The following is a 144,179-nucleotide window of genomic DNA, read 5'->3' as shown; positions in this document are numbered from 1 at the left end:
TACGTTTTAGCTCCTTTTATAATCAAGTTAGAAATAGATGTGGGGACTATTGGATTTTAAGGTGTGCAATCAGTTACTGTCAAAACATAGGAGAGAAATATGAAAATTCCGAATATGAGTATGTTAACCGTCTAATATCCACTGGATTAAGAACTTGTATTCTTTGGTTCTGTCCCTATTTTACCTCTCCTCTAAGCTGTTGTTTCTAATGCTTTTAGGTTATCATTTCTGTTTTGCGCTCCTCCCTGAAATCCTTCCATGCTGTTCTTTTGATACCTACTTCTTTTTCTGGTTAGCAGAACTTCAGGTTGCTTTTTCTTTGCAGATACAATTTCCAGGAGGATCAGGGACATTAGATGAAAGATTTTTGAAGAATTGATTTGCAAAGAGGATAATTTCTTTCCGACTTACTTTTCCATTGGCCGTTTTTAATGAACTGTTACATATCTGGGCTGACTGAATGACAGTCCTTTCCCCACAGCCTAAATGTGACGCGAAGTCATCCTGTCAGCATTTCTCACCTCCCGAGATCTTTGACAGTCATTAACTTTGAGAAAAATCAAAAGTAGCTGTTTATCAGAAAAAAGTTCTCCAGTCTATTGAAAAGACTATTGAAATTCAAATGAGTCTCTGTGTGTGTTTTTTCTGGGTACTGCTGGGCAGATTTCTCAATCTCCTCTTTTTGAGTATTAGTGTAAGGATAATCTCAGGATAAGATGAGATCATTATGAAGCTTTGAATTCTTTAGAAGCAAGTCTGTTATTTTTGTCGCTTTTCCTTTTCCCACAAACCTTGTTTTTGTCTTAGAAAATAAATAGTTTTGGCTTCATTTGCTATTCACAGAACCATGTTGTAGGTAGTTTATATTCTTCTGATTAAAAAAAAATACTTGTTCTTTTATAATTGAGAAGAATTGTGCCACTGATTTTGATAATTTTGAGGCAGCCTGAATAACTGATGTGAACAATTTTAGATTTCTGAAGTGGGTTGTGTTTCTGATCCATCCATACAAATTTGAGTCAGATGCTGATTCTATTTATGTGTAGGAAAGTAATGAAGTAGTTCATGAGTGTTCAACATAATATCTGCTGATAACTGTATCATGTGTTCCTGGGTATATCATTAATTCAGGAACTGTAAGATAGCACTCAATTATGATAGGCAATTTATATTTGATCAGATAAACTGTTGACTTCTTAATAAGTTTTAATATGCTTAGCTATTATGTTTTTAAATAAGGTGGCAGGTTTTAGAATATAAGTGTGTTCTTTTAAAAAATGCACTTTGGCTGGGCGCGGTGGCTCAAGCCTGTAATCCCAGCACTTTGGGAGGCCGAGACGGGCGGATCACGAGGTCAGGAGATCGAGACCATCCTGGCTAACACGGTGAAACCCCGTCTCTACTAAAAATACAAAAAACTAGCCGGGCGAGGTGGCGGGCGCTTGTAGTCCCAGCTACTCGGGAGGCTGAGGCAGGAGAATGGCACAAACCCGGGAGGCGGAGCTTGCAGTGAGCTGAGATCCGGCCACTGCACTCCAGCCCGGGCTACAGAGCAAAGACTCCGTCTCAAAAAAAAAAAATAAAAAATAAAAAATGCACTTAAAAAAAAAAAGCCTACTTGGCTACCAGTCAGTAAGAATGATGAATTAATTATTAAAATGCACTACCAGACCAAAGTAATAACATGCTTTCCTTTTTTAAGATGAAGTAAGTGATATTGTTCAGAATGACTCACTCAATATTTTTGGGCTTTAGAGGGGTTGAGTACCTAGGAAGCAGGCTCTGAAACTCCTCAATCAGAGCACTTCCACTTGGGTTTGCTGTGTATATATTGGGTTTCTTTTAAGATAAAATTCTCTTATAGAGTGTTGAATGATAAATAATTTGAATAGTCTTTGTTTCCTAGGAGAGAGCCTCTAAATCCTTGGAATTTTCTGAGTGATAGGAGCATCTTTGTTATTTATGATGGGCCCCTGGGATAATAGCTTAGTTTATGCTAATAAGATGACTCAGTCTGGGGGCTGGCCACTCCAGAAGGACTAATCATGTGATGAAAGGATTTGGGCTTTGAGTCACAGAACCTCCTGGAAGGACAGGGACCTGGAGGTTGAGTTCCACTATGTGGTCAGTTATTTCATAAATTATACCTATATAATGAAACCCCAATTGTAGAATCCATGAAGGTACATTTCCCAGTCCGTTGAAACCTACACTGAAAAACCGAATATCCCACGATAAAAACTAGAAGCAAGCTATTTGTGAAAATGCTTTGTGATGTGTGGATTCATCTCACAGAGTTAAATGTTTGTTTTGGTAAAACAGGTTGTTTGTTTTGATAAAACAGGATAAAAACTCTGAACACTGAAGCTCAGTTGAGCATTCTGGTAGGTGATACACACTGATGTGCTCAGAGGGTGATGAAGCTTCCTAGCACAGAAGCTTTATGTTTCGGACCCTCCCAGATCTAGCTCTAAACAGGTGATTGTTTGTATCTGGGGGTCTGCATTCATGGATTCAAAGAACAGTGGATCAAAACTTGTAGAGGAAAAAATATCATGTCAGTACCAAACACATAGAGACATTTTTCTTGTCATTATGCCCTATGCAGTATAATTATTTACATAACATTTACATTGAATTAGGTATGATAAGTAATCTAGAGAATTTAAAGTATATGGGAGGATGTGCACAGGCTTTATGCAAATACAATGCCATTTTATATTAGGAACTTGAGCATCCATGCATTTTGGTATCTGTGGAAGGTCCTGGAACCAATCCCCCATGTATACCAAGAGACAACTGCATATCTCTATTGGCTGGTCCGGATTTGTGTTTTTGATGATAAAACTCTAATTGTAAGTACAGTGCTTTCTGAGTTATGTGAGTTGCTATAGTGAATTATCAATCCTAAAGGATAGTGGCAACTCCCCGTTTGTATCCAGTTGGTCAGAAGTGCCTGGGGACCCCAGAGCTTGTGCCTGAGGTTTGAAGTGAAGGGAGTCTTATGGACTTCCACTTGTGAAGTCTTTGCTGGCTGGGTAATTAGCATCGGAAGTATGCTAGCCCTCTGAGTAGTTAGCAGTGCATTGTAGAGGGTTTCTGCATTTGAAAGTTAAGTTTGAAAACCATGAAACCAGGTATTATTTAAGGTCAGTGTGTTACTATGTCTTTTTGTGGCTTCCATATTGCAGATACATGAGTAGTCTTATCATTTTTTGAGCACTTAGACTGAGAGCATTGTTACTGAAATAATTCCCCAAAGTAAAACTTACTATTTTCAAGGGATTTACAATATATTACCAAAACTTGAACAATGATAGGTAAATTTGACCTAGTTCTCTGCTTTTCCCTCTTCCAAACCACTTTCACATATTGGTGATAGATTAATGTTTTTCAAAAACATCCAGTTCTTGTTGTTTTATTTCCTTGTTTAGAACTCTTGGCATTCTGATGTTTCTTGAAGCAGTACAAATACCTGAGCTAGTATTTTAGGTCTTAATGTTGTTCTGTTATTATTCCAAACTTTCACAAAGTAGTGTGTATTTCAGCCAGCCTAGATTCTTCATTATACTTCTTTTCTGTTTTGATTTTAGTTTTTACTTTATTCACTTAATTAGAAACATGAATTCATTATTCTGTCCTCTTCTTATTTTCTAAATATATCAGGAAGCCCTTTCTGATTCTCCTCTTCTCTCTCTCCAGGCTCTTTCCCTTTCTTTCAGTTTGCTTTGGGCTTTGCGTTATTTGAAACCCTTTCAATCTTACATTTAAGTCTATCTGTTGGTTGCATTTCCTTTCTTCGATTGTAAGCTACTTCTGGTAGGGTATGGCATGGACTAGAAGGCTATTCCATTTTGATTGTCATGCACATCCGTGTGAAGAGACCATCAAACAGGCTTTGTGTGAGCAATAAAGCTTTTTAATAACCTGGGTGCAGGTGGGCTGAGTTTGAAAAGAGAGTCAGCGAAGGGAGATAAGGGTAGGACCGTTTTATAGGATTTGGGTAGGTAAAGGAAAATTACAGTCAAAGGGGGTTTTTTTTTCTGGTGGGCAGGAGTGGGAGTCACAAGGCACTCAGTAGGGGAGCTTTTTGAGCCAGGATGAACCAGGAAAAAGGACTTTCACAAGGTAATGTCATCACTTAAGGCAAGGACCGGCCATTTTCACTTCTTTTGTGGTGGAATGTCATCGGTTAAGGTGGGGCAGGGCATTTTGACTTCTTTTGTGATTCTTCAGTTACTTCAGGCCATCTGGGCGTATGCGTGCTAGTCACAGGGGATGCGATGGCTTGGCTTGGGCTCAGAGGCCTGACACTGAGTATGTGTTCAAATTTTATAATTGCCTGCAAGTAAATTGCTTTATTGAGATCACGAATTGTTTGGATCTGTGTATTAATTCTTATGCAAGGAATTAATTTGTGTGAATAATCTGCTTTTGCTATCTTTTATGTTAGAAGATTTTAGGGTAGCTAGGTAGGTACCCTACCTAACCAATACCCATTGGTTATTATCCACTTGGTCTTTACTAGATGCTTATTTTAGTTCTCCAGTGGTAGTAACTAACTAGCAGGTGATGCTGTGATATATAGCAGGTATTATACACCTGTAAAATATTTGGTCAGAGTTGACTGCTTTCTATTTTCTGCATTTAAACTCACATGACCTACCTTCCGCTCTCAGTAGTAGGTCAAAATGAGGAAATAAGTGTACTCTGTTGATCTAGGCAGCAGGGCATAGAGGAGAGTATGGAAGCAAGAATTTCATTATCACATGGTCAAGAGCAACCATTACAGATAAAAATCTTGGTATGAGTCATTTCCACCCTCCCCCCAACCCATCTCTGTTTAAAAAATGGAGACTGCTGTTGAGGATCTTGGTGATGTTATCTTTCAGCATATCTGCTCTTTGAATTGCAGTGTTCCAGTCAAGACTGGTTACCCTCTGCTTCTGTACAGCTGTTGTTTTGGAATATAATGACTTTTTAAAAGTATTTTTTCTTCTACTTATATTCTTTTTCTCTTAAGTTGCTTTTTTCTTTTTCTTTTTTTGGTCTTTTTCTTTATCTTCCACACTAGAAGATAGTTCCCTCACGCCTGTAATCCCAGCACTTTGGGAGGCCAAGGTGGGTGGATCACCAGGTCAGGAGATCAAGACCATCCTGGCTAGCACGGTGAAACCCCGTCTCTACCAAAAATACAAAAAAATTAGCTGGGCGTTGTGGCACGCACCTGCGTTGTGGGGCACCTGTAGCCCCACCTACTTGGGAGGTTGAGGCAGGAAAATCGCTTGAACCTGGGAGGTGGAGGTTGCAGTGAGCCAAGGTCACACCACTGCACTCCAGCCTGGGTGACAGCGAGACTCCGTCTCAAAAAAAAAAAAAAAAAAAAAAGTTCCAAATAGCTTGCTTGTTTGCTCATGGCTAATACTGGAGAAATCAAAAGCACATTGGAAATTTTCATCATATGGTTAGGTCTCACTGACTTTTAACTTCACTGTAGATTGGTCTGGTGGGCCGTTGACTATGGAATTCTGCGTCTCCACTCCTCCCCCTGCAATATTACTGTTTTCAGGTCTTTCGTCTTGGGCTGACATAGAGCCCCCGGAAAAGAGTCTTCTAATTTCTTGGAGGGTAACGGTTCCAAATGTTGAATCAGCCTTGCATACCTGGGATGAATCTTAACTGGTCATGGCATATATAATTCTTATGCATTGTTGGATTCAGTTTGCTGATATTTTTGTTACCGGTGGAAGGTGTCCGAGTTATTGGCAGTGCGTCTGTACGGGTCTGCAGCAATCTCAATTCTTGCCTCCTTAGAAGAAATAATTCAACTGAGGGGCATAAGGCAGAAAAAGAGATTGAGGCAAGTTTCAGAGCAGGCATGGAAGTTTGTTAAGAAGCTTTACAGCAGGAAAGAAAGGAAAGTGCACTTGGAAGAGATCCGAGTGGGCGATTTGAAGAATGAGTGCGGTGTTGAACCTTGATCCCAGGACTCCATAGGTGGCCCCTTTCCTGTGATTCTTCCCTTAAGGTGGGTGGCCCGCATGCGCAGTGCCCTCCTTATACCTGGGAGGTGAGCATGCACAGTGTGTTTAGGAAGTTGGATGCATGCCCATCGGAGGCTTTCTTCCCTTTTCCTGTGGCGTGTCCTGGGAAGGTCATATACTGCCATTTTGTCTCTTAATGCACATGCCTGGGCTCACTCACCCAATACCTGGGATTTTATTGGAGCCCCTTTTTTTTGCTTCTCCCTGGTGCCTGCGTTCAATTAACACTTTAATGCTAACACTTGTGGACTGTTAGGAGCTTGTTTCTCCCTGGTGCAGGCTGCCAATTTATCACTTTTAGAGAGGCAGTGTGATAATTGCTGAATCACCCAACATTCCTAGTGGGTGAGAACCTTCTCCTGCCCTGCTCATACCTGTCTTAATACCTGTAACATTTTGTTGGGGATTTTTGCATTTATGTTCATGACAGATATTGACCTATAGTTTTCTTGTAATATTTTTGTCTAGTTTTGGTATTAGAGTAATGCTGGCCTCATAGAATGAGTTAGGAAGTGTATCCCCTCTGCTTCTATATAGTGCAAGAGATTACACAGAATTTTTTCCTTAAATGTTTGGTAAAACTCACCAGTGAACCCATCTGGGCCTGTGCTTTCTGTTTTAGAAGATTATTAATTATTGATTCAATTTTTTAAATAGACGTGGGCCATTTAGATTGTCTATTTCTTGTATGTATTTCAGCAGATTTTGTCTTTCAAGGAATTGGTCCATTTCATCTAGGTTATCAATTTTGTGGGCATAGAGTTGTTCATAATATTCCTTCATTTTCATTTTAATGTCCATGGGATCTGTAGTGATGTTCCTTCTTTCATTTCTGATATTAGTAATTGGTGTTTTCTCTTTTCTTTTTCCCCCCTTAGTTTAGCTTGGCTAGCAGCATATCGGTTTTATTGATCTTTTAAAATAAGTAGCTTTTGGTTGTGCTGATTTTCTGTATTGGTCTTATGTTCAGTTTCATTGGTTTCTGCTCTAATTTTTGTTGTTTGTTTTCTTCTGCTTTCTTAGTTTGGATTTAATTTGCTCTTCTAGTTTCCTAAGGTAGAAGCTTAGATTATTTATTTTAGATCTTGATTCTTTTTAAAAATATGTATTCCCTGCTATAAATTTCCCTCTAACCACTGCTTTTGTTGCATCCCACAAATTTTGAGAAGTTGTATTTTCGTTTAGTTCAAAATATTTTAAAATTTCTTTTAAGTTTTTTTTTTGACTCTCGTTTAGAAGTGTGTTAATCTCCATATACTTTGGTGTTTTCCAGCTATCTTTCTGTTATTGATTTCTAGTTTATTCCATTGTAATCACTATGTGATTTCTATTTGTTTTAGATTTTTGTCTTGGTTTGTTTTATGGCCCAGAAGGTGGTCTGTCTTGGTGAATGCTGCATGTGAGCTTGAGAATAATGTGTATTCTGTTGTTTTTGGATGAAGTAGTCCATAGATGTCAATTGTCAATGATATACAATTGGTTAATGGTGGTGTTGAGTTCAACTGTGTCCTTTCTGATTTTCTACCTACCTGACCTGTCCATTTCTTTTTTTTTTTTTTTTGAGACTGAGTCTCACTCTGACGCCTAGGCTGGAGTGCAGTGGCACGTTCTCGGCTCGCTGCAACCTCCTCCTCCCGGGTTCAAGCAATTCTTCTGCCTCAGCCTTGCCACCACACCTGGCTAATTTTTGTATTTTTAGTAGAGATGAGGTTTCACCATATTGGCCAGGCTGGTCTTGAATTCCTGACCTCATGATCTGCCCGCCTTGGCTTCCGAAAGTGCTGGGATTACAGGCATGAGCCACCGTGCCCAGCCTGACCTGTTCTTTTCTGATGGAGGAACGTTGAAGTGTCCATGTGGAATAATGGCTTCTCTGTTTCTCCTTGCAGTTCTATCAATTTTTGCTGCATGTATTTTGGCATTCTTTTGATAGGCACATACTCGTTAAAGACTGTTTTGTTTTTCTGGAGAATTGAACCCTATGTAGTGTTCCTCTTTATCTCTGATAACTTTAATTGCTCTGAAGTCTAATTTGTCTGAAAATAATACAGCTTTTTCTTTTTACTAGTTTTAGCGTAATGTATCTTTCTCCATCTTTTTACATTTTTTTTTTTTTTTTCCCCAGACAGGGTCTCACTCTGTCACCCAGACTGGAGTGCAGTGGTGCAATCTTGGCTCACTGCAACCTCCACCTCCCGGGTTTGAGTGATCCTCCCATCTCAGCCTCCTGAGTATGCTCAGCTAATTTTTGTATTTTGTAGAGAAGAGGTTTTGTCATGTTGCCCAGACTGGTCTTGGACCCCGGGCTCAAGTGATCTGTCCACGTCAGCCTCCCAAAGTGTTGGGATTACAGGCGAAAGCCACTGTGCCTGTCCTCATCCTTTTACTTTTAATCTCTGGGTGTTTTTATGTCTAAAGTCAGTTTCTAATACACAACATATAGTTGTGTGTTGTTTTTTGATTCACTCTGACAATTTCTGTCTTTTAATTGGTATAGTATGTAGACCATTGACATGTAAAGTGACTGTTAATATACTTGTGTTAATATCTACCATATTTGTTACTGTTTTCTATTCATAGCCCATGTTCTTTGTTCCCGTTTTCTATTTCACTCTTTTTTTGACTTTTGGCTTTTGTGATTTTAATTAAGCAGTTTACATGATTCCATTTTATCTCCTTAGCATATCAGTTACACTTTTTTTTTTTTTTTTTTTCTGAGACGGAGTCTCGCTCTGGTGCCCAGGCTGGAGTGCAGTGGCGCAATCTTGGCTCACTGCAAGCTCCGCCTCCCGGTTTCACGCCATTCTCCTCCCTCAGCCTCCTGAGTAGCTGGGACTTTTTTTAAAAACTTTTTTTTTTTTAAGTAATTGCCCAGGAGTTTTCAATATACATTCACAACTAATCTAAGTCTGCTTTCAGATAACACTGTACTACTTCATGCGTAATGCAAGTACCTTATAATAAATAAAAATATTATTAATTCCTCCCATTCTACTTCCTTCCATGTAAGTAGAATGAATGAAGTAAGCATTCATTCATTCTACTTACATGGAAGCATACATAAGAATATCAGAATATATGTAAAATCATAGGTAATGAATACCTTGTTGCTGTTATTTTGAATAAACTATTTTCTGTTAGATTAAGAAGAAAAATAAAAATAAAAGTTATTATTTTTACCTTCAGGTATTCCATCTCTATTCTCTTCCTCTTTTTTTTTTTTTTTTTTTTTAAAAAAAGAGATAGGATCTTGCTCTGTCGCCTAGCTGGAGTGCAGTGGTACAATCATAGGTAACTTCAGGCTCAACCTCCTGGGCGCAAGTAATCTCCCACTTCAGCCTCCTCAGTAGCTGGGAATACAGGTGCATGCCACCAGGCCCAGCTAATTATTTTTTTAAAGATGAGGTCCTGCTCTGCTGCCCAGACTGGTCTCCAATTCCCATCCTCAAGTGATCCTCCCACCTTGGCCTCCCAAAATGCTGGGATTACAAGCATGAGCCACCCTGCCCAGCCTCTAATGCTGTTTTTTTCTTTATGTAGATCCAAGTTTCTGACTTAAATCATTTTTCTTCTTTGTGAAGAAGTTCTTCTAACGTTGCTTGCAAGGCAGGTGTGCTTGCAGTAGATTCCCTCAATTTTTGTTTGAGAAAGTGTTTATTTCCTCTTCACTTTTGAAGAATAATTTCTTTTTTTTTTTTTTTTTGAGACAGAGTCTTGCTCTGTCGCCCGGGCTGGAGTGCAGTGGTGCGATCTCGGCTCACTGCAAGCTCTGCCTCCCAGGTTCACGCCATTCTCCTGCCTCAGCCTCCCCAGCAGTTGGGACTACAAGCACCCGCCACCACGCCCGGCTAATTTTTTTGTATTTTTAGTAGAGACGGGGTTTCACTGTGTTAGCCAGGATGGTCTCGATCTCCTGACCTAGTGATCCACCCGCCTCGGCCTCCCAAAGTGCTGGGATTACAGACGTGAGCCACCGCGCCCGGCCGGCGAAGAATAATTTCTTAGGATAAATAACAAGCAGTTATTTTCTCTGAACACTTAAATAAGTTTTTATTTAAGGAAATACATTCAGTCAAAACTTGGTTTTCTTTCCTTCAGTCCCCTCTCCATATTATCAAAGAAATACATCAACAAAACTAGCTAAATAATTAACTTAATTACCTGAAACTTTTTTTTTTTTTTGAGACGAAGTCTTGCTCTGTTGCCCAGGCTGGAGTGTAATGGCACGATCTCGGCTCACCACAACCTCCGCCTCCCAGGTTCAGGCGATTCTCCTGTCTCAGCCTCCTGAGTAGCTGGGATTACAGGCATGCGCCACCATAGTCGGCTAATTCAGTATTTTTAGTAGAGACGAGGTTTCTCCATGTTGATTAGGCTGGTCTCGAACTCCTGATCTCAGGTGATCCACTCCCCGTGGCCTCCCAAAGTGTTGGGATTACAGGCGTGAGCCACCACGCCCGGCTACCTGAAACATTTTTATAAAGATTTACTAGCAAGAATAAGCTTTCGTTAATGAAATAATATTTCTTATTTTAGTCTTTCGATTTGCAGATGGTGGTAGACCTATATATAATTTTTTTATAAAAAAAAATCAATGCCTTATATTTTATACTAAGTAAAGAAGCAACTGCATTGTGAATAGGGAAAATAATTGCAAGAGATAATGAGGGTACATTTTTTCAAGATGGCCATGAAAATAACTAGAATGCTGGCAACTATTCTGATTTGTTGTTAAGACTTGATTATACTATAGTTTTGTGATTTAAATGTGATTATATATATTTTAAAGATTTTAAAAATAATGTTTCTGCAATCCCCTTTACAATCTACAGAGAAAGCAACCAGCGAGATGAATACTGCTGAGGACTGGGGCCTCATTTTGGATATCTGTGATAAAGTTGGTCAGTCTCGCACTGGGTGAGTATTTAGCGTTTCAAAGGATTTTTATTCTTCCTTTTTAAAAAACAGGAAGGGCCAGGTGCAGTGGCTTTCACCTGTAGGCCCAGCGCCTTGGTAGGATGAGGTGGGAGGATCGCTTGAGCCCAGCAGTTGGAGGCTGCCGTGTGTGATGATTACATGCATGAATAGCCAATGTACTCCAGTCTGGGCAACATAGTGAGACCCCCGTCTCTTAAAAAAGAAGGATCAGGAAGTAAAGTATATTACCATTAAATTTCGTTTAAAAAGAGAGTATTTTTATTACAAAGATTTGAAGAATCATCCCATTTAGGTTATATACCTTTTAACCAGTTAGGGTAACATGACTGGTAAAAAGTTGATACTTAATCACCCTCCTTCATATTTCCTTTTGCAGTCTCATTTTTTCCACTGATTTTAGAGTTATTAGTGATTTCTCAGTTACAAAGTTTCATGGTTATTTCTTTTTTTTTTTTTTTTTGAGACGGAGTCTCGCTCTGTGGCCCAGGCTGGAGTGCAGTGGCCGGATCTCAGCTCACTGCAAGCTCCGCCTCCCGGGTTCACGCCATTCTCCGGCCTCAGCCTCCCGAGTAGCTGGGACTACAGGCGCCCGCCACCTCGCCCGGCTAGTTTTTTTTGTATTTCTTAGTAGAGACGGGGTTTCACCGTGTTAGCCAGGATGGTCTCGATCTCCTGACCTCGTGATCCACCCGTCTCGGCCTCCCAAAGTGCTGGGATTACAGGCTTGAGCCACCGCGCCCGGCCAAGTTTCATGGTTATTTCTGAGTTCTTTTCTCCTTTGTCAGATTTGCAACATTCCAACTAATGAATCAGTTAGGTGGAAATGAAAAGAAATTTTTTCTTTCTGTTGAAAGATTAGGGGAATAGAATCTTAAACTTTTTGGCGTATATTACAGAGCTTTCCAAACAGTACAATAATTGAATTACTTGGTGTGGATATGGGTGATTTCTTCAGCTCCTGGGCTAACTGCATTTAGCCTTTAGCAGTTTCATTTACTGCTTTGTGCCACACAAATTGTGTTGTCTTATTTGTGCGCTTTCATGTGAAAAAGATTAGGAAGCACTCACTGCTGCATTATATACCTGATATCTGCAGTGGTAATATTGAGCCTTTGCTAGTGTCTTCTTTGCCTCTTCTTCCTTCACCCCTAAGTACAGATGTTCCTAAAACTTTGCCTGATTCATTTTTTATTTCTAAGATTTTTTTCTTTTGGTCTCACAACTTCCAGCTGTCTTTGTGTAGATGGCATCTGTATTTTCAGCTCTTCTTACTCAAGCACTTGCCTTGTGGACACTGCATTATTTCTGGATATCGTTCTATGTAAGCCATCATCTCACCATCTAAAAACCAGAACTCCTGTCTCTTTTTGCTTTAAACCTACTTTCCTTCAGTTTTTCCATTTCTATTAATGACAAGATGATTCTTTCATTGCACTGAAAACTTGAGTCACCTCCACATTTATTACTTAATTCTATCCATCTACCTTCATAATCTCTCTCAAAATGTTGACGTTTTAAAATCTTCCTTAATCAAGTTTTTGAGCATAGCCAAATGGTGCGGAGGCAGTTTTCTTCAGGGGCTGTCTACTGTCCACTCTAGCTTTTTTTGGCCCCTAATGTCCTCCCACTATGAGGTTCCCAAAGAATCTCCCAAATGTGGTCCCATTCATCCCCTTTGTTGTATTTACATTGTAGTATATTCTGGTCTGGTTCATTAATTGAAAATTTTTAACTACTGTGTGTTACATCGTGTTCCCTTTTCTCCATTTTTATTTGCCCTATTTTACTTTGGACATTCCTTACCTTGCCTAGGCTAGCGAATTAACGCACTGGCATTTCTTTCCATTTCCGTCTCTTTTCTAATTCTTATATCCAGTTGCCATATAACAACTGTGTTCATGTTACTCCCCTACCTTCCATACTGAGTTCAGTTTAAACTCCTTAGTCTTCTGAATCATTCATTTTCATTTTTTTCCCTCCTGTATAACATTCATTTCAGCTCAACTATTTGAGTTCCAGTGCTTTTTTTCTACCTTAGTTTGATGCTTTTGGTCCTTTTGTTTCTTGAGGATGGAATGTTTTCCTCTTTAATTTCCCGTCTCTGTGTCTCATATCCTTTCAGACCCACTGTAGATAATCACTTCTTCCACAAAGCCTTTCCTTATCCCCTTTACTGACAATGATGTGATCCTCCGAATCCTGAAAGCACTCTATCAAAACTATTCTTATTTGTGTTTTTTCCTGCATTTTAGTAACTTATATCTAATGAACTTAAGTTTCTTAGATATACACCTAGTAGATTTGTAGAGTGAATGGTCCATGAACTTTTGTTGCACATGGGAAAGAAGCCAGTAGCTTAGTGGTGGAGATCATGTACTCTGGAGGGAGATTGCCTGGGTTCAAATCCTGGCTCTAGCTGTTTAGCTGTGTCATGCTGGGTAAGTAACTTATCATTCTGGGCCTTTCTTTTCCAGTTTGCCACCTGATAATAATAATAGTATCATCTTCATAGGGGAGTTGTTGTGACTGTGAGATTAGTTTTATCAAGTGTTTATAACAGTATCTGGCACATGGCTGAATGAGTGCAACTCTGCCTGCTTTTGATTGAAGTCATATTTTGTGACAGTTTCTGTTGAAGACTGGATACCAAGCTAGACCACTTCGTGTGTATTTTGGAGATAAAAATGTTGTCTGTCTTTATAACTGCAAAGTCCCTCCTCTCGCTCTTCACTCTGTTGGTTTCCTTTTTATTTTTACTTTGGTGTTTTTCATTTTGTAGACGCTTTCTGTAATAATTGGGTCAATTGCTTGAAGTTGTTTGTCAAAAGGCAAACCCCCTTTTACAACTCTAAAGATTCCATGTTTTTCCAGTTAAAAAATCAATTTGTAATGCATCTGAAATTCTGTATGATGTAGCACAAAGCTGTAGAGATCAATTTGTTTTTCTTCATGTTCACATTATTATGCCAGAAATGTTTATTAGTTATTCTTTTCCCTATTTTATTTCCTTTCATATTTGAAATTTGCTAATTTATAGCTTTAAAAATATTTTTTGCCTTTTTGTTTTTATCCAGTATCAATAAGTTTAGATACATGCTCTTTTTTTTTTTTAGTTTTTCAAATTTATTTTTAAACTGCGTACTTTCTCTCAGTATATTCCTTAATATTTGAATTGTCAGTTGGGGATTTTAATTGACGTTATACTAAGTCTATTAATTTACTTCAGAAATATTTTCAACTTCAGTGAATCCGGTAATGAAGGTGGCTCTGTTTGTTCTTTTAGTCAGTGTTTTTTCCTTTTCTTCTTCCTTTCCTTCCTTCTTCCTTCCCTCATTTTTTCTTCCCACTTACTCACTTAGTTTTGACTCCTTTAATAGTTATTGCTCTCTGGTTCTTTTAAATCCCCATTAAGTTAATCTTCAAGCATTTATTGTGTGCATAAATGGGATATCTTGTTATATAGCTCTTGTTAATAAAGAGTTGTTTGAAAAGGATTAAGCAATAATTGAGATACTATTCTAGTATTACTGAGGTTTTAAAAAGTGTCAGGCCTTCAGTAATTGCTCCTGTATGTAGTTTCTTTCAATAATACTGTTTAACATACATCTCCAGTTGTGTTTTCTGTTTCTTGTTCTCCCTTGATAATCTTGTATTAGGAAATGGTAAACATAAGGGTCATATTAGGACATTCATGGGCCATAGGCACTTTTGACTTCTTGGGCCCCTCTTTCTATTAAAAAAATTAAAACTGTTTTACATTGTTTTAAGGAAAAATTTGTTAGTATTATATATTAAAACATTTTCTTTGAAGCAAAAGTTCACTTTTTTCTTATTTCTAAAGAAATTAAAACATTTTCATGTACTTCTAAAATTACTGTGAGTCCTAGGCACTGTGTCTACATGCCTAATGCATAAACATTTACAGAATTGGGTTATATATTCACAGGTCAACTTAGTAATAGCAAATTGTTAGGTTTCTTTCAGGTGAGCACTAAACTGTGGAATACTTATTGTATCCTTCTTAATATGTCATTTGTTTTTGTTTTTGTGGTAAAAAATATATATCAAATAAAATTAACTATTTTAAAGTGTTCACTTTAGTAGCATTAAGTACACTCACATGCCCACTGTCTGTCTCCAGAACTTATCCATCATCCCAAACTGAAACCCTGTGCCCATTAAACACTAACTCATTCCCCTTTCCTCCAGCTCCTCTGAAACATTTGTAATTTGTCCTTAATATTTTAAATCATTTTATAATTAGTATATATGGACAACTTATAGAAATCTGGTTTATGTTTTGTAGGAACCTGTGATTGGATATGGGTTGCTGATGGTAGCATAAGAATGTTGAACAGTATTGTAGGCTGCCATTGAGATATTCTAAATACCTGATGTGCTTTAGAGAAGACTAAGACGTGTAAGTGGGATGAGACGGGAAAGGGGACATGAGTTTTCCAGAGACAAATTCATATGGAGTCTTTTGAAGTAGAGGGATGTTGTAGATTGGAATGCAGTTCGGAATTGATTTGTGTATCAGGCAACAATCTAGGTTTAGAAAAATAATTATTATTTCCATTTGGTGCTAGCCTGAAACTTTAAAGTGCAGCGATCTTTTTAAGAGGACAAATTCAGAGATGGTAGAAGGACTTTAGGAGGAGGATTTCACTTTCAGTAATATTGCATTTTTTAAATCAAAATGATTTGTAGCTAGTAATATATGTAGAATTATTTAGAGGATAAATAAAATGAAATAGTTCATATTTAACCTTTTTTTTTCTCTTTTGGCTTCTTTTTAAAAAGTCATCTGTCTTAGAATTATGGTAGTTTGAAAAATATTCTTAGGTTTTAAAGGGGGAGAAAAGAGCTATTATTGTGAAGTTTCATTTAGTCACAACTGTGACCTGGAAACATGGCTCTCAGTGGTGTTGTGAAAATTTTTTCTTAATTCCTTCTCTTAAAAAGAAAGCCAGACAAACCCATTTTCTGTTCTTTAAACTACACATATACATGTGTGTATGTATTTATGTTTGTTGATTTAAAGAGATACACATGCTTATATAAAGTATTTACTTCTTTTAAAAATAGGTATATATTCACATGGCTCAAATATTAAAACAGTTTAAAAAGGTGGACATTGTGACAGGTCTAATTCCTCTCCCTGTTTTGCTGCTCTTATCTTCTATAGGCTACCACTTCTGTATATTTTGTATCTTTCCATTATTCTTTTACACAAATGTGAATACATTTTCCCCCATTTACATGTAATAAGCATATTGTATATACTCTTCTGCATTTATTAATTACTTATCATCACTTATTGACTACTTATTGTATCCTGTCAGTCTTAGAAATGTATTTTTTTTAAGTCTATTAGTATTGGACAAATTTAGAAATTATTTTGTAGTTTAACATTAATTTTTGGTTACTGGCATATAGAATATCTAATACATACACATAATTACTGAATAAAAATTAATAATTTTTAGTAATTATCTCAATTTCAGAAAACCTACTAGATGTAATCCCTGTTTACTTCATTTAGGTTGTAGTTTTGTTTTGTTTTTTTTTAAGCTTGAAGTACTTGATTATGCCAAACCTAAAACTTTAACAAACATTCTAATATTTTTTTCTGACGTCTCAAGATATTCACATGATTTTTAGTGTGCAATTTCCAGTGTATGAGTAACTAGTGAAGAATGCCCAGCCAATTAGGTCATATGATGGGCTGAACAGCCTTCATTTGTTTAGAAATCAAGAGAACTTTCACAACGATAATAGCAGTTTTCTTTAACATGTTTTCACATAAATAATTTTTCTGTGTTAGTGTTGACTGATTTGTTTATATTATGATATGTAAACATAGATGTGAGGATAGATACTGATTATCTGCAATAACAAGTTAAAATTAAAGTTCTGTAATTGACCTCTAGATTAATTTTTCTATTATTTTATATGTTAATTGTCTTTTCTTAGCTTTAGCCAAAGATACAGTTGATTGAAGGTGGAAAACATCATGTAACTTTTTCTTTACCTGACTAATGGGTATATTTTGGTACTAAATTTATTCTAACAGAATGAGAAAGATCATATGATAGTCATTACTGGTATTTTGTGAAAAATACAAATGTAAGCCTTTGGGAAGGAGTTTGTTAAAAATGGTTTTCCTTGGCTTTGTATTATTTTGTCCTGGACAGGATTGTGACTATTTCTGACCTTTAGTAGGAAGGTGAAAGAATATTTCCTGATTTTTGTAAGGGAAAAATAATCTCTGACCCGGATATCCTAGAGTTGAAAGGGCAGCATCAGTAGAGAAACAGACCTCTTTCAAGTCTTTTTTCTTCCTATAATCATATCCTCATTTTACAGGACTTTGTCTTCAAAGTCTTTTAAATGCTCTTTTAAGAATAGTCGCCACTTATTGACTACTTATTATTTGCCAGACCCTGTTAAAATGCCCTATGAACATTTTGTGTGATCATCACAGCAGTTCTAGGTACTGTAGATTCTCCCAGCTTTCAAGTGAGAAATCTAATTCATATTTAGGATTCTTTTGTATAACTTAAAATAGGGGAAGGGTTCCAGCAGAATTAAATAATTTTTTTATTTTTTTGAGATAAGAGTTTCACTCTTGTTGCCTAGGCTGGAGTGCAATGGCACGATCTCAGCTCACTGCAACTTCTGCCTCCCGAGTTCAAGCGATTCTTCTGCTTCAGCCTCCTGAGTAGCTGGGATTACAGGTGCACACCACGATGCCTGGCTATTTTGTATTTTTAGTAGACATGGGGTTTCAACGTATTGGCCAGGCTGGTCTTGAACACCTGACCTTGTGATCTGCCCACCTCGGCCTCCCAAAGTCCTGGGATTACAGGCGTGAACCACCTCTTCCAGCCCACAGAATTTTTTTTAAAAACATGATCTCGATTTCCATGTTTCGTTCAGTTTTGTAACATGGCAGAAATTCTTTAATTCATTTCCTTTTCTTTGCATTAGTCATTTTTTCTTTTATTTGTCAAACACTGAATACCAAGTATCATGCTTTGGCTATACAGTGGTGAATAAAGCAGGCATAGCCTTTGCCATCAATGGTGCTGGTATTCTAATGGTGGAAGATGTGAAATAAACAGATAAACAGATGATGGTTAATAGCTAAGAAGTTAGTAACCAGAGTCCTTTAATGGAAAACAAAAGGGTAGACTGGTATGAAGGGATTACATTTATGCTATGATTTTGATGTTGAGAAGAGACAAAGAGTTCAAAGCACTGCAACCCAGAAAGAAGAATAGCCTGTAGGTGAATGCTGAATGCTGCAAGGTAGAGAAAACTTGATGCCTTTTAAGAACTTGAAAGCTACAGAGTAGATGGAACAGAAATCAGTTGCCCTGAATGAGCACAGAATTGGGTTTCAGAGTGAGTTAGAAAAATGGAAGATGATGGTTGGAATGTAGGATGCTTTAAATTAATACTATAGAGAGTTTTCAATTACTGGTAATGACAAGGTCTAATGACTCCAAGGTCCATCGGAGTTAATAAGATGTGATAGAAGTTGAAAAACCAAGGTGTTGGAAGCATCACTTACGCTGTTATTAAAAGCTCCAAGAACTAGGCCAGGAGTGATGTTGGAGAGAGAGGCAGTGATCCAGCAGCTAAAATAATTGACAGGTGAAGGGGCATTTGAGATTTTTAAATTTAACTGCAACATGAGGGGACTGACATGATTAGAGCTGGGCAGTTTTAGGAAAGAGGGAGAATGGTTTGGAAGAGGCAAGGAAAACGAATGCACATTGCTTAGCATAATGCATATTGAACAGATAGTACAGAGGTCAACCCAGGCACAGTTTCCCCCATTATTCACATTTTTCATTCGTGTATACATTTGTTAACAAGATATGAACCAATATTGATACATTACTATTAACTAAAATGACACGTGTCTATCATTACAGTATCATGCAGAATAGTTTTATCACCTTAAAATGACCTATGCTCTATCTGTTCATTCCTTTCCTTTCTCTTTTTGGACTGTAAACAGCCGCTGATCTTTTTACTGTTTACAACTTTATCTTTTCCAAATGTTGTATAATTGGGATCATAGACTATATAGCCTTTTCAGACTGGCATCTTTCCCTTACCAATATGCATTTAAGGTTCCTATGTGCCTCTTCGTGGCTCAATAGTTCATTTCTTCTTATTGCTGAATACTCTTTAATTATATGGATGTTCTACAGTTTATTTATTAATCTACTGAAGGACATCTTGATGGCTCCCAGTTTTTGGTGACTTTTAGTAAAGCTGCTATAAACATTAATTTGCAGGCTTTTGTGTTGACATAGTTTTCAGTTCAGTTGGGTAAATATGTGAGAACGTGATTGCTGGATCATATGGTAAGACTGTTTATCTTTGTTAGAAGCCACTAGACTGTCCCCAGAGTCTCAGTATGGTTTTAGTTTTTACATTCAAGTCTTTGATCTATTTGGAATTTATCCTGTTAGGCAGTATGAAGTATGGTTCTAACTTTATTCTTTTTTATATGGCTACCAGATATCCCAACACCATTTACTGAATAGTCCATCTTTTTTTCTTCTGATTTGAAATACTTCTTTTATATATTATATTTGCATATGTATTTAAGTCTGTTTTTCTCTTTTGATCTATTGGTTTGTGTTTAAACACATTCTGCTACTACATGGTTTTAATTATTAATATGTTTTGACATTTGGTGGGACATGGTCTTGAGGTTTTTTTTTTTCCTGAAGTGTTTTTTTAGATATTCTTTCCCCTTCCTACACTCCTTAGATAAACTTTCAAATTGGGTTGACTGGTTTAAAAACAAAACTTTCTTTTTAAATTGGCCTAGTTTCAAATTAACAAATTTATGTCTTTGTGATATTAAATCTTCCTATCCAAGAACATAGCATCTCTTTTTGTTTATAACCTTTAGTAGTGTTTTTAAGTTTTCCTCTTAAAAGTCTTGTACATTTTTTGTAATGTTTCTTATGAGGTATTTTGTCCTTTTTGCTGCTATTTCAGTGGGGTTTTTCTTTCACTGATTGGGAATTTCCGTTCTTTTTTTTTGTTTTGTTTTTGTTTTGTGACGGAATCTGGCTCTGTAGCACGGGCTGGAGCGCAGTGGCGCGATCTCAGCTTACTGCAAGCTCCGCCTCCCAGGTCACGCCGTTCTACTTTCTCAGCCTCCCGAGTACCTGGGACTACAGGCGCCCGCCCCGACGCCCGGCTAATTCTTTTTTTTTTGTATTTTTAGTGGAGACGGGGTTTCACAGTGTTAGCCAGGATGGTCTCGATGTCCTGACCTCATGATCCGCCCGTCTCGGCCTCCCAAAGTGCTGGGATTACAGGCGTGAGCCACCGCACGCAGCGGGGAATTTCCCTTCTTAAAGGGTAGACGAGATTGTAGCATCCATGCATCTGGAAGAGAATGATGCACTGTGAGGAGGAAATTGAGATGATGATTCGGGAGAGAATCGGGATAACAACGGAAGTCAAGTTGTTGACTAGGCAGTAGGGAATGGGATCCAATGCGAGCTGATTTTTCTATCTTTACTTGCCTAGACAATGATTTTACTTTATTATTTTACTAAGTCTTAAAAACACCATATATTTTACAGAATGAGACCTGTAGAGTTCTAATGACTGTTGAGCTTGTTTTGCAGATGAGAAAACTAAAGCGCTGAGATTTTAATGTGACTTGTCTAAAAGGAGTGAGCAGAGGCAAAATTAGAAGTCAGAGTTCTTTACTTCCCATTTTATGTTTTTTTCTACCTTCATTGTGCTGTGTGCTTAAGTGCTTGTATGAGCAGTTATATTTGAAGGTTAAAATTATGAATCAAGACATACCAATCTTATATTAAAGTTTTTGGTGATTACTCTCTCCCCCATACATTATGTTACATTGTGTTTTGTTTGAAATATACCTTAGTGTTATATGGTCTGGGAAACTGAAAATATTATACTGAATTTAATCCTCAATATTTTAGTTTAATATGTAGAAGTTTAGTTTACCTCTTTTCTAATGAAGTCCTTTGGGACTCACATGAACCTGTTTGTTAAATAGTCAAATAACATCCCTGTGTATATTTATCTATATTCATGTTCCATTATCTCATAGGAAATGCCTACTTAATAAGCTTAACATTAAGGGAAGAATTTGATATTTGTACTCTATATTTTGCCCCTTTTTATATGTTGTGTGGATTATGTTTTACGTAATGTGTGTTACAAATCAAATTTGCATTTTGAATGTGTTCGTATATAAGGATTGCATTATTTCTGTTGTGATTTCTTTTGTATTTTTATATTAGAATTCTCTTACGTCTGTGACATGCCTTGACACTTATGAAAGGCATCTAAATAAGGCTTAATGTTCAAGGAGCGTTTATGTTATCTGTTAATTTCTAAAAATATTTAGTTCATTCAGCAAAGATTTCAGTTCCCATGTCTTTTAGCTCCTACGTGCCCGCTGGGTCCTGGTTTACTAAGACCTATAAAAGCTATGCATACACATACTCCTCCTTCCTCCAGTATAGAAATACATATGTCCTTGAATGGTCAACCACAGTAAAGCTTTTTTCATAGCATTTTAGATGAGGATGTAAAGTTTAAATCACTCTAAAATAACTTTGAAAGCTACAGTTGTAAAAGTAAAGAAAGAATGAGACATTTTTATGCTTTCAAGAACTAACATTGTTGAGAGTCTTTCAATCCCTGGCATGAGTCTAGGAGTTTTGTATTAACATTCTGATAAGGAGGTATTAGACATCTCCTCTTTTACAGATGAGGTCTGTCAAAGCTTCAAATCCTTTTTCTACTGTATCATAATGCTTCTTTTGTTTAGTGATGGTTTTCAACCTGGGTGGTATTGCTCCATTAGGGATGGTTTCAGGTGTCCCATGACAGGGGGGTTACTACTGATGTTGATCAGTAGCAACTAGTAGGGATCAGGGATGCAACATGCCAGATAGTCTTTCACTAGTGTTCTTGTACTTTTTTAGTCCGACTTCATAGGTTATTAGAGGTTAACCCTGCAAACATATTTGTTAACTATGTTGTTTATTATTTTTGCTATTGATAATTTTTGTTTTGATCACTTTTCTTTTACATTTGCAATACTTTTAGGCAAATACCCTGTTATTTTGTTATGCCCTGAGAGAGGGATAATGAAGAGGTGATATCCTCATTTTGAAAAGTTGATTGGTCTAAAAATCATTGATTAATTTAGTAATATATACAGGAATTATTTAAATTTACTGTCTTTTCAATGACAATAATTTCCTTAAGAGTATATAATCTTCCTGTCACTGCTCAGCATATGGTTTTTATGATACTAAAAAGTAATTTTCAACCGAAATATAGAGCTATTTGAAATAAGAGACTTTCCAAAAGTTTTATACAGCATAGGATGTCACAAATCTTGACTCCTTTTTCCAATAATAGCTTTAAATATTCTTGGCTTCCTCCTATGTAGTAATGGAAATACCTTTTCAGGTAATTTCACTAACTGGTGACTGTGCTTAATGTTGAGCTATAGATCTCTCATAACTGTACAACAGTATACCTGTAAGTAGATAGATGTTTATCAATAATATAGTGACATTGTTGAAAACTTACTGTGGGCCATTCAAAGACATTTGAAATTTCACTTTTTTTGGAAAAGAGAATTGCAGGAATGCAAATTGCTTTTAGTTTTCCTTGATCCTCTGACTGTAGAATTGAGCTGTATCGTTTACATGTTTAACCTACTGAATTTAACTGTATTCTTTTCCAGCCTCCTCAGGTTTTTTCCCCAAAAAACTTGTGCCTGCCAATTCATTTAGTGAGCTTACATGCGCTGTCTCACAATTACAATTCCCACTTTTCTCATAGCGGCAGTACCTTGCTGTGCTGAGGGCCATTCTTGCTCGGAGCATGCATATTTTATCTAACACAGTCCTATATGCAAGCCAGCTTCTTCAGCTGTTGCTCAAAGTAACAGTTTTGCTTTAATAATTGAGGAAAAGTTGGCTATATTGACACATTTGAGAGACGGTTCATGAATTCTCCAATAGGTAAATCCCTAATCAAAGAACATGGATTAACTACAGTTTTGGCCTTACACCTTGACTTTGGAAACTGACCTTCAGAAATGTTGCTCTTCTGTGACATCTTACAGCAGTGTGATTTGTGTTATGGTCATTTATCAAATAATAAGAGAAGTAGGTATTTTTAGGTGGAAAACTGGGAAAGGTGAGAGATAATTCTCCTTTCCCTGTTCTTTGTCCCTGTCCCTGACCCCTATCTTTTTCTTTCCCCATCTCAAGATAAGGAAAAGAGAGGATGTGTCTTACAAAAAGTTTTAAAATACCAAAATGGGGTTTTAAGAAGCTTTTTGAGAGAGATGAGGATTTGCCCACCCCTTAAACAGGTAGGTGATGAAAACCTTTGGTAGACTCTTCTAAGTGCACATGCAGATTTTCTCTTACCATGTATTTTTGCAAAATATTTTATTTGTGTTTATTGCCACCTGTCTCTTTTTCTCACATCCTCTGTTTCTCCCAGCACTATTTATTGTGCGTTTTACCCCCTTATCATGGTTTTATTATAGTTTTATTAACTACATTTTATGAAAGGATGTGCGTTTTCCACTTAGCGAACTCAGTGGAAGATATGCAGAACTTGGTAATAAACAGAGCTTTATAAGGAAGATGAGTTATTCTAAATATTAGTTGTACAGTAGTGAAAAGTAGTATTTTTTGTGTTTTGCTCAGTGACTTTTTTTTGAGCATCAGCCATGTTGAAGGCACAATTCTAGACCCCTTTCACAATGACGGTGTTTTAAATTCAGTCATGGGAGAGCAACAGGAGTTGCTAAATAATTCTTATTTTCATTTTCTCAAATTTCAATTTGAGAAATTTGAGAAAATTTATTATGTGCCAGAGGGCATGGTTAAGGAGAAAATTTATTATGTGCCAGAGGGCATGGTTAAGGAGTGGCATGTCAAGGATGAGCTGTGTAACCCTGGGCCCTGCTTTCAGCAGCCCTCATGACGGGGAGATAAATAGTTAAGGAGAAAAACCCCACAAACCAACCCAACAAAAGAGAGGTGTTAAATGCCAAAGCTTTATCACTTGGTGGTGAAGAGTCGGATTGTCTGCTTGTAAGGTTCTTAGCACGGCATCTAACACAAAGCAGGCACTCCCTAAGTGTTAACTATTAGTGTTACAACTATTATCTGACAGATTTAGTTCAATATTTGAGGTTGCAGGTGGAATACCTAACATTCCAGGCACAGCTTGATGTGGGGAGCTGTCAAGGGCCTAAGTTCCTCAGTTTAAGAGATGTGTAAGCTCTGATCTGTAGGATGAGCAAGCATTGACTAAGAACAGCAGGGCAGGAGAGTCCTAGCGAGGGACTGGAGGTCCAGAGAGCAGGGTGCTTTTGAGAAGTGATCCAGAGATGAGATTCATGGGTGGATTTTGTAAGCCTGACCTAATTTGGGTTTTATAAACTTGAAGTGAATTTATTTAAGTACGTATTACGCTTAAGTCATGTTTTAAACAAAGATTAAAAGAAGACCCAAACAATTCTAAATAATATGACTTAGTACTATTCAAACCTACCAGCTGTCAGCTTTCTTTGTTAGAGGCTTTTCTAGTTATCTCTTACTACACACCTCTTAGTAGTAACCATCCTAACACTTAGCTTAAAAGAGCAATTTATTATATCTCAAAGTTATGTAGGTTAACAGCTGGGCAGTTATTGTGTGGGGTCTCGTGAAGTTGTAGTTACATAGTGCCTGGGACTAGGGTCATCTGAAGGCTTCACTGGGATGGATGCTTAGTATGGCGAGCAGTGATGGTTGGCCATTACCTGGGACCTCACCTGGGCTGTCAGTTGAAACTCTTACCCAAGGCCTCTGCTTGTGGCTTGAGTTTCTCACAGAATGGTGGCTGGGTTCCCAGAGGGAGCATCCTAAGAGCCAGTGCTCCAGGAGACCCAAGTGTACTCCACATGGCTTCTTGTAAACTATGAGTCTCAGAATGTCACTTCCACTATATATATACACACAGACACAAACACACACACACATATATACACACATACATATATGTGTGTGTATATATATATATATACACACACACACACACACACTTTTTTTTTTGAGATGGAGTCTCGCTAATGCCGTGATCTTGGCTCACTGCAAGCTCCGCCTCCCGGGTTTACTCCATTCTCCTGCCTCAGTCTCCCGAGTAGCTGGGACTGCAGGTGCCCGCCACCATGCCCAGCTAATTTTTTGTAGTTTTAATAGAGACAGGGTTTCACCGTGTTAGCCAGGATGGTCTCGATCTCCTGACCTCGACTTCCACTATGTTTTATTGGTCAAGCAAGTCACTGAAGTCAGTCCAGATTCAAGGGGAGGGTTGTTAGATGTCACCTCTTGATGGGAAATGCTAAGGTCATATTGTAGAAGAACATGTGGGAAGGGAATTATTACCATAGTTATCTTTGGAATACATAATTTGCCTGAGGCCTGTTGGTTCCATAAGTGTTGAATCAGAACTTTGAACTTAACAAAACAATGAAATATACCATTAGAAAAAAATAATTCTAGTAGACAAAATTATAAATTCCACTTTTGATACTTTGAGACACTCAGTCCTTAAGAACCGGAATGACAAAATGTGATACAAGAGTTACTTCATTTCTTTTTTTTTTTGAGATGGAGTCTCGCTCTGTTGCCCAGGCTGGAGTGCAGTGGCGCGATCTTGGCTCACTGCAAGCTCCTCCTCCTGGGTTCACGCCATTCTCCCGCCTCAGCCTCCCGAGTAGCTGGGACTACAGATGCCCGCCACCTTGCCCGGCTAGTTTTTTTGTATTTTTTAGTAGAGACGGGGTTTCACCGTGTTAGCCAGGATGGTCTCGATCTCCTGACCTTGTGATCTGCCCGTCTCGGCCTCCCAAAGTGCTGGGATTACAGGCTTGAGCCACCGTGCCCGGCCGAGTTACTTCATTTTTTAATCTAACATTTAATTATGACTTTTGACATGGAAAAAACTGTTCTGTATTGAAAGATGTACCCATTTGTGCGTATTTATAAATATGAACAGCTGACAGATGCGGAATCTTAACTGACTAGGTAGTCATGAAGATTTTCTTTCATGGTGCCTTTTCATGGCTTGGTTTTAGACACTGGCCTGATAAAGCTTTTAGTTTATGAAAATTCATAAAAACCAAATTAAAGACAATAGCATTTTCTGGCTGGGCGCGGTGGCTTACACCTGTAATTGCAGCACTTTGGGAGGCCAAGGTGGGTGGATCACCTGAGGTCACGAGTTCGAGACCAGCCTGGCCAATGTGGTGAAACCCTGTCTCCACTAAAAATAAAAAAATTAGCTTTGTATGGTAGTGCCCGCCTGTTATCTCAGCTACTTGGGAGGCTGAGGTGGGAGAATTGCTTGAACCTGGGAAGTGGAGGTTGCAGTGAACTGAGATCGCACCACTGCATTCCAGCCTGGGAGATAGAGTGAGACTGTCTCAAAAAAAAAAAAGGTAGTAGCATTTTCTGAAATTGATGGTTTTAAACCTGATATTGTAGTTTATATAAAGTTTGGACAACTATGTTTATGTTGCAGTTTTAACTTATACAGGAATTCACTTAAGTTTTAGAAAAAGGCACTAGGCTAGACTATGAACTTCATGAAGCAAGGTCAGTCTCCTCTTGTTCACTGCTTTATTCCTAAAGCCTTGCATAATACTTGTCACCTAGAAGGTAATTAATGAACATTAGTTATGGAAAGTATTATGAACAGAGTTCTTTGGTACCTATTGAATTTTTTTTTACCAGTGTCACTCTAATTTTTATGGAGGTGATTCACCCTGAAAGTCTTGCTTAGCTAATTAGATTAATCGAAAGGGTTGGTATCCTTTAGCACTGATATATACAAATAGCACTCTGTGTGGTGGAATCGAATTCTCTGAGTACTTCCAACAAGATGAATGAGCAAAAATGAGAAGTTTTCTTAATTTACCATTAGATCAGAGAAGTGACTGCTGATAGAATTCATTAAAAAAAAAAATCCGTCCTTTGCACATTTGCCTTAAGAGCTTCAAGTTCTGCAGAGTTTGTGTTTTGTTTCAGAAATTAGAAAGGTCTATTGCAAAAGAAAGCACAGTTTGGATATTTCTGTCTGAAGATTGATTGATTAGTTTTAATTTACTTCCAGGCATGAGCTGACTTGTTTTTAATAGTTACGACTTCACATAGAAACTGAATGGTTGAGAGTGGTATGATGGGTTGGGGGTGGGTATAGGGAGGATGTTACAGAGAGGAGCTCCATCTTAAATCTGCTTTCTTTGAATCTGACAGTGCAGTTTGTTGAGGCAGGGTGGAGTAATACTGGTAAATAATGAAACTGAATTTGATGCTTCCAGTTCATCAGCTGACATATGCTGTGTAGGTAGTTATGTACATTCCTGCAAAGTCTGTTTTCTGTCTGGTCTGTGATTTGAGAAAAAGACTTTGGAAGCTGTATCAGTCTAGAAATACTGCCGCCTTTTCTTTTACCCTCTTACAAACTGTATGACCCAGATCTATTCATAAAAAGATGATTTTGTGGATGAACATAGTTTTAACTATTGTGACCATAACATCCAGTTTGCCTTGGACAATTGTAGTTTGTGCCTGCTGTTCCTCTGTTATGTCCAGTTAGCACCCCCTTTCACTCTCAAAAGGGTGCTTGTGTAGAGGATGAATTACTTAGACACCAAGCTTGTAATCAACTTTCATTTGTCATTGGAAGGATAATAGCCATAAGTATACTTACATTAAATTCACTTATAATCACCATACCTTTTAAAAAATAGTATTTTAACCATACTTTCAATTGCATGGTAAGATTTAATAATTTTATATATATATATGTGTGTGTATATATATATGTATGTTCAGTATTACCCATCTGGTGGACATACTGAAAACTGAATTAAAAATGCATAGGACAGAATGAGATAGTTCATAATAGTGGGTAAGTTCTGTTTTGTAGACAATTCTGAAGGGGTTTTTAAGCTAGTATCTAAAAAGATACTGCTGTGTTTGCACAAACAAGGTATTCATCAGCACTTAGGAGCATTCTTACTGGCTTTGCAGCTCTGTCCTTTTAATGGTTCAGTAACTGATTTTGTTTTGGTGCCAAAGGTATCTTTGCCTTGGTTTTTACAGTTGGCTGTGGTAAAACAGCATTGGAATGTCTAAAATGCAAAGGAATAATTTCATTTCAATACCCCTTTCCCCATCATCCTTTCCAAAAGTCACAGGTTTCTTACCTTCAAAATAAAAAAGTGATTTGTAAACAAAATACATAATCAATTTTATTTAAAATTTGGTAAATAAAGTGTACAGGATTATTTTCTAAAATGTTTATTCGGCTGAATCATCTTTGGATTATGTTTTACTGATTTTAATTTTAGTATTCAAATAATTCTTTTTATCTGGCCTTTACCATGCCTTGAAGTGATTTGTGTTTTTATGTCAGCATGGTAGTCACAACTGCAAGTTAGTATGGGATCCCAGACCCTGGCTCCTAAAATAAGTCCAACTGTGAAAAAGGCCAAATCTAAATAATAGTGTTAAAGTACATAGTTTCTTCAGTCTAATGATGCTGCTATCCAAAAATTTTAATGTCTTACAAAATCAGTAAAGTAGAAGAAAAAAGTTTTAGAATAAAAAAATCAAATGCTTGACACATAATAGACATTCAACAAATATTACTTCTTTTGTGTGTTATTTCTCCCTTCACCACGCTCTTTAGTTGGAAGCAGCCTTACGGGCAGTTGAGAATCCTTAAAATCAGGAATCCTACCTTGTATCCTAATTTTTCTACATAATTATTAAAAAGGATTTTTTGTATTTATTACAGTGCTAACTAATTATACTTAAGCATATTGCTTTACTTTCCAGGGCTCATTGGAGTTCAAATTGCTCGATAAATGTTTTTACTTTTATAAATATGTATATATTTCACATACCATCAAATTTACCATTTTAGAATATGCAGTTCAGTGGGTTTTAATATGTTCATAAGTTTGTGCAACCGTATCTAATTACTGAACAATCATCATCCCAAAAAGAAACCGGTACTCATTAGCAGTCACTCCCATTGCCACCTCTCCTCATTCCTGGAAACCACTAATCTACTTTGTATCTGTATGGATTTGCCTATTAACAGACATTTCATATAAATGGAGCTCTGCAATATGTGTTCTTTTGTGACCAGCTTTCTTCATGTGGTGTCCTTTTTTTTTTTTTTTTTTTTTTTTGGGGAGACAGAATCTCGCTCTGTCACCCAAGTCTGGAGTGCAGTGGCACAATCTCAACTCACTGCAACCTCCACCTCCCAGGTTCGAGCGATTCTCCTGCCTCAGCCTCCCAAGTAGCTGGGATTATAGGCACATGCCACTGTGCCTGGCTAAGTTTTTGTATTTTTAGTAGAGATGAGGTTTTACCATGTTGTCCAGGCTGGTCTCGAACTCCTGACCTCAGGTGACCGGCCTGCCTCGGCCTCCCAAGGTGCTGGGATTATAGGTGTGAGTCACTGCGCCCAGTCTCATGTTGTATAATTTTTTGGAGGTTCATTTATATTGTAGCTGGTATTAGTACTTCATTTATTTTATTGTGGTAAAATATATTTAATATAAAATTTACCATTTAAATCATTTTTAAGTGCATAATTCATTGGCATTTAGTACATTCACAGTATTATTCAACCAACACCACTGTCCATTTTCAGAACTTTTTCATCATCCCAAGTAGAAACTCTATACCTTTGAAATAATAGCTCTCCATTTCCCCTCCTAGCCACTAGTTACTTTTTTCTATGTTCTATCTTTATGAATTTGTCTATTCTAGGTACCTCATGTAAGTGGAAACATAGAATTATTTGTGCGTTTGTGTCTGGCTAATTTCACTTAGCATAATGTTCTCAAGGTCCATCCATGTTGTATATATAGCGTGTGTCAGAATTTCCTTAAGGCGGAATACCATTCCATTGTATATCGCATTTTGTTTATCCATTCTTTTGTTGATGGACATTTGGCTGTTGTGAATACTATTAATACTACTCTGAACATGGGTGTGCAGATATTGGTTAGAGTCCCAGCTGGATTATATGTGGTTATGCTTAATTTTTTGAGGAACTGCCACACTTCACAGTAGCTACACCATTTTACATTCCCACTGGCGATGTACGAGGGTTCTAATTTCACTACATCGCCTCCAATACTTGGTATCTTTCCTTTCTTAAAAACATAGCCAGCCTAGTGAGTGTGAAGTGGCATCTCAATGTGGTTTTGATTTGCATTTCCCTAATGACTAGTGACGTTGAGCATCTTTTTATGTGCTTATTGGCCATTTGTGTATCTTCTTTGGAGAAATGTCTATTCAAGTCCTTTGTCCATTTTTGAATTAGGTTGTTGTTTGTTGTTGAGATGTAGGAGTTCTTTATATATTCTGGCTGTTAATCCCTTGTCATATATGTGATTTGGAAATACTTTCTGCCATTCTGTGGGTTTACTTTTCTTCATTGATGGTGTCCCTTAATGCACAAAAGCTTTTAATTTTGATGTTTAATTTATGTATTTTTTTTAAATGAAGAGTTGATGTTAATTTGTAAACATTTGGTAGAATTCACCAGTGAAGCTTTCTATTTCTAAGATTTTCTTTGTGGGAGATTTTCTTAATCAGAAATTTAGTCTTTTTACTTGTTACATAACTCTATTCAGACTTTCTGTTTCTTCTTAAGTCAGTTTCTTTTATTTTTTTCTTTTTTTCTTTCAACACCTAAGCATACCATAGTTTCAGTAGTTTCCTGTCTTTGTAGGGATTTGTCCATTTTAACTAGGTTATCCGATTTGTTGGCATAAAGTTGTTCATAGTGTTTTTTAAAATCCTTTTTATTTCAGTAAGGTTGAGAGTAATGTTCCCTCTTTGTTTTCTAATTCTAATAAATTGAGTCACCTTTCTTTCTTGGCCAGTCTAACCAAAAGTTTTTCAGTTTTGTTGATCCTTAAAAAACAAAAAAACAAAAACAAAAAAACCTTCTGTTTTCATTGGCTTTTCTCTATTGTGTTTCTGTTGTCTGTTTCATTTATTGCCTCTCTTTATTGTTTCCCTCCTTCTGCTTTGCTTGTTTTGGGTTTAGTTGCTCTTTTTCCTGGTTTCTTAAGGTATGATCTTAGGTTACTGATTTGAGATCTTTTTCCCCAGTTCTTTAGATTGTAGCAAAATAAACATAGCATAAAATTTGCCGTGTCAATGGTATTGAATGGCATTATGTTGTGTGCTATAGTCACCATCTACCTCTAGAACTCTTTTTTTTTTTTGAGACGGAGTCTGAGTCTCGCTCTGTCGCCCAGGCTGGAGTGCTGTGGTGCGATCTCAGCGCACTGCAAGCTCCGCCTCCCGGGTTCACGCCATTCTCCTGCCTCAGCCTCCCGCGTAGCAGAACTGTTTAAAACTGAAACTGTATACCCATTAAACAATTGAACAATAACTCCCCATTCCCTGCTCCCCAGGCCGCCTGGCAACCACGTTCTGTGTATGATTTTGACTACTCTTTTTTTTTTTTTTCTTTGTTTTGCAGATACGGTCTCACTCTGCCACTGAGGCTGGAGTGCAGTGGCACAATCATGGCTCACTGCAGCAAGTGATCTGCCCACCTCAGCCTCTGTAGCTACAAGTGTGTGCCACCATGTCCGGCTCATTTTTAAAATTTCTTGTAGAGGCAGGGTCTCACTATATTGCCCAGGCTGGTCTCACACACCTGGGCTGGAGCAATCCTTCCACCTTCATCTCCCAAAGTGCTGGAATTATTGGTACAAGCCACTGTACCTGGCCTTGATTTTGACTACTCTTAGTACCTCATCTAAGGGGCATCATACAGCATTTGTCCTGTTGTGACCAGCCTATTTCATTTAGCATAAGGCTTTAAGATTCATCCCTGTTGTAGCATACGTCAGAATTTCCTTTTTATAAAGGCTGAATAGTATTCCGTGTATGTATACACCACATTTTGCTTATCTATTTATGTGTCTGTGGACACTTGGGTTGCTTCCACCTTTTAGCTATTGCGAATAATACTGCTGTGAACACCGGTGTACCACTATCTCCTCCAGAGCCTGCCTGCTTTCAGTCCTTTGGGGTATATACCCAGAAGTGGAATTGCTGGAGCATATGGTAATTCTATTTTTAATTATTCAAGGAACCATTATACTGTTTTACACGGCACCTGTAGCATTTTACATTCCCACTAACAGTGCACAAGTGTTTCAATTTCTCCACATCTTTGTCAACACTTAGATTTTTCTGTTTTTCTTTGTAGTAGCCATCCTGATGGGTGTGAGGTAGTATTGAGATCTTTTTTTTTTTTTTTAAATGTAGGTGCTTATAGGTATAAATTTCCTTCTGAGCACTGTTTTTACTGTACCCTTAAGTTTTCTTGGGTTATGTTTTCCTTTTCATTAATCTCAAAGTATTTTCTGATTTCTCCTGTGATTTTTTTCTTTGACCCATTGGCTATTTAGGAGGATGTTGATTTTCACATATTTTAATTTTCTACATTTCTTTGTTCTTTCAAATTTTATTCTACTGTCTTTGGAGAACATGCTTTCTATGATTTTTTATCTTTTTAAATCTGTAGAGACTTGTTTTGTGACTTAACATTGTTTATTCTGTATAATGTCCATATGCCCTTGAGAATAATATATTGTATTATTTTTAGTTGAAATAATTTATAAATGTTGACAGTGTGTTATTAGAGGAAAATATATGTCATTTTAATCTGATGATTTAATATTTTGAGGCTATCCTTTTGACTTATATAAAGATTCCCTGTTTATGTTGTCTTAATTTATTGGGAGGCACATCTGTGGCCAGAACATAACATGTTTAAGAGTGACAGGTATGAATCTTGTTAGTGCCTATTACTGCCTGGTAACTGGCATCATGGGCAAGGAACTGAACTTCAGTAAATGGAGGACTTTTACTGTGTTTGCTGTGAATGTTTTGAACACTGAATGAGTCCTTTGCTCTTATATAATTTTTGAGAGCCTAAGCACATGATGTTTCATAAGTTATATGAATGGTTACTCTGCTTTACTATTATCACTAATTACCATAAAGCGTCCCCATGAAATGCATGTTTGCTACATGCTTGACCTGTCATTTAAATAGATCTGTTTTTACTGAGCTATGATTTATCTACAACAAAAAAATGCATGCCTTGTACATGTATGGTTTGATAGTTCGATGCGTTTTGACAAATATATACACCTATATAAGTATCACCCCAACCAAGATAGCATTTAATCACTCCCAAAAGTTCCTTCTACCTTATGCAATTACTAATATACATTGTCACTATAGATTAAATTTCCTTTTCTAGAATTTCATAAAATGAAATGGTATTGTTAGTACTCCTGTGTCTAGCACTAAATATGTTTTTAAGATGAATTCATATTTTTGTGTGTATCAATATTCTGTTTTTTGGGAAGAGGTATTACATTGTGTTAATATATTGCAATTTATCCTTTCATCTGTTGATGAGCATTTGGATTGTATCCAGGTTTTGACTCTATGAACAGAGCCTCTGTGAACATTCTTATATAGAATACTGGATAGTGTGCTTTCATTTTCATGTCCTTAAGGGAAGTTACGGTTCTGTGATTTCATTTGATGTAAGCATTAGATATATGTTATTTGATTTCCAAATATTTGGATATTTTTATGCTATCATTTTGTTATCAGTTTGTAGTTTAATTTTGTTATGGTTGAAGAATGTACTTTGAATGACTTTAGTCCTTTTAAATTTATCGGTGTTTGTTTTATAGGACAGAATGTAGTCCATTTTGTTGAATTTTCCATGCACATGGAAAAAAATGGGTATAGTGCCATGGGCGGGTGGATTGTTGTGGAATGCCAGTCAGGTCACGTTGTATGATAGTGCCATTCAAGTATTCCATATCAGTAATTTTTTTTCTTGTGTTATCGAGTCATTGAGGGGGCATGTTGAAGTTTCCAGTAGATTTGTCTGTTTTTCCTTTAACCTCTATCGATATTTCCTTTATATATTTTGAAGTTCTATTATTGTGTTTATACACATTTAGAATTATGTTTTCTTGGGGGACTTAACCGTTTTATTATTATGTACTGTCTCTCTTTATCCCTGTTAGTATTCCTTGTTATGAAAACTGCTAACGGTAGTGAATTGATACAAGTATAGTTGGATTTCAGTCTTAATCTGCCATTTTTCTAGATGATTGGTTATGTTTCTTCTGTTTTCTCTTTCTGTCTTTTGTGTATCAATCAAATAGTTTTTATGGTTTTTTTTTTTAATTTAAAACTTTTTTTTGAGACAGGGTCTCACTCTGTCTCTCAGGATGGAGTACGGTGGTGCCATCACAGCTCACTGCATCCTCGACCTCTGGGGCTCAAGTGAACCTCCCACCTTAGGCCATTCCCTGCGCCCCTAGGAGCTGGGACCATTTCTGGCTAATTTTTGTATTTTTTTTTGTGTGTGTGTGTAGAGATGGAGTTTCACAATGTTGCCCAGGCTGGTCTCGAACTTCTGGGCTCAAGCCATCTGCCCGCCTCATTCTCCCAAAGTGCTGGGATTATAGGTGTGAGCCACTGCACCCAAGCTATTTTATTTGCATTTCTCTCTTAAAAGTATTTGTAGTGGTGGCTGTCTGTTAAATTTTTTCATTTTTTTCTCTCTGTACTTCAGTTTAGATAACTTTCAGCATGTTTTCAAATTTACTGATCTTTCATTCTTACCTGATTAATTCCATCCATTTTTCAACTTTACATACTTTTTGTCTCTAGAATTTTATCTGGGCCCTTTTTAATATATCATTTCTTCATCATTATGTGGATGATTTCCAGCATACTTATAATAGCTTATATAAAGTCCTTGACTGCTGATTTCATCATCTTTGTTATTTCTGCATTCTCAGTTGACTGCATTTTCTGGTAGTTGTGTATGATAGTGTTCTTCTTCATATCATTTCTTCATATCCTCTTATTGAATGCTTAGTATTTTGAATTTTACATTGTTGATCATCAGGTGTTGTATTCCTGTTAAGGAGTGTTGGACTTTATTTTTCAGAAGTTGTTACATTTGTCTGTGGCTTATGTTGTTAGGCCATTTGTAGGTATGGTTGAGCTACGTTGTTAGGGTCTAAACTCCCCTGTATATCCACTGAATGCTCTGGATTTTCAATAGATGCTTCACTGTGGTCTCATCTCTGACAACTGTGTGAACTTTGGATCTCTTTAGCATATTGCCCTGGTCACTTTTTGACCAGTTTCATGGAGTTTTTCACCTGTGCATGCGTGGGTTTTTCTGAAAGTCTTCACTGATACTTGGAAACTGCCTCTAGGCAGAAAGTTGAGGCAAACTTCTGGCTTATCTAATTAATTTTCCTTCTTGTGGATTATCATTCAGTACTGCCTGTGGCCTAATGTCTTTAAAAAGTTAACCTCAATGTGTATTTTCAATCTATTTTTCCAGTTTTCTAATTGTTTACAACGGGAGTGTATAGTCTGGTCTGTTTTTTCACCCTGGCTAGAAGTGGAAGTCATGGCCTACCATTTTATTTTCAAAGCTTTGTTTTTTTTCCTACCCAGAATTAGCCTGAAATGCCTCATCTATGATTACTAATAAGAGATCCTGTTAATTTTGTTTGAAAAATTTAAAGGAACTAATTTACAGTTTTTCAACCATGTTATTAATAAAAATTAAATTTCCCTACTTTATCATAGTCTCCCTTTTTATCATAGTCTTTTGTCTATAACAGTTAAGGGGCAGGGGGAAACTAGATGTATTATTAAGTAATTTTTACTTTTCTCATTTTTTAGACCTAAGGATTGTCTTCGGTCTATTATGAGAAGAGTGAACCACAAAGATCCTCACGTTGCTATGCAGGCTTTGACTGTGAGTGGTTTCGTTTTAACCTGTACCACAAAATTATCTGCCACAATGGAGCCCCTTTAACTTCTGATTTTGTGCTTTTAGCTTCTAGGAGCATGTGTATCAAACTGTGGCAAAATTTTTCATTTAGAAGTGTGTTCAAGAGATTTTGCTAGTGAAGTAAGCAACGTATTAAATAAGGTAAGGAGCATTATTTCCAGAAATTAATTAAGGCAGTCTTCTTTCTTCACATATTTTTTTGTTTAAATCTTCACACAGGACTATTCTGTGCTTTTTAAGAAATCCTTTCTAGGATGTGTCTATCCGGTATATAAATAAATATTATGTTTTGCTGAAGAGACTGCAGATTCATGTAACTTTGAGTTAGTTTTTTCAAGCCATATTAGAGTATTTTTAACCTGTTCTTTTCCATCATACTTTCATCTGATAAGAAAACAGGTATTTCTATATCTAATTAAATAATATCAGTCTATTTTAGGTACCGTTTTTGTAGGCACAAGGTATTTTCCTAATGGAAAACCTTTCAGAAATACTGCCAAAAGTCTATGGCACCATTGAGTTTTTATCTTTATCAATAAGGCCACTTCCTGGCCATCACAGGATTTTAATACTATACTGCTGTTCTTACTGGCTGAACCCACAGCTGGAGTTGCCTCAAAAGTGGTGGCGGGAGAGTTCCCACAAGGGACCGCCCCAAACTGTTCCAGATAGGGCCAGATGAGAATCCAAAAAAAGAGGCACTAAATGCCAGGGTGATCACTCTAAAGCATTTATTAGGGAAACTTATGAGGGCTGCAGATTTATAGGAGGATTTAAGGAATTTGACCCCAGGTCGGGGCTGATTTCTATGTTTTTAGCAACACATTTGATCTTTTAGTGTTTTGAGCCACAACCTGAACAACTTTATCAGTGCCTAAAAATGTTCAAGGCCCCAGTTTGGGTCCAAACCTGTGGTGGAAAACATGCAGCTGGCTGGGTCACAGAGCGGGACAAGGCACTCTGCTTTTCTGTTGGGACACAGAAAAAAGCAGCGAGAACGGGTGACCCTACAGCTGCCCACTCAACTGCATGTAGAATTCCAGTCACACAATTCAGGAAAGTTTTAAATTTTCAATTAGTAATAGGTGAGTTTTCCCAGTAAAAATTTGTGCATTCTAAAGGTAATTATTTTTAGCTTTTTTAGGGGGAGTATTATAAATCAAGAGAAAGTTTTTGTTTGTTAAAAGGGAAAATGCCTTATGTTTTTGGGAAAAATGAGTAGTTCTAGGTTACAGTAGAAAAAAAGCTGTATAGAAATATAGTAAGAATTTAAAATTCTGTACTTTTTGAACATCATGGTTAAGTGATAATTCTTTCCCTTGCCTGCTTTATGCATTAATATTTAGTTATTTTCTACTAATTAATAAATATTGTCTTTTAATGTCCTGAATGTCCGTCGAGATGTACAACTGTTTATGAAGAGATTCTAAAACCATGTTTTTTGTAATATAGGTGAAAAATGTGGTATGCAAACCTGTGTATAGTAGTGCAAACAGTCATTTCAAAAAACGACTACCTATAGGCAAGAGGACTTCTCTTTATTTTCTGAATGTTTTACAATGAACATATTGGTTTTGTACTTAATAACGTCCCACCGTTTTTTTTGTTTTCTTTTTTTTTTCCGAGACTGCGTCTCACTTTGTCACCCAGGCTGAAGTACAGTGGCATGATCTCAGCTCACTGCAACCTCCGCCTTCCGGGTTCAAGCGATTCTCCTGCCTCAGCCTCCTGAGTAGCTGGGATTACAGGCATGCGCCACCATTCCTGGCTGGTTTTTGTAAGTTTTAGTAGAGACGGGGTTTTGCCATGTTGGTCAGGCTGGTCTCAAACTCCTGACCTCGTGATTGCCCGCCTCGGCCTCCCAAAGTGCTGGGATTACAGGTGTGAGCCACTGCACCCAGCCAACATCCTGCCCTTTTTAAAAATTTCCTTTTATTAAACAAATTAAGTTCATGTATAGTCTCAATAAAGCATTTACAAATCCATTATATGCTCGCTGGCCAAAATACAGATTATGTGCACTTAGGAAGAATTATTTTTCTTCTAATAGAGTAATCTAAAAGTCTAACCTTCTCCACTTTTAGAAGCTTTAGCTAATTATTTAGTAAACATTAATTTGAAATACATTTATGACATTTCATAGAGGAGTTATCTTCACTTTTCTCTGCTATCTGTGAAGGTTTCTTTATATCTATTACATCAAATAATAAGACTTTAGATTATTGCCACTATGAAGATACATCAGTATTTTAATGAACTGGCCAGGTTTTTTCCCATAATAAGCAGTAAGTAAAATAATTTATTTTGAAAACTCACTACATTTATCTCTTTCTTTAATACAGAAGAATAGTGCCCTGCACACTTGCCTTAGACTAACCTGAATCAGTGTTGTACATCAACCATAAAGAGTTAACGTTATTTTGAGCTGCATGCGGTGGCTCATGCCTGTAATCGCAGCACTTTGGGAGGCTGAGGTGGGCGAATCACTTGAGGTCAGGAGTTCAAGACCAGCCTGGCCAAAATGGTGAAACCCCGCCTCTACTAAAAGTACAAAAATTAGCTGGGCATTGTGGTGCGCGCCTGTAATCCTACTTGGGAGGTTGAGACAGGAGAATCACTTGAACTCCTCCCACTCCTGGGAGGCGGAGGTTGCAGTGAGCTGAGGTCGAGCTACTGCACTCCAGCCTGGGCCACGGGCTGAGACTCTGTCTCAGGGAAAAAAAAAAGGAAAAAAATAGTTATGTTATTTTGAAGAAATTCAATTTTCAAGATGATTAACATGCAATGTATCTCAAACCAGGCCCCAGATAATTAAGCATCATGAAAAAAATGCATAGTCATGAACATTAAGAAGTCAGGAATTCTGAATAAAGGAACTATATCATTTATTCTCTTCTCGCCTTCCAACTTTCGTATTGCTTTGCAAAAAGCAAACAGACACTTTTCCTTGTCTTACTGATGTACAAACCTTGCTTCATTGCAAAATATTCTGAAGTCCTTTCAGATCTCCAAAATGTTATTACCTATTTAATGCTTTAATTTTGAAGTGAGATATTATATTATGGGTTTTTTTCATAGTGTGAACATTCATTTTATTTCTAATAACTATATTTTCTTATTTGTCTATAGCTATGCGTAATTTGTGATTCAAAAAATATAACTTTATAATTTTATATTTAAAATGTCTGTATTAAATCATTGGCTAGGAAATTGGTGCTCTTTTATTTCTTTTTCTATTTTACAGGGTCATCCTAAAGTATGTGAAAAATTAAAGGCTCTTATGGTTGAATGGACAGATGAATTTAAGAATGATCCACAGCTTAGTCTAATATCAGCAATGATTAAGAATCTTAAGGAGCAAGGAGTTACGTTCCCAGCTATTGGCTCTCAGGTATTTTGGGAATGAAGCTGTGTGTGTGCTGCAGTTTGTTTCTCTTAAATAGCTACGTTTATTTGAATTTTTTTCTTCATTCCCTGGTAATTTTTTACTACTTCAGAGGAATTTTCATTAGTAATACTAATTGTATCAGTAACTAGCTGTATTAGTAGTTAGTAATACTAGTTTTCTGGCATTCAGAGGGGCCAGAAAAGTATTACAATGGAATATTAATGTGCTCTAACCTCTCTCCTTCTTTATAAATGAATTGGTTTAACAATTTGCAGTTTTTGAAATGTTTTGGTATTGTTTTTGTTTGTTTGTTTTTGAGACGGAGTCTAACTCTGTCACCCAGGATGGAGTGCAGGGACGTGATCTTGGCTCACTGCAACCTCTGCCTCCGGGGTTCAAGCGATTCTCCTGCCTCAGCCTCTGGAGTAGCTGGGACTACAGGCACGCAAGGCCACACCTGGAGTTTTTTTTTTTTTTTTTTTTAATAGAGATGGGTTTCACCTTGTTGGCCAGGCTGGTTTCGAACTCCTAACCTCAGTGATCTGCCTGTCTTGGCCTCCCAAAGTGCTGGGATTACAGGTGTGAGCCACCAGCCCGGCCAGTACAGTTTTAATAATAGACACAAAATAGCTTTATTAATTAGGTAACACTATCTTGTTAAATGCTCTTAATGCTATAATTATCTACAAAGAATGACAGCTCAAAAATCAGGATATCCTTAGAAGTTAGGGATGACTTGAGAGATTCTTTTGATGAGGAAATTTATGAATTCCTGTATTAACAATGAGAGGACTCTAGAAGGAGTAAATGAGAAGAGAAGCACCTGAAGCATTTTTCCCTTAGTAAGAACCGACCAGTACAGACGTCTTCCTTTCCCCAGTGGATATGAATAAATAGCTTAACTTTCCTCTCCTGTCTGCCCTTGTGCCAAAAAAATTCAATCTGTAATTTATGTCATATAGAAAAAAATCAAGAAATGTCTTTTTTATTCCTATTTCTATTTTGGGTAACCTTTCTTTAGGATGCCCAACTAATCAAGAGGCTTAAAATATGTGCTGATTTAGTACACTGTCTTTCCCCAGTTTATTGACTGGGACAGACTATAATGAGTGACGTAAAACCATGAACGGAAATCTGTGAGTGTGGAGGGCTTACATTTTGACCACTTCAGGGAGTCATGTAGCTTATCTACATTCATCCAGACCTACGTGTGCTTTCTTCCCAAGGCATTTCCAGTTTATCTGAGCGCTCTTGAGATGTGAAGACTCAAAAATGTATTTGGGAGAGGAAGGAGGCAAAGGACATTTTTCTTCTTAAAAAAATTTTTAATTTTTGATTGGCTTTACAATGATAAATTATGTCTTTGAAAATTCATTCATTCATAATTGATAGCTGGTTGTTACTACTCAGTCTGGTTTCTAGAATCTGTATAATTAAGGAATAATCTTAAGCAGAATAATCCAAGACATTATACATTCGTTGACAACAGAAACAATGTTTATTTATCAAAGAGTAGACTCACTGCAGAGAACCCACCTAGAATAGGTAGAGAAAATGCAAGCCCACTAAATATCTAGAGTCTTTGGTTCTTGTTAACTCAGAACGCGGTTTGACCAGCATCACTGGCATGACCTGGAAGCTTGTTAGAAATGCAGCATGGTTGAACCCACTCCAGACCTATGGGTTCATTATCTCCATTTTAACAAGATCTTCAGAAGATTAATATGCACGTTGAGGTTTGAGAGGCACTGCTGCTCTAGAGGACAGCCTTCAGTCCAAGTGAAAAGCGCATTTCAGTCCACAAAGGGACTTACTCTTGTAAGAAAAGGAAGAATTAATGATTGTGCCGTATGTACCCTTGTTTGATTAATCTACAATCTTAGCCACGGAAACAGTTTTAGGGAGCCTCTAATCTAATCCGCTCATTTTTACAGATGAGGAAACTGAGACTCAGAGTGGTTAAGTGACTTGCCCAGGGCCACAGCTCATAGTTGACAGCTGGAACTAGAACACAGGCATGCTGATTCTCAGTTCAGTGTTCTTTTCACTGCCCGAGTCTGCCTTCTTTGATAGAGAGGTTAGTGAATATGTGTCTGTCCAGACCAGGCTTCCAGTGGAGTGAACACTGGCAAGAGCATTATGTCTTGATTGGTAGAGAAACTAGCTTATTCTCTTGTTCAAGAGATTCAGGACATAGAGGAGCAATAGTGAAGACAGGACTTACTTTTCATCCTTTGATCTAGATGTTATAAAGTATGTAACAGCTAATCTTGTCGTAGTAGCTATATTTCACCTACAAGAAATATATATATAAAGTAAAATATGATGAGGTAGAATGATTTTTTTAGTGGTTTCTGAAAAGCTTATTAGAAACCCTACATGTAAAGAGCTTCACATTAAATGAAAAAAATAAATCATCTAAGTTCAATTGCAGAACTCCCTGTAGATTTTAAAGCCACTTAGTTACTTAAGTTATTACTGTGTTTTCATCAGACTAGATTTTTGTTAGGGCATGCTTAACAAAAACCTCTGAAGATATATTTTTCTTTTCTTTTTTTTAGCCTGGCTAATTTTTTTGTATTTTTGATAGAGATGGAGTTTCACTGTGTTAGCCAGGATGATCTCGATCTCCTGACCTCGTGATCTGCCCGCCTCGGCCTCCCAAAATGCTGGAATTACAGGCGTGAGCCACCGTGCCCGGCCAGGCATTTATTTTTAGGAGAGCTGAGAAGACAAAAACTTTTTGAGGTTCACGGAATACAACTTTAAACACTCTCAATTCTGACCTATCTCTAGTTTCAGTTTTCTTTAGATAATGTTTTAATTATCAGACACTTCTGAAAACTAAAGGTATGCCTGGTCAGAAATAACTTTTGTGGTTTATATAAATTTTTGTTCACAATTTGGCAAGCTTCACAATTAGACAGATTTGAACTTTTATGGTGTGTGAAGAAATCTCTACCAGTCGAGAAGTGCAGAAACAAACTGTGATATGTGAAGCTGTATGTTCCTGAACTGCACTTTTCATTCAAAGTTCCTTTCTTTCATCAGGTTCTAAATGTAACAATAACACTTGTCTTACTTAGTAGCCAACTACAGTAGCAATGCTGCTAGCCTACTTCTGTCTTTACATCAAAAGTTAGTGCTAACAAAACTGCATCAGCATGAGTCAGGTGACTTTATCACTTTTCTTAATATTTTTACATTATTTTCTTCTGTACTCAGATGAAAAAAATATACTTAGAAAAACATCTTAGCCGGGCGTGGTGGCGGGCACTTGTAGTCCCATCTATTTGGGAGGCTGAGGCAGGAGAATGGCGTGAACCCGGGAGGCGGAGCTTGCAGTGAGCTGAGATTGTACCACTGCACTTCAGCCTGGGTGACAGAGCAGGACTCTGTCTCATAAATAAATTAATAAATGCCTGTGTGTTTGTTTGACAATACGAAATCCAGTAAGTGAGGAGTGTAGAACTGTATTTTACTATAATGTCGAATATTTCTCCTTTCATACCCTCAACAAACATTTATTGATTGCTTGTAATATTTAGGCACATTCCCTCAGGGAACATACAGTCTGGTTGTGGAGACAGACATGTAATCAGACAATTATAACAGAAGCTGAGATTATTGCCTGTTACGATGTTCCAGTCACTGTTCTAAGTGCTATACATGTGGCAATTTGAATGTTTTTTAGAATTCCATTTTTAAATTGTTTGCCCTGAGAATGACAATATACATTTATAACTTTTCATGATCTACTTTGAGTTAATATTTGATGTAAAATATAGAAACTCTGCATCCGTAGAGGTCCATTTATGCTGTAGTTGTCATGTGTATTACCTCTACATACATTGTAAGCCCTGGAGGTAATGTTACATACTTTTTGTTTTAAACCCTGAATGAGCCCATCTCATCTAATATTGGAATCACATGTGTTAATTTAATATTCTAAATAGGCTGTGAGGTGCCCATGAGGTGTAGGTGCTATTATTGTACTCATTTTATTGATGAGGAATTTGAGGCACCAAGGCTAATTTGCCCAGTGTCATCCAGCTAGAAAGTGGTAGATCTGGGATTTGAACTCATGTCTGCCTGACTCCATAACTTACATTCTTAACCACTCATATCACAGCACCTTGTTTAAAGGTGTTATCATAAGAACAAACAAGAGAATGTGTAATTAACAGGTTTAGGGATGCCTCATTGAGAGTGATATTTTAGCTGATTACTGACTGATGTGTTCAAACTCAAAAGGGAAAAAGTGAATGGAGCAAAAGGAGCCATAGCGGGAGAACGTTGTAAGGAGAAGCAAATGAGTGTCAGACTTGTAAAGTACTGGTATATAGACTGCTCAGGAACTGCTGGCAGTTTCTGGTAACTGGTAGAATGATTGGAAATGAGGTTGGTAAGATAGGCGAAATTCTGATTTGCCTTGAATGCTTTGCAAAAACTGAGAGGCCATGGAGCCCATAGGCTTAGAAACTTATAATTCCAGAAGTGTGAATTGATTTATATGTTTGTTTGTTGTGCATTCTCTTATTTACACAATTTAATAGAGGCAGTGATATACTGTCAGAATTAGCTACTTGTAATTTGGTTTACAAAATAGGATTTTTGAGTATTTATATCGTTATATATATTTATATGTATATGAGTTCCTGAAGGTAACATCATAACACTTGATCCAAAAGGATATGATAAATATAACTATTAATAGATATTAAAGAATTCTTAACTATTTATGTTTAAAGTAATTATCTCTTTCTGTCTCCCAGCCCCTTTTCTGGTTTTGGAGTTTTTTTAAACACATTGAAATCTTCTGTAGTCTGTCTTCTCTGATTTGTGTACCATATGCTTTTAGTTGAACCTCTTGACACAAACCTGGGAGGGTATGCCTAGGCTGCCTCCTGTAAGTGTCCGGTTGCTCTCTGTGTCCTCCAATTCGGATTCTTTTCCCTCTCCCTTTAAGGTGGAAGCTGCTGCAGTTTGGATTTCTTTTTTCAGAAATCTATGCTAGATTGATGAGAAAGGTTTTGCAAATTCTTAGGGGTAGGTAAGAGGAGGAGAATTTGATAACAACCGTCAAATACTGTGTTCCTCTTTTTTGTCAGGCTGCAGAACAAGCAAAAGCAAGCCCAGCTCTTGCAGCCAAGGATCCTGGTACTGTGGCTAACAAAAAAGAAGAAGAAGATTTAGCAAAAGGTACGTTTTTAAGTCCCTGATGGTGGGAAGAAGATAAGCCTCTGTGTTTTCTCCGAGATATTTAAAAGATAAAATAAATAGAACTTTATAGCAAAAGCTGAAATCTACTTTGTTGCCCTCCTCAGTATTCTTTCCTTTCCTCTTGAGAGGCAATTACTGTTACATGTGTCCTTTCAGTCTATGTTTTTATGACAGTTTTTTTACTATACTGTGTATCCAAAAACAATATCAAGTGCTTTTTTGTGTCTAACAAGTTTGTTTTTCATAGGTAGTACACTTGAAGTGCCATTTGCCACTTGCTTTTCTCATGCAACATTATGTTCAAGATCTATTCATGTGACATATCCATTAACTCTTCTGTAATATTCCAGTGTACTAATGAGTGTACCACATTTTTCTATCTTTCTACTGATGGATGTGTGGATTCCTTCTGATTATTATTATTATTATTATTATTATTATTTTTTTTTTGAGATGGAGTCTTGCTGTGTTGCCCGGGCTGGAGTGCAGTGGCTGGATCTCAGCTCACTGCAAGCTCCGCCTCCCGGGTTTACGCCATTCTCCTGCCTCAGCTTCCCGAGTAGCTGGGACTACAGGCGCCCGCCACCTCGCCCGGCTAGTTTTTTGTATTTTTAGTAGAGACGGGGTTTCACCGTGTTAGCCAGGATGGTCTCGATCTCCTGACCTCGTGATCCGCCCGTCTCGGCCTCCCAAAGTGCTGGGATTACAGGCTTGAGCCACCGCGCCCGGCCTTATTATTATTATTTTTACTAAAATTAAGCTGCAGTGAGTATTCTTGTACATATTCTCTGTGCACATGTATGTGACTGTCTCTGTTATGTGTGGCTAAAAGCAGTATTGTTGGATCATGGCATTGGTACATCTTCAGTTTTGCTAAATGGTTCTATGATTTCCTTTTCCATTAGCAGTGTATGAAAGCTATTATTAATCTCTGACAACACTTAGTAATCTTAAGGGTTTAACTTTTGTGAATCTGGTAGGTTTAAAATGATGTCCTGTTATTTTAATTTCAATTTTTTTGATTGCTAGTGAGACTGAGTTCTTTTTTGTATATTCACTGCTCATGATGATTTTCTCTTGGGTAAATTGTCTTTTGTTAAATAAAATAATGATATGTAGAAGTCTTTATTTGAAATATTAATTTGTTATCTAATTATTATAGATATCTACTCCTGGTTTTTGACCTTAACTTTGATAATGGTGTATTTTATCAAGTAGAAATTTTAAGTTTTGAGAAGGCCAGAGCTGTTTGCTCTTTTGTTATGATTTTTATTTTTTAGTGGCTTTTAAAAAATACTGTTCTCTACCTCAGGGTCCTAAAATATAGTTTTCTATATTGACTTTTAGTAGCTTTAAAGTTTTGTTTTCATATTGGTTCTTTTACTAATCTAAAACAAGAGTGGAGGAGCAGAAAGGGCTCTGGGTTGAGTTGGAAGCAGGATAATCAATGCACTGAGACTACATTTCAGAGCCTGAATGACATATGGTGATGGTCTGCACTGGGGGAGTAGTGGTGGAGATAGAGGAGACACATTTGAGATCTATTTTGGTGGATTTGTTACATTGAGTCTTTAGACTGCTAAGAATTACCCTTGGAGCAATAAAATCCTGAATCTCCAAGATTAAGGCTTTGATTTAGTAAGTCTGCAGTGAAGCTTGATACTCTTGACTTTCCAGGCAATTCTGATGATTATTTTGAAAACTTAAGCTATAGGAATACATTTAAAAGGTCAAGGAAAATGCAAAATATCTGCAGCTGAAAAAGAAAAGTAGATCTAAGAGTTTGTATTTTTTATTACCCAGAATAATTTACATTGTATTTGTTCAGTAAAAATAGGAATTACCACGCTGTTCCAATTTTGTTAATTTATTTTTAAACTTTCAGTTGTGAATGAATGAATAAAACTGACAACATGATTTTTGTTCAATATATCAGGATATGTTCTAGTTTCTAACTATGCTGTTGAAGGAAGAATACCTTTTACCTTGATGTCTTTTTCTACTTCTTCAGATTGTTGGATATAATAACATTTTGGATTTTTAAAAACTCATTGTTTTCTAGCCATTGAGTTATCTCTCAAGGAACAAAGGCAGCAGTCAACCACCCTTTCCACTTTGTATCCAAGCACATCCAACCTCTTAACTAACCACCAACATGAAGGCCGAAAAGTTCGTGCTATATATGACTTTGAAGCTGCTGAAGATAATGAACTTACTTTTAAAGCTGGAGAAATTATTACAGTTCTTGATGACAGGTAATGTTAATATTACATTTAAAATTTGTATGAAAGTATGTATGGCTTCGGTGTTTCATATTATTCCTATTGATCGCAGTTACCAAATATAATAATAAATATTGACCCAGATGCTTCTCTGTATGGCAGACAGTTGGCTGATTTGCTTGTGTTATACTCAGTGGATTCTTATTTTGTTGTTTAATTTTTTTCTTATTTATTTCTTAGTTTTTAATTTGTTTTGGAGGTGTAGATTAATCTATCCATTTTTGGTTCTACCTAATAATATAGATTGTTACATTATTTAAAAAGGTACAGTTCTGGAAAAACACTGAGTATGTATATGTACTTAATGGAATTTGTAAGAAACATATAATCTATTGAGTTTTTATACACAGAACAGTATGTCCATATGAAACAACTTTATTTTATATGGAATTATACATTTATTCAGGAGGTGATACAGTGCATCAGTTTTTTTACTCTAGCTTTGTGATGTTTTACTTGAAAATGAATTGTTACTGATGCTTGTTACTGATAATGCAGTATTGAAATTTACAGGTGTTTTTTAAAAATCAGCTCAAATTGATTTAAAGTTCTTCCTGTAGTATCTCTCTTACTTACTACCTTAGTCCATTTGGGCTGCCATAACAAACTACCATGGACTAACTGGTTTAAAAACAACAGGAATTTATTCCTCACAGTTCTGGAGTATAAGTCCATGGTCAAGGACCCAACAGATTGACTGTATGTGGAATGCCCACTTTCTGGTTTGTAGAAGGCTGTCATTTTGCTGTATCCTCCCGTGGCAGCAGGGGCAATGAGCTTTCTGGGGTCTCTTTTATAAGGTTGCTAATCCCGTTCATGACCTAATCATTTTCCAAAGGCCCCCCCTTGTGATACCATTGCTTTGGGGGTTAGGATTTCAACCTGTGAATTTTGGGAAGACACAAACATTCAGACATATTTTAACATTTTTTTTTTTTATTTGTTTGTTTGATTTTTTGAGTGGAAGAAAATGAAGTAAAATTTGAGCTGGTTGGCTGGAAATTGCACAAAACCTTGCATCTGTTCTTTCAAAAACATTTATTAAGTGCTTGCTAGCTTTCCATATACTAGAGTTTACACCTAGGAGTGTACTCTTTGTGAATGTTTTACACTGTGAACAGCGTCATCTTTCATATTTGTTCTGTTGGGAGATAAAAAGAAAAACCTTGCTAATGTGTACTGGAAAGAGCAATGATTTAGGAATGGAGACTGAAAGTGAGAGCCTGTCTTTATATCTCATTACAAAGACTTCTTACTCTGGAGCCTGTGAACCACGTGAAGCTGACAATTTTTTCATATGGGTACCTCTTTTTTGGGAGAGAGTCCATAACTGCAAAGCAGGCATCGACAGTCAAAAGGATAAACAACCCTGTGTTTAATAGCTTCTTACCTTTTCTGAGGCTTCTTCTTTTGTAATAAAGGAAGATTCATTGGCCTTTTCAGTGGGTTATTGTGAGATTCAAATTTTGTAATAGTGTAAGTTAAATACTACAAAAGATAAAGATTTATAGAAATAAAAATGTTGTGGTAAAGCATTGTTTTCTGTTTGTCATAGTGATCCTAACTGGTGGAAAGGTGAAACCCATCAAGGCATAGGGTTATTTCCGTCTAATTTTGTGACAGCAGATCTCACTGCTGAACCAGAAATGAGTAAGTATTTTCCAGCCTGCCAATAAATAATGTTTTCTAATCCTTTTCTTAATGGAAGTTGAGTAAATTGAACTTTTTAGAGCAGTGTTGCCCAGGCTGGAGTGCAATGGTGCGATCTCGGATCATTGCAACCTCCGCCTCCCAGGTTCAGATGAGTCTCCTGCTTCAGCCTCCCGAGTAGCTGGGATTACAGGTGCCAGCCGCCACTTCCAGCTATTTGTGTGTGTGTGTGTGTGTGTGTGTATTTTTAGTAGAAACGGGGTTTCACCATGTTGGCCAGGCTGATCTTGAACTCCTGACCTCAGGTGATCCACCCACCTCAGTTTCCCAAAGTGCTGAGATTACAGGCGTGAGCCATCGCGCCTGGCCTAACTTTTTTTTCATATATGTCTATGTAGAGGTTGTTGTTAAAATGCAAATTCATTAAGAAGTTTTACAGAATTTATATATTATATGTTTTTCTTACCAGTTCATTACAGTGTGACAAGTACAGTATAACCTCAGGGAGAATTTTTCCTGTTCAAAGGTTGGGACTGTTTCTCTAGTGTGTAGTCCCAGACTTGAAAACAGTGGTCTCCAAGCAACATGTCAGATATTCAGAAGGAACCATTTTTACTAATCATATAAAAGTTTGTTTGATTTACAAACCCTGCTGACTAGGATAATAAACTAGAAATTGGGGCCGTGGAGAAAAAGTGATACCAGTGGCAGGCTTAACAGTTTCAGGAGACATAGCTACATAGTCGGTCAAAGTAGTGAGAGACAGTTTACTCTATTTCTACATAATACTGTGCTTTAATGAATCTTCATAATGATGAGTTTAGTCATCAAGCAAAGTTTAAGTCATAATCTCCCTCTAGGAAAACAGAAAAATAGATCTGTGTTGGTTAAATGGCATTGCGTAGTGTGCTCTTTAAAATTTTTAAACAGCTTCCATGTGTAGGTTGATATGCTATAGTTATTTGGCAGAATAGCTCATATTATCTTTTTTTAATGCTAGATAGAAGGGATCAAAGAAAATTACAAACCACAAGATGCTTAGGTGTTTTTTAGTTTATAAGAACTTTAAGAAAAAAACATCTTTGTCCTGGTCATCTTTTTATTTCCAGTAGCTCCGAATAGTGAATCTTACAATACATGCTACATAAATACTTATGGAATAAATGATACAGAAATATATATGTTAACAATAAAGAGACACTTCACTTCTCTTTCAAGAGAAGGCTTGAACAGCAAACCAGAAAATACAGATCTTTAAGAAAATGATGCACTCTCATAGCACTGCCAGGGTGCCTGGTGTCATGTTTATAGAGACACATTGGTGAGACCCAGTCTTTCAATGATGTTTTCTATGTCTGTGAGAGTTCAAAAACATGTCAGCCTTATTTAAATGGCATTGCGTACTATGCTGACTTTTTAATAACCTGGGCTAGTAATGATGTTTTGTTTGTTTTTGGACTTTTTTTTTTTTTGTCCTGAATCATTTCCTGGAGAGGATAGAATTGCTTGGAGTTCTGTTCAAGATAAGGTCCAGGATCTCATGTAGATCGTGGAGCCATTTCATCTTTTTTTTTTTTTTTTTTTTGTCAGTCATATAGCAATGCAGCCTCAATATGAGTTTTCTAGTTTTTCTCATGTTTTTCACTCTGGACAATCTAAAAGAGAAACTGAAGCATCAGAGCTTATGTAATGGGGTTGTAGTTCTGAAGCATGGAGAGCAGGTGCTAGCATGATCCCCAGAGCATCATTCTTTTGAGGAAATAGAAGCCCACTTCACTTAGCATGTCAAATAGAGATGGCTGCCCTATTTAGCTTGCTTTTGGTTTGGAGATACAGTAAAATATTGTGAAATCTTTTTGTTATATATTGTATATAAATAAAATTTTTTTTACACACACATAGTATTAGTTCCTGTGAGAAAAGGGGCTGCAAACTTGTGCATCAAGAGCTGTTAGAATATGAAGTCTGCCATGTGTTTTCTTGTGGGTAATGGCCAATGCAGTGCTATCCCAGCTTTCTACTTGTAATAGCTCAAGATATAAAAAGCAAAAATGTCTGCTGCAGATGTTTCTTTTCCTTTATAGGAAACTGAATCAGCTGAAACTTTTTTTTGTATGTAGAATTTTGCTTTTGGTGACTTGAATGGAATGATTATATTTCTTAGGTTGGAAATTAAGCTATTTCTGTGTTATACAGAAGCACACAACATAGAGTACCCAAGTGATTGGACTTCATGTTCTTCGGGTAAAATCACAGGCACAGGCCAGATTCCAGTAGTATGGGCTAGTAGAACAAGATTGATTGGCTTTCAAATCCAGCCTTTGTCATTTATTAGCTTTCTCTTTTACAAGAGTTTTTCATCTTTCCAAACTACCTTATTTATAAAAAGGGCATAGCTCATAGGATTGTTTTGGAGATTCACTGGAGGAAATGTAATATTCCATCAAGCATATTCAATAGTTTAATAAACATTATTTCCCTTCCTTAAATTGCCCCCTCCCATCTCCCTTTCCATCATGATTCCTAATATTTTTATGAATTGATCGACCACATTGATGCAAGGATTAAAAAGAATAGAAAGGAAATTTGTTTAGTAGAGTCGTATGTGCCTTTCAGTAGTATTTGGAGTTTATTATATAGCTATCGTTATGTTAAATCATTTTTAAAGATTGCTTTGGTGAGTAGGAGAACTATGTGCTTCTGGCCAATGGGTTGTTGATCCCTCAATGACCACTTTTTATTGTCAAATAATAATATTACATAACTAGAAAGTACAGGCTGATTTGTTGGAAAACTGAGATCCCTGCCAAGGCCACTTGCAAAGTTGGCCACTGGCATGGACGTCATTCTCTAAAAGCCTAAGTGGCATGCCAGAGAATATATAGCTGATTTTCCCATTCATGACATTGGAGTAGTGTGGATTTTCTATCAAACCAGGTTTTTTTTTTCCTGTCAAATGAGACTTTTTTCTTGAAGGATTGGTAATTTAAAAAGAGGGTTTATTTTAAATTGCAGAATTCATTTAGGCCATTGTAAAACTTTGCTTTTGTCCTCCAGCTTACTAAACTCTGATATGTAGTAGGTGATTAATCTTTTTTCAGAAATACAACTCTTCTTATTAGTGAAATCTCTTTTTATGGAAAATGTAAAATGTTTACAAGAGAAAATTAAGAAATCCAGTTTCATAAACTAATATTCTGTTATTACTGCCAAAATCTGCAACTCAGTTATTTCCTAAATTGTGCCTTTTAGCTTGCTGGGAATATAAGAACAATCCCCAAATCTCTCTTGGAAGTTAAAGTGCTTTAAAGTAGAATTTTAAATGTATTATAAAAAAAGATAACTTTTACATATCTTACAGTTAAAACAGAGAAGAAGACGGTACAATTTAGTGATGATGTTCAGGTAGAGACAATAGAACCAGAGCCGGAACCAGCCTTTATTGATGAAGTAAGTGGTTTCCATGGTGATAGGAGTTGGTGCTTTGTATTGAAATTTAAATGGTTTTGCTTAAAAAGAAAATTGATTACTTGAGTTTTTTTGTTGCAAAAATTTTTGTGTTTTTTTGTTACAAAAATTCAAGCAATGTAGACGATGCAGATTGTTTTTCAAACTTCCTCTCCAGTCCTTTGTTTGCCATGTCAGAGCCTCATTATTTTAAATTCCTGCTGAATATTCTGTAGAGTGACCTTAACATGATTTATTTAATCTGTTGTTGAATGCCTAGGTTGTTTACAGCTTTTACAGTGTTGTAGTGAGATTTTTTTTTGAACATCTATCTTTGTGTTTCTTTAGGGTAGATATCCAGGAGTGAAACTGTTGAGTTGAAGGATTTGTGTGTTTTCCATGTTAATAGATACTGTCAAATTGTTGAGCAAAACAGGTTTTTACACTCCTATTCATACCATGCGAGAACTCCTGTTTCCTGGCATACTCCACAAGGATATAAACTAGTTTAGTTTGCATATTACTGAGGAAGGGACACTCGTTGGCTGTCTGTTGAAACAAATAAATTACTGTTCTAAAAATAAAATTGTCATTAAATTACTTCTACATAAATCATTTTATAAAAGCAGTGCTAATATATTGAATATCATTGGAGATGATTCATGGCTCCTCGTATTGAACACATTCTAGTATTTGAGGAAAAGCTTATGCTAATTTTATATTAAATGTCTTCATATGTCATTGTCACACCTGAAACAATGTATATTTTTAGTAATTATGCTCAAAAATATAATGTCAACTTGGTGACACATCATAATTTTTGGAGCCACATGATGGTACCCAAATTTGTATTATTGGATTTAAATTTGAGATTTCTTGAATTAAGTTAATCACTCCTATTTAGTTAAGCTTTATAGAAACATCTGCTATTGCTACATATAAAGAGAAGATTGAAACTGGCTACCTTTTTCATCTTTAAGTGTGTTTATGAAAAAATAAAAAGCATGTTTGTGGTTGTCTTTCTCTACTCAAACTTAATACCGTGTTTTAAAAATAACATTAACATAACTGTTGAATTAACTTAATAAATTAAATTATGCAACTAGCAAACCATTCAGGATTTTTTAAGTGTCACATTGTATAGATCAGGGGTTGGCAAACTCTCAGGCCGAATTTAGCCTGTTGCCTGTTTATTGGAACACAGATACATTTATTTATACATTGTCTGGTTGCTTTTGTGCTGCAGTGGAAGAATTGAGTAGTAGCAACAGAGATCATATGGCCTGCAAAGCCTGAAATATTTACTGGCTGGCCATGACAGAAAAAGTTTGCTTGGCCCCTGGTATAATTTAAAGAGAATCTTTTCAGATCCTGATTTACCATAGCATTCTTTCCTAAAATTGATCTGCCTGAAAACATTCTCTCCTACCATTTGTCATTTTTCCCCCTCTTTTCCTTTTCAAGTCTTCTCTCCCACTTTACAGAAAAAAGGCTTACCACTTGCCCATAGTGAAGATTACCGTGGTACATTGCCTCAGAGTATAAGAATTACCAGAGATGATTCCAAATATTGCTGTTTGTATTAAGAAAGTAATGGCTCTAAGGCCGGGCGTGGTGGCTCAAGCCTGTAATCCCAGCACTTTGGGAGGCCGAGACGGGCGGATCACGAGGTCAGGAGATCGAGACCATCCTGGCTAACACGGTGAAACCCCGTCTCTACTAAAAAATACAGAAAACTAGCCCAGCGAGGTGGCAGGCGCCTGTAGTCCCAGCTACTCGGGAGGCTGAGGCAGGAGAATGGCGTAAACCCGGGAGGCAGAGCTTGCAGTGAGCTGAGATCCGGCCACTGCACTCCAGCCCAGGTGACAGAGCGACACTCCGTCTCAAAAAAAAAAAAAAAGAAAGTAATGGCTCTAATGACTAGTTAACACAGCTGAGATGGTTTCATATTTTTTGTTTTTAAAAAATAGGACCAAAATGAGTTTTCAGCTAGTAGATCATTAAAAATAATTTTTAATGACAGACCACTGTCATTCCATTCCATCTTTCAGAAGGCACTGAAAGAACTTAATGAAATTGCCATAATAGTTTGATTATATAAACAAAATTTCTCCTCACTTTCAACTATAAAAACGAAAATTAGGAATAGAACTGATGCTGAATCCTGGCTCATTTTACTTTTCAAAACTTGAAATATAGTTAATGTTGTTTTGACCCTTTATATATTAATAATAAATATAATCATTACCGTATACATATGAATGTATCTAACACCGAGAGTATTATCATCAATTTACATATTTTTAGTGCAAAGAAATCTCATATGGTCATCAGTAGAAAACTTTCAAGTATATTAGGATAAAATTTTAGGGGGAGGAAATTGAGTGGAAATATGATAAGTTCAAGGAGAAAAACAATTTGAAATACATGACAGAGACTGTTTTTTGAATGGTAATGGTGAGTGCAGATTGCTATGGTGTTTAAATTCCTTTGGCTATATTTAAAGGAGTTTTTGACTGTTTTATTTTAAAATGTCAACGCTTAATGTCCTGGAAATCTTATCCTTTGTAACATTTTAAACGTATGAAAAATGAGATGTTATCTCTGAAATATGTGAAGGGGTTTATGGGCTTTTAGCAGTCTTTTGTGGGAAGCAGAAACAAAATTTGAAGAGTGAAACAGACTGTGGAAGACTGTGCTAAGGACAAGGAATCCACCTGGGCTAGGGGAAGTGGTGTTTGACTGATTGCATTATGTAAGAAAATGCTGGCCAGGCGCAGTGGCTCTCGCCTGTAATCCCAGCACTTTGGGAGGCCGAGGCGGGCGGATCACAAGGGCAGGAGATCGATACCATCCTGGCCAACATGGTAAAACCCTGTCTCTGCTAAAAATACAAAAATTAGTTGGGCGTGGTGGTGCGCGTTTGTAATCCTAGCTACTTGGGAAGCTGAGGCAGGACAATCACTTGAATCTGGGAGGCAGAGGTTGCAGTGAGCCAAGATCATGCCACTGCACTCCAGCCTGGGGGACAGTGAGACTCTGTCTCAAAAAAAAAAAACTTGCAGAGGCAGACTAGTTGTCTATCTAGAAACCCTACTTCTATGACACTAAATAATTTTAAATATTGTGTAGTGTTCTGTAAGCAAACAAAACAGAAACCATCTGTGTGTTAATGGACTCTCACTTTCATTTGACCTTTTTTTGTGTGTGGTAGGCAAACTTTCTGACATATTTTTGTTTTGTAAGACTGCTTAAAATGAAAATTTTGAATAATTTACATTGAAAATTGGTATCCATTTCAAAATACAGAATTCTTTTGACTTGGGAAGAGTTTTTTTTAGCATATTTATGTCACTTTCACTCTCTGATGATTAATTTGTTTCTCAAGCTATTTTCCTTTTACACAGAATCATAGTTTTTAAATTTTAAGTAATTACTTTGCTTAGAATTAGTTGTCTTTATTTGCCCTATGTACCTATATATGGTAGCATAACCATGTGAAAACCATGTATGGAGAAAGGTTTGTAATTGTTTTAGTAATAGTCATGGTAGAGTAGATCTGTTTTGATTTTTTAAAAACCACAAATACATATATACTTATATATCATATAGATGTGTTTATGTAATGGTGGTTTCATTAGTTCCATTGGTCTGTACAACAAAAGATTCTGAAATAGATCTGTGTCACTGGTTTGAGGTATCTTCCAGCCTTTCCCACATAGGAAAATAGAGAAACCACTAGTCTTCCTCCTTCCTTTTATGACTGACTGAAACACTGGTAGAAAGAAAATGTAGAATAAATCCTGAGAGTCCCACTTAGAAGAGCAGCTGTGATACAGCTGAGCTCTGCCTTACTGAAACAGCTGCTGTATTCACCATGGGGGAGAAGGAATGACAAGTTGTTAGTCAGAAGCAATGCCATCTTGAGATGGATAGTACACTTGTTGGCGTGGCTAAGCTAAAGCTGCTCTGAAACAAAGCAAAATCCTCTAGCATGACATAAGAGGTGGAAGAACTCATGCATTGTAAGTTTAAATGTGGCTCGATTTCTTCTCACTTAAGAGAATCTCTGTTAGCAGTTGGTTGATTGATTGATTGATTGATTGATTGATTTAGACAGGGTCTTGCACTGTTGTCCAGGCTGAAGTGCGTGGTGAGATCATAGCTCACTGCAGCCTTGACCTCCTGGGCTCAAGTGATCCTCCCACCTCAGCCTCCTGAGCAGTTTCAAAAATATATAGGAAACACTTTCAAGGCTCTGACTTCCTGTGGTACTAAAGAGAATAAATATATGGGACACTGAAAACATAAAAGCAAAATTGGAGTCTCCATAACTATGAATTTTGAAAGTTTGTCTAGTTAATAAGGTGAAAACATAAAGTTGCATAAAGGTTGGTTGCTTTTTATATTAACTACTTCATTCCTGTAGGATAAAATGGACCAGTTGCTACAGATGTTGCAAAGTACAGACCCCAGTGACGATCAGCCAGACCTCCCAGAGCTACTTCATCTTGAAGGTAAAACTTTTCTATTTACCTTGCAGATAAAGAATAATTAGAGGTTACTAACTGGTGTCCTGTTGAAGAATGGATTTTGAGAATAATATTAAAAATGGAACATTTCTCACTTCTCCTTGACCCAGGCTCCCTTTCATATGCAGTTTAGACCTTGGGTAGAATTTGAATTCTTAAAATTTTCTATCCAAACTAAGTATTCTATTCAACATTTTAGAATCTTGTAAAATGAAAAATGGTACTTTAAGATTTCGGGATTAATATTTTAGATTAAGTTGTCACCATTATACTTTAAGAAAATCAATTTTGGGTTTTGCAGACTAAAGTTAACGAATGTATATTTTTATTACTCCAAATTAAACCTTTTATTCTTTAAATTATACAAATATCTATCAAAGGTTCACATTTTTTTTTTCTTGTACTTTCTTATGTTCCTTTACATCTTGTCATTTTAGCAATGTGTCACCAGATGGGCCCTCTCATTGATGAAAAGCTGGAAGATATTGATAGGTAAAAGAACATGGGTGCATTTATGTTGTGTACCTTCCTTACTGACACTATCGCTATAAACTGCAAAGTGGGCTATAACCGCCTTTTTAAAAAAAAAAGAAATATTGTGGAGGAACCAGTTCTCATTCATGTGTCTTCTGCTAGATGTGGAGAATTAGACTCATTTGTCCTTTTTTTTAAAGTGAGGATTTGATTGACCTTTACAATATAGTCAAAAAGACCAGCATAGATAGGTCTTTTTAAAAACAAGGGCTTAGCTGTGTAATCCTCTTTGCTGAAGTGGCATTACCAGAGCTCAGAAATGACCCATATGTTAGTAACTAGGGAAACCAAGATATTTCTGGTACAGTCAGGTACGATAAGCTGGAGTTCCCTCAGCACAGCACGTAAGCCTTAAACAGTTTGGGTTGCTTCAGGGCTAAAATGCAGGATATTTTTGTTATAGGTGAAATTTTTAATAATGTCTGCTAGTACTACTTTTTGCTCTTTTTGATATTTTGATGTATCAGTATTTAGAACATTATATCATTTCAGCAACAGCTATTTTTCAAATTATTGTGTCATGTTTCAGAAAACATTCAGAACTCTCAGAACTTAATGTGAAAGTGATGGAGGCACTTTCCTTATATACCAAGTTAATGAACGAAGATCCGATGTATTCCATGTATGCAAAGTTACAGAATCAGCCATATTATATGCAGTCGTCTGGTGTTTCTGGTTCTCAGGTAAGCTTTTAGAAGCCCATGTTGTTTTAAATTCTCAAATGCACGGTCAGACGTGGTGGCTTATGCCTGTAATCTCAGTAATTTGGGAGGCCAAGGCAAGAGGATTGCTTGAGACCATGAGTTCAAGACCAGCCTGGGCAACATAGTGAGACCCTGTCTCTACCAAAAAAAAAAAAAAAATTAGCCAGGCTGGGGGCATGTTCCTTGGTCCCTACAACTCGAAAGGCTGAGGTGGGTGGATAACTTGAGCCCAGAAGGTCTAGGCTGCGGTGAGCCTTGTTCGCACCACTGTACTCCAGCCTGGGCAACAGCGACACCCTGCCTCTAAAATAAATAAATAAGTAAATAAATAAATAAATAAATTCTCAAATGCATTTGAAATTATTTGAAATAGCTGTTTGAAACTTTCTGAAACTAATGTTTAGAATTAAAGTTTAACAGAATTTTTTTACTTGGCAATTACAGTATATAACATACTAATTATACTAATAGTTTTTGTTGTTGTTTTTTAAAGGAAATTGCTTTTATCCATTGCAGTCTGGCAGTTTAGGAAATGTGACTTGTATCCATTGCAGTCTATGGCTACAAAACAATGAGTTCAAATACACTTTTTAAATATCCTTTGGGATTCCTTAAAAAAATACCAACATACAGAATATTAAAATATATTTAATGTAAAGGGGGATTAGTATAAAGTTTCAGGGTAAGTTTCTTTAATGCTTCAGTATGGAGATAAACATGAGTTCAGCATATGTTTAACTAAAAATGAAAACCATCAACAGCCTATTTCATTGAAAAACATTTTTCAAAATGCCTGTTGACAGAAGTAACTTTTACAAAAGGATTCCAGAGTGGTAATTTTTCTTGTTTTTGTAACTGAATACCTCTACAGAGAGAGTTCAGTATGCTTATTAAAATTTTAGAATTGAATATGATTTCTCTTTAACTGTCCCAGGTGTATGCAGGGCCTCCTCCAAGTGGTGCCTACCTGGTTGCAGGGAATGCGCAGATGAGCCACCTCCAGAGCTACAGTCTTCCCCCGGAGCAGCTGTCTTCTCTCAGCCAGGCAGTCGTCCCGCCGTCCGCAAACCCAGCCCTTCCGAGTCAGCAGACTCAGGCTGCTTACCCAAAGTAATTTGACTGTTGATTCTTGTTTGGAGTTAGTGCTGTTATAGCTGCTTAAGTGCCCCAATTATCTATAACTCTAAAATATGGCTAATAAATATCTGTGGTCAGCGTCATGCGGCCACCCCATTCATGGTAATGAGTAGTAGAGCCGCTGTGGTGTTCCAGTACCTGGTCCTCTGCTCCCCACTCGCTCAACTCCTGTAATCTGGTTTCAGCCCTATATTTTTAATACTACTCTTACCATAAGTTTTTATTGTTGTTTTTATTTGCATCTATGATATTTGGTAATGTCTTTAATGAAATTTACATGTAGTGACTATAATTTGTCATTTTCCCACACATTTTATATAAAATTTAAATTCTGTTATTTAAAAATTATAGTTCTGAGCTGTCTCTTTAAGACAGATATTTTCTTATTTTTGTCCTATTTTGGAATTTAGTTTATATTATAGCAAGGTACCCCATTTGAATCAAGACGGTACAAGAAGATAAGCGCCCTTGTTTCTCAGGAGGCAGATGGCTGAATATGTGATAACAGAGGCCCATTTACTTACAGTGCTCTCTGTCATGTAGTTAAATGCTTATTATGTGTTTTTTCTTCTGCTTTAATGGGACTCTAAGCTGAAATCTTTTCCTTGAAGCAAATAAAGGATAGGCTTTTAAGAGTTTACCAATGTGTGTTCTAGAAGTTACGATATTCTAGCTGGCAATAGAAGTTTCTAGGTAACACAGGCACAACTTCTAGAAACCTTTCCAGCAGTATCGGGATTGCCCAGGAATTTTCCTGTACTGCCCTCTCTATTGCACTATTCGTCCTCAAAGAGTTACGTGTTGGAGATGCTTGGGGATTTTCAAGCATTATTTGGTTGTCAGGTTAGTATCTCAAAGTGACCTTAAGGGGGATGATGGCAAGGCCTAAGTGTCAGAAAACAGGGCATTCCCTAGTGGGTTATGTATGTTAGTAAAAAATGTTAAGTGTAGCTTGCTCTCTTGCAGGATTTTTTTTTAAGTTGAAATCTGGTGGAAATGAATACCCTTATGGAAAATAAGCAAGCAGCTGTTCCTAGAGTAACATATTGCTTTACAACTAGATACAAAGTGGGCAGAAGGTAGGAATTGTTGAGAAAACACTAGGGTTCCTGACGTAATAGGACCCTTGAGCTATTTTAGTATTAGCCAGAACTGCCACCTCTCCCCAGCTAGTCCTCTGTTTGACTGTGTCACATGCTGCTGTACCTACCTTGTTACTAGAGATTACTTGAGACTCATTCTTCAAGGTCAGGACCTTGGGAAATGATCTTTGTGAATGAGATAACCTGTTGGTAGGTGCTTTACCAGTGAAGTTGTGTAGCGCTGTGGCACCCTGCTGCTGTTCTCTGTGGGTGACTCTACTTCTGCAGGCGGGATGTGAAATCCCTGGCACGGGCCCAGTCCTACCTGTAGAGTGTAGCTATTAATGTCACCTCTCAAGGAACACATGTTTATTTCAATAGGTGTCTTTTGAAGAACATTTTCTTGAAATATTTAGCCCTCCCTTCCTGGCTCATTCATACATATTCTTTAGTTGTTAGCTTAGCTGCATTTTTACTGGGACGTTTTCCTTGCTTTCCCACCTGTCAGCACTGTTCCTCCTGTGTGCTGTCAGAGGACTGTGTGTGTACTTCTGTCTGTTTCCTGGCTGGTAGTTGCCTTTTTACTTGTTTGTATCCCCACTGAACGGCAATATTTTGAGAGCTGGCGCTGTCTCTTTCACCTATATAGCCATCCTTATGTAGCACACAGTTTTACACTGGATAGGAACCCAGTAAATATTTTATAAATACATGTTTTAGTGTTAATGACAATTTCAAGTACTATATTAGATCAGTTAGGTGTATTTTTTTAAATTCCTTGCAAAGGCTTCACAAAGGCTTAGAGGCCATTTAAATATCTATATATAAAGGTACAATATGTAATATCTATTTATCAATATATAAAAACATATGTGTGTTTGTGTGTTTCAACGGGGAAATGAGGAATTGCTGGTACAGCAAATGTAGGATGAGGAAATTGGAAAGAGTGAGAGCCAGGGTTAGAAGTCTTTTTTTTTTTTTTTTGAGACGGAGTCTCGCTCTGTCGCCCAGGCTGGAGTACAGTGGCCGGATCTCAGCTCACTGCAAGCTCCGCCTCCCGGGTTTATGCCATTCTCCTGCCTCAGCCTCCCGAGTAGCTGGGACCACAGGCGCCCGCCACTCGCCCGGCTAATTTTTTGTATTTTTTAGTAGAGACGGGGTTTCACCGTGTTAGCCAGGATGGTCTCGATCTCCTGACCTCGTGATCCGCCCGTCTCGGCCTCCCAAAGTGCTGGGATTACAGGCTTGAGCCACCGCGCCCGGCCTAGGGTTAGAAGTCTTACTAGAGATGTCCTGCATATTTGACTCGAGCTTTCTAGTGGCAAATCAAGGTCAGTGAGGATTGTTGTTGTTTTTGGTAGGCAGGTTTTTTAGCACTCCTCAGTTTATATATATCTGAGAGGCTAGCTCTTGTTACATACAATTTTGGTGTTAAAGCTCACCGTTTTTCAGACTTCTGTCATCCTAGGACAGTCTTATTAGTTGGGGAAGGTGTCACTGATGACAGCTTTCTAAAGCTACCTGTAGCGATGGTAGTATTATAAGGTGATAATAAGTGACAGTTACTGTTAGTATTATGAGACCACTGAAGCTTATGTATTTATTTGTCTCGATTTTAGTTTACTACAGTCAGCATGTGCCAGGCACTACGTTAGACACTTGAGAGTCTTCTTTAGCTTCAAGGTGCTTACTGAGTAGTAGGGGCAAGCACATAAAAAACATAATGTTATACAACATGATTTATAAAGAAAGAAAGATATATGCCTTGTGCTTTAGGAGCCTCAGGGTTTGAGGAGGTTTTCCAAGAGGGTTATTCTTAGCCAGTAGAAAAAATGTGAGGAAGATGTTCTGTCATGTCAAAGATGCGGTAGTCTGGAATGGCATGGTACTGGTGGAGTGAGCAAAGATGGGAGGTGTGAAAGGTGCGTGGTACATATCGACATTCCAGCAGCACACTTACCAAGGGATGAAAGCGTGTGGGGGAGCAGCGAGAGACATACTTGAAGACACTGCCAAGGTCGAAGAATGCTTGTTCTAAATACCATCTTAGGGATAATGAAAAAGTTCAGAAAGGGCTTTAAATGGGAGTAGTGTAGAGGGATTCTTAGGGGCAAGGTTAGAAGCTGGGAGACCGTGGATATTAGGCAAGAAATGATGGGTATTTGTTGACAAGATACAGTGCTTTTAATTGGAAAGAGTTGTTTAGGAGATTAGCAAATAATTATACATTGGGTGACATGGTTGGGAGATAGTGCAACGCAGATAAGAGAAAGAAGTATTGGTGAATTGCACGGTTTTGCCCAAGGCAACTGGATGGACGGTGGAACTGTAAATTGAGAATGATTCCAATAATACTAACATTTAAGGGATATTTAGTATGTGCCAAGCACTGTGCTGTGTGCTTACACAAAGTAACTTATTCCTCATAATAACCTGTGAAGTCGGTAAACTATTACCCCCATTTTACAGATGGGGAAGCTGAGACCTGGAGACAGAACCAAAGTCTCACTTAACTAAGATTCTAAACCAGACATTCTGACTCCAGAACTCAGCACATAGACTCTATATTATGGCAATATTATAGCCCATACCATTGTAAATAATAGTATGAAATTTGACATCTAATCAACTTTATATCTCACACATATGAAGTGATGACAAATAATGCCTTAGGTCACCACATTAGTTGGTGAAATGTAGCATTAAATTACCATCTCATATAATAATTAAATTACCATCAGATAGTGAATTTGTGCCGAGTACAAGAGCATTGAATTGACCAACAATAGATTTATAAATAACAATTGGAGGAAAGTTTAGAAATAGGCAGTATTTTGAAAATTTGACAGTTGCTTTATATATAGCTTGTTTTACATTTTCAATACAAAGGTAGGGGGAATTCTCAGCATCTTAGTACTTCTCTTCACATAGCTAACCTAGTGTCTTACAGTGGAAATGCCATGTATTCGGTTGGGAACAGGAAGACAGGAAGTAGAGGCAGTGGATAAAGACAACCTTTAAAGGATTTTTTTCTTTCTTTTTCTAATCGGAGCAGTGCACAAGTGCAGGGCCTTGAGAGGGGAGTACTGGCAGCGGAGCGGTGGGAGCGGGAGGCAAACTCAGTACTGAGGGGGTGCAGCTTCAGAGAGTTGATCAGCGTGGTAGTATTTTCAAGGAAATAAGAGAAATGAGGTTACGAGGCCTTCCCTTCCACTAGTCCTCTGGGACAGTTCTTTTCAAGGACACTGGTGATGCCCATATTGCCAGACTCTTGGTCAGTTCACCATTCTCCTCCTCCTCCATTTGACAGTTCGTGATTCCCTCCTCTTTTCTGAAATGCTTTCTTCACTTGCCGGTGACCATTCTCTTTTCCCTTCTGCCTCACCGCCACTTCTTCTCAGTCTCATTTGCCTCTTGCCACTTTATCTTATGGACTTCAAGGTCCAGTGCTCAGTAGATGGACTGCCTTTTTGTCTGTTTGCAGCTGCTCCCTAGGGGATCTCATGCAGCCCCGTGATTCTGAATGATTCTGAATGCCTCTGCCGAGGATTTCCAGATGCTCCCAGATGGGTATTTCTCTGCGCTTCCCCACGGGCCAGCAGGCTTGAATAGCTGACTGCCTATGCAGGACAACAGGCTTGAATAGCTGACTACCTATGCATTCTCTTTGCTTGTCTGTTTTTTGAACATCAAACTTGACAGATCCAAGATTATTACTTTGATCTTCCCCACACCCCTCCCACCCCCCAGTCTACTGTAGTCCCATCATAGTATTCTTTTCAGTGAATGGCCACTCTACCAGTTATTTCTGTCAGTTTTTCAGTTCTAAACCTCAGGCATTTTGGACTCTTCGGTTCATTATCATATTTTGAAGGCATTATCTTCAAAATAAATCTAGACCCTGACCCTTTCTCCCATCTCCACCATTACTGCCGTGGCCCTGCTGCCGATTGGCTCTCTTCTGGTCGATCGTAATAGCCTGCAGTCCGCTCTCCTGGTCCCGAGGGAGCCCGTTAAACCCTGTGGAATCTTACCACCCTTCTGCTCAGAACCAGCCAGTGTCTTTTTGTTTCACTCAGAGTGTAAGCTACAGCCCTTACTGTGGCCATCAGGTGCTGTGTTCTCCAGCCCCTCCCCACCACCCCAGTCCTGCCGGGTGGTCTTAGTTGCTCTCCCCGCCGCCACCGCAGCTCTCGTGGCCTCCTGCTGTTCCTTGAACGTGCCTGGTGTTTTCTCTCCTCAAAGGCTTCTGTTTATCTGAAATGCACTTTCCTGTGGGATCTGTCTGGCTCACTCCCTCACTTTTTCCGCATCTCTGCTTAAATATTGCCTTATTGGAGAGGCCCCTACCATAAACTAGAATCCGTGGTCCCAGCTGCTCTCGGACCTCCGTGTTGTGCTTTGTTTTTCTTCTTAGCAGTTATAACCACTCGACACACAATCCATGTGTTTATTACCCTTTTCTACCACTGGAACAGAGGCTCCATGGTGGTATAGACTTATTTCCACAACCCCCCGCCCCACCTTTTTTTACACAATGCTTACATAACACATTTTTTTAATGCAATGCCTGATATGACAATGCCTAAAATAACAATGTTTGGCACAGTATAGCTATTTAGTAAAAGGTTATTAAATGAATTGGCTATATGAATGAATGCTTAATAAATAGTTTTTCCATTTATCTGTAAGTTGCTCTATAAATCAGTATTGATCTAATTGAGTGTTTTTCTTCCTCCACAGTACAATGGTGAGTTCCGTTCAAGGAAACACGTATCCCAGCCAGGCGCCGGTATATAGTCCTCCTCCTGCTGCTACTGCTGCTGCAGCAACTGCTGATGTCACTCTGTACCAGAATGCAGGACCTAGTATGTCCCAGGTGCCAAACTATAACTTAACCTCATCAACCCTGCCTCAGCCGGGAGGCAGCCAACAGCCGCCTCAGCCACAGCAACCGTATTCTCAGAAGGCTCTACTATAGGACCTGGTGTTCCACTTGGTGGCAGATGCCTGCTAAATGCCATTGACAATGTTATGAGATTCATTACTCTCTTAAGATGTGTTTATCCTCAGCTTATAGGAATCTCTCCAGGTCAAGAAGTTCAAATATTCAAGAAGGTAGAACTCTCTTCAATTTACACTGACTTTTTAGAGGTTCTTCCCCCACCCCCAGAGGAATGAAACTACTTACAACATTTAATTCCTTTCATAATATGAAAGAATTGATACAAGGCTATTTGTCTCGTAAACCTGGTCTGCAGAAAGTCAAACTTACGAAAACTGTTGTGGCAAATGTTATGTACATATATTGATATGTAACTGCATTAGTGGCCATTTTGAATCACAGTGGTGATCATGTGAATATATTTAACACTGTGTTAAATTAATTTACATTGCTATTTTATTTTAATCATAAACAGCTACCATGTTTCTTAATGTTTTGTGTAAATTTAAGGTAATTATACTATCCTTTTAAACTGCAAGAAAACAAAGTTGTAGCGTATTTACCTGAAGGCGCATTATGTTGTCGTGTGTTTCAGTTTGACATTAAACTGAACCTTTTACTAATTGTGAGCTAAAGATACATATATAAATACACATGTCTTTCTGTAGCCTCTGCATACTACTAGCTGTCATCACACCAGCGTACAGTAGCTAAATTTTTGGTGCAATTATAGCAAATGATAATGTTCCCTTTTGAACTTTTACATTTTGGCATGACATTTCAGAATATTGTGAGACCATGAGACAAAATCAAGAACGATCACATTCTTTATTTCTTATTTTTAAAGAAATGATGTTGGTTTACCTTTTCCTAGTTGAAGATAGTAATTAGGTTTCTAAGCTGTATACTGTGTTTATTGGTGGCAGTGACACCAAAGATAGAGGCAATGGATAGAAATTTTTAAACTGGAAAGAAAACCTGAATTACACTACATTTTTGAAGTCTCTTGTAATTATTTGGGATATCAACAAAATTTGATTCATCTGTCTAATGCCATTGCTAGTCTTTTAAATATGTCTTTTAACACATTGTATCCTCTAATTCTTCATTAAAATGGAAATAAGTAGATGTTTCAAAGTAATCTATATTCCTGGCTTTGCTTAACAGTTTATGTATTTATTGTTATCTTTCAAACTGGATTTTTGGGTTGCTCTTTCTGGTCTTTTAAAATTCGTATGGAATTATTTTGGCTTCCTACTTGGGAATATTTTCGAATGAATGCTTTTCTTTTAATTCATGCGAAAAATGTTTTCCACTGACATTGTAATCTTAAATATTTACAATTTCCCTGATTGGGCTATACTATTATTTTAACACTATTTAAACAACTGAAAAGTTGAGTTGAACATCATATTTAATGAATTGATATAACAGGTTTCATACTATAAATGAAAATTTGATGCTTATTTTCTAAGACTGTTGTAATCAGGTATCTTGTTTATTTTCTTTTTGAGAGAAGATTAAATCTTTGGCAAGTAGTCTTAAGGGTGATTAATTTCACAGGCTCAGATTTAAAGCACCGTAGTTTTAAATCTGAGCCTGTGAAATTAGTCACCCATAAGATTACTTAAGGGTAACTTAAGTGTTTCGCTCTAGTGTTGTGTTGCGATTTCCTGTGTTTAAAATATGTTGCCCTGCCCTGAAGTCAAATTTCATGTTTTAAAAACTAGAAGTTACTTTTTGATAAACATCAATGAGATTATAATCTTTTCTGCTCCAATTTGAGTATTATGGTTTAACTGATACACTTTTCCCCAATTTTTGTCTTTTGATAAATTCCTGTTTACCAATGTTAAATGTATCATTTTCCCATTTTAATTTTGATATCTTTCGTGTTGAAAATCAATGACATAGTCTCTAATATGATTTTTTGCCCCATAAAAGTCAAATAACAGTGAATAGAGAAAACTACCCTTATTACAACCCACGTGCATTTTTCTTTACCTATTACATTACTAGGCTTGTAAAGGTTTAAATGATGAGTACGTAAAACTGTTACTGTATGAGTTTATGCCTTCCTGTTATTAAAAATGAAAATACCAGGGGGAAAAACTCCAATGAAAGTGAAGCACTGGCTTGTCTTTCGAATAATATGATGAGGGTAGAAATAGGAGGAGGCCAGTTAGGATCATGAATGACTTTAAGTTCTGAAACCTGCAGATCTTGCACTTTCAAGAAATCTTTCATTAATAGCTGTCCTTATTTTGAAGGAATAGAATAATTTATAAAATGAACTAACTGTAACATAGGCTGGACGCGGTGGCTCACACCTGTAATCCCAGCACTTCGGGAGACTGTGGTGGGCGGATCATTTGAGGTCAGGAGTTCGAGACCAGCCTGACCAACATGGTGAAACCCCATCTCTACAAAACTACAAAAATTAGCCGGGCATGGTGGCAGACACCTGTAATCCCAGCTACTCAGGAGGCCGAGGTGAGATAATTGCTTGAACCTGGGAGACAGAGGTTGCAGTGAGATGAGATCACGCCACTGCATTTCATCCTGGGAGGCAGAGCGAGAAATAAATAACTAATGTAAATTTCTGTGAAGCAAATTTTATTTCTCTTTTTTTTAAAAATAAAATTTGAGGGTGGTTTTCCATAGAATAGTGACACATAAATGGAAAAAAACTAATCCAGTTAACAATCTAGCATATATAGCCAACCGGCCCATGGCCTGTGATGTTATACCAGTGCCCCGAACCTGTAAGAGGATTTCGAATGCGTACCTAATGGGACTTTACAGCCTCTTCTAACTCTGTTTTTCTCCCTCACTGTTACTTATCTTCCCTACACAGCGAGGGACCTTTTTATGTGCCTACAGATTCCTTTTTTCATGTACTTCTGGCGCTTTGTTTCTACACCTCATAGCTTTTGTATTTAAAATGCTTAATAGACCAGTATCTTTCTTCTCTGATAACAGCTTTCCTATGCAGTATCTATAATTCAGTTTGAAAACATCTTTTTTCCAAAGCTTCAAGTTGATATAAGACAAATTAGCACCCTACACGATAAACTATGCAACTACAAAAATTATGGAAATTATTTTCCAAAACGAGATTTATTGGTATAATTGCTCAAATTTTCATCTGTTTAATATACATTAAAGTCACTATTTTCTTTTCTCATCTATTTTCTTGGTTTATTTTCCAGTTGCAATAATTACAGCTTGCCTTCTGTTACATCATTTTTAAAATATTTAATAACAAAGTTATAGTTTAAATTTTTCACTTGTATCATTTTCCTTTTTTTTCTTTTTTTGGATTAACTGCTTGTACCCCTTAGAATAAAATATATAGAAGAAACTTACCTATTTTCTCAAAGGCCTTATATTCAGTTATCTTTTATTTTAGAATCATGATTCCATTAAGTGTTCTTGTCAGGTACCTAGATTGTTTTCTGTATTCTTTATACTGACATGCCCACCACACCCCCATGTTTTTAAGCAAAGCTGCCTTCATTGTATTATATGTATTCTTTCTTAGAACGATCTTCTTTCAAAATTACTTAGTCCTTGGTAGTATCTTTTTCTGAAAATTTCCAGGCTTCAAAAATGCTCTTCCCTATGACATTCTAGAACACTTTAAATCTCAGTATTTAAAATTTTAGATTTCCTTGATGAACAGAATTGAACATTTTATTGGTGCTAACTTGTGGCCAAACTGCACTTTGCCAATTATCTGATTCCCTGGCTTCTGCTAACACTTACCACTGTCATTACTGTCTTTTTGCCGCTGCTGTTAGACCTAGAATTTCTCATAATAAATTATTAAGAGTCAGTAAACCCCTGGATAAAAGCAAAAGGGACTGATTTTAATGATCTTTGGTGGTCAGAGACTTAAAAACAAAAAGTCGTTTCTGTTTTATAGAAGAGTAGTAGCCAAATTTTTTGATTAGATACCCTGATGAGTAACAAATTTTTGGAGTGTGTAGCCTTAAAAATATGTACATATATTCACAAATTTTACAAGTTCTGTACTAATGCATATTGTGCACTATGAAACACAGCAAAAAATAGAAATCTTAAAAGGGTGAGATAAAAAGTTATTAATAGAAATTTAAATATTTTCTTTCTATGTCGTAGTGGTTTGTTTTCTCTGTACCCTAGAATGTATGAACCTGATTTGGAGACCACTTGGTTAAGAGGCTAAGATTAAACAGGCAGGGGACGTAGAATGTTAACTAAGTTGGTCCCTTGAAGTAAGTATCTGTTATTATAAGTGGCACTTTCTCAAAAAATTGTTGGGAAATTTTCATACTTACAGAAAGATTGGAAGAGTGATAACACTGAACATCTAATTACTATTCATCTAGATTTGCTAATCATTAAAAATTTGCCACGTTTGTTTTATCTCCTTGTGTATGTTTATATATGCACGTGTGTGTGTATATATATATAGGCGTGTTCATATGTGTGTATACACGTACTTTATTGTGTGAACTGACACGTTGTAAACATTGTAAACCATATTTCTAAGTTCTTCATCTTGTATCTTGTAAGGATTTGGACAGTTTTCCACATAACCTAAACCATTTTCACATCTAAGAAAATTAACAGTAATTCTGTAATATGTTGTTACTGAATGTCCCTCAAACTGTCTTTTATAGATATGTAATATTTTAAATCCAGGATCCATTCCAGGAATATATAACCATACTTCTAATGTCCTTTGCTTCTCTACTAATCTGGGTTAATCTTGTCATCTCCCCCAATGCTCCGTGACATTGACTTTTTAAACACCCCTGCCAGTTGTCTCATAGAATTTCTTACGTTCTGGATTTCTAACTTGATGCTCTATTCTCATTGCCTCGACTCTATTCCTTATTCCTAAAAGAATTACAATGAGAACCATGTGAGTTCTGGTTAGAGGTAATGAAATTAAATTTTTCAAGCTGGCATCGGAAGCTGCACACATAAAGGAACGTTGTTAACCCTAACATGTAGCTGCCCTGTGATAGCCTGTATCCTCAGGCCATTGATGCTGCTGTAGCTCAGTACAGTTTCATGTTCTTCATCTTGAATTGCATTCAGAGTAGCTGATGAAAATTTGCGCCCTTTCCCCATTCAAACCCAAGTCAGCTTTTCTCCATTTATTCAATACCCACCTTATTCACTCTGGATGGCTTTTAGGTAACTCTAGAACTGTAACCAGCAAATAGAGTTCTCTGTTTTTAGATGCAAACATTTTGGCATGTTTGTTTTAAAAGACTTCTCATGACCCTAGTCATAACCTTCTGTTAAAATATGGAAATCACTGAAAGAGAGGGAAAGTCCTTTCTTTTTAAAAGTTATCATTGTTACTTATTTTCCTCAAGTTGGTAACTAAATTGGAAGCAGACTGAATAAAATATATAACCACAGTCAATTTTGAAACACATGCACATTACAGTAACATATGCCATCAACTTATTAAAGAGCTAGTTTGGGACTTGTTTCAGTTGGTTAATGTCATTTAAAAAATAGAATAAATGTTTGTAATCAGTTGTTTCTGTGGCAGGATACATCAGGTTTCTTAACTGCAGGGTAATCACATTATCTTGTTACTTTAGGAAAAGATATGCTGTATAAACAGTTAAGAATGTTTTCGGTTAATTATAGGTGATACTGTATGTTAGCCAGGTAAGATGCCATATAGGAAAATTTATGTGAGACGTCCATGTATGGTTATTTTTCTCTGAACCAAAAATGGAAAAAAAAATCTATTTACTGTTTCAGAATTTGTTTCTATTTCTCCAGAGAAAAGAAGGGTTTGATACAAGTATCTTTGATATTCTGTAATTTAAAAACATAATATGCTGTAAAGGAGGGAGTGGCTGAAAATGACTGAAGAAGTTGTAATCAGGAATACAGGTAAATTCATTTAGAGGAACCATTATAACAAGTTTATTTCTATAAAAGGTGGATGGCTCCTGACAAAATGGTTTCATTAATTTGTATTGTAAATGTATCATACTTTGTGACTACATGGATTTCTTTTAAAGAAAGGGATGGATAGTGGTGATGGTATTTGGGGTTGAAGATAAGAATAAGAACTAAATTAAGTTGTAGGAATTTACTTGTCCATTGTGCTATTAAGTGGAAATTTCAGTTCATGGCTTTAGGAATTCAGAGAACTAGATTTTAATTCAGATATATCTTTTATCGAAAGAATGTCTTGGCAGATATGTGATTTGGGGCAGCTCCATATATCTTTCTGGGTTGTCTACTTATTTATGCATTGTAGGGCTAATGTAACATGATCTTTTCTAGCTTGTATAAATTTTCTGTTTCATATCATGTACCTCTGCCTACCTTAAATATCCCTGCCATTCAGCCTGAATAGTTTACCTATGACACTGAATGGACGTGGGTACCATGGTACTGAAACCTGGGCGCAGGATTTCTATCCTGTAGTTATAGCAGTGTACTTTCTGCATGTAACCTGGGGGTACTTTATTTCCATTAGTATCTGGTGAGCCTTTTGTTCTGAGTGATTTTACCAGGAACATCTGCATTCCAAGTAGAAGCGCTTCAGTCATAGTACATTAACTTTCACTGGTGTTGATTTGAAAAAATAAAAATAAATAGTTGAAACTCTGGGGCATATACTGTATTTGTATACTGCTTCAAACTAAAGGAGATAAGTAGCATCAGACTACACGAAATTTTATTCTTGATGTTCTTGTACGCAAAGTGGCGTCTTAGTCTTGGTGAACTGAAAATGATAGTGTCGCCAGTACACTACACTTGCCGTTCTTTAGCTGTTGTATTGCTGAGATGCTAGAGTAATATGGAAACTAGTAGTTTCCATCTTTTGTGCTGGCTAAAATTGTCTACCAAGTAAGGTGCAAAATCAGTGATTTTTTTTTTTTTTTTGCATCACAAATATTTGGCCTAGAAAAACGCCATTACATACTGCTTAGTTACAAGTTATTAATATAAATAAGTATTAAAGTAGACATTAAATTCAAGGAAGGTTGATTTGTTTTTAAAATCGGCTTTTTTCTGGTGTTGTCAGTTACATTTATCTATTGTTTTATATAGTTTCATAAAACAATTGCAAGAATAAAAAATACTTGTTTTTTCAGTATTTGCACTTTATAAGATTAGATACCGTGCTGGCATCGAAAAAGCTTTCCTAAAAGTTTATATTATTTAATGAAATCTGATGAAGTTGGGGCTTACTTCAAGTACTAAGTAAACTGGATAAGGCTTTTATACTTGTTGAGGGGGAAAGACAAACTTTTCCAGTTGTTTATCAGATTGTGTTGTCTCCCTTTGTAAACAGGTACATTTTAAAATCTTTTTTGCTGTCTTTTGCTCATGTTTTATAAGGATGGTCACAGAAAGGAATATTGGTTGGGCTCTACCAAAAAACAAGTAAAAAAGAATTCTTAGAGTACATACTAATTCTGTGTTTTTACAACGAATGTCTTTTTCTTTCTTTTAAAAAAGCCACTTAGATTCTAATAGATTTTAGTGAAGTATTTTAATATCAAAACATCAGAACAGTCTCATTTCATTCAGCTGGTTGCTGAATATTAATTTACATGGGATGTGGGGGCAGACAGTCAATGGATTCTCTTCAGGTTAAGTTAAAAAAGCGTTTGATGTGGAAAGCCCTAGTAGTTAGAATAGAATTACATTAGACTGCGAGTTAAATTACTGTGCTTTTGCTTCCTTCATTAAGCTAAGCAGTAGAGTATTTCTACTTTTCTTCTTGCCTCTCTTGTATTTGAAAAAGAATAATTTTCTTAAGGTCTTTAGCACGATGGAAGCAAATTCCATTTTTGTTTTAACTTTTCACCAACATTTGTAGATATTTAACTGTGCTGCTTTGTATATTTGAAAGGCAAAAAAAGCCTCCAGATGTTTATTTGTCAGAGCATATTTGTTGAAACATGATTTTGTTTATGCTTGCAGTGGGGAAAATGTAAAATTGAGTAAGTGCCTGGTTTATGCTAAATGTTTGTTTTATGTACGTAGTGATTTAAAATGGTCTCGGGATATTTTTCAAAGTTTAAACGAAGGTCGTGGTGTTAAAAGCTGAAGGAGTGGTGTTTAGGTGATATGTCTTAGTAGTTTTGTCACAAGTCAATATTTTGAGATTAAAACTTTGAAGTGCTAGTGGTCGTTTTTGACCAAGCGGTAAACATCACTAAATTAAAATTGAGTAGCATGATCTAAATTACTGTTTAATGTCTTTTGAAAATGACATTTCTAAATATTAATTCATGGCTTACTAATCAAATGCTGTTTATAACTCATTTGTTTCTAGATGTTTATTCCAAGAGCTGTCATTTGAGAAATGTAAAATGCTATACAGAATGCTTAAAATCAAGAGAACTCTGAACATTGGGGGTGGTTTCTAGCAGATATCTCTTGGATATTGGACTTTAATTGCTATAATTTTGATGAAATGATGCTCATAATAGAATGCAGTGAATCCTGCTGTTAATGCACACTTGCCTTCAGAAAATCAGAATGCTCTGCAAAATTGCACAATAAACAGGCCTTAGGATTTATGGGGAAAACTGGGTTAGAGGCTCAACATCCAAAAACTTCAGCAGTGACATACCCGACAATAAAGATAGGAACCTACTAAGAGCAGCACAGTTTGACACATGTTAAAAGGTTAATAAATGTGGTGCTTTACCTTGGAAAAGACCTGAGGTGTGCCTGTAGAAGTGGGCGTAGGAAGGGTTGCCTTAAGGTGCAGCTGTGGAAGGAGAGTCAAGTGGAATCAGAGGGTGAGTTCTAATCCCAGGAGTGGGTAAGTGTGACTCAGCACTTGGCAGTGAATGGAGGCTGCCCACTCATGTTCCGTGTGTTGTGTGGTTTTCACATTTCACCTAGCGTTGCTCCTGGATGAAACCATGCATAAGCAAATTGCAAAATTTGTGTTCTGCTCATATTATTCCTTGGTTTAGTAATTTCCAAACAAATGTGGTATCAATATTGACTTTAAAAGATATTTCATGGTGGAGAATGGGTGGCTATTTACCATTTATTTCTACCTAGAAATATACTCTTTCTACTTCTAAATGAATAAGAATTGTGGACAACATCTAAGATACAAAACTCCTTTTTGGCCGGGCGCAGTGGCTCAAGCCTGTAATCCCAGCACTTTGGGAGGCCGAGACGGGCGGATCACAAGGTCAGGAGATCGAGACCATCCTGGCGAACACAGTGAAACCCTGTCTCTACTAAAAAAATACAAAAAACTAGCCGGGCGAGGTGGCGGGCGCCTGTAGTCCCAGCTACTTGGGAGGCTGAGGCAGGAGAATGGCGTAAACCCGGGAGGCGGAACTTGCAGTGAGCTGAGATCCAGCCACAGCACTCCAGCCTGGGTGACAGAGCGAGACTCCGTCTCAACAACAACAACAAAAATAAATAAATAAATAAAACAAGGAAAGAAAAAAGGATAAACATCACTTTTTGAGATGAGTGGTCACAGCCATTATGTCCTTAATTTATTTTTGTTTATTAACTGTTGATGGTTTGCTCTTCATTTGCTTAAGTGTTTATACTATTTTCAAGATACACTAACTGCCTTCTTAAGTTTTACATTTCATAGCACTAAATATGGCAGGCATTTATTTAAATATTTAAGTACCTTTAGAAATCAGAAAAGTTGAACCCAGGTCTTTTTATAAGTTCATTTTGATATCAACATGTAAACTTACTGAAAAATGAACAGTAAGGAAACATAGCAATGAGTCCACTCTAGTGTTAAAATTTAATTGTTACACCATATGTTATAAGGTCTTTTGCACAAGTCCTCCCTCATTTACATGTTCCACAAGCTCATTTGTAACATAGTAAGTTCTAGGAAACATTTTAGAACAATGCTGAATTTGGTGACTGGGATGCCAGGCTGGGGCCTAAACCCCAATTAACCTATGATATAACCAGAATGTAGTGTGGCGTTACTGGTGTGTCTGACTCATATCCCATGAGTGCTTTATAGGAAGGTGCACCAAGTCCAAGGGCGATTGCCAGGGACGCATCTCCTAGTGGCCATCCGTGTGTTCTGAGGCTCCTCCATCTTCCCGGAAGCGGTGGGGCTTCTCATCGCTACCCTCAGAATACCTGGTGTAGGCCAGTGTGCTGTCGTCCTTTTTTGGGAGTCCCAGAGATAAATCTGCCTGCCTTCTTTCCTCTTTGATAACTTTACCTGATCCATGGAAAGACTAAAGACAATTTCTCAGCCCCTCCTTTTCTCTCTCTCAAGCAACTTTTTGTGGTTTTTCCTGTGGATTGAAGGCCGAACTGAAACGGACAGAGGCCATAGGTAGGCTAATTTGATACCTGTTTATCATGATAATCCTTATATTTGTTATTTTTTTCTGAGCGGCTACACCTTGTATATCCACCCGAGGAATCCGAAGCCCTACACCCATCCTTAGAGGCAGTTGAGCAACCAGTTATTGGAGCAGGGCCCGTGGTGGGGAGGGGGACAGGAGAAAGGAAGGTGGTCATTTTCTTCACCCCTAAACGCCTCATTAAATAATCTTCATTGAATGCGCTCTCAGGGTTTCAAAGTCAATGCTCATTTCATTATGATTTTCATTTCCTTATGATTCCAGCAATTTTATGGCATGTTTTATCTTAATTCTGCTGTAGGAAGCACCAAGGTAAACTAGGTAAACCTTTGCCCTGTCTTGCTTTTCATTCTTAACTGGGGGAAAATGCAAATATACAAAAGAATGAGTATAACTAATCAGGAAAATATATTCTCTTTTCTTCTGGACATTTATGAGTTGGAAAAGAGCCTGATGAGGAAAGAGATCTTCGCTTTCCTGCTTTGCTGTCCAACCATCCCTCGAGTGAAATGGGAAGCAAGGGTAGGTGGGATGGCATGGGACAGACTGGGGAAGAGGAACTCCCACTGCCCAGGAGGGGCCTTGGTCTTGGGGATTCTCCCTGTGTGTGGTCATTTCTTAAAGACTGCAGTGCTATAGCTCCCCAAAACTTTCAGGAAATAAGATTACCCTGTGTGATTCAAATTGACAAAATAGTAGAGAAGGAACCACAGTAGGAGATGGGTACGTTAAAGCTGGGGTTAAGCGCTGCTGGCTCAGCCAGATCAGTCTGACATGTTTTATTTGGCCCGCAGCGTTAAAAAATGTTTTTTCAATAGATAGTATTTTATGTCTAGGTGATTTCCCACCAAAAATACAGACTTTGGGCTCCTTCAATAATCCCAGATCTAGGCCTGGCGCTGTGGCTCACGCCTGTAATCCCAGCACTTTGGGAGGCCTAGGCGGGCAGATCACGAGGTCAGGAGATCGAGATCATCCTGGCTAACACGGTGAAACCCTGTCTACTAAAACTACAAAATATTAGCTGGGCTTGGTGGTGGCTGCCTGTAGTCCCAGCTACTCGGGAGGCTGAGGCAAGAGAATGGCATGAACCTGGGAGGTGGAGCTTGCAGTGAGCCAAGATCGTGCCACTGTACTCCCGCCTGGGCGACAGAGCGAGGCTCAGTCTCAAAAAAAAAAAAAAAAAAAAAATCCCAGATCCAAAAACATGAAGCCTGCATTCCCACAACTATCCGTGCTGTCTCCAGTTTGCTACTGAGCCCTCCCAACTGTTGGGGAGAATCAGAAATGGACTCTTGTCAAAGCAGTAAAGAGACATTTATTATTATTATTATTAGAGATGGAGTTTCGCTCTTGTTACCCAGGCTGGAGTGCAATGGCACCATCTCGGCTCACTGCAACCTCCGCCTCCCGGGTTCAAGCGATTTTCCTCCTTCAGCCTCCTGAGTGGCTGGGATTACAGGCACGTGCCACCATGTCCAGCTAATTTTTTTGTATATTTAGTAGAGACGGGGTTCTCCATGTTTGTCAGGCTGGCCTCGAACTTCTGACCTCAGGTGATCCGCCTGCCTCAGCCTCCCAAAGTGTTGGGATTACAGGCATGGGCCACCGCACCCGGCCTGTGAGATTTTACACAGAAACTATTGCAATAGGGAAAAGAGACTTGCGTCCAGACCTGGGCTCAGTGGAATACAGTAAAGACAGATGGGGACTTACAACCAAGAGTGGTGGGGAGTAGTCCATAGGTGGAAAATCACTAAGAGGAGACCTCGGGGATAGAGAGGATTCTTGCTAAGAGCAGGCCAGGGTGATCAGCTAGCCAGGGTGGAGGGCGAGGGCTTTGATCAGATCTCAAGGGCAGGAGGGCTTCTCTCTAAACTGACTTAGCAGGATTCTTGCTAAAACCACACTGTGCAGGCCTGATAAGGACAGTGGCCAAGATCGAAGCCTGAGAAGAGGTTTTAGAGGTCAAGGAGAGCATCTTGTCACCACTTCACTTTTGCCTGACCCAGGGGATATTTGAAGCATTGTTTCCTGCTTTAAAGAGAGGGTGGATCTAAGACCTCTCTGTTCATTTGGACTATTGAGCACTTGGAATGGGCTGGTGCAATTGAGGGACTGAATTTTAAATCTGATTTCATTTGAATTAATTTAAATTTAAAAACCAACAGTGTAAGCTATTTTGTAAGCTGTTTTGGTGGGACTGTATTTCACGGTAACTGTTGCATCCATAAAATAGTATTGTAGTGTATGCACTTTTCACTTTTTTAAATATGGCTGCTAGAAAATTTAACATTACACACATGGTTCACATTCTGTTTCTCTTGGACAGTGCTGGACTATGGCTTCTAGGACCTGGCCGTGAGCCTAAAGAATGTGTCTTCGGCAGACAGACTCTGGAGTGGGTCCCCATGGGCCCTTCCTTGTGATGTTCAGACCTTTATTTAATTCCCTTTCTTCGAGTATGGGCAGGACATGTGACTTGCTGAAAACCAATAGACTATGGCAAATGTGATGGGCCATCACTCCTTGCTGACATTATTACGTCATGGTTTTGCTGGCAGGCTGAGCTTGGAAGCATACCCTTCCCAAGACGAGCCTCCAGAGGAGAACCCAGCCCTGGCCAACACTTTGATCACAGCCTTGAAGAGGACTCAGCTAAGCCCTGTCCAGATTCCTGGCCAGCAGAAACTGTGAGATAATCAGTGTAGGTGGTTTTAAGCCATTAAATGTGTAGTAATTTGTTATGCAGCAATAGAAAACATGTGACCCAGAAGGGGTGGGGCATGTGGAGAACTATAGAAATCCAGCAAGAGGACGGTGCAGGATGGGAGGAGGGTGAGGACCGAAAAACTACCCACTGGATACTGTGCTCACCACCCAGGTGATGAATTAATGTACACCAAACCCCTGACACAATTTGCCCATGTAACAGAACTGCATATGTACTCCCGAACTTGAAATAGTTGGGAGGAAGTCTGGGCGCAGTGGCTCACGCCTGGAATCCCAGCACTTGGGCAGGTCAAAGTGAGAGGATCACCTGAGGCCAGGAGTTCAAGACCAGCTTGGCCAATATGGTGAAACCCTGTCTCTACTAAAAATACAAAAATTAGCCAGGCACAGTGGTGCATACCTGTAATCCCAGCTACTCGGGAGGCTAAGGCAGGAGAATCTCTTGAACTCGGGAGGTGGAGGTTGCAGTGAGCCAAGATCACACCACTGTACTCTAGCATGAGCGACAGAGCGAGACTCTATCGCAAAACAAAACAAAAAAATGTTGGGAGGAAAAAGGAGGTAATCTAGCCAAAGGAAAATCTGCCGATGAGAGTGAAATCTTAGTTGGTGTCACTTAAGTATCCTGGTCCCATGAACAAGCTGTTTCTCAGGTGCTGACCGATGCGGCTTTGGTGCTGATTAGCTGCCTGTCCTTGGTGATGATTACTTGCATCCTACGTTGGTCTGCTTCAGGGAGAGGAAGTTCAGGTCTAGCTGATTTTTGAAGGTAAATTCATTGTTTGTGAGAGTTCAGTGGCTGGGTCCAGGCCACTGGGGCATGGTTGAAGTTGGCCTTATCCTACTGCTTGCAGTGTGTTGGTGGTAGTTTTAATTAAATGTGCCATGGAACAGATTGGGCCCCAACGTCTGTCAGATGGATTAATCATAGTGGCTGACGGATTGGCGTATGCATGGAAACATTTGCCAAAAGCTTAATGGTGTAGAAATGAAAGGTAGAAATTATTGGGAGATAATCCTCCATAGTTCTTGCACATCTTGCAAGCAGAGACGATGACAGTGATTTTTCTAGGCCATCTTTTCCAGGATATTTGTATGGCACACAGCCTTGGGAGATACAGACAGCGTCTCCTTCTGAAGCAAAGGGCAGGTTTGTTTACACCCTTGGAAGATGGAGTTGGTGTCTCTTTAGAGCAAAGCGCAGGCAGGCTGACCATGATGAAAAGACTGAGAGATCTAGCTCAGGGCTCCTGTTTTGTTCTGCAGCTCACTGCCTTTGCCCTTGTCACCTGCCCTTCTTATCTCCCCTGTGCTTGAGGAACTGGCACAGGAAATGATGCTCCGGCTCCTGCTAACGCTGTGAGTTACGTAGTTCTTTGTCTTGGAGCCATGCCTCTGTGCCTTCTGTCAGCATTCCGGGAACTGTGGCTGGCTGACTTTGCAGCTTGCCTTCATAGGTCTTGACAGTTACGTTGGATGGTAATAATAAAGTCAAAAAGTCGTTTCTTGTGGAACCCAAGTTAACCCACTTATGACTAAACCTTTCCCAGAATAGGCTTGGAAGCCCACGGTTTTTCATTCCCTAGGGTCAGGGGCTGGCATTTTTGTTTGGTTGGATAAAATTACTCCCACTGATTTATAAAGTATGTGTATCAACAAGCAGGTCTTCCCAGGAGAGAGGTGACCACACCTTTCGCGGTGGCTTACTGAATTCACCTTTTCTGGGCCTCAGGTTTATCATCTCTAAAATGAGAAAATTGGCCAGCCATGGTGGCTCGTGCCTGTAATCCCAGCACTTTGGGAGGCTGAGGCAGGCAGATCACCTGAGGTCAGGTGTTCAAGACCAGACCAACCTGGCCAATGTGGTGAAACCCCATCTCTACTAAAAAAAAAAAAAAAAAATTAGCCAGCCATGGTGGTGCGTGCCTGTTGTAATCCCTGCTATTCAGGAGGCTGAGGCGGGAGAATCGCTTGAACCTGGGAGGCGGAGGCTGCAGTGAGCCGAGATCATGCCATGGCACTCCAGCCTGGATGACAAGAGCGAAACTCTGTCTCAAAAATAAATATTTAAATAAATAAAAATAAAATGAGAAAATTATATCTCTTAAAGGCCCTTCCAGCTACAGTGGCTCCAGGTGATGTGAAAAATACCGTCACTTTATTTATTCAACAAGCTCTTGTCCTTCCTATGGGATGGGCACCAGTCTAAGTGCTTTTCAAATAACTCTTTTAAACTAGGATGATACTAATAACCCCCGCCATAGGTGAGGAGACTGAGGCACAGAGAGGTTAATCATTTGGCCAAGGTCATCCAGCTAGCAGGTGGCATAGCTGGGGTGCAAACCTAGGCAACCTTTGTGCTTGTGTCCGCCATGCTGTGTTGTCTCCCATCTTGTCATCGAACAATTGATTCAGTCTCCACTGCATGGGAGGCCCCTCCTGAGAATGCTGGAGGCCACAGGGGAGAATAAAGCAGGTCCTTGTTCTCCAGGGTCTTGCACTAATGGAGAATTTTGTATTTTTCTCTCTCCGTGTGTGTGTGTGCGTGTCCCACAGAAGGACTCCAAGGTAAGCATTTGCATGTAAGAATGCCCCATTAGAATGCAGAAGTCTCCATTATGTGTGGGTTAAAGAATTGGTTCCAGGTTTTTAGTTTGCTTATTGAAGATCATTTAAATAAACCTTAGGGTTCTAATCTGATGATAGTAAACTATGTCAGACTCTTGCGGGAAACTGTAGAGACATAATTGGTCCAAAGTTCTACCTATTCAATACCTAAGATTAATACAATTGTGTATAGAAATTTAAGTAGTTATGCTGAATCACATGCCTTAAAAATGGTTTTTTGTCAACGCTAATCCCCTTCATGTGTGTAAATTTGAGCTTCTTGTGGAAAATAATGGAATCTTTATTATCTACTATTACACCAAGAGCAATCATTTTTGCAATATTCACTTAATAAATGTTGAGTGGGTGGCCAGTTCCGCTTCACCGTTTGCAAGCTGGGTCTCCAGAGCCCTGGAGAATCACACTGATGAGCTTCAGGGGACAGGCTTTTCTGAAAGAACGACTTACTGAAGGTCAAGGGAACAGACACCCTCAACTGTTACCGCCCTGGGCCCAGAGGAACAAGTGTACAGCGGCAAGTGTGCACGGTGATTGCTGGGCCTAGGGGGAGGGACGGACTGACAGCTGAAACTGGCACAGTGAATGAGAAAGAGGGACAAGGGAATCAACGCCCTCGCTTCTGCTGCTGCCCACTGGCCTCCTGCCAGTCCTCTCACTGGCCAAACCCAACTCGAATACAGAGTGATGGGGAAATATTGAGGACAGGGAGAGAAGTGGAGGGGAGCCAGCATGCTGGAGACATACTCAATTGAAGCAGGCATTGTTTAACTCACCACCTGCAAAAACATTAAATTTTTCTCTAACAATTATATTACCATGCATATTATTTTATGAAAACTCAAAACATGTTCTAGGTTCTTTCGAGTTAATTGTTTGCTGTGTACATTGCTAAGAATTTACATAAAGTACTGAATTAATCAGTAGGTGGTGCTGCTGAGATTGACTCTTGAAAAATCCAAATTAGCCATTTAATGGAAGATGATCTAGACTTCGGACAGATTATTTGGGAAAAAATGTAACACTACAGGACAGTTCGTTTATGACTCACTGTTCTTCCATGACATCTGGAACGCACCGATGTTTACAATTTTATTTCCTTCATATGTGGACCATTCTGGGTTTTCTCAACAATCAAAAGAGCCGGAGCTGATGTTTCTCTGCAGAATTAGAAGGATGGTCATGCTATAGGCCATATGCTAGACAAGGGGTAGCTGTTGCCTTTATGTCTTACTTTCCTGTTAGAGGTTCACATAATGAATTATAATGTGTATCAAGGTTTTTAAAATGGTTGAATTTGAATTTTCTGGAGGAGAGAATTAGATGCAAGGAACTTCAGAGCCGTGTCTTCTGAAAGCATCAGAAGTGAGGCCCTGAGGGGCCATTTTCCTAGCAACCCTGAAGAAGTAGAGTACTATAGGCCTTTACCAATAGAAATAGGCCCATAAAAATCCTGGAACTGTGAAATGTTTAACCTGGCATGGATTTTAAAGATGCCCAAGTCCTCTGTTTTCCAAACAACATCAGAGGGGTACTTGGTAAAATACAGATTCCCAGGCCTTTTGCCTGCAGATTCCGATTGAGTCAATCTGGGATGGGACTGGAAAGCTATAATGAAGTGCCTCACCGCCCCCCGGGAGTCCTTCGGTCACACCAGTTTGAGAAACACTGATACCATGCAGCCTCCTCCTTTCCAACAAGGGTCCTCACCTTTTTGGTCTAAAGCTTCACAGACATTCTGAGGTCAAGATCACTTTTGAAAATTGAAGAAAGCTATGGACCCTTTCACCAGAAAAGTACTCCTGCCTAGAGTTTTTCGTATAATTTCAGGTGCTTCAGGAACCCTTTAGAACTCTTTTTTTTTTTTTTTTTTTTTTTTGACACTTGCTGTGTTACCCAGGCTGGAGTGCAGTGACGTGATCTTGGCTCACTGCAATCTCCGCCTCCTGGGTTCAAGCAATTCTCCTGCCTCAGCCTCCTGAGTAGCTGGGATTACAAGTGCGCGCCACCATGCCTGGCTAATTTTGTTTTGTACTTTTAGTAGAGATGGGGTTTTGCCATGTTGGCCAGAGTGGTCTCAAACTCCTGACCTCAGGTGATCCACCAGCCTCCCAAAGTGCTGGGATTACAGTCATGAGCCTCCACACCCAGCCTAGAACTCTTTTCTGTAGCCTCTCTTACAACCCTCTATCTTAGACTTGGTTTAAAACTCCCCAGCCTAAATTTCAAGGCTTCCCCTTGCCCCATTCTACCAGTTGAACCTCTTGTCTCAATGGTAACCAGGAGCTGTGAAGGGGAACCAATTATATTCCAAGTTGAAATCAAAGGAACCTCTGTGCTTTCCTTTAAGCATATATGAGGCCTTTTCAATACAGAGTGGAGTCTATTAAGGAAACATACTAGGCAGAATTTCATAGATTGCAGTCATTGGCATCGTCCGGGGGAAAAAAAAGATGATAAAAGTCACTGGTGATCTGCCAAGGCAGACATCTCACTTCACTTTCTTCTATTCCTGAGGACACAGTGTGTCATTTGTAGAGTATCATTTTGGGCCCCGTCATGGCACAGCAGAAGTCATTCTTACAACCCCCTGGTGAGCCACAGGGGCTTGCTTCAGACTCCACCAGAGTCTTGCTGAAATATCTGTTAGCATCAGTAGGCTTGGATCCTACCAGCAATTAGAGTTGTCCAGTCACTCAAAAAAATTTTGTTCTTTAAAAGAGACAGAGTGTTGCCATGTTGCCCAGGCTGGTCTTGAACTCGTAGGCTCAAGTATTCCTTCCACCTCAGCCTCTTCAGTAGCTGAGCCTACAGGGGCACACCACCACACCCAGCTCCCAGTCAGTCAAGTATTTTAAATTATTGAGACTAGTAGGTTTACTACTAGCCTGAGTCAATCTATCAACAGTCTGATACTGGCCTTGTAATATAAGTTCAAAGTATTATTGTTATTACAGAGGAGGGTCATATAGATTAATTTAAATACCTTAAATCAGATCATACATAAATGTTGAAAATAGGAGTCATACCTGGGCCACTACCTCTGTGGTGGTGATTTAAACCATTACATTTTGTTTACCTCTGTACTTACGAGGTACTTATGACTATTTACATTAAATTGGTTTATCCATGCTTAAATAATATAGGAACAAAAAATATACCCAAATGAAATGGCAAGACACAGTTTTTAAAAATATCCATGTGAACAGTTTAAAAATGTAACTAATTGTTGGTATGTATGATGATTTCATTTCATTCCCATTGTTTCATTTTAACAATGATATAAAGGTGAAAATAGAATTCAGCAGATGTTTAACCACTAGCAGGATCTAACACTGAGTGAGTGGACAGAAAACAGTTAACCGAGCAGGTGGACTGCTATCTTTTGAAAGGCCTGTTTACAAAGTTGGCCCTTGGCTGGCGTCTGGGAACTTAAATTTCGGGAGGGTTCCCACAATTCCCAGAATTGATAAGAGTGGCTCACTGTGCCTAAATGATTTGCATGAATGATGTGGTTTATGCTGAGCACCTGCTTGCCTTCTGGGAGCCTGGCATTTTGGTGGGTTCCAGGCAGAAGGTGCCTTGGCAACCAGCGCCCAGTAAAAACCATGGGTACTGAGTGTATGAGGAGCTTTCCTGGTGGCAGCCTTTCATATGTGTTGTCATGGCCCGTTGCTGTGGGAACTCAACATGTCCTGTTTGACTCAACTGGGAGAGGACCTGTGCAGACTGGCACTCCGTTTCCCATGCACTTCACCGCCTGTGCCATTTCCCTTTGCTGATTTTCCTTCAAGTTGTTTCAGTGTAAAAAATCATAGCCCTGAGTACAATCGTATCTGACTCCTGTAAGTCCTAGACAATTATTGAAATGGGTGGTGGTCTTGGGGCTCCCCCAACACAAAATACTGTCACCACCTTTAAGGAAGTAAAATGAATAAGAGAAATATGCATTTGAAACTACAGCACAAGGTTAGCATCTTAAGTATGATAAGAAGAAATAGGGACCAATATTGCTTGCAGCTGGGTAATTAGATCTAGTCTGCCGTTATCTCAGTGTTTTGTAGCGATTTTAGTGTATCTCGATTAGGACCTTTGAAAGAATCCAGCTAGACTAGTGTTAAATGAAGTTTATGGGAGGCCATTATTTTGATCTAGGCTCCCAGCAGATCAGACTAAACCCAAATGCAGTCATCGGTTGAAAGTTCAAAGTGCCATGTCATCAAATTGAACTTTGAGAAGTTTTCCAAACACCTGGAGATTTATAGCAGCCAATCAGAAGGGGCCCAGTGTACCTGAGCCAATACGCTAAGAAGCCCCCTCGGATCTAAACTTATAAAGTAACTTTTAAAAGACTAATCTGCTATTCATTTCTTATTTCTGCTTTCTTCAGCCCTTTTCTGTCTGTTCAGCCAGTATCTTTTGCTCTACTCATCAAGGTTCTTATCCTATTTTATCAAATGAGATGCTGTCCTGATTCATGAATTGCAATAAACATCTGCTCAATTTTTAAATGAATTTTATTGTAATTTTTTTTTTGAGACAGGATCTTACTCTATTGCCCAGGCTGGAATACAGTGGCATGATCATAGCTCACTGCAACCTTGACCTACTGGGCTCAATTAATCCTTCCACCTCGGCCTCCTGAGTAGCTGGGACTACAGGCGTGTACCACCACGTGTGGCCAGTTTTTGATACTGTGTAGAGATGGGGGTCTCACCGTGTTGCTCAGGCTGGTCTTGAACTCATGTGCTCAACCTGGAGGTTCAGGTAAAATTTCCTGAATAACAACTGGCACATTCTCTGTGCTTACACTGTGTTAAAAACAAACTAACTAACAAAATTAGACTCATGCCTATAGTCCTAGCATTTTGGGAGGTTGAGGTGGGAGGATCACTTGAAGACAGGAGTTTGAGACCAGCCTGGGCAATATGGTGAGACTCCATCTCTACTAAATAAAAATTAGGCAGGAGGTGGCCAAGGTGGTGATATGCACCACCTCAGTCCCAGTTACTTAAGAGGCTGAGGTGGGAGGATGACTTGAGCCCGGGATTTCAAGGCTGCAGTGAGCTAGGATTGTACCACGGCACTCCAGCCTGGCAACAGAGTCAGACCTTGTCTCAAAAAAAACTGGTGGCCAGGCACAGTGGCTCACATCTGTAATCCCAGCACTTAGGGAGGGTGAGGCAGGTGGATCACCTGAGGTCAAGAGTTCGAGACCAGCCTGGCTAAAATGGTGAACATACTAAAAATACAAAAAAATTAGCCAGGTGTGGTGGAAGGCGCCTGTAATCCCAGCTACTTGGGAGGCTGAGGCAGGAGAATTGGTTGAACCCAGGAGGCGGAGGTTACAGTGAGCCAAGACTGTGCCATTGCACTCTAGCCTGGGCAACAAAAACGAAACTCCGTCTCAAGGGAAAAAAAATTGGTAAAAATTCCTGCTGTCAAGAAACTTACATTTCTGTTTGAGGGAGACAAGGCAATTAACCTAAAAGTAAAATACTACGTTAGTTAATGTTAAGTGATAAAAATGAGGCAGAAAGAGGGATAGGAAGCTGGGGAGGTGTTGAAATTTTAGGTAAGTTGTCTCATGAGAAAATGTCACTTAAGAAAAGACCTGAAGAACCGGAGGTGGTTGGCTTTTTTGGGTATCTCTGGGGAGTTTTCCAGGCCAAGAGAACAACAGGGCAAAGTCAAACAGAAGCCTTTATGCTTCGTGTGTTTGAAGAATATTGAGGAGGACAATGAGAGAGGAAATTTGGTCAGAAAGAAAGGTGGTAGGGGAGAGATTGTGGAGGACCTGGAAAATTATGGTGAAGCCTAGGGCATTGATCTAAGTGGCTTTTGAGATGAGCTCTGACTGACCTCACTGAATATCAAACTAAATGAACCAAATTTACATAGTTCAACATGACATATTATCTCCACAAGACTCACAACTTAATAGTCTGAATTTTGAAAAGGAATAATTTAGGTTGGAAGATTCCAAACCTTTAATATCTTCTAAAATATCAACTCAACGCCAGGCACATTGGCTCACGCCTGTAATCCCAACACTTTGGGAGGCCAAGGCAGGCAGATCACTTGAGGTCAGGAGTTCGAGACCAGCCTGGCCAACATGGTGAAACCCTGTCTCTACTAAAAATACAAAATTAGTCGGGCATGGTGGCGCCCGACTGTTCGGGAGGTTGAGGCAGGAGAATCGCTTGAACCCAGGAGGCAGAGGTTGCAGTCAGCCGAGATTGTGCCACTGCACTCCAGTCTGGACAACAGAGTAAAACTGTGTCTCAAAAAAAATATTTATGTGTATATAGATATCAACTCAAAAATTGTGATGAAAACAGAACAAAACCAAACCTGCACCACCCAGTGGAGTTAGGAAGCACTGCATGCAGGCAAATCACTTGGAATTTTCTTGAGATGGATTTTTGCTCTTGTTGCCCAGGCTGGAGTGCAATGGCGCCATCTTGGCTCACTGCTCCCGCCCTCAGGTGATCCGCCCTCCTTGGCCTCCCAAAATGCTGGAATTACAGGCATGAGCCACTGCGCCCGGCTAGAAATTTTATTTTAACTTTTATCTACAGTGATCACATTAACTGCACAATGAACATTGTTGTTATTTTGTGAATATATGGTGGGCAGGACTACTAATAGTTATTTCAAGATATTTTAACTTACCTAAGGAAGAATTGGAGAGTTGTAAACTTATCAAATCCTCAACAGTGAAGATGTGGGAAATTTAGGTTAAAGCATCCTTGTGAACTTTGGGATGAATTTATGCTAATTGATTAGGCCTATACCTACACTTTTTCTGCTTAAATTTGTTACTCTGCAATACCAAAAGGCTAATGTGTTTTAGTCCCTTGAAAAATAAAATTTGAGAATTATTGCAAACAGTGAGGTGACTTCCTTTTTTCCTTTAATACAGTTTTTAAAACATTTGTAGCTCATTTACACATTACCACACCACAATGTGTGTGATGACTACATAGTGGAGTGGGAAATTTTAATTCACTTTCTTTCTCTTTTAGGATCTGGGAAATTTTAGTGGAATGACATTTTAAGGGAGCGTAATTTTTTTTTAAGGATTTCCTATACATTTTGTTAATTTCAAGAACAGAGTCAGCCGGGTGCGGTGGCTCACGCCTGTAATCCCAGCACTTTGGGAGGCCGAGGTGGGCAGATCACGAGGTCAGGAGATCAAGACCATCCTGGCTAACATGGTGAAACCCTGTCTCTACTAAAAATACAAAAAATTAGCTGGACTTGGTGGCAGGCGCCTGTAGTCCCAGCTACTCAGGAGGCTGAGTCAGGAGAATGGCGTGAACCCGGGAGGCGGAGCTTTTTGGCACTCCATCCTGGGAGAGAGAGCGAAACTCCGTCTCAAAAAAAAAAAAAAAAAGTCACCAGTTATAAAAGGGCACAAAAGTGAATACGCTGTCATCTTTGCTTTTACAAAGTTGCTTATTTGATAGCCAAACAGATGAAATAATACTTTTTCCTATAGTATATATTTAGCATAATCTGGGCTATGATAGCATAAAATTGGTCAAGGGGGCTTATATTGGATAGTAACATCATCTTACTAAATTCACTTCAAATGATTTACTTGGTCACGCCTGCGTACGGTGATCAGCAACTCTGTGGAAATTTTATTAAATGAACAGTAAACCAGGCACCGGAACCTACTTTCACTTCTTCCCTAGGCTCTATGTACATTCAGCTCCATCCCAAGAGCAGTTTCACTCCACTAGCTCCTGCCTTTTTGCACATCATAAGATCACAGGAAACAAACCACGGATATGCCAAAACATTCCTGGCAGTTTGCACATTGTGTTTCACAGACCCTACGCCGAAAACAATGAGCAAACCTTGAGATTACAAATGATCTTCCTAACAATTTTAGAGACTCGATTTTTGACTTCCTGCCTGCAGGAAGGAAGTGACAGTTGGAAGTGTGGAGAACAGGTGTTCCCCTGAACAGAATGATATCTTCTGCTTACTAAAATAAAAAACACTGCATCAACACTCGTACATGGAAGTGAACTCTAACCACAAGGCTCAGTCTTTTCACCACGGATCCAGCTTCAGAAACCCAAATCTGTTTCCTACCAGGAAGTTGTTAAACCCAGCATTAAAGAGCAAACTAAGGCGCAGAGTTCCTTGAATCAGTACTGGGTTAATCCAAGTAAAGAATCTGGGTGGTTTGAAAATGTCCCCTTCTGTGTCTTTCCAGTTACCACAGTGCAACTGCATGGCACACTCATCAGAGGACTTAGAAGGGCAGGAATCAGGATTGGAGTAAACGGGTCCCAGCTGAAGGGTAGGTAGGTGATCTTAAACCCTCTTTCATCTCCCGTTGTCTTTGTCTGCAAGTCAGGGGTCTGGGATTATTTCCTCCCAGTGGCTTAGTGTTGGCATAGTAGCTTTCTTTTTCTTTGCCAAGCTCACTAGTTGCTCTGTCCCTCATGAAGGAACATTCACTGCCTCCTGATCCTTTCTGTAAAATTCAGGCAAATGACACCTCAAAAGGGCTGAAGACTCTGAAATAATTGAAGGCTATGCCTCGGGTCAGTCAAATACCAGACAGTCCTCTCCAGTCTCCTTCATTAATGGTGCAAACCCATTAGGGAGTGTGCATTTTCTGAGGGCCCACAGATTGGAGAAGGCTGGGGAAATATTGTAGCATTCACATCTATGAAGCTATGGGGAAGGCTTGGAAAGGGTCATAGTCTTTTTCAACAGGCATCACGAGATTAATCAATTCTGCAATCCACGGGGACTTTGTCTTTTCTCTTTTACCTTGAGACCCCAAGGAGCCAGGCTATGGAGAAAGAGATCTGGTAGCTTTATTTGCAGCCAAGCATTGCAAGGGTAAGGAGGAGCGAGAGAGGAAATTGAAGCCTGTAGACTGAGTGAGTAGATTGAATTGAGACTCATAGAATATGATTTCTCCTTCTGAAATGTCAGCGTGGGAGACAGCTGACTCTCCTTTGGCATAAAAAAAGAGTTAGCCATGATCAAATCCCTGTACATTCCTTCTGCTGCCTACTTCTCTCTCTCTCTCTTTTTTTTTTCTCTCTGCTGTATTCTTGTTTCTTTAAATTTTTTTTTTCTAATTTTTATTTGTAACGCACCACTTCTCTCTCTTTTTGAGTTGGGAGGAGGACAGGGTCTCACTCTGTTGCCCAGGTTTGGAGTGCAGTGGCACAGTCATAGCTCAAACTCCTAGTTTCAAGCGATCCTTCCTCTTCAGCCTCCTGAGTAGCTGGGAATACAGGTGTGTACCTCTATGCCCAGATAATTTTTGTATTTTTCATAGAGATGGGGTTTTGCCATGTTGCCCAGGTTGGTCTCAAACTCCTGGGCTCAAGTGATCTGCCCACCTCAGCCTCCCAAAGTGCTGGGATTACAGGCATGAGCCACTGTGCCTGGCCGCCTTCACTTCTCTTATACTTCATTTGTGCTTTCCTTTTTTCCAGGAATACATATTAACGGACTGTTGTGCGCTTGACACTGTGCTGAGAAATGAGGAGACACAAATGAAAAGCAGATGCTCTCTGCCTTCCAGGAGCTCAGGGTTTTGTAGGGGACCCAGTGTGTAAGTGAATGATATAAGAACATTTTTATCATTTGTGCTATCCTACAAGCATCTGAAAGATGTTTTGAGGCTGGGCACAGTGACTCACGCCTGTAATCCCAGCACTTTGGGAGGCCAAGGCAGGTGGATCACCTGAGGTCAGGAGTTCAAGACCAGCCTAGCCAACATGGCGAAACCCCATCTCTACTAAAGTATAAAAATTAGCTGGGCATAGTGAAGGATGTCTATAATCCTAGCTATTCAGGAGGCCAAGGCAGGAGAATTGCTTGAACCCGGGAGGCAGAGGTTGCAGTGAGCCGAGATTGTGCCACTCCACTCCAGCCTGGGTGGCAGAGCAAGACTCTGTCTCAAAAAAAAAGGTGTTTTGAGAAAGGAGGGAGGACTTAATTCTGCTTGGAAAAGGAGAGTTAGGAAAGGTTGCACGGAGGAGCAGAAGAGAAAACAAGTGTCTGTGGAAGGATGAAGCTTCCCTTTTCAGCCTTTTCCTATGAAAGCAGGAGAGGACAATCCAATCCTACCCAAAGGCCCAGCCAGAAAACAGTGGTTCAAGCCTGTCTGCTGTCTTCTGCTTGCCTCTTGACTATTTCACTGCTCTTAAGTACTACCATTAAAAGAATAATTGAAGGGCAGTTTGATTATTTGGCTTCCTTTTTTATTTTTTTTTTGAGACGGAGTCTCTCTCTGTCGCCCAGGCTGGAGTGAAGTGGCGTGATCTCGGCTCACTGCAAGCTCCACCTCCCGGGTTCACGCCAGATTATTTGGCTTCTGTAAAGTAAGGGAAAACAAACTGGTGGAGGAAAGATTAAAAAAAAAAACACGCACAAAATTGTTATTAAACTCCCTCCACCCCACTTCACCCATTCTCCAGGGACAGCGCTGTGAACAGTTTGACAAGTATCTTCCTGGATTTTAAAATTTACGTAGAAACCTACAACTACAATATTTGAAAGCAAAAAGATTGTACCATTCATGTTGTTAGACATAGTATCTACAACTTGCTTCTCTCTCCCATCCTCTTCCCTGTCTTACTACATCATAAACATTCTTAGAACTACTTTTCCTTGACAAAAATCATTATTATTTTTAGAGGCAGGGTTTTGTTCTGTTACCGCAGGCTAGAATGTATTTGCTGTTCACAGGTGTAATCAAAGTGCACTGCAGCCTTGAACTCCTGGGCTCAAGCAATCCTCCCACCCGAATAGCTGGGACTACAGGTGCATGCCACAATGCCTGGCTAAATTTTTAATTTTTTTTTTTTTTGTGGAGACAAGGTTTTGCCATGTTGCCCAAGCTTGTCTCAAACTCCTGGCCTCAAGCAATCCTCTCACCTTGGCCTCCCATAATGCTAGGATTGTAGGTGTGAGTCACTGCACCCAGCCAGAACAATTTTTCAAAGGAAATATTATTACACTATGCAGAGAAAATTGCTGTAGCGGTATACAGCTACCGCTTTGAGTCAACAGAAAGAGCGATACAAAGCTTCCCTCCTGTGAGAAGCCTTCTCTGATTAACTCTGAGTTTTTTCCATCCTTTCTCCTGTATTTTCTGGTGATTTTCCATGGGGTTTCTGAGTGGTATTTGGCCTCTGCTCACAAACACACTCCTTTGTCTTATTCTCAAGCCCTTTCTCTTGCAAAGAACAAAGACCACCTTTTGTAAGGACACATGTGAGCTGGAAGGTTCAACAGCTCAGGCGCCTGTAAAGACTGGTCTTTCTTGGTACGATTGCTTCTCCCTGTTGATCTGTCTTAGCCTTCTCACTCCCAGGTTCCTTGCTCAACTCACTCTTCTATTCCCTCACTGCCTGGCTTCTATTTGTTCATTCATCAGATAGAATTGACAACATGCCAGGAGTGGAGGTTCCAGCCCGTAGAGTTTGGCTTGCTCTAATTCTGACTCAAACTCATGACCTTCTTTTGCTCCACTTACCAAATTCTCCCCATGTTTCTGAGTTCAAATTCCTAAGGGTGAGAATCCAATTGACCTGGCTTGTGCCAGGCTACACTTAGATGGCTGGACACTCTATGGCCCAGGACCCATTCATTCAAGAAGATGTGGCTGGAGAAGGGAGATGGACTGTGGGTAGGTCACCCTTCCTAGCCCTAACTTGCCCAGTGTACTTACTCCAACAACGTCCTCGGGTCTTTGCGGGGCACTTGTGTTAAATTCCTAAGCAGAGCGTAAGTTAACAGGGACGGCCAGGATCTGCACGCAGGAAGTGTTCAAAGGACAATGTGGACACACTTAATTGTTTCTTTACATGGAGTTGGGCTTGTGGCAGGCAGAAAGCGAGAATCACAGCCTTTCTCCTAAAGAAACCACAGCCAGTGACCAGAGCATTCCAGGAGGTAGAAAACACTGGTCACAGGTCACGTCACATGAATGCTAACACTCTTGGGGTCATCTTTAAAGGTAAAGGTGACCGGAAGCAGTGGCTCACGCCTGTAATCCCAGCACTTTGGGAGGCCGAGATAGGTGGATCACTTGAGGCCAGGAGTTTGAGACCAGCCTGGCTAATAGGGGGAAACCTCATCTCTACTAAAAATACAAAAATTAGCCAGGTGTGGTGGTGGGTGCTTGTAGTCCCAGCTATTAGGGAGACTGAGGCAGGAGAATCACTTGAACCCAGGAGACAGAGGTTGCAGTGAGCCAAGATCGTACCACTGCACTCCAGCCTGGGCAACAGAGCGAGACTCTGTCTCAAAAAATTAAAAAATAAAGGTGGAGGAAGATGATGAACCAGAGGAAAGTCACAGGTGAGAAATAGAAAGCTAGTGTCAGTTTTAAATTCTTATAAATGGAAATAAAAATTGAGCATTCAAAATGGAATTATAGACCCGGGTAAGAGACTTCTTTCTCAAGAGTCAAGCTATTCAATAACTCTCTTCAAATGCTCAATAATTCCTATTCATACACAAAATGTGTAGCAGATGTTATGATTCAACAGAGCGCTAGTGACTCAAGATGGAGTGTTAGGAGGTTAAAATATAATTCATATCCAGTATCATTTAAATAGGCATTTTCATCAGGAATGATACTGACCATTGATGTCAATGGTAAGTTATTAGAAGTAGTTGTCAACTGGGTGCAGTGGCTCACACTTGTAATCCCAGCACTTTGGGAGGCCAAGGCAGATGGATCATCTGAGGTCAGGAGTTCAAGACCAGTCTAGGCAACATAGCAAAACCCCGTCTCTACTAAAAATACAAAAATTAGCCAGGCGTGGTGGCGCACGTCTGAAGTCCCAGCTACTTGGGAGGCTGAGTCAGGAGAATTGCTTGAACCTGGGAGGTGGAGGTTGCGGAGAGCTGAGATCACGCCATTGTACTCCAGCCTGGGTGATGTGGAGCTGCAGACCGTTCCCAAAAAAAAAAAAAAAAAAAAAAAAAAGAAGTAGTTGACAACAGAACTGCTGCTCAAATGGGCCTCCACCCCATCCTTTCATATTTTATCACTGTTCTTCCAAGTCTCTTCTTTGGCTTGAAAGAATTTCTGCTAAACTTCAATGGATTCAAAATCCAAGTTCAAATAAAATAACTAGATGGCTTGAAGAACCAGCTGACTAATTGTCTGGCAGTGGTAGGGCAGAAAGCATCAATCCTCAGAGCCACACCAGGAGCCTCCGATGCACCCTGGAACTCCAGCAGTCCAGGGCCCCTTCTGCCGAGGACCTTGAGAGAGAGAAGCCTAGAGAAATATGGGTCTGCATCAGTGTGACAGTAGGCACAAGAAAGGCCACAGAAGGGACGGGGCTCAATGTCTGCTGGTGTGACCCCCCTTCATCACTCCCGCTCCATTTGTGTTGGCTGGGGGGCTCTTACCTCTAGCCCAGGCTCCTCTCTGGTTCCCAGCTGGCCTCCTGCCTCCAGGGTAGCACTGCTCTGTCCTTCCTCCACATCAGCATCGAGCCTCCTTTCCAGATGACCAAAGGACTGCTGTGTTCAGAAAACTGCTTTTTCACTGCTGGCTACACCCCCTGCCCCCAGCAAATCCTTAATGGGACACGACATTCTTACCGCAACCTATTTTGTTGCTGTTGTTTCGAGGTAGGGTCTCGCTCTGTTGCTCAGGCTGGAGTGCCGTGGCACGATCACAGTTCACTGCAACTTCAAACTCCCAGGCTCAAGCAGTCCTCCCACCTCAGCCTCCAGAGTCACTGAGACCATAGGCATGCGACCCTGTGCCTGGCTAATTTTTTGCATTTTTTGTAGAGAAGAGGTTTCACCATGTTGCCCAGGCTGGTCTCAAACTTCTGGCCTCCTCGAGCTGTCAACCCACCTTGGCCTCCTAAAGTGCTGGGGTTACAGTTATGAGCCACCCCACCTGGCCCCCAAACTATTTTTCTAACATTGCCTCCTCCTGTTTCCTGCTGTGCCTCACCAGATTCTCACTAACCACTGCAGCCTCCTTGGCTGTGTCTGAAATGTCACTGACACCACAGTGCCCCTGTCCATCCTGACCGTGCTTATGTGCCCATCCTCTTCCCACAACCCCAAGGTGAGGCAAGGTGCAGTTCACCTGTGTCCCTGTAGCACTTCGTTTACAGTCTTCTGACCTAGGTTATTTTTGTTGTGGTTCCTCAGTTTATCGCCTCCATTGGACCTCAAGCACTTTCAGAGCAGGTACTTCTGTCATTCATTCATCTTCATACCCTCACACATACTAAAATGCTCATCGTAAGTGCTCAAATATGCTTTTCTTTTTTTTTTTTTTTGAGAAGGTGTCTTGCTCTGTCACCCAGACTGGCATGCAGTGGCATGATCTCGGCTCATTGCAACCTCAGCCTCCTAGGTTGAAGTGATTCTCCTGCCTCAGCCTCCCAAGTAGCTGGGATTACAGGCATGCACCACCACACCTGTCTATTTTTTTTTTTTTTTTTTTGTACAGATGGGGTTTCACCATGTTGGTCAGGCTGATCTCGAACTCCTGACCTCAGGTGATCTGCCTGCCTCAGCCTCCCAGAGTGTTGGGATTACAGGCGTGAGACACTGTGTCTGGCCTTAATTTTTGTATTTTTTAGTAGAGACAGGATTTCACCATGTTGGCCAGGCTGGTCTTGAACTCCTGACCTCAGGTGATCTGCCCGCTTCGGCCTCCCAAAGTGCTGGGATTACAGGTGTGAGCCACTGTGCCCGGTCTTAAGTATGTTTTTCGAAGGAAGGATATTCATGGAGACAATTGTCATCCTTTAAATATTTGATATGCGTTTAAGCCAGTCACAGATAGCTATTAATGTGTAAATCCTGATAACAGGCTTCTAATGTCATCATTTCAGTTTGCTGGGCAGCAAAACAAAAATAGCATTAATTTGTGTTATATGGCAACTAATGCACAATAATGAATGAATATCTTAAGTATGAGGGAGAATCCTGGTTAGAAAGTTGATAAAGTGAATTCAGACTTCCTTTGCAAGCACTTGAAAGGGAGGGGTGGTTTTCCAAGATGAAGACTTGGGTTTGAGTATCTCCCTTTGCCTGAATTTGCTTTTATGTGAAAATAGAGAGTTGGATTCTATCTATTCTCCTTTAACTCTAAAATTATATTATTCCAGCAGTTTTACTTAACAAGAGTTGACTATTACACAAATGGTTTTGTGCTAATATTAGCAATAAACACCTGTTTAAAACCCTGCTTTTACCCGTGCTCCGAGGCATGCTCTAAAGTTCATTTGATTCTAATAATGGATGTGCAAATATGTTGAGTGATCACTTCCACAATGGCCCTGTTCCTTTAAGAGACCACGGTTGTTAAGTTAGGAGATCATTGAACCATGTGAGGGTCAATAAAAGAATAAAAAGTCACTGGTTAGCGATCCGAGGACAAGGAACTTGATCTCAGTTCAGTATCTGTGGGTCCGTATGCTGCCCACAGTCAAAGAGGGAGTCCCAGGTCCTTGGCAGCTTGCCTTTCCTCGGGATGGCTTCTGGAAGGCTCATTAAGTTCGTGGTTTTTGAGCTCCTAGAGTTTGCCGCTTTCTCCATCCCCACACTGGTGATCACGGAACAGTTTGCCACCGCCTACCAGGGAGCAATGGCTAGATCTGATAACACACCCTACTGGCTGATCGTCTCCTGTTCTATTGCCTATGTTGCGTTAGTGACTCTACTGATCTGGGTTCCTGTAAAAGTTCTCCTGCACAAGAAATGTTATATTTACAGAAAAATTAAAGGATGGTAAGTAAAAGAATTATTATTTTTTTTTGGATATGGAGTTTTGCTCTGTTACCTAGGCTGGAGTGCAGTAGGGCAATCTTGGCTCACTGCAACCTCCGCCTCCCTGGTTCAAGTGATTCTCCTGCCTCAGCCTCCTGAGTAGCTGGGATTATAGTCGCGCACCACCACGCCCAGCTTATTTTTGTATTTTTAATAGAGATGGGTTTTCGCCATGTTGGTCGGGCCGGTCTTGAACTCCTGACCTCAAGTGATCTGCCTGCCTCAGGCTCCCAAAGTGCTAGGATTACAGGAGTGAGCCACCATGCCTGGCCCATAAAAGAATTCTTTAGTAGGGAATCCCTGTGATGCTTTCAAAGATACGTTTGTTTGTTTGTTGTTTGTTTTAACTTTTAAGTTCAGGGGTACAAGCGCAGGTTTGTTACATAGGTTAACTTGTGTCATGAGGAGTTTGTTTGTACAGATTCTTTTCCAGGCATGCACTACCATGCCCAGCTAATTTTTGTACTTTTAGTAGAGACGGGGTTTCCATGTTGGCCAGGCTGGTCTTGAACTCCTGACTTCAAATGATCCACCCACCTCGGCCTCCCAAAGTGCTAGGATTACAGGAGTGAGCCACCATGCCCAGCCCATAAAAGAATTCTTTAGCAGGGAATCCCCGTGATGCTTTCAAAGGTACATTTGTTTGTTTGTCTGTTAACTTTTAACTTTTAAGTGCAGGTTTGTTACACAGGTAAACTTATGTCATGGGGGTTTGTTGTACAGATTATTTCATCACTCAGGTATTAAGCCTAGTACCTATCAGTCGTTTTTCCCGATCCTGTCCCTTCTCCCACTATTCACCCTCTGAAAGGCCCTGGTGTGTGTTGTTCCCCTCTGTGTGTGCATGTGTTCTCATCATTTAGCTCCCACTTATAAATGAGAACATGAGGTATTTGGCTTTCTGTTCCTGCGTTAGTTTGCTAAAGATAATGGCCTCTAGCTCCATCCATGTCCCTGCAAAGGACATGATCTTGTTCTTTTTCGTGGTTGCATAATATTCGATGGAGTACATATACCACATTTTCTTTATCCATTCTTCTATCACTGATGAACATTTAGGTCGATTTCATGTCTTTGCCATTGTGAATAGTACTGCAACGAACATACGGATGCATGTGTCTGTATAATAGGATGATTTATATTTCTTTGGGTATATACACAGTACTGAAATTGCTGGGTCAAATGGTATTTCTGTCTTTAGGTCTTTGAGGAATCACCACACTGTCTTCCACAATGGTTAAACTAATTTAGACTCCCACTAACAGTGTATAAGTATTGCTGAAAGATATTTCTAACATACTGTGGGTAAGGATGTGAGCAGAGCATAAGGATAGAATGTGACATTAATGGGAGGCTACAATTACTGCTTCTGTAAATGTATGGATATTATGGTATCTTCTATTATTTTTCTACAGTCATTTATACTGAGTGATAATAACACATGAGATGGGTTAGTAAGACTGGAGTTTATGCCAGTTCATGCTATTCTCAGTAGTAAATGTTGGACCTAATTCTCCTGTACACTAGACTACATAAACTCATCGGAGTGCGCTTACACAAGTCATAATCAGAAGATGGTAATGTAGAATTTTAATTTTGCATAAAACTGAAAGTAAGTCTATTTTTAATTATTTACATTGCATTTTGCAGGCTTAAGGCATACTTTGACCATTAACTAAGATTTTTAAAACAACTGGTTCCTTTAGACTTTTTATTTACTTATTTATTTATTTTGAGACAGGATGTGGCTCTGTTGTCCAGGTTGGAGTGCAATGGCTTGATCATTACTCACTGTAGCCTCGACATCCCCAGGGGGCTCAGGTGATCCTCCCACCTCGACCTCCTGAGTAGCTGGGACTGCAGGTGTGCACCACCACACTTGGCTAATTTTTTTTGTTTGTTTTTTATAAAGATGAGGTTTTGCCATGTTGCTCAGACTGGTTCCAAACTCCTGGGCTCGTCCTGGCCTCCCAAAGTGCTGAGATTACAGGCGTGAGCCACCAAAGCTGGCCTACTTAGACTTTAAAAACAAATAATTTACTATGTTGGTAAATTATTTGTTTTCCTCCCCTTGTAGGGGAGGAAAGTACTTCAATAACAGTACAGAGATATTTTAAATAAATAAGGATTGAATGTTGATTTAACTAGCAGATCAGCTAATGGGCGTACTGATCCACATTAAGGGTATTGAGAACAAATAGTCTCTGATATTAATGTGTTTTTCCTTTTAGATCTTCAGATCTGATTCTTACTCATCTTGGACTTCTCTGTTTTCTTTGATAAGTTAATTTTTCTTTCATACTGATGTTTTATTTATTTATTTATTTATTTGACAGAGTTTCACTCATTGCCTAGGCTGGAGTGCAGCGGCACAATCTCAGCTCACTGCAACCTCCGCCTCCTGGGTTCAAGCGATTCTCCTGCCTCAGCCTCCTGAGTAGCTGGGATTACAGGGGCCTGCCACCACTCCTGGCTTATTTTCTTTTCTTTTCTTTTTATTTTTAGTACAGACAGGCTTTCACCATGTTGGCCATGCTGGCTTTGAACTCCTGACCTCAGGTGATCCGCCTGCCTCAGCCTCCCAAAGTACTGGGATTATAGGCATGAGCCACTGCTCCTGGCTGATATTTTATTTTGAAAGCGAACAACATAGAACACATGTGAAAAGTGAGGCACTGGGAATTTGCACATACGCAAGGGCAGAAATGTAAGAATAACAGACTCTGCAAGAGAGCTAGAAATACCATTGCTGAGGCTGGGAGGATGCTGACGGAGAGCTGACATGTGAAGTTCATGGTGCTCTCTTTAGGTACGGATCCTCGATGTGGCCACTTCTGCGAACTTCGCCAGGAGACTTTCATTTCCCCGAGAGCAGGGGTCTTAAGGAGTTTCCGGAAATAAAGCATTTTGTTGTAGGCAGTGCTTTTATCAGTAGGGTTTAGGGGCTTTCCAAACCTTGACCAGAGCCCCAGGGTCACCAGAGAGGTAGCTTGGAGCTGGGCTTGACCCTCCACCTCTCACACCCTGTAGGGATGGCTTTGACCATCCAAGACTCCTGGCTGGGTTGGAATTTTTAAAGGAATGGTGGAAGGTTCAACTGACGACAGGAATAAACCAATGGGAAACTGGCCCGCCACGGCCCAGGAAGAAGCACTTGGGTTTTTTTGTATTTTGGTTGTTTGTTTTCACATTGACTGAAATCTCTAGGACTCTAGATTCTGAATGTCATTTAGGCAGCAAACCTTCACATATAACTTACTGTTATTATTAGGCTATAATTGATTCTTTACAGGTCATTGATTATGTGCCATGTAAGTACTGATACGAGGTGGTACAGAAATATGTACTTCATAGGCCAGGCGCAGTGGCTTGCACCTGTAATCCCAACACTTTGGGAGGCCAAGGTGGGAGGATTGATTGAAGCCCAGAGTTAGAGACCAGCCTGGGCAACATAGTGAAACCTCGTCTCTACAAAACATTACAAAATCAGCAGGACGTGGTGGTGCACGCCTGTAGTCCCAGCTATTCAAGAGGATGGCTTGAGCCCAGGAGTTTGAGCCTACAGTGATCTATGGTTGTGCCACTCACTGCACTTCAGCCTGGGTGACAGACTGAGACCCCCAACTCTGAAAAACAAAAAGAGAGAGAAATATCTGCTTCACCTTATAAAGTAGACTTTTTTTTTTTTTTGAGATGGAGTCTAGCTCTGTTGCTCAGGCTGGAGTGCAGAGGAGTGATCTCGGCTCACTGTAACCTCTGCCTCCCAGGTTCACACGACTTTCTTGCCTCGGGCTCCTGAATAGCGGTGATTACAGGTGTGCACGACCACACCCGAGTAATTGTTTGTTTGTTTGTTTGTTTTTGTTTTTTAGAGACAGGTTTTCCCCATGTTGGCCTGGCTGGTCTTGAACTCCTGACCTCAAGTGATCTGCCTGCCTCAGCCTCCCAAAGTGCTGGGATTACAGGCATGAGCCACTGTGCCCAGCCTGAAGTAGAACGTTTATGAGTTTATCGTTATTATTCCCAAGAGAAAATTGCCGATCGGAGAGGTTCGGCAACTCTCCCGAAGTCAGTGAACTAGAGAAAGTGGAAGAGGCAGACTTTGGACCTAGGTCTATCTGACTCCGTAATGGATACTTCTAGCCACTGTCCCAGACTGCCTCTGTGAAGGACAAGGTCACATTCTCCTGGGGCAATTGAGATTAAGGAACAGAGTAGGCTTTCGTTTTTGCCCCTCAGTGCACGTGGTATATTAGTCACCTCTGGTTTACTGCTCAGATTTCATTTTGTACATCTGGCTCAGGTACCTCCCCTGTGCTAAAGTGTTTTGTCGTAACTATATCTCTCAGTGATTTCTTTTGGGAAATACACTTCCAGTCTTTAGTTTCTGTTTGCGGGTGTGGCTGGCTACACGTGTTTTAAATAGTGTTTAGACAGTGGACAGGTTATCTGTAATTTCAGTGAAACTGAAACTGTTTCCTTCTGGCCACATTGGTGAGCATTATCATATAGTTATCTTTTACTGGCATAGAAGAGAAGCAGTAGTTACTGAGCACTGTTCCAGGAACTTTACACTTTCTGTACTATTGAGTTTAAACTTTACAACAACTCAGTGAAGTGTAGATGCTAGTGTTCTCATTTTACAGACAAAGACACTGGAACTTAAGTGATTAACTTTGTCAACTGCTAAAGCTAGCAGGTGGAGCCAGGCGTGGTAGCTCATGCCTATAATTCCAAGACTTTGAGAGGCTGAGGTGTGAGGATCGCTTGAGCGCAGGAGTTCAAGACCAGCCTAGGCAATGTAGTGAGACCCTATCTCTACGAAGAAATTAAAAAGTTAACCAGGCATGGTGGTGCGTGCCTGTAGTCTCAGCTGCTCTGGGAGCTAAAGGGGAGGATCACTTGAGCCCGGGAGATTAAGGCTGCAGTGTGTTGAGATCATGCCACTGCACTCTAGCCTGGGTGACAGAGGAAAACCCTGTCTCAAAAAAAAAAAAAAAAAAGCTACATAATGGGGAAGCTAGGATTTGTGAGCCTGGGTCTGTCTAATTCTGTGCAATTTTCTCTATCTCATGCAACTTTCTTTTCCTTTATTTTTTCTGACTTTGAATGCCAAGTGTGTTTCAAGAGAAATGCAATGTGTTTTGTTGTTTGTTTGTTTTTTGTGTTTTTTGAGATGGAGTCTCACTCTGTTGCCCAGGCTGGAGTGCGGTGTCATGATCTCAGCTCACTGCAACCACCACCTCCAGGGTTCAAGCTGTGGTCTCATCTCAGCCTCCCGAGTAACTGGGATTGTAGGCGTGTGCCACCATGCCTGGCTAATTTTTTTATTTTTAGTAGAGACAGAGTTTCACCATGTTGGCCAGGCTGGTCTCCAACTCCTGACCTCAAGTGATCCTCCCACTTTGGTCTCCCAGAGTGCTGGGATTACAGGTGTGAGCCGCCAAATAGTTGTTTATGTGCAATTTCATAGACCCTGAACATTCATGATTTGATGTTGATGAGGCTTATCTGAGAGCTTCCCTGAAGGGCCAGGCTGGTGTCATGAGCCCTGTAAGGCTGGTCTTCAGGAGGGAGTGAGTCATCAGTCAGCAAAGAGTGTGCCCAGGAATATATGTAAAAGAAAACTGGCCTGGATTCAAATCCTAGCTTTGACATTGACCGTGAAACCTTATGTGAGTTATTTGAATTCTTTGAGCCTTAATTTTTTCATAGGCAAAACAGAGACAACTGAGGTTTCTTTTTTGGAGTGCTGTTTCAGGAAACTTCGTAAGATCATGCATGTAAAGTTCCTAGCGTAGCAACTGGTCTGTGGTAATCATTCAGTGAATATAAGTGTTATGACCTCAGACTGAATTTACTGTTTTCATTAAAAATGCGATCATGTTAAATCTCCAGAATGACTCTGAAAAGTGGTAGAAGTGACAATAAAACTGAAGGAAAATATATGCTGTCAGTAATATTCCTCAATTTTGGAGAATTTTGCAGGTTTCTTTTATTCTTTGAGAAGAATGAACACCCATAGGGTGAGATCATTGGTATCTCAGACATGTTTTACATTCACAGAGTTGTTATGTTTTATTTTATGTCATATTTATGTTTTATTGTGTTACATTTTTCATTTCATTTTCTCGCTAGGGCTACATGTCAGTGTTGTAAAGTTGACCAAGCAGACATAATTCCCATTTTGTGAGGGAGGACACAATTTCAGAGAGCTTCAAATGTACTGGAGGCTGAACTTTAATCCAGTACTTTCCCTTCTCTCGTTAACACTTCCTGATTTTTCTGGAATTATGGCTCCATTCTAGGGATGCCTGCCAAAATTCATAATCAACAAGGGAGATGCTTGGGGGAATGAAGAAAGCTATTTATAGACACACCAAACTGTGTATTCCAGGAAATAAGAGGGTTCTTTTCCTGGAATATCAGAAAATGTGTGATAACACTGAGCTACATACAAGGCTAGCCTGAAACGGGAGCAGATCTTCATTGAGAAAGTACATTGGCAGCAGGATAATCCTAGAATATTTGTGGAGATTCCCAAACTGTCTTGGGACCTAGAGCTATATTTCGGGCATTCATTTGAGTCCTTTTGAGTACGATTAATTCAGACTATGAACACGTCAGGAATCCTGGGCAGGGCAAGTTTGAAAGACCTGACCATTTTGAGCAACATTTTACCTGGCTTAAGTTTTTGATATATTCCATGAGATTTTGCTATTGATCTGCTTTAGGTAGTGGTGGTGGTGATCATCGTAGTAGTAGCTGTTGTAGTTGCAGTAAAGTAAGAACAAATAGTTATTGAGCAAGTGCTATGTATCAAGCATAATTTTAGACACATTGTATTATTTTAGTTGATTTTGTAATCTTGATATGCAAGAACAATGATAGTCTCCGCTTTACAAATGAGGAAACTGAGGCACAGGAGTTAGAAGATCACAGAGCCAATGAGCAGTTGAGCCAAGACTCCCCCAAGGGATCCTTGAGCACCTGATTGCTCCGCGTTGGCCCCCACAACTGAAACACACAGCACTAGTGACATCTGTGCACTCCTGGACACCCGGGCTAACCTGAAGGAAATGCAGCTCACTTTTCAGCACCTCTGAGAGATAATTAATTGGTAAGACCCCATTAACTAAACACTGCTGCTTACCAGTTTACTTCTCAGAACATTCCAGTTTCCGTTAGTGAATCTATTATCTATTGTGTTTAACATTTTCTCATAGATTTATTGGCTATTTGTATTTTCTAAAAATCATGTATTTTTGTCCTTGATCTCTTTTTCTGTTGGTATGTCCTTTTTTTTTGCTACTGATTTATGAATTCTATAAACATTAAGGATGTTCGTTTGTTTTAATTGCACAAGATCATCAAGCAATAAGGATGTTGAATTTGATGTAGCATACATTTCAGAGTTATCATTAGTCTTTTAATTTTACTTTGGTGTTTTTGATGTGGAGAATTTTTATTTTTCACATAGTTTAAGCTATCCATATTTCCTTTACAGTTTGGTCTGGGGCATTATACATGAAAAAGATAAATAATTTTGTCATAGTTGACTGCAGGCTTTATCTTCCTTGCCCTACTAAATCCAGTGTATTAGTCTGTTCTCATGCTGGTAGTAAAGACATACCTGAGGCTGGGTAGTTTATAAAGGAAAGAGGTTTGATGGACTCACAGTTCCACATCGCTGGGGAGGCCCCACAATAATGGCTGAAGGCAAATAAGGAGCAAAGTCATGTCTTACATGGCAGCAGGCAAGAGTGCACGCGCCCGGGAACTCCCCTTTATAAAACTGTCAGATCCATGAGACTTATTCACTATCACAAGAACAGCACAGGAAAGACCCGCCCCATGATTCAATTACCTCCCACCAGGTCCCTCCCATGACATGTGGGAATTCTGGGAGCTACAGTTCAAGATGAGATTTGGGTGGAGACCCAGTGACACCATATCACACAGTAAACCAGCAGGACTATGTTTACTTTTTCTTTTCTCTCCTCATCCTATGCAGGAAGTCACCACATTGTGGTAATTCTTCCTCTTCCTCTGTCTTGTGTCAGCTCCTTGTTCTCCATGACTGTTTCTCTCATCCCAATTAGGCCCTTATTTCCAGACCATCAAAACTTCAGTTTCTGATGTGGTCCCCCAAATTTTCATATATTCAAATCCAGTGTCAGACCTGATTTGTCCTGATCATTTCTATTCAAGGGAAAAATGAAGACCATTTCATTAACTAACGCTTGGACTCTGGCAACCTTCACCCACTGGTCTTCTTACCTTTTGTTTCTTTTCTCCCCACGCGTTCCCTCCCAATCCTTGTCAATAGGGTAATTCTCTTCTTCAAAAAAGTTTTCTGGGCCAGGCATGCTGGTTCACACCTGTAATCCTAGCACTTTGGGAGGCCAAGGCAGGTGGACCAGTTGAGGTCTGGAGTTCAAGACCAGCCTGGCCAACATGGTGGAACCCCATCTCTACTAAAAAATACAAAAGTTAGCTGGGTGTGGTGGCGTGCGCCTGTAGTTCCAGCTACTCAGGAGGTTGAGGCAGGAGAATCGCTTGAACCCGGGAGGCAGAGTTTGCAGTGAGCCGAGATCATGCCACTGTACTCCAGTCTGGGCAACAGAGTAAGACTGTGTCTCCAAAAAAAAAAAAAAAAAAAAAAAGAAAAAGAAGTTTTCTGTATCTCAGCCCCAGTCCTTAAAAATCTCCTCTTCCCCTTGCTTGTAAATCAAATATTGACGTTATTCCACAGCATCCTGGAGCTGGGCGAACTCTTAGTGTTCATCTACAAAATGATTTCTCACAATGCAAATACCTCTGATTCTACAGAGAACTCACTATTTTCTGTGGCTCTGTGTAGTACAGCCTTCCTTATTCCCTTATGTTGAAACGAAACCTATCACTATGTAGCTCTCTTTCCCATCCACTTTGTAGACTTCGCCTCCTCTGCCCTTTCTTTCTCCATGGCCAGGAGCTGTGCCCGTCACTGCCTATTCCCCATTTCTATTGCTTTTTGAGCACTCCCATCAGCTTGCATAATGTAAACTGCCCGTTGCATGATGACAGCTCCCCAAATTGTGTCTCCAGGGGTGACTTCTCTGAGCTTACTGTATCTGTGTTAAATTTTTGCAACATTTGAAGGCAGTGGCATCATTCTGCCATCTCAACCACGCCACATCTCAGTCTGCTAAGTTTTCTCTTCTCCAATGGGCAGAGTTCCATCAGCCATTCCTATCCCATGATTTCTCGACCTTTGACTCTTTTGAAAGTCTCCTTGGGATGCTGGCTGGATTTTTAATGCCTGGATATTATCTTAATGACACCCTGATGTCCTCTTGATGCAGCTACTGACTTCACCTATTGATATAATGCTACTGGCTTCCATTGCAATGATGTCACCTATTTCATAACAGAGTGTATGATTGACTAAACCTAGTTTTACTAGAAATCCTCCAGGTTAATAGTGATCCATGAGTCCGCTCTGTGGGTTTGTTTAATGGGTCTACATTTACCTATCTGAATTTCTTTTTTATATATACACACATATATGACAAAACATATATATATTTATATATATAAAAGAAAATCTAAATATATGTATTTATAAATATATGTAATGAAACCTAAATATATATAGGTATATTTAAATATATATGTGTGTGTATATATATAAAAGAAATTCAGATAGGTAAATGTATACCTATATATTTAGGTTTCATTATATATATATTTATAAATATATATATTTAGGTTTTTGTTGAGACAGGGTCTTGCTCTGTCACCCAGATTGGAGTGCAGTGGCATGATCATAGCTCACTCTAGCCTCAACCTCCCAGGCTCAAGTGATCCTCCTACCTCAGCCACCTGAGTAGCTGGGACTACAGGTGTGCACCACCACACCTGACTAATTTTTAAATTTCTTGTAGAGACAGGATTTGCTAGGTTGCCCAGCTGGTCTTGAACTCCCGGACTCAGGCAATCCACATGCCTCAGCCTCCCAAAGTGCTTGGATTATAGACATGAGCCACCATGCCCAGCCTCCCTACCTGAATTCTTCATGTTAGCCAACATTATTTCCAGGCTACTGCAGGTACATGCCTTTGTTCTCAGGTACTGCCTCCATCCTCAGGGACTCTGTAGTCCACTGTGGAGTCTAGATAGTTGTACATGAAAAAATTAGAAAGTGATATAAACCACTGTACAACAAATCACCAAATTTTATGTGGCCCACAACTAGTCCTTTATTATCCCAGAGAAGAGCATCATCAAAACTTAGTAGTGACTGGGCACAGCCTTGGAAGGCTGAGGCAAGAAGATTGCTTGAGACCAGGAGTTTGAGACCAGCCTGGGCAACACAGCGAGACCCTGTCTCTACAGGAAATTTAAAAAAAATTACCTGGGCATGGTGATGCATGACTGTAGTCTCCGTTACTTGGGAGGCTGAGGTGGATCACTTGAGGCCAGGAGTTTGAAACCAGCTTCAGCAACATAGCAAGACCCTGTCTTTCTATTAAAAAAAGAAAAAACAAAACAAAAACAAAAAAAAACCCCTCAATACTGACAGTAAGGGAGATGCCCTTTTTGATTCATCCTTCCTACCTGTCCCTTTCCACCCTGCCCCATCAGCCCACCACAGTGCCTTGAACTCAGCAGCCTTTCAGTACATGTGGTTTATGGACTCAGGTTTATTAGAAAAGCACTATGCTTTGGAGTAATCAGAGAAAGTCTCGTAAGGAAAACTTGATTTGCACTGAGCTTGGAAAGTTGGATGTGGGAGGGCATCCAGAGGAGGAGGATGAATATGAGGAATGAGTGGACATAGTGAATTATTTAAGGGGTTGGAAAAGACCTACTTGCTTAGAAAGGAGCGAGTGGTGAGAAATGGGTTGGCAGCATTGCAGAGTGGTTCAGGCCGTGAGTTTTGGAGCTCACAAGACCTGGATTAGAAGTCATCTTTCACTTCCCAGCCATGGGATCTTGGGCAAAATTAATTCAGCCTTCAACATCAGTTTAATTGCCATAGGGTTGATACCTCACTCAGAGGGTTGTTGTGAGGTTGTCATAGGTAAAATTCTTTCCTGTAGCGCTTAGCCTGTGGTATAATATGAGCTCACTGAGTTGTCGTAAAGAGCCGAGAGTTATTATATGTTGGAACGTTAATACTAGATTTTGGAGAGCCTTGAAAGATGGGCACGGAAACTTTAACTTCATGAGTTTGGTAAAAGGATTTATGTTTCTGAGCAGAGAGTCATTTCCCAAGTTCTCATCTGATCCTTTCCACCCACCATGCTTCGTCTATGAGAAATCTCCGGGCCAGGATGCTTGCTGCACAAACAAGAATTTTTAACCCAACGTGGCTGAGCTTACTTAGTTCATCCTTAATGGGTGCCATTCCTAGGAGGGTCCTTCTCATTGCCAGTTTATTATGATGCACACAGAGGTCTATGGGCAGTACCCTAACTTGGTCTTTCATGTGGAAATTACACCATGCCCACGTGTCCTTTTCTTTTTTTTTTTTTTTTTTTTTGAGACGGAGTCTCGCGCTGTCGCCCAGGCTGGAGTGCAGTGGCCAGATCTCAGCTCACTGCAAGCTCCGCCTCCCGGGTTCATGCCATTCTCCGGCCTCAGCCTCCCGAGTAGCTGGGACTACAGGCGCTGCCACCTCGCCCGGCTATTTTTTGTATTTCTTAGTAGAGACGGGGTTTCACCGTGTTAGCCAGGATGGTCTCGATCTCCTGACCTCGTGATCCGCCCATCTCGGCCTTTTCTTTAGCCAATCGTACCATGGTCGCAAACTTGCATTCTTTGCAGCATGAATAGTCTTTCAAAGAAGTGTCTGTGATATTTCTAACCTAAATTCTATTACTTGTAGTAGCTTCCTAGGACTGCTGTAACAAAGTATCACAAACTTGGTGGCTTAAACAAGAGAAATTTGTTTCAAATTCTGAAATACCTAGAAGTTCTGGAGGTGAGAAGTCTAAGATCAAGGTGACGGCAGGTTTGTTCCTTGTGAGAGATGTAAGGAAGGCTCTGTTCATGCCCCTCTCCTGGCTGCTGGCAGTTGCTGGCAATCTTTGGTGTTCCTTGACCTGTAGATGCATCACTCTGATCTGTGCCTTCGTCTTCACATGGCATATTCCTGTGTGTCCTCACTTAGTCTTCCCCACCTGCATGTCTGTTTTCAGATTTTCCATCCCCCCCTTTTTTTTTGAGATGGGGTCTCGCTCTGTCTCCCAGGCTGGAGTGTGGTAGCATGATCTTGGCTCACCTCAACTTCCGCCTCCCAGATTCAAGCAATTCTCCTGACTCAGCCTCCCGAGTAGCTGGGACTACAGGGGCACGCCCCCATGCCCAGCTAATGTTTGTATTTTTAGTAGAAAAGGGATTTCACCATGTTGGCAAGGATGGTCTCAATCTCTTGAACCTGTGATCTTCCCACCTTGGCCTCCCAAAATGCTGGAATTACAGGCATGAGCCACTACGCCTGGCCCCAGATTTTCCCTTTTTAAAAAGACACCAGTCATATTGGATACAAGTCTCCCCTTATACCCCATTTTCACTTGATGACCTCTATAAATTTACAAATAAGGTCACATTCGGAGGTACTGGGGGTTGGGACTTAAATATGTCTGTTTTGGGGTATATAATTCAACCCGTAGGATTTCACTCTCTGACCCTCCCAAAATTCATGTTCTTTTGGTGTGCAAAATAGACTAATTCATCTCAACACCTCCAAAAGTCCTAATCATCCCAGCATCAACTCTAAGTCCCAAATCTCGACTACACACCATCAACTCAAAATCCCAAAACTTTCCCTCTAAATCATCCAAAAAAGTTATAGGCAAGACGTGGGATATGATTCCTCCTGGGTCAGAGTTTCTTTCCATCCGCAAACCTGTGAAGCTGGACAAAAGGTTACTTGCTTCCCACATGCAATGGTGAGGCAGGATAGACATTACCATTCCGAAAGGGAGAATTTGGAAAGGAAAGAGGAGTCATGGGTCCCATGCAAAGGGGGTTCAAAAGCTAGGAAGGAAAATCCCGTTAGTTTTTAAAATTTAAAAATAATCCTCTGTGTCTTGATGCTGATTCCTCTGAGCCCATCATCCAGGCCTGTGAGGATAGCGGCCCCAACCCCTCAGCCTTGGATGGTCATGGCTCTGCCCTGTGGATTTAAGTTGATCACCTCTGGGTTTGTGGTTGTAGCACCAGTCTCCCTGGCTTTGGAACCACTGTCAAAGTCATTTTTTTCTCTTCTGAAAGATAACACATTTGCAGCCAAATAGCTCTATCGGTTAACCCATTTGCTCCCTACAGTCCTAGAAGTCTAACAGCGTTTCTTCGTTTCATCTTATCTCTGCCACCTTCAGTCCAGGCCAGCAGTATTTCTGCTGAGATGGTTGACTGGATTCACAAACCACAACCTTGGTGTTCTCTTCCAAACATGCTTTCTTATCATTTGCAATATGGATAGCCTGAGAATTTGCCAAATCTTCAAGTTCTAATTCCTTTTTGCTTAAAAATTCCTTTTTCAATTTATCTCTCTTCCTTCACTCACATTTTATTGTAAATAGCAGGGAGGAAACAGGCTGTGCCTTCAACACTTTGCTTAGAAACATCCTCAGCTAAATATCTCAGTTCATTACTTGCAAGTTCTACTTTCTATCTAACAGAGCACAGTATAGCCAAATTTTCTGCCATTTCATAGAAAGGATCACCTTTCCTCCAGTTTCCTATAATATGTTCCTCATTTCCAGGTTAAACCTCACCAGAAGTACCTTAGCATTCATATTTCTAACCATACTCTGTTCATGACAATATATCTACTCTCTAAGATGCTAAAAGTTTTCTCTATATCCCTCCTTTTTTCTTTCTGAGCCCTCACTAGAATGTCCTTTAACACCTGTGTTTCTACCAACAGTCTCTTCAAGGCAATCTAGGCTTTTTCTATCATGCATCTCACAACTCTCCCAGTCTCTACTTATTACTCAATTCCAAAGCCACTTCTACATCTTTAGGTGTTTGTTACAGCAGCATTCCACATTCCAGTTGCAAAATTGGTGTAAGTTTCCTAGAAATGCCGTAACAAAGTACCACCAACTGGATGGCTTGAACAACAGAAATGTATTGCCTCAAAATTCCAGAGGTGAAAACACTGAGATCAAGATATTGGTAGGATTGCTTCCTTCTGAGGGATATGAGAAAGAATTTGTTCCATGTCTTTCTCCTTGCTTCTGGTGTGTTTTTGGCAATCTTTGATGCTCCTTGGCTTGTAAATGCATCACTCTGATTTCTGCCTTCATCATCACATGGTATACATCATGGGTTTCTTCACATAGTCTTCCCCCTGTGCAACTCTGTCACCAAATTTCCCCATTTTTATAAGAACACCAATCATATTGGATTAGGACCCACCTTAATGATCATATTTTAACTTGATTATCTTCATAAAGATCTTATTTCCAAATAAGATCACATTCTGAAGTGCTGGGGTTTGGGATTTCAACATATCTTTTTGAGGAGACACCATTTGATCCATAATACTCAATAAATTACAAGCATATCCAGCTGGGCATGGTGGCTCATGCCTGTAATCCCAGCACTTTGGGAGGCTGAGGCGGTGGATCACGAGGTCAGGAGTTTGAGGCCAGCCTGACCAACATGGTGAAACCCCGCCTCTACTAAAAATACAAAAATTAGCTGGGTGTGGTGACATGCACCTGTAATCCCAGCTACTCAGGAGGCTGAGGCAGAGGAATGGCTTGAACCTGAGAGGCAGAGGTTGCAGCGAGCCGAGATCAGCCATTGCACTCCAGCTTAGGTGGCAGAGCGAGACTCCATCTCAAAAAAAAAAAAAAAAAATATATATATATATATGTATGTATAAACATATCCTAGTCAAGATTTTCAAACACAGGTTAATGTAACTTCTGGTTAAATAAAACATACACTTGGGTTGTTATTTAATTACTAATGAGTCCATTCATTTAGTATTTATTGAATTCCTACTATGTGTTGGACATACTCTAGCATCATGAAGTTCTTGAACTTGGATGAGAAACAATTTACATTATTTCTTTCATTAACCTCTAATTGAAAGCTACCAATCTTTTCTGATGTGGGTGTTGGTAACAAACCACAGTAGTATTAGTAGGACTTGTAACTTTATTACATAGAGCTTTTCAGACCATATTACACAGACCTTTTCATATGATACAACAGTTGTAGGAGAGACTTCAGTATATGGTTTATGATCTTCACTATCTTGAAATTATGAGTGATTACAATTTTTACTAGTTCTTAAGTACTCCCATTTCTTTTCTTTTCTTTTTTTTTTTTTTTGAGATGGAGTCTGGCTCTGTCATCCAGGCTGGAGTGCAGTGGTGTGATCTTGGCTCACTGCAACCTCTGACTCCCAGGGTTCAAGAGATTCTCCTGCCTCAGCCTCCAAAGTAGCTGTGACTACAGGTACACACCACCACACTTGGCTAATTTTTATAGTTTTTTTTATAGAGATGAGGATTTGCTGTGTTGCCCAGGCTGGTCTCGAACTCCTGGGTTCGAGTGATCCACCCACCTTGGCCTCCCAAAGTGCTGGAATTACAGACATGAGCCACCAGGCCTGGCCTGCTCCAAAGAAAATAAAAAAAGACATGTTCATAGATAGACACATATATTGTTATGAGGTTAATGAAAGAAATGATGTAAATTCTTTCTCATCCAAGTTTAAACTTTAAAAAGAATCTGGATTACTACATAATTCTTTAAGAAAGAACCATAAACTGTATACAATTTTTAATGAAAGCCTTTAGGTAATTTTTAAAATTTGAATAATTTCAATATAATTGATTTATCTTCTAAAAATCTGTATATTTTATTTTACTCATTTAAAAATGTTGTCCTGAGAAGGGTTCATAGGATTCACTAGACTCTCAGAAATTTCATTGCACAAAAATGATTTAGAAACATTATTCTAGATGCTGGAAATAAAGTAGCAAACAAGTCAGACAAGGTCCCTGCTTCCACAGAACTTACCTCGGGGGATGAGGAAAGAGGAAGAGGACAAACAATAAACAAAGAATCAGCAGATTTCTAGGTAGTCATAAGGGCTATGTATACAACTCGTGTGTGTGTGTGTGTGTGTGTGTGTGCCTGTGTGTGTTTCCTATACTATATATGAGAGTAGGAGCAATAAGAGAAACCACATCATGCACAGCATGTAGACTAGGGTAATAAGATTCAATTTGATTCCAATCACATTGTGTGTTCATCAAAGATTTTTTAAAATTGTGATTAAAAACATACAATGTAAAATTTACTATCTTAATCATTTTAAGGGTGTGGTTCAGTGGCATTAAGTACATTCACAATGTTGTGTGACTATTGCCACCATCCACCCACGAAACTCTTTTCATCTTGCAAAGCTGAAGCTTTATACCCATTAACCAATAACCTCCTTCCTTTCCCCAATGTTGGAGCATTGACAAGATGGGTTTTACATTTTAAAAGCATGATTTCATTAAAAAAACATGAAGACAATGTTTTTGCTATGCAAGAATAGAACCACCAACAGGAAACCAGTTAGGAAATACGGCAGATGAGAGGTGACAGTGGATGAACCACAGTGTTGGCAGAAAAGGAGTTTGAAATGGACGTTGGCAGTAAATCAGACAGGATTAGATGATGGACTGGAACAAGTATGGAGGAGGACTTGGGTTCTGTTTCGGACATGGTAAGTCTGAGTTGTGTCTTTGTGTCTTTGCCAAGTGGAAGTGTCTAACAATTGGGTAGACAAGTCAGGGTTCAGGAAAAACGCCAGAATATATTGTGCAGTCCTGGGCAAATAAGTGGTATTTGAAGCCAGGATGAGATAATCCAGGAAGATAATATAGACAAAGAACAGGCCTGGGAATAGTCTCTGGGGCATTGTCATCGTTTAGAGGTCAAGTTGAGAAGAGATCTTTATGAGTGACTTGTCCAATCTTACTTAGAAAACTTAGTGTTGTAGGAACTTGGATCTCAGCTCAGACAAACAGAGAAAGCAACCAGTTGAAAATTCCATCAGACTAGTCTTAGCCAGGTTGTACTAGGTCTGGCCATGAGAGAGGGGTAATCTCATCTTCTAATTTATATTTACACCTAGGACGTCTAAGATGGCGCTGGGATGGGGGAGGCAAGACAGCACCAAGGAGAAATTGTTCTCTGTTATTTTATTCTTTATAATTTCAACTTGTATTTTAGATTCAGGGGGTATGTGTGCACGTTTGTTACACTGGTATGTTGCATGATGCTGTGGTCTGGCGTGTGACTGATCCCGCCACCCAGGTAGTGAGAATAGTACCCAATAGGTAATTTTTCAACGCTTGCCCCCTTTCCACTCTCCCCTCTGTAATGGTCCCCAGTGTCTATTCCCGTCTTTAGGTCCACGAGTACCCAACGTTTAGCTCCCACTTGTAAGTGAGAACATACAGTGTTTGGTTTTCTGTTCCTGTGTTAATTCATTTAGGATAGTGGCCTCCAGCTACAGCCATGTTGCTGCAAAGGACATGATTTCATTCTTTTTATGAATGTGGAGAAATTAATAATTTGAAAGCATTCAACACTGCTTGTACGTAGAAAACATTATATAAATGGAATTAACATAATACATATTAACGAATCAAAGAGAAGGTAAATATTTCATTGTAGAAAACCTTTGAATAAGTATCCTTTGTTGTCCCATAATTTAAGAATGCTAAACATACGTTTAAATTTTCTATTTTATTTATTTATTTAATTAATTTATTTTTTTGAGACAGAGTCTCACTCTTTTGCCCAGGCTGGAGTGCAGTGGTGCGATCTTGGCTCACTGCAAGCTCCGACTCCTGGGTTCACACCATTCTCCTGCCTCAGCCTCCCAAGTAGCTGGGACTACAGGCGCCTGCCACTACGCCTGGCTTATATTTTGTATTTTTAGTAGAGATGAGGTTTCACCATCTTAGCCAGGTTGGTCTCGATCTCCTGACCTCATGATTCACCCACCTCGGCCTCCCAAAGTGCTGGGATTACAGGAGTGAGTCACCGTGCCTGGCCACATTTAAATTTTCTGTGTCATAAGATATACTATTTTCTATGTATTATATCTCAATAGCTATTGGATTGGTTGATCATGCAAGGTTTAAGAAGTGGTCCAAAAACAAGTTTGAAAAATTATGTCATTTTTATGTATGTGTAGTTTTTTTGGTTCTAGTAAAAAAATTTAAATGTTTTTAAGTGATCTTTAAATATCCAATAATTTATCATCTCTAAATGTACTTTGGAAAAATAAATTTTACAACATGGGATATAATATAACTTGAAAGTCATGCTGTTCATTTATTCAGTTGGTCACTACAGCCTCACCTCTTGGGCAGGATTTTAATTAATGAATTATGAACATGTTGAATGTCATTTGACTTGTGATTTGATGCTTTTAATAGTTTGTGGTTTGCTAATTATTTGGAAATCTCTCACCCCTTTGTTCTAGAAGAAGCATTCTGGTTTCTGCACGGGTTCCTCTTTGCCATACGCAAACATTTGGGAAATGGAAATAGGGAAGCAGCAGCTTCTTAGAAAAACTATAGATGAATGGAACAGGAACTGCAAAATTAGCAGAATGTAAGAGGAACTGTCGATCTTGTCCATGATTGCTTTGGCTTATTTTTTCTCCTTTGCTAGGAGACCTGTTCTGATGATGTGTGTGGTCCTCACCACACTGCCCTGCCTCACCTTTTCCATAGCAGTGACTGAGGTATGGAATTTTGACTTCTTCTGCTACAAGATTATGAGATTTTATAATTTCTTGTTATTGGAATTTGATAGAGCAGCATGCTCAACAAAGTTCTTGACATTTATGTAATCCAGTCTTCTTCCAGTTTACAACATACGTTATTTAAAGTACTAAGGTCATTGTTACCTCTGTGATTGTGAAGGAAAGTCTAATAGCCAATTTTTAAAAATTAATTTTGTGTTTGTGTGTGAGAGACAGAAATGATATTTGAACATTTAAAAAGTGAAAAATGTGAAAGTTGATCTGTATTTGTTTCTTCTGTCAACCTGATGTTTTTCACGATTGTCCTCAATTCTAAATGAATATAACAGGATCTAAGGGAAGGACCGCTTAGGTTTTAATACCTTTGATAAGATGTCCATTGATAATAATTTGCATGTGTTATTTATTTGAAAATAATGATGAGTTTATGTTTTGACTATATATAGCTTCAAAAAGTCTTGGATATATACCTGCAGGGCAGGAATATCTTAGGCAGAATTTTCAGGCTGTAAGTACTTCATTATCCAAGAAGGTCAGAGAAGAATGCCCCACTAATCCTATTGATTTGCAAGGTGCTGTGAAAGATAACTTTTGTTTTCCCAAGGCATACTTAATTTACTTAAATGACTTAATTTACTTTGTGATATTTCACTTTTATGTGAAGCAAATATTCATTAAGTGTATATTACAGGCCAGGAACTGTTAGGTACAGCACATAGGGGACTCTGGAAATATGGCAGGGTCTCTGGTAGAATTTTCTGACATTAGAAATATAAACAGGCAGTTAGAACAAGTATCACAAGTGTTGTGAGACAGGGCAGTACCAAGTAACATATGACATTAAAAATTACATGGTTGTCAGAACGCATCATAGGTGCTGCTAGAATACATCATAGATGCTACATTAGGACAATGTATGAATGCACAGAATAATTTTGGGAGGCCACACAGATGCGCTTTGCATCCAGTGAACTGCAACAGATGAATATTTCAATGTAGAGCTGTCTTTTCCCCTCCCAAAGACCTTGTAAATCATTTGGAAAGTTCCCAAAAACTAAAAATTTAGTTTACAACCTTTTAAGAAACATCACTGCGGTAAACTGATGGCATGTCTGGAGCTCGATAGCCCTTTTTGGTTATTTTTTCTTTTTTTTTTTTTTTTTTTTTTTTGAGATGGAGTCTCGCTCTGTAGCCCAGGCTAGAGTGCAGTGGCCGGATCTCAGCTCACTGCAAGCTCCGCCTCCCGGGTTCACGCCATTCTCCGGCCTCAGCCTCCCGAGTAGCTGGGACTACAGACGCCCGCCACCTCGCCCGGCTAGTTTTTTGTATTTCTTAGTAGAGACAGGGTTTCACCGTGTTCGCCAGGATGGTCTCGATCTCCTGACCTCGTGATCCACCCGTCTCGGCCTCCCAAAGTGCTGGGATTACAGGCTTGAGCCACCGCGCCCGGCCATTTTTGGTTATTTTTTATGATGTCTCATCCATTGTTACATCTTTTTCTTTCCTTTCATTTTTTTCTTATTTAATTTTCACCAAAGTATGACACATAAACAGAAAAGTGCACGAAAGAAAAAAGTACAGTAACAATGGAATACCACAAAACAACCCCTGGGTAAGCATCGCTCAGGTCAAGGTCAAGAAGGAAACCTTGGCCAGCTCCATGCCCACGCTCCTTTATTTGCATTTAGTATTTTATTTTAGTTTTGTATCAGAAACCCATTGCTTGCTCATTCTTTTTTTATGCTCCTTTCAATGACTCCCTTTCCCTCCTTTCCAGAAGTCACTTCTAACTTGACTTCTGATACTGCAGGCTAGTTTGCCTGTTTTTGAAATTTTTCCAAGGAAAAATCAAATGGTGTCTGGCTTCTTTTATTTCAAATATGGTTGTAAGGGTCATTTGTGTTTCTGTGAATACCTGAAGCTCATTCGTTTTCAGCTGTAGAGTATTTCATTTTATGAAAAGGTCATAATTTACTTCTGTGTTCTACTCTTGGTTGCCATCTTGGTTGTTTCCAGTTTTGGCAATTACAAATAATGCGGCTGTGAACATCTGTGAATATGTCGTTTGGTGTGCGCATGCAAGCATTTTTGTTGGTTACATATGCAGGAGCAGAATTGATGAATCATGAGATACTGAAATGTTACATTGTGAGAGATAAGGTCAAACAGCTTTCCACACAGATTGTGCTGATTTCTATAGCATCTCTATAGAACCCACCAGCAGAGAAGGAGCATTCACCAACACTTGCGTTGTGTTTTATTTTTTTGGAGACAGAGTCTTGCTCTGTTGCCCACGCTGGAGTGTGGTGGCACACGTGATCTTGGCTCACTGCAACCTCCGCCTCCCAGATCCAGGCGATTCTCCTGCCTCAGCCTCCTCAGCAGCTGGGATTACAGACGCCCACAACCACGCCTGGCTAATTTTTGTATGTTTAGTACAGATGGGATTTCACCATATTGGCCAGGCTGGTCTCGAACTCCTGACCTCACGTGATCCATCTGCCTCGGCCTCCCAAAATGCTGAGATTACAGGTGTGAGCCACCACTCCCGGCATCATCGTGTCTTTTTATTTCAGCTCTTCTGGTGGGTATGATCCTGAATCGCATTGTACTTTTAAATTACATTTCTCCTGTAATTAATGAGGTTGAGCATCTTTTCATCTTGCCCATTTTTTATTGTGTTGCTTGTCTTTTAAAAATCTATTTGGAAGACTCATTTTCATATTCAGATTACACAAGCCCTTTTTGATTATATGTATTGCAATTATCTTTCCTCTCTGTAACTTGTGTTCACACTTTTATATCTTTTTCATGAAAAGAAGTTCTTAACTTAAAAATAGTGTGGTTTATCTATTTCTTTCCTTTATGGATAGTGCTTGGGTCACTTGCAGAAGATTTTGTCATTGTGAATCTGAACTTCAAAGTCTTAACATCTTTCCCTAATTTATATATATATATATATATATAAAATATATTATATACATTATTTATATATATAAAATATAGATACACACACACATATACATATAATTTATTTCTTTTCTTTTATTTTTTTGAGATGGAGTGTTGCCCTATTACCCAGGTTGGAGTGCAGTGGTGCAATCTCTATTCACTGCAACCTCCAACTCCTGGGTTCAAGTGATTCTCCCCTGTCAGCCTCCCAAGTAGCTGGAATTACAGGTGTGTGCCACCACACCCGGCTAATTTTTGTATTTCTCATAGAGATAGGGTTTCACCATGTTGGCCAGGCTGGTCTCGAACTCCTGACCTCAAGTGATTCACCCGCCTTGGACTCCCAAAGTGCTGGGATTACAGGTGTGAGTCACTGTGTCCAGCCTTCTAATTATATTTTGAAGACTGTATTGTTTCTTCATTCTTTTTGAGATTCACAATACGTCTGGAATTGATTTTTGTGTATGTTGTGCAGCAGTGAGTTAATTTGTTTCACCATATAACATTCAATGAACCAAGCACCATTTACTAAAAAGTCCATCCTGCCCACATTTCTCTGCTGTGCCACCTTTGTTATAAATCAAGTGCAGATATACATAATTCCTATGCCAACACTACACTGTCTTAGTTCTTGCAGCTTTCTACTAGTTCTTTATATCCAGAAGAGTAAATCTTCCTAGCTGGTTCTTTTTCTTCTAGAATTTCCTGCCTTTTTAATTTCCATATAAATTTTAGTATCAGCCTGTCTTTTTCCACAAAAAGTTGCAATATTGATTGAAGTGGCATTGAATAGTATCATTTTTTTAAAAAAAACTCATATATTTGAACTCTTTTGTCTTTGGTATTTAGAAATAATTTATCCATTTGGAGGAGATTTTCTCTGTGTACAATCAAATAGTCTATGAATAATGACATTTTGTTTTTCTTCTTTCCAATATTTACACTGTTAATTTCTTTCTTCCTTCCTTCCTTCCTTCCTTCCTTCCTTCCTTCCTTCCTTCCTTCCTTCCTTCCTTCCTTCCTTCCTTCCTTCCTTCCTTCCTTCCTTCCTTCGGAGTCTCACTCTGTTACCCAGGCTAGAGTGCAATGGTGTGATCTCGGCTCACTGCAACCTCCTCCTCCTGGGTTCAAGCAATTCTCCTGCCTCAGTTTCCTGAGTAGCTGGGACTACTGGCATGTGCTACCATGCCTGGCTAATTTTTTTGTATTTTTAGTAGAGACGGGATTTCACCAAGTTGGCCAGGCTGTTCTCGAACTCCTGACCTCAGGTAATCCACCCGCCTCATCTCCCAAAAGTGTCGGGATTACAGGTGTGAGCCATAGCACCCAGCCTACACTGTTTCTTTCTTTCTCTGGCCCATTACCCTGGCTAAGACCTCCAGGACAATGTTGAACAGAAATGGCCATGGTGGCATCTTTGTCTTATTCCTGATTTCAGAAGGAAAACTTTCAATATTTCATCATTAATACAATGCTTTCCATAGTTTTTTGTTATTGTGGTTTGTTTTTCTTTCTGTTTTTTGGTGGAGCAGGGTCTTGCTCTGTCACCCAAGCTAGAGTGCAGTGCCACAATCACAGCTCACTGCAGCCTCAACCTCCTGGGCTCAAGTGATCCTCCCACCTTAGCCTCTTGAGTAGCTCAAACCAAAGGTGTGTGCCACCACACCCAGCTAATTTTTAAATTTTTCATAGACATGGAAAATTTTTCATAGACATGGAAAATTGTTGTTCAGGTTGCTCTCGAGCTCCTGGGCTCAAGCAATCCTCCCACCTTGGCCTCCCAAAGTGCTGGGATTATAGGTGTGAGCCACCACACCTGGTCTTGCCACAGCTTTTTGTAAACACTTTAAGCAGGCGAAGGAAGTATCCCAAAGTCTAGCCAGAATTATCTGAGTTCTGTCTTCTTGGAAGATCCTAAATGTTAAAATTTGTTCCCTTAGCTCTTTGAGACTAGATTCTTAGAAACTCTGCTCAGCAGTAGAGTTGGAAGGAGTTACCCCTTCAATGTTACAGGGAGCCCACTACTACATTTTTACATGCATTTACCAAGGTCTGTCTTTAACTGAAAATAGGCTTCCATTGATATGAATCTTTATGATTGCTTTAGAAATGGTTCAATATCTTGTGGAGTTTAAAACCTGACAAGTTAAAAACCAACCTTCTAGTTTTTTAGTAAATGTAATTATAATTAATTTAGTGCTGCATTCAGACTATTGAAAGCATTTTGAGCAGAGAAAGCACAATAATTTAATGCTTCTAAATGGTTTTCTCTAAACAGGTTCAAAAGAGCATTAATGGGTCCCCTGATGTCTTACCTGATATGTTACCTGACCTACCCGTGTCTCTGGTTCTGTTATCCCTGATCGTGGTTGATATTATTGAAAAACTCAGGATATATCCTCTTAGAGGGAGTCAAAAGAGTAAGTGTTCTTTTAAATATGAATATTTTTTAAAGTTTGATATATCTTTCACCTTTCTGCCACTCTGTTATGTGACAACATGTTTAACGATACCCTTTCTTAGGGCTAACATTACTGATAGAAGACTGTAAACGAAGATATCTAAACATAATTATTTTTAAACCTACCTTGATAGCTAGATAGCTGCTTTTGTTTCCTATCTGCATTTTGGTAGTACTGATAAATTAAAAATTATCAAATAATTAATACCAAAAACCTTAATGTTTATTCCAGCAAGAAATTATCCAAGTAAATTATTTAGATGTATATTTTTCTAGGAAGTCTCTTAAACCATATATTTTTTTTTTTTTTTTTTTTTGAGACGGAGTCTCGCTCTGTCGCCCAGGCTGGAGTGCAGTGGCCGGATCTCAGCTCACTGCAAGCTCCGCCTCCTGGGTTTAGGCCATTCTCCTGCCTCAGCCTCCCGAGTAGCTGGGACTACAGGCGCCCGCCACCTCGCTCGGCTAGTTTTTTGTATTTTTTTAGTAGAGACGAGGTTTCGCCGTGTTAGCCAGGATGGTCTCGATCTCCTGACCTCATGATCTGCCCGTCTCGGCCTCCCAAAGTGCTGGGATTACAGGCTTGAGACACCGCGCCCGGCCTAAACCATATGTTTAAATGAATTAATAAAAAGCTTAGTTTGGAGACTTTTACTACAGGAATTAATATGACTGTGGTAGTTGTGTCCTAGATAATTATGTGTGTGTGTGTGTGTTTTTTTTAAAAATTATACTTCAAGTTCTAGGGTACATGTGCACAACGTGCAGGTTTGTTACATATGTATACGTGTGCCATGTTGGTGTGCTGCACCCATTAACTCGTCATTTACATTAGGTATATCCCCAATGCTGTCCCTCCCCTCTCCCCAATTATGTGTTTTTAATTGTGAATTATAAAAATACCAAAGATCGCACTAATAAAACCAAGCTATGGCTGGGTGTGGTGGCTCACGCCTGTAATCCCAACACTTTGGGAGGCCAGGATGGGAAGATGGCATGAGCTCAGGAGTTTGAGACCAGCCTGAGCAACATAGCAAGATGCCATCCCTATAAAAAAAATAAAATTTAAAGAAAACCCAACAAGATATGCCACATCTCCTCCAAAGTGATGAGTTGAAACTAAATACAGATTGGCCCTTACAAAAAGTATTTTGTTAACAGAATATTTTATTTATTTAGTCATAAATTACTCCAACTTTTATTAAATTTCATGCAGTAGTATCTGTGTTTAATTGGCAATATTTGTATGCTAGTTACCTTGTGGCTAAGATTTTGTCATGTTGTGCATTTGAAATGGGTAAGGTTTGTCAGTTGTTTTCTGATGGGGTGAATGGAGTCAACTGAGTGAGGCTCAGGAGACAGCTTCAGAGTGATGGGGTCACCACTGGAGCCCATCAGTCATTTATCGGTCAGATACCAGTACCTTCCAGTCACTCTTGCTGCTCAGATGGAAAACAAAACTGAGGTGGAGGCCACTAGGAAATTGCAGAATCTGAGCCTGTCACTTTCTACTTCATCCTTGGGAGGGAGATGACGGTCTGTTATGTCTAACATAACACAGGTGACATGTAGGTTGATAAGATGGCAGTTGGGGCCATCTGTTGAGCAGAAAGCCCACCCAAGTCACATCTGGCCTCCAGAGTTAGGAGTATTTGTCTTAAACTCAGGAGAGCTGGGAATCTCCAAATCCTTTGCTACATCTCTAGATTCTTTAGAAATTCAAATCTATTTTTAAATTTGATTTTTTTTTTTTTAAATTTGAGCTGGAGTCTCGCTGTGTTGCCTAGGCTGATCTAGAGTTCTTGAGCTCAGGAGATCCTCCTGCATCAGCCTCCTGAGTAGCTGGGATTCTAGGTGTGCACACCTGCACCCAGCTTTAAATTGGATGGTTTCTGATGACTCTGTATTTTCTATATTAATATAAATTTCCTGTGCAAGTTTAAAGGTCTTTTTAAAAAAGAAAGACACGTGTATCTTTTCGGGAATAAGTTAATGACATTTTATTTTTGTTAGTGATGAATTATTTATTTTTTTTATTTTTATTTTTTGAGATGGAGTCTTGCTCTGGAATGCAGTGGCATGACCTCTGCTCACTGCAACCTCTGCCTCCTGGGTTTAAGCAACTTTCCTGCCTCAGCCTCCCGAGTAGCTGGGATTGCAGGCATGCACCACCATGTGTGGCTAATTTTTGTATTTTTAGGGAAGGCGGGGTTTCATCATGTTGGCCAGGCTGGTCTCGAACTCCTGACCTCAGGTGATCCACCCACCTTGGCCTCCCAAAATGCTGGGGTTACAGGTGTGAACCACCGTGGCCAGCCATTAGTTGGATTTTTAAAGGGGAATTTTCCTTGTATCCATAACTTCAACAATGACACTGAGAACTGAAATAAGACAAAGAAGAAGTGGATCTGGGGGAGAAGACTCTAGAATATTTTGTACAACTGCTTCTCACTTGAAGAGCCTTCTTCTTGAGCTGTTCTCCATCCAAATTTAGGAAGATTAGTGTCTGATTTGATAGTTCAGCCGTTTAATAAATTCACGCTTAAAAAAACTAGCAGTCACTTGAAATGCCTTTGTAAATATGAATGATACATACTTTTAATTTTTATGCAAACCTCGAACCCAAATAGTCTCCTACACTGATTTCAACATGAGATTAATCATATAAATTATGTAATTTTTGAATCCATGAGGTTTTATCATTTATTCCTTGGAACGTGAATTAATATATAAATACATTAACATGTACATCTTAAATACATAATTCTGAACCTAAGCAAGTATACCATAAATATGGTTTCACTACAGGTGGTACTTGCAAATTAAAAAAATTGACTAGAGGTGGGGGATGAACAAGATCTAGAATCATTTGACTCCCTTTAGGAATGTGGGAAAAGTGAGTATGTTCTTTGCTCTTTCCAGATAGTCTGAAATGCATCCATGTCTGTTAGCTAGTAGCAGTCTGGACTTTATGTTAGATGAAACTAACATCATCTACAATGTATGATTTATGGACACTCTTACAGCATCCTAACCATCTTCATTCCAAGCTACAAAACTTTTATCTTTGTGTAGCTTTTCCTTTTCAAAAATTTTAAATAACAGTTATTCTGCAGATGAAATATGCTTATGCTTAAAACAGTCTTCACTGGACCAAGGAATCCTTTTTACGAACCTCCTATTACCAGTGGAAATTTCTCAGTATCAAGTAATTATCATGCAGCAGCTTCTAACTGCCGCGTTTCATGGTGGTTGCGCCGCGTATGGGAGCATTTTTCTGACGTGTGGATCTCCGCAGCATGGCAATCTCACAGATGTACATGGTACCTAGGAATGCCAATCCCCAGTCACGTGCACAAATAATAAGAATACAAAGAATAGCCTGTGAAAGAAGAGGACTTCTGTCTCCTCTTCTTCACTGTCTTCTTCCTGCTCCCATTTAATTAATTAATTAATTTTTTGAGACGGAGTCTCGCTTTGGTGCCCAGGCTAGAGTGCAGTGGTACAATCTCAGCTCACTGCAGACTTTGCCTCCTGGGCTCAAGTGATCCTCCTGCCTCAGCCTCCCAAGTAGTTGGGAATACAGGAGGGCACCACCATGCCTGGCTAATTTTTGTATTTTTAGTAGAGATGGGTTTTCACCCTGTTGGCCAGGCTGGTCTCTAACTCCTGACCTCAAGTGATCTGCTTGCCGCAGCTTCCCAAAGCACTAGGTTGACAGGTGTGAGCCACTGTGCCCACCTGCTGCTCCCATTTTAAACCAGACCCACGGTGGGTCTCCTGTGCCCGCTGGCGACCCTGCTGCATCTGCTTTACACTCAGTTTCTTACTCTCATGTGCAAACCCCTTGGCATATGCTGTTTTCTACCACTCCTGCTCAGCTCTGCTCTAAATGCTGTTGGTGCTGCTGTTGCTTGTGTCTGGGGAATTGGTGGATGTGCTGCTGGTGCTTTAGATTGACTTCCTTTCTTCTGCTAGTGGGAATACTGGCTTCCTGCCACTGAGTTCTAGTTTTCTAGAGGTCTCAAACAGAGCACTAGAATAGCAGTTTTTGCTTGGAAACAACAGCCTTTTAGCCCTTAGAGTGTATATGTACCAACAGATTGGCTGGGCTTCAGTGATTTCAGATAACGGCCATTCTACTCTCCTGCAAACCACCACTTCCCCTCGCACTTATAGACCTTGTGGCTGAATGTGACAGAGCCGGACTCCTTCTTTGAGGCAGCTTTTCTTCATGGGGGTCTCATAGGTCCTCAGATCAGGCTTAGCTATATCGTCTGAACCTCATTCCTGGCCACTATTAGAGTCCTCTACCTATCACCACCTAGATTCCTTAACCCCCATCAAAACCAGTGGGTGCAAACAGACCCACAAGAGTGTCCATGATTAGAGAGGGAGTTTTCAGTCCTACTGTCAAGACTCATTTGAATAGGACTTGCAGCGTAGGCCAGACACCCTGTTACAAAGTGGTACAATAGATTATAATAGCTAAAGGACTATGGTGCCACAGATGAAGGAAAACTTCATTTTATCTAAGGTGTTGAAGGTAAGAAAAGACTAAAGGGAAGATCTTGGATTTGCGGGAGCTTATAGGTAGACATGGTGAAGAAAGCTTTCTACATAGGAGAAAGGTTGGGCCTCCAAGAACTAAGGTGTGTATGTAGCAAATGGCCATGTTTGGGAAGTGAAAATGAAGCAGTGTTGTTGTCTGGGGTAAATACCCAAGGTTCATCATCTCGCGCCAAGAAGATTAAGGACGTGGACACACACAAGGAGTGAGTTTAGGAGCGGAGGTTTAATAGATAAAAGAAAGGAGAGCAGCTCTCTCTCTTTCGAGACAGAGGGGCTCCTCAATGGGAATTCCAGCCCATGACAGAGTGCACTGGGTTTTATAGACAGGCTTTAGGAGGTGGTGTCTGATTTACATAGGGCTCACAGATTGGTTGGACTGGGTGTGATGTTTACATAGTGCCCAGAAAAGGCTGGTCACCCCACCCTAATCTTATTATGCAAATAGGCTTTCCAGTTGGCTGGTGCCATGTTGCCTGCTCCTCACTGTACACACAGCTGGCAAAGAGAAGGAAGATGGAGCCACCATTTGGACCATGCCTAGTCCCAGGTGGCCTTTTCCTATTGGCACAGCAGCTGGCATTCACCTGTGCAAGCTTCCAGCTTGCTGGTCTATGTCTGCAGCTGGATTTTACAGGCTGCTCTTTCCTAGAAAAGAAAATGATTTGGGGCTGCTTTTCATTAAAAGGAAAACTTTACCAAGGACTCCCGTACCCTCATATCTGCCTGAATAACTTCTTCTTAACTCCTATATCGAAATTAAGCTTGGTTGGATTTCACACCTTGAATCAACAAACCTGGTGCTGGGAGGCAAGTTGCCTTCTTAATACCGACTACTGTTCATTAACTTGTCATTTCAGAAACCTATAATGTCACTTCAAGAGTAACTGTGAAAATTTGCATGCAGCCGGGCATGGTGGCTCACGCCTGTAATCCCAGCACTTTGGGAGGCCGAGGTGGGGGGATCATCTGAGGTCAGGAGTTTGAGACCAGCCTGGCTAACATGGTGAAACCCCATTTCTACTAAAAATACAAAAAATTAGCCAGCCGTGGTGGCAGGCGCCTGTAATCCCAGCTATTGGGGAAGCTGAGGCAGAAGAATCGCTTGAACCCAGGAGGCGGAGTTTGCAGTGAGCTGAGATGGTACCACTGCACTCCAGCCTGGGTAACAGAATATGACTCTGTCTCAAAAGAAAAAAAAAAAAGGAAAGAAAATTTGCATGCATGCATGCGTGTGTGTGTGTGTGTTGTATGTGTGTGTTTGGGAGAAGGGAGAGCTGCATCATGATCAACAATGTTTTTGTGTGTTTAAGTGTTGATGTTTTATGTGAGATTTCATTTGGGGAAAAAAAAGGTTCCTCTGCTAAATGTTTAAAAATCATTAATCTAGGGCTTCATTTAGCGTTGTAACCGTATCTGTTTCTAGGACGCTACCATTTCTACAGAGAGATAGATAGGTTGCCAACTCTCTCTCCAGGCCCGGCTCCCTGGCAATCATGACTGCACCACCTAGAGGCAAAGTGAGCCCCTATCTAAGGTCTTGTGACTGCTGCTGCTGCTCTGGGCAATTTCAGCTTTGAAGGCAGAGTACACACTGGCTTGAGGCTCAACATCTTTGAAAAACAGATAACCCTTTTAACATGCCATATTGAATTTTTTCTTTCTAATGTTTCATTTTTCCAAAAGAACACATACTCATTTTAAAAAGTTATAAAATAGAGATAAACGAAAAAGAAAAGGTAAACGAACCATAACCCTACAAACTAGAAATTTATAACTGGCTAGCATCTTGATGTACATTCATCTATTAAGACAACCTATTCTGCAACTCTTTTTTTTTTTTTTCTTAATGTATGGTGGGTATCATTCTCATTATTACATCTTCTTTTTGTTTTATTTTGTTTTGTTTTTGAGACAGTCTCGCTCTGTTGCTCAGGTTGGAGTGCAGTGGCATGATCTCTGCTTACTGCAGCCTCTGGTCCTGGGCTTAAGCGATTCTCATGCTTCAGCCTCCCAGGTAGCTGGGACTACAGCCGTGCACCACCATGTCCCTCTAACTTTTGTATTTTTAGTAGAGATGGGGTTTCACCATGTTGGCCAGGCTGGTCTTGAACTCCTGACCTCAAATGATCCACCTACCTCGCCTCCCAAACTGCTGGGATTACAGGTGTTAGCCACTGTGCCCAGCCTCGTTATTACATCTTCTATTGTGTAGAAGGTGTTATTGGTCGAATTATATTCCATTATGTTAATGAACCATGATAATATAGCTAGCAGATCCCCAGTTGCTGAACAACTAGATTTGTTCCAGTTTTTAGTTATGATAAACCTTGCTATTATAAGTCTCGTTCAGAAGTAAAAGGGTTGAGAAGGACCAGGATATGGTTAGAATGCGTAAGGCGATGTGCTTTTGAGTTGGGCAGGGCAGACAAGTCACGGTTAAAGCACATGTCCATGTGTAGTGCAGGTGGGCTGTGTTTAAAGCGCCCTGGGCTACGTGTAGGAGTCAGAAATCTCTTAGTGAGGTGACTGGCAAAAGAGAAGCTGGGTATGGAGAGAGTTAACTGCCTCTGGATGGGAGCCGAATGATATCAGGATGATGACTGCAGAATGTCCTCAGAAGACCTGGAGCATCTGCTCATGCCCAGACTCCTCAGCAAGAACACTGCCAGAAGAAAGTGACTACTAGGGACTGGCTACACATGCTGGGAATGTAGAGGGGCCCATAAAGGGATCGTATGTACCGTGCGGTGTGGCAAGAGGGGTTTGGCCGCATTAGGGAGAGCTGCATGTTCAGAGATGGCTGGCTAGAGGTGAGGTCAACAGGCTATTTGAGTGGAAAACCTCAGCGCCCTGCAAAGGAGGCGGTTTCCACTACCACATCAGCGAGAGGTGCCGGCTATGATGTTGGCAGGGTAAGGCTTTCAAATAAATCTGCTCCCAATGGCCCTCATCCAATGCCTTCTGCGTGGTCTTTTAATACCAGAAACTTGAGTCAGTGCCTGCAGGCGCCTCAGCAGTATAGATGATTATTTATTTCCTTAGGTCAAATGCTTAGATGCAGAACTTCTGGCTCAAAGTCCATGCAAGGTTTTAAGGTTTGTGCTATGTGTAGTTACACTGTTCCCTCTAAAGAACTTACCCTCTAAATAGCAATGTAAGGAAATACCTGTTTCTCCTTAACCTTACAACCTTGCAACAGTGGAAATTTATTCCATTTCTTCTATTTCAAAATAGTATCGTAGGCATAGGCAAAATAGTACCTTGCCACCTTTATAATTTGCTTTTGAAAGTAGTATTGTGTTTGCCATCTTCTCATAGGTTTATTGGCTATTTGTAGTTTTAAAAAATCATATATTTAGGTCCTTGATCTGGTTTTCTGTTGGTATGGCCATTTTTCTTTTCTTTTCTTCTTCTTCTTCTACTTCCTTTTTTTTTTCTACTGAATCATGAGTTCTATAAATAGTGAGGATGTTAAGTTTTGCCTGTCATAGGTGTAGAGTGTATTGCCTCATTTCAGGGTTCTCATTTGCCTTTTAATTTTACTATAGTGTTTCTCATATAGGGAATTTAAAATTTTGATGTCATCCAAGCTATTAGTATTTCTGTATGGTGTAGTTATGCTTAAAAAGCCTTTTTTGCACTACAAGTAAAAATTATTTACCAATTATTTTCCCAAAGCAGTTAACATTTAAATGTTTAATGAAGAAAAATTGAATTACTATAGGGTACAGATTGGTTATTTATAAATAACCAATAAATTAGACAAGATAGTCAACATGTTTATTTACCTGAGCTAGCAAAGTTTTTCGACTTCTGTTTCTATTGTATTTCTTCTGGCATTTCCAACATATAAAAAAGCACTTAATAGAGTTCTTTAAAAATATCAGTGCCAAACACAGCTGCCCCAGATGAACTGGATCAGGATCTCTGGGGATGGGATTAGGCATATTTGGATTTTAAAAAAGGAAACCTTGTTGAGAGACCCTGATTTATATCTCTAATTAAGAGCAGTGCTTGTTACCCTTGGCTGTACATTAAAATCAACTAAGGAAATTTGAAAGTTTGGATGTCTAGGATACACCCAGTTAATGAAATCATAATTTTCTGGAGTGAGGCCCAGGCACTACTAATCTTTAAAATTAGCAATTCCCAGATGATTGACAATTGGGAAAATAATAGGAGTGGATAGGGAGAAAGCAAGCAAGGGGAATTTACACCAGATAATGCCGCAATTTCTTCATGAAATAGGAAGCAAATTTTCTGCTGAGAACAATGGAGATGGATGGAAGGGAGAGGACCCAAAAGAATGGGGGACGCTCTGGGGTAACTGCTGTGGGGAATGGAGATGAAGTGGGCTAGAGACAGGGAGACAGATGGATGAGTGATGTTGAGTGTGCAGCACAAACTGGAACCAGGAATTTGTTCTGCAGCCGATCCAGATTATATGTTTTTTCTCACTGAGGTTCAGAAATCTGGGCCTGGCAGGTTGAAAAGATAGAAACCTTAGGACTGACCCAGGTTTGGGAGTTTGCAGAGCAGGAAGGAAGAAGGAAAAGGAACTGTTTCTCTCTGAGTTATTTCTTCTTGGTATTGACTTACCAAAATATAATTTCTGAAAATGAATGCCAACGATAATTTTTATTGAACGTCTAAGCTATTGCCATTGAATCGGGGGCCACTGGTTATCACAAATACAGGGATTCTTAGCCATGGATTTCCACCAGAGATCATCAAAGTGTCTTTGCAATCCATATGCATAAGCTCTACCTACCGTTCAACAGACTGGAAGACAGAACCTGGCATCTGTAATTTTTTAAAGTTCTGCCATCGATTCTGATGCCCACTCTGAGAACCCCTTACTATAGGAAGTACTAGGAGCTGTCATAAATATCAAGTTAAAAGCAGAGAGGTCAATCCAAGCACAGGTCAATCCAAATTCTTAAGGGAACTGGCTTTCCAAATTTTCTTGAAATGTGACTCATGGCATTTTAACCAAATAGTATGTAAGAGATGTCATAGAGGTTAAAAGGAAAAAACAAAAACAAGCAAACAACAACAACAACAACAACAACAACAAAAAAAACAAAGGATGCAGCTTTTTTTTCTGAATAAAATGAATGGCATTTTGAGTTCCTCTTTAGTTCTTTTTAAGAAATAGCTTATTATACAAGATGAGTCCCGAGTGTGAGCTGGATTTCCATAATGTGTTATTTTGCAATGTGCTCAGGGGTGAGTATGAGGAACACTGTGTCCGGGGCCAAACTGGGGAGGAGGGTATTTCCTTTCCTACCCTCCCTTTGCTATTTAGAAGAAGGAAGTTTCAGGAAAGTGTGTTAGTTCTAGGATTTTTTTTCCTCTTCTCAAGAAATAAGTGGCCATCTACTAGACTGGGGTAAGAGAAGGGTAGAATTTCTGATTCATATCTTCTAATGAAGTGCCAGCTGTCTGGATTACACATGAGATTGGGCCAAAAACTATATTGGAGTGAGTTGGGTGCCAACAGACGTAGAATGTCAGGTGCTATAAAAATTTTCAGTGAAGGCAGCCTTTGATTTTGACAGCTTTATATGATTTTAACAATTTGGCATTAAATTGTTTTTTTCTTCTTTCTAAGTGGTCAAAATAATTGTGAATAATTTTAGCATATTAAATGAGACACTTGTAAGTCACAGAATACTTTGGAAACAAATATTTCAGGGAGACTGATAGGAATAAGGGAATAAAAGAATTCAGCATGTGTTACTTTATAATACCAAGCCTTGTGTTCCATATTATTATGGATCAAGAAAAGTTTATGGCCCCAGTTTGAAATTAAAGGCATAGGTCACTGATTTTCAATATTTACATTTTCATATCTTAGGTCAAAGGGAGCTGATCACCTGCATAATGTGTGGATGTTCTTTTTCTCTTCTGTTTTTTGAGAGAATGTCTCATTCTGTTGTCCATGCTGGAGGGCAGTGCCATGATCACAGTGCACTGCAGCCTCAACCTCCTGGGCTCAAGTGATCCTCCTGCTTCGGCTTCCCAAAGTACTGAGATTACAAGCATAAGCCACTGGCTTAGCTGATGTTCTTGATCATTTGTTGTTGACATTGTATGTATACTAATAGTAAGGTCCTATCTAGAAGAACACCACTTTTCTCATGCTCTGCTTCCACTTGCTATTTTGGGACCCTAAGTCCTTCTGTTTCTGGATGTGTGTGCGTAGGTGGGTAGGTGGGTAGTTGGGGGAGCTGGAAGTTCTCAGGGACTTCTTCTTACGAGATCATAAACACAATCTTCTTGAAATCACACATCTGCCCTGATAGGGTTTGGCTGTGTTGCCACCCAAATCTCAACTTGAATTGTATCACCCAGAATTCTCACGTGTTGTGGGAGGGTCCCAGGGGAGGTAATTGAATCATGGGGGGGTCGGTCTTTCCCATGCTATTCTTATGATAGTGAATAAGCCTCATGAGATCGAATGGGTTTATCAGGGGTTTCCACTTTTGCATCTTCTTCATTCTCTCTTGCTGCCGCCATGGAAGAAGTGCCTCTCACCCTCTGCCATGATTGTGAGACCTCCCTGGCCATGTGGAACTGTAAGTCCAATAAAACCTCCTTTCCTTCGCAGTCTTGGGTATGTCTTTATCAGCAGCATGAAAACGGATTAAAACATGCCCTTTCTTCCTCCTGCCTGGTGACCCCTGATGCTACTGGTGCCTGGATGGTCTCTGGCATGCTTTGAAGCACTACTGCTGCTGTTGGTGCCGTCTGCCCAAGCACTGCGGACGGTGCCATGCCAGACTGCACTGGCACCCTCTGTGGGGCCTGATATCGCATTACATCCTCTCTTACTGTTGAGCTATGCAGGTCCCCAGCCTGTGCTGCCAGGTGCTTCTGATGTCTTCCAGGGTGTGTTAGTGGAATCAATCCTCACGGCCTTGCTTAAGGGGCTCACTCCAGGACTGGGCCAGAAGGGCATCTGAGTGGTAGACTCTGTGCAGAGCTCCACATTTTACCCATTGACTCTGTGGGAACCAGAGTCAATGGTTGGGCCGAGCTTTCATGCTTTGACTTCCTTGCCTTAGTGCAGGTTTTTCCCCCAGGATGCTCATTGCTCCCTCATGCTAATAGATTTCAGAAAAGAACTTCCTCCCACCTTTTATTCAGCAAATATTTATGGTGGATCTGTGCCATACCAATACCAGGCACTCCACCGGTGCTGGGGGTACAAAGCTGAGCAGAAACAGGCAGACGCTGCCTTTTGGGGAGCTCCTGGTCTAGACGCTCCAGGGCTCTTAAACTACACTAATAAATATGCATAAACTGGGCTGACGGAGGTTCTTCAGAATGCAATGACTCAGGTTTCATCCATTAGGCATCAGTTCCTGTCTTCCAGCTCCTGCTGGGATTGCTAGCTCCTGTCTGTATCCAAGCACTTAAAACTCCTGAGTATTTGGGATAAAGGAGGAAATACAGGTAGAGGCATTTCAGACCATTTCAAAGTGTAGGATTATTTCTCTTTGGCAATGAGATAACCCTATGCATCTTGACATTCTACCTTACTGTATATATTTTCTTTACACATATTCAATAGTATATTATTTTTATATATATTATAAAATAAATAAACATTTCAGGGACATTGATAAGAATAACAGAACATGAAGAATTCAGCATGCATGTATCTATATATTATATATTTTGAGTAAAATATATCTAGAAATATATATCATAAGTCACACAAATAGTCTAATTACCTTTGTATAAAATATATTGTAAATTAAATAACATTTTCTAGTCTAACCATATATCTCTTGGGGAGGAGGACCACAATATGATTGAAAAACTGAAGATTAGGAATTTTAGATGGGAACATTTTTTCAATATTTAAAAATAGAATATTTAAAAATGGATAATATTAAGATTTTAGCAATACTTGTCCAGTGTTAGATAAGTCTGTAAAGCAGCGGTAGAGGGAAAAATGATCTCTAAACCATCCAGTGGGCTGGGCATGGTGGCTCACACCTGTAATCCCAGCACTTTGGGAGGTTGAGGTGGGAGAGCCGCTTGAGTCCAGGAGTTCAAGTGCAGTCTGAGTAACATAGCAAGACCCCATCTCTACAAAAAAAAAAAAAAAAAGTTAAAAAAATTTAAACCCTCCAGCTTTCTAGTTGTGTCCTCTGATAAAATAACTCTCTTAACATTTACATTGTATAAAATATAGAAATGATACATTTATTTATTGTCAGATTTATGCAATGAGTGGCAAGGAACTGAAATAGGATCTTAGGGTTTTTGAATTTACTAGACAACAATCTCATACTTTCTGTAAAGAAAGCTGCCACAACTATTTCACAGCTGAGAATGTATGCCCACAGGCTTTTCCAGAACTGATGATGGCTGAATATTCATCTTGAATTCATTATTATTATTTGGTGAAAACTTGTACACAGTTTTGAGCATAGGCAGTAGTATGCTGGTCAGTGTTTAATCAGTTACCTTTGTGGAGTAGGGTTGAGGAGTGGGGAAGTCCTGATTTGTAGCATTTGCCAACGTCTGTGGTGTAAATTCTCCCATCATGACCAATTTCAAGCTACCAGTGATATCACTGAACACTGATCATGGAATTAGGAAGAGATATGTACAAGAGGCTCTTCCTAGCTGGTGTAAGCTGCCTTCACTTGTGTGGGTTATATCTGTAGGGTAGCATTTTTCTTTGTGATGTGAACAGGCAAATATGAGAATTAAACTCATGATCTTGTTTAGTCTTTGTAGTGTGACAGTGTTTCTCAAACTTGTGACTTCCCCTGATATACCAGATAATGAGTTATGGTGGAACTATAGCCAAAGTTAAATTACAGTCACCCTTACTATTTACTGCATTCTAATATATTCTATTCTGTCCCAATTAATTTAAAACAATAAATTATTTCACTATTGCTACTTTTTATTTATGTAACACATAAATGATCATTCTATATGCCAAACACTATTTTTTTTGGGGGGGGGGGGGGGACGGAGTCTTTGCTCTGTCACCCAGGCTGGAGTGCAGTGGCGCCATCTCGGCTCACTGCAAGCTCCGCCTCCCGGGTTTACGCCATTCTCCTGCCTCAGCCTCCCGAGTAGCTGGGACTACAGGCGCCCGCTACCACGCCCGGCTAGTTTTTTGTATTTTTTAGTAGAGACAGGGTTTCACCGTGTTAGCCAGGATGGTCTCGATCTCCTGACCTTGTGATCCGCCCGTCTGGGCCTCCCAAAGTGCTGGGATTACAGGCGTGAGCCACCGCGCCTGGCCGCCAAACACTATTTTTAAGTGCTTTACTGACGTATTCCTTCATTAGAACCGACCTGTGAGGTAGATGTCCCATGTCATCATTTATTGCTTGGCAATATGACTTGTCTTCCCTATCTCAGTGAGAGTATGTAAAAATAACAGTGTTTAGCTGGGTGTGGAGGTTCATGCCGGTAATTCCAGAGCGTTGAGAGGCTGAGGCAGAAGGATTGCTTGAGGTCAGGTGTTCAAGACCAGCCTGGGCAACATAGTGAGAGCCCCATCTCTACAAAAAATTGAAAAATGAGCCAGGAGTCATAGTGCATGCCTGTAGTCGCAGCTACTTGGGATTCTGAAGTGGGAGGATCACATTTGCCCAGGACATCAAAGCTGCAATGAGCCAGGATTGTGCCACTGCACTCCAGTCTGGGTAGAGCAAGACTGTGTCTCAAAAATAATAAATAAATAAATAAATAAATGATGAAGTTGAAGCTCAGCTTTCTAAGGTTTAGTCCCGAGTGCTGTATTTGAATGGAAGCTGCTAGAAGGGTGAGAATCTTACCTGTTGATTGTTGTGTCTTTCACAATTCCTAGTACAGGATCTTAGACATTCTAAGTGTTTGACACAGTGAATAAAATGAATGGATGAAGGAGTGAGCCTGCAGTCCCAGCTAGCTGGGAGACTGGGGCAGGAGGATCGCTTGAGCCCAGGAGCTTGAGGCTACAGTGAGCTCTGACTGTGCCCCTGCACTCCAGCCTGGGCAAGAGAGTGAGACCATGTCTCTAAAGTAAATAAGTAAATAAATAAATAAATAAATAACAGTGTTTCTAATTTACCTTGAGGTGTGTTGTAATTTATTGCCTTTTTCCCCTTGTCCTCTGAAATTATGATGACTACCGGTGCTTTGTGTGCTGCATGTTTTTTCAGAAATCATTTTTAAAGGACTGGTAATTTTCTTCTGCTCCCGATAGTTTTCTCCGTGTTATGCCTACATCATTCGTTTTTAGATTGCTCTAACCATTTTCCCCTCGGGGGAAATAGATTTGGGGGCTTGTTAGTTAAGACTAGCCATGTTTGTTTCTGAGTAATTATGTTTTGACTGATGTGAACTGGTAACAATCTCTTTGCACATCAGCTGCCTCTGCTGACTTCTGTGTCTTCATTCTACTGCCTCATATTTGCCTCTAAGTAGCTACTTTTGCTCCAACCTAATAAACTTAGAACGAAATCCAAAACTTTTATCCTGGACCATAGGACGCTCTATCATCTGTCTCTGCCACAGAGAGTGTGGTACAAGGGTTAAGGGTTTGGGACTCAAGTTCTGCTTTTTCTGCTAGCTAGCTGTGTGACCTTGGAAACAGTGCATAATCTCTCTGTGCCTCAGTTTACTCATCATTAAAATGGGAAAATAGGCGGCATGCAGTGGCTCATGCCTGTAGTAATTCAGTGTGTTGGGAGGCTGAGGCAGGAGGATCACTTGGGTCCAGGAGTTTGAGACCAGCCTAGGCAACACAGCAAGTCATCCATGTCTCTATTAAAAGTAAAAATTAAAAAAAAAAATTAGTCAGGTGTGGTGGTGCAAGCCTGTAGTCTCAGCTATTTGGGAGGCTGAGGCAGGAGGATCACTTGAGTCTGGGAGTTGGAGGCTGTAGTGAGCTATGATTGTGCCACTGCACTCTGGTCTGGCGGCAGAGCAAGACCCTGTCTCTAAAATAACATAAAGTAAGATAAAACGGGAAAACCATAGGGTTTTAATAAGTGAGTTAAAGCATATAAAGGGTTTGGAACAGTGCCTGATACGTAGAAAGGTCTTAATAGTCACCAGCTCTTTTTCTCTTCCACTTCCTCTCTGCATCCCCCACCTTTCACCAAACTCCTTTCTTTCAGTTCATGCTAGCTGAAGGATATTTACACAGGCCACTCCCACTACCTGCAAGTTCTTTCTTCCATTCCTCACTGAATCAATTCCTACTCATGCTTCCTATCTGTGCTTAACTGTCACGTCCAGACGAGCCTCCTTTGACTCCCCAGTGAATCCCCTTTGATTATCTCTCATCACAGAATTTACTTTCCTTTAAAGCCCGGCCACCATTTATTATTCCATATTTATTGGTATGACTGTAGGAGACTCAGAGTCACGAAGCTAGGAACTACTTCCATGCTATTTAGGATGCCATTTGCCAATGTCTAGCCCAGGCTTGGTACGGTACTCTCGTATTTGCTCATTGCAGGCCATTGGGAGTCTAATGAATGCATTTTTAGCATCAGCGTTCTTCCTGGATGTTTTTAGGTGCTTTGTGATTCCTTTTTCTTTTCTTCTTTTATTAATTAATTAATTATTGGAGATGGAGTCTCACTCTGTTGCCCAGGCTGGAGTGCAGTGGTGCAATCCCGGCTCACTGCAACCTCCATCTCCTGGGTTCAAGTATTTCTCCTGCCTCAGCCTCCTGAGTAGCTGGGATTACAGGCCTGCACCAACGTGCCCGGCTAATATTTTTGATTTTCAGTAGAGACGGGTTTCACCACGTTAGCCAGGTTGATCTGGAAGTCCTGGCCTCAAGTGATCCCCCAGCCTCGGCCTTCCAAAGCGCTGGGATTACAGGCATAAGCCACTGTACCTGCATCTGTTTTTATTTGGATAACATACTGTTTTCCTATTCTCTTCGCAAGAGGAATGCACACTCTAGAAAATGCCTCACTACTGAATTGTTACCGTGTGCCTTGTTTTTTCCCTCCCCCGTTAGGTGTTCAAAACTTTTGGGGAAAAAGTTAGAGGTAAAAATAAATCCATAAATAAACAACTAAGTAAAGTATGTTACAGTTGCCTACTTAGCCTCTAGTCTGCTAACGAAATGACATTTTCTTGGTCATTTAGCTTATAGAGTAACGATCAAAAGTCATTTCAGCAACTAGAATCAGATGTAGGAAACTGTATCAAGAGGCTGCTATTTTTACTTTTTTTTTTTTGGAGACGGAGTCTAGCTCTGTCGCCCAGGCTGGAGTGCAGTGGCCGGATCTCAGCTCACTGCAAGCTCCGCCTCCCGGGTTTGCGCCATTCTCCTGCCTCAGCCTCCCAAGTAGCTGGAACTACAGGCGCCACCTCGCCCGGCTAGTTTTTTGTATTTTTTTTTTAGTAGAGACGGGGTTTCACCGTGTTAGCCAGGATGGTCTTGATCTTCTGACCTCGTGATCCGCCCGTCTCGGCCTCCCAAAGTGCTAGGATTACAGGCTTGAGCCACCGCGCCCGGCCTATTTTTACTTTTTAAAGGGCAATGTGCGCTTCTCAGGAGGTGAGGAGAGCTCTCTCTTTATGCTTATGTCTTCTATGGATTTTGTGCCAGTGAATATCGTTTTACCCAAACAGAACAAATAACAACTAACAACAACAGGAAAAGAATTCCAGCTCTAAGTGGACATTTAGAAAGTCATGTGGAGAGCAAACTCATCCTGGAGCTAATGGGAATAGCATCAAATCCATGAGCCTGTACTTTGCTCCGAGATGTGCTTGCTCGTCCCCTCCAATGACCAAAAGATTTCTCAGCTTCCTTAACTCTCCCCAGTCCCCTGGGAGGCCATCAAAGCTTTCCAGTTAATAGTTCTAGTACTTCTCACTTGGAAAGAGGAAGCAGAATCCGTGTACCCCCTGATTTAGTTTGAGCTGTGTAAAGATACGAAGTTCAAAGACCTAATTTCACCTCATACACATGTATCTCATTAAAACCAAACTCCAGCTAAGACTTCATTGTTCATGGCAGCTGCTCTTAGCATCTGAAATGTTAAGACTCTCACCGACTGTTTAAAAAAATGTTAATGTGTCACTTTTGGGGTTTCCACTTCCTGGCTTTGAAACAATGCTGAATTTGCAATCATCTTTCAAAAGCCCAAATTACACACTGTGTTCTGAATGTTGACAAAGCCATTTGGATTTTCATTATGACAGTTTCACCTATCAAGAGAGGGGAACAAAAGTTTTCTAGGACATGACATATTCTAAGGCAATATTTTCTATATTGATTTTTAAATTCATTTTTATTTATTTTATTTTTTGAGATGGAGTCTTGCTTGTCGCCCAGGCTGGAGTGCAGTGGTGCGATCTTAGCTCACTGCAACTTCCTCCTACCGGGTTCAAGCAATTCTCATGCCTCAGCCACCAGAGTAACTGGGATTCCAGGCGCCCACCACCACTCGCAGCTAATTTTTTTATTTTTACTAGAGATGGGTTTCACCATGTTGGCCAGGCTGGTCTCAAACTCCTGACCTCAGGTGATCCACCTGCCTGGGCCTTCCAAAGTGCTGGGATTACAGGCATGAGCCATCACGCCTGGCTCTATATTAATTTTTTAAATAATATAAGAAGTGCAATAGATACAAATGAGCATCTGAGTTTAAAAAGATGGTTTTATGAATTTAAGAATAATAACTTGTTATATACTTTTCTCCCTTACTTGAGTATTATTTATTAAGATGATTCCCACTCAGGCCACTGAATTCTAATATTGATAAAGAAGTTTCCAAGGTCATGGGTGCTGACATTTACCTATCAATGATTCATACTGGAAGTAATGTGTCATCAAGAATTTAGATTATCTTTTTAGTTTATAAAAATGCTCAATTCACACTTAAACTTTAAAACTAATTAGTTACTTGTATAAAAGAAACTAGAAATGTATTGTGTCCTTTAAACAAACTCCTACTTATAGTAGTCAAGCATTTTATTAGTTATCAATCATAATTTATTTATTGTAAAATGTTTTCATGTTCAGCTCCATGCGCTTCAACAAGTTTTTATTGACTTTGTCTCTTTGACCTTTAGAGCTATTCAGTCTAATGACTCCCTTTAAATTTTGTCTTATCACGTCATATGGCAGCTCAGCATGTTTGCTGAGTATTGTCAAGTCCTGATAATTTCTTAGCAACCAAAATGGTGTTTTAGTGGATAAATGTTTGAAAAAGAACACGTTATCCCTTCTGTGCATAAAAACAATGCCATCAACATTGTTTTAGGTCTTGAGATTTGAGAATTTATACATAATCCAACCTCAACACCCGTGTATACACGGAGAGGAACACACACACACACACACACACACACACACAATGGTGTTGCATCACGTGCCTTATTGTTTCAGATCACTGGTGTGTTGACCATGGCCACAGAAGAGATGCTTTAGGTTAACCAATCCTAATGATCACTTCAAGAATCTTTGCAAAAGAACAGCTTAAAAACCTTGGATTCAGCATGTCACTCTTCACTAGGAATCTCTAGTGGTCAAATAGATTCCCTCTAGACCGGTTACCATGGCTCACGCCTGTAATCCCCGCACTTTGGGAGACCGAGGCGGGAAGATCACTTGAGGTCACGAGTTTGAAACCAGCCTGGCCAACACGGAAACCCCGTCTCTACTAAAAATTAGCCAGGCATGGTGGTGTGCACCTGTAATCCCAGCTACTCGTGCGCTGAGGCAGGAGAATCGCTTGAACCAAGGAGTTGGAGGTTGCAGTGAGCTGAGATCATGCTGCTACACTCCAGCTTGGGTGACAGAGCAAGACTATATCTCACACACACACACACACACACACACACACACACAAAACACACAAAAAAGCAATGGATTGCCTCTTAGCACCAAACTTCATACCTGGAGATCTGGGGTATGGTCATCTCTGTGAGCCCCTTCTTATAAAATGACAGGGTGTTTGTCTTACAAAATGACAGGGTTGGATTGGGGGACTTTTAGATTCATTTGATTTTATGATGCTCAAATGTTTTGTAATTAACTCATGATCTATTGTATCTAGACAGGTAATAGCAGCCATAAAGTTAAGAGTTTGTCAATCGGAGTCAAACAAATCTAGGTGTGAATTCCAGCTCTGCCCAATACTAACTGCATTTGAATATCAGCGTTCTTTAACCTCTCAAGACCCAGTTTCTATAGTTGTAAAATGGGATAGTAATCCCTATTTCTCAGCTTTGTTCTGAGGATTAAATGAGATAATAATGTGTGAAAGTGTATAGCTTAGAAACCAATAATGTTTGTTATTATGGAGTGGTAAAAAATGACTTCGGATCTGAATCCAGGAAAATACCAAGACACCAAGAGCCTTCTCCACCTCTATGTTTTTTCAGTGTGCTACTTCAGTGTTATCTTGAAATTCCATGGGTAAAATGGCCTCAAATAATAGAATATGTGGGGAGGGAGAGCATCAGGATAAATAGCTAATGCATGTGAGGCTTAATGTCTAGGTGATGGGTTGACAGGTGCAGCACACCACCATGGCACACGTTTGCCTATGTAACAAACCTGCATGTCCTGCACATGTATCCTGGAACTTAAAATAAAACTAAATTAAATTAAGTGAAAAACAAAAGAATATGGAGAATTCCACCTTTAAATGGAATTTTAAATTTGAATAACATTTGAGCTAAAATGGATACATTTTAAAAAACTAAAATGTAAATAAATCTGTTCATTGCAGGTAGCCAAAATGGGCACACCCATTCAAGCTCTTTGCAACACATAAAAACGGTGACAGAGCAAGTGAGGCAAAGTCAAGAAAATGCTGCATCTCCCCAGGCAACCAACAGCACCCAGTTGTCGCAGCCATCAGGAGCCATGACATGGAGCCAGGTGTCTGTGTTCACGGGACTCCAGGAGCCCTCCTGTGACTCTGGAATCCTGAAAACAATGTCCCGGCGAGATGTCCGGGCAGAGTTATTCTTATGGAGCTTTCTCCTGTGGTCTGACACAATAGAAATGGTGCGTGTGGCTGGTCACCCCAAAGTGTACAAGTCAAGCTGGCTATACCCAGTCTACATATTCAGTTTTATTTCTCTCCTTCGAATTACATTCACTCCCCAAAACCCTCTTCTCAATTCCCTGAGCATCCTGCTGCAAGATTTACCATTTGTTTTTGTTAGACTTGGTTTAATCATTGCCCTGGGGACTATCACACCCGTGCTGGGCCTGTGTAAAAATATCCTCGTGACTCTCTCTTACATTTACTTCAATTACCTAACCAGACTCAGGTTTTTTTCTGCCTTTGAAATGTCTCCATTTTAAAAAGAAAACGGGATCTAGTAAGGCCTCTTTGTGATACCTGTGTGCACATTTGTAATCCTTCTTTTTTTCTTGGGGTGTAGGTTTTTGCACTATAAAGGAAATGACTAGATTGTAGAGAATAAGCCATTTTTACTAACTCTAGCATATCAGTTTTTTGTTTTGTGTGTTTTTTTTTTTACATATACAAAAGGTGCTAAATTTAAGTAAAGTAATATTCTTGTAAGTTGGCTTTCAGGTATTTCTAGAAAGGGTTAGCAGTTAATTTTAGTTTGTTAGATATACTGAGGTCCCCAACCCCTGGCACATGGTCCCAGTACCTGTCCCTGGTCTGTTAGGAAGCAGCCTGCACAGCACGTGGTGAGCCTCGAACTGAACGTTCCCGCCTGAACTCCACCTCCTGTCAGATCAGCAGCGGCATTAGATCCTCATACGAGCCCAAACCCTGTTGTGAACTGTGTATGCGAGGGATCTAGCTTGCGCTCCTTATGAGAATTTAATGCCTGATGATCTGAGGTGGAACAGTTTCATCCCAGAACCCACCCTCACCCCCACCCCCAACCGTGGAAAAATGGTCTTCCACAAAACTGGTCCCTGGTGCCCAAAAGGTTGGGGACCACGGATGTACACCACACTTTTTCTAAGAGTACTCTTTAATAGAGCCTTTTAAAAAACTAAGAAGCTTTTCCATCAAGTTAGCCCAAGAATAAGATTTTTATCTTTTATATAGAGAGGATTATATGAATTGATTGAGTAAATTTAGTTTTAAAGAACACACCTGAAATTATTGAATAATTTTTAGACTAAGCTTTTTTTTTTGAGACAATGTCTCGCTCTTGTCCCCCAGGCTGGAGTGTGATGGTGCAATCTCAGCTCACTGCAACCTCTATCTCCCAGGTTCAAGCGATTCTCCTGCCTCAGCCTCCCGAGTAGCTGGGATTACAGGCGCCTGACACCATGCCCAGCTAATTTTTGTATTTTTAGTAGCAATGGGGTTTCACCATGTTGGCCAGGCTGATCTCAAACTCCTGACCTCAGGTGATCCGCCCACCTCAGCCTCCCAAAGTGCTAGGATTACAGGAGTGAGCCACCATGCCTGGCCAGATTATATTTTTTTAAAATTTGAAAATTGTTGTTCCTTCAAACACGGAATTATATTCTTTATTCCATTGTGGCAAGGGACTTTTATTCAATAAATTGATTTCAGCATAAAAAGCAATTCACTTTAATAGATATTTGGCTCAGTTTAAGGCTTAGCTGTGTTGCCAGTACTGAAGTACTAATATGAGTGTTGTTTAGTAAAATGAAGTCAAGGTACATCAGTAATACCAATATAAAATTTCATATTAAAAAGCCATAAAGTGAAGACAGATTTCAAAGTAAAGGAATATTTTATTTGTGGAATTAGCTGGGTGTGGTGGCACACGCCTGTAGTCTCAGCTACTTGGGAGGCTGAGGCAGGAGAATCACTTGAATCTGGGAGGCGGAGGTTGCAATGAGCTGAGATTGTGCCACTTCAAGCCAGCCTGGGTGACAAGAGTCTCCAAAAAAAAAAAAAAAATTATAATACAAGTAATTTCTTTTGAATTCTGCCATGGGTGTCTTTTTATTATTAAGAAAAGTCTATAATCAAGGGATTCATTTATGATATTCCCAAATATGAAAATATTTTATGTAAGAATACATTTATCTCTATATTAGAACTTAGCAACAGTGCTCAGATCAACTCAAAAGTATTACTTGAATTTAGAATGTACTTTTATCTGATATTTTAATATGAATGTGCCTGATATTTTTGGAAGTCACAACACTTTATACAAATAATGAAGGCATATACAAAAGATTATGTGTAGGAGGAAAATTGAGTAGCTAATTTAATTTAAATTAATATTTTACTTAGACTGTATACATGTTTACAGAGTGCAAGTCTATGGGATTTAATAGATATTACAACAAATTACACTGGGAAAACATTGATAGTTCTACACTGTAATTAAATATCATATATATTATTAAAATTATTAGGTTGGTGCAAAAGTAGTTGAGGTTTTTGACATTGAAAGTGGTGGTGCACGCCTGTAATCCCAGCTACTCAGGAGGCTAGCTCAGGAGAATTGCTTGAGCCCAGAAGGCAGAGGTTGCAGTGAGCTGAGATCTTGCCACTATGCTCCAGCCTGGGCGACAGAGTAAGACTCTGTCTCAAAAAAAAAAAAGTCCACTATGGTTAATTATAGGAAAGTATGTTTAAAAATTAATCTATGATTAGGCTATTAATATGTAGTCTAATAATTTTATTGTATTATACTTATAAAATAATTTTATAATTTTACAAAATTTTGTTGATGCTATATTTGATGCTTAAAAAGTGGGCAAAGGATATGAACAGACACTTCTTAAAAGAAGACATTTATGCAGCCAACAGACACATGAAAAAATGCTCATCATCACTAGCCATCAGAGAAATGCAAATCAAAACCACAATGAGATACCATCTCACAGCAGTTAGAATGGTGATCATTAAAAAGTCAGGAAACAACAGGTGCTGGAGAGAATGTGGAGAAACAGAAACACTTTTACACTGTTGTTGAGAGTGTAAACTAGTCCAACAATGGTGGAAGACAGTGTAGCGATTCC

General features: G+C 39.5%; 2 protein-coding genes and 1 long non-coding RNA gene across 8 annotated transcripts in view; all 3 read left to right on the top strand.

Moving 5' to 3' along the window:
• Positions 1 to 66,064, top strand: part of STAM (signal transducing adaptor molecule) — a 73,589-nt gene extending 7,525 nt beyond the window's left edge. Inside the window, exons 2-16 of one of the 5 annotated variants that reach the window (XM_021943103.2) lie at positions 10,877 to 10,961; positions 23,297 to 23,400; positions 32,095 to 32,206; positions 35,888 to 35,963; positions 36,045 to 36,140; positions 39,244 to 39,390; positions 44,499 to 44,589; positions 46,673 to 46,865; positions 48,448 to 48,542; positions 51,904 to 51,992; positions 56,419 to 56,506; positions 56,959 to 57,013; positions 57,585 to 57,738; positions 58,694 to 58,869; positions 64,722 to 66,064. In XM_021943103.2, the coding sequence (XP_021798795.1) occupies positions 35,913 to 35,963; positions 36,045 to 36,140; positions 39,244 to 39,390; positions 44,499 to 44,589; positions 46,673 to 46,865; positions 48,448 to 48,542; positions 51,904 to 51,992; positions 56,419 to 56,506; positions 56,959 to 57,013; positions 57,585 to 57,738; positions 58,694 to 58,869; positions 64,722 to 64,959 (1,473 nt within the window). In that variant the 5' untranslated portion in view covers positions 10,877 to 10,961; positions 23,297 to 23,400; positions 32,095 to 32,206; positions 35,888 to 35,912 and the 3' untranslated portion in view covers positions 64,960 to 66,064. Of the gene's footprint in view, positions 1 to 10,876; positions 10,962 to 23,296; positions 23,401 to 32,094; positions 32,207 to 35,887; positions 35,964 to 36,044; positions 36,141 to 39,243; positions 39,391 to 39,919; positions 41,465 to 44,498; positions 44,590 to 46,672; positions 46,866 to 48,447; positions 48,543 to 51,903; positions 51,993 to 56,418; positions 56,507 to 56,958; positions 57,014 to 57,584; positions 57,739 to 58,693; positions 58,870 to 64,721 lie in introns of those variants that run through there. The other 4 variants (XM_021943102.2, XM_021943104.2, XM_003903428.5 and 1 more) reach the window with 4 other exon arrangements.
• Positions 66,065 to 76,830: 10,766 nt separating this feature from the next.
• On the top strand, positions 76,831 to 90,402 carry LOC110744084. 2 transcript variants are annotated; one of them, XR_002524193.2, is made up of 3 exons: positions 76,831 to 77,994; positions 88,879 to 88,969; positions 90,125 to 90,402. It is a non-coding gene; the product is annotated as an uncharacterized LOC110744084 (long non-coding RNA). The 2 variants fall into 2 exon arrangements; XR_002524194.2 differs by lacking the exon at positions 90,125 to 90,402 and adding an exon at positions 89,459 to 89,769.
• Positions 90,403 to 95,315: 4,913 nt separating this feature from the next.
• Positions 95,316 to 142,497, top strand: TMEM236 (transmembrane protein 236). The gene is made up of 4 exons (XM_003903429.5): positions 95,316 to 96,416; positions 115,155 to 115,227; positions 120,479 to 120,620; positions 140,965 to 142,497. Exons 1-4 carry the CDS (start codon positions 96,160 to 96,162, stop codon positions 141,546 to 141,548), a joined length of 1,056 nt encoding a protein of 351 aa, XP_003903478.1. The 5' UTR covers positions 95,316 to 96,159; the 3' UTR covers positions 141,549 to 142,497.
• The last annotated feature ends 1,682 nt before the right edge of the window (positions 142,498 to 144,179 follow it).

This window comes from Papio anubis, chromosome 11 (assembly GCF_008728515.1).
Source record: "Papio anubis isolate 15944 chromosome 11, Panubis1.0, whole genome shotgun sequence".
NCBI lineage: Eukaryota > Metazoa > Chordata > Mammalia > Primates > Cercopithecidae > Papio > Papio anubis.
This window is presented reverse-complemented; position numbering and strand designations above follow the sequence as displayed.

Coding starts and splice junctions, on each gene's coding strand:
- TMEM236 (XM_003903429.5), top strand. CDS start 96,160: ATGGCTTCTGGAAGGCTCATTAAGTTCGTGGTTTTTGAGCTCCTAGAG. Junction 96,417..115,154: donor TACAGAAAAATTAAAGGATG/GTAAGTAAAAGA, acceptor CTCCTTTGCTAG/GAGACCTGTTCTGATGATGT. Junction 120,621..140,964: donor TCTTAGAGGGAGTCAAAAGA/GTAAGTGTTCTT, acceptor TGTTCATTGCAG/GTAGCCAAAATGGGCACACC.